This window comes from Dromiciops gliroides, chromosome 6 (genome assembly GCF_019393635.1).
Source record: "Dromiciops gliroides isolate mDroGli1 chromosome 6, mDroGli1.pri, whole genome shotgun sequence".
In the NCBI taxonomy this organism is placed as follows: Eukaryota; Metazoa; Chordata; class Mammalia; order Microbiotheria; family Microbiotheriidae; genus Dromiciops; species Dromiciops gliroides.
In genome coordinates this window covers 173,292,657-173,436,835 of record NC_057866.1, presented here as the reverse complement: position 1 = coordinate 173,436,835, position 144,179 = coordinate 173,292,657, and the positions used below count along the sequence as shown (strand labels likewise).

General features: G+C 34.5%; 1 protein-coding gene across 2 annotated transcripts; it reads right to left on the bottom strand.

Moving 5' to 3' along the window:
• Nucleotides 1-27,077: 27,077 nt before the first annotated feature.
• On the bottom strand, nucleotides 27,078-139,638 carry GLRB (glycine receptor beta). 2 transcript variants are annotated; one of them, XM_043971047.1, is made up of 10 exons: nucleotides 139,240-139,638; nucleotides 137,487-137,630; nucleotides 106,300-106,406; nucleotides 103,174-103,241; nucleotides 74,425-74,654; nucleotides 74,226-74,308; nucleotides 68,027-68,167; nucleotides 59,298-59,450; nucleotides 37,521-37,813; nucleotides 27,078-29,446 (listed from the first exon to the last, which is right to left on the bottom strand). In XM_043971047.1, the coding sequence occupies exons 2-10, from the start codon at nucleotides 137,606-137,608 to the stop codon at nucleotides 29,150-29,152; spliced, it is 1,494 nt and encodes a 497-aa protein (XP_043826982.1). In that variant the 5' UTR covers nucleotides 137,609-137,630; nucleotides 139,240-139,638; the 3' UTR covers nucleotides 27,078-29,149. The 2 variants fall into 2 exon arrangements, with proteins under 2 accessions (XP_043826982.1, XP_043826981.1); XM_043971046.1 differs by lacking the exon at nucleotides 139,240-139,638 and adding an exon at nucleotides 139,090-139,171.
• Nucleotides 139,639-144,179: the final 4,541 nt, after the last annotated feature.

Below are 144,179 nucleotides of genomic sequence, written 5' to 3'. Positions count from 1 at the left end.
CCTCCCTATGAAATCAATCAATTCAATATGTCATACTTGTGCAGTAATGTAGAACATCTTCACCTTCCTTGAAAGTGTTTTGCTTTTTACTACTCTCTCTCCCAATCTACCCTTCCCTTCTCCCCCCCACCATCTCCCTCCCCTCCCTCAGCAAAAATATATTACTATACCTACTTGAGTATGTATGTTAGTCCCTTTTTGAGCCAATTCTGATGATAGTAAGGTTCACTCACACCCCCACTCTTTCCCCCTCTCCCCCTCCCCTCCATAAGCTTTCTTCTTGTTTCCTTCATGGGAACTACCTCTCCCCAGACCATCTCTCCCCTTCCCTCTCCCCCAGTCTATTCCTCCTACACCTCAAACCCATTTTAAAGATATCTTCATGGGTTAATTAGATGGCATAGTGGACAGAGCACCAGCCCTGGACCCAGGAGACCCCAAGCCCAAATCCAGTCCCAGACATAAGACACCCCACCCTGTCTGCCCCACAAAGAACAAAACATAAATGCTTTACAGATAGCATCCCTTCATATTCAGTTCAGACCTGTGTCTTCTGTGAATTCCTTACTGAGAAAGTTCTTTTGAGTTGGAAGTATTATCTTCCCATGTAGGGATGTAAACAGTTTGATCTTTTAATATCCCTCACGAAGTCTTTTTCCTGTTTACCTTTTTATGCTTCTCCAGGGTCTTGTATTTGAAAGTCAAATTTTCTATTCAGTTCAGTTCTTTTCATCACAAATGCCTGAAAGTCCTCTTTTTCATTGAAGTTCCACTTTTTCCTATGAAAGAGTACACACAGTTTTGCTGGGTACATGATTCTTGGCTGTAGTCCCAGTTCCTTTGCCCTCTGGAATGTTATATTCCATGCCCTCCGGTCCTTTAATGTAGATGCTGCTAAATCCTGTTTTAGCCTTATTGGAGCTCCACAGTATTTGAATTCCTTTTTTCTAGCTGCTTACAATATTTTCTCCTTGATCTGGGAGCTCTGGAGTTTGGCTATAATATTCCTGGAGGTTTTTCTTTTGGGATCTCTTTCAGGAGGTAATCATTGGATTCTTTCAATTTCTATTTTGTCTTCTGCTTCCAGAATATCAGGGCAATTTTCCCTGACAATTTCTTGGGGGATAGTGTCTAAGCTCTTGTTTTAGTCATGGTTTTCAGGTAGTCCAATGATTTTCAAATGATCTCTCATGGCTCTGTTTTCCAGGTCAGCTGTTTTTCCAAAGTGATATTTCATATCTTCCCCTATTTTTTTTTATTCAGTTGGATTTGTTTTACTGTGTCTTGATTTCTCATGAGGTCACTAGCTTCCATTTGTTCAATCCTAATTCTTAGGCAATTATTTTCTTGAGAGAGCTTTTCTATTTCTTTTCCCATTTGGCTTTTCAAACTGTTGACTTTTTTCTCATGACTTTCCTTCATTGTTCTCATTTCTCTTTCCATTCTTTCCCCCAACTCTCTAAATCTTCCTTCTATCTCTCCTACTTTCTCTTCAAAGTCCCTTTTGAGTGCTTCCATGGCCTGAGACCAGTTCATATTTTTCTTGGAAGCTTTGAATGTTGGAGCTTTGACCCTGTTATTATCTTCTTCTTCTGAGGGTGTATTGTGTTCTACCTTTCCCACAAAGAAACATTCAATGACCTTTTGCTTTCTTTGCTTACTCATCTTGGCTGGCTATTTCTTGACTTTTAACTCCTTCTTAAAGTGTAGTATTACTTCTAGGACACACTGTTCGTGCTACAGGGTGGCCCAGGGGGTGATTGGGCTTCTTCTCAGCCTGCCTGGCCTGTGAGTAACCATGGCCACTTTCTCTTTGACCCAGAAACAGAAGTCTGATTGAACTCTGATTCTCTATGGTCAGAAGCTTGGCATGCCTGTGTCCCTCCCCCACTGGGCCACCACCACTCAATTCAGCCTACTGGTTCAGACCCAGGGTGCTTTGCCTCAATTCCAGCAGAGAATGCAGTCAATTCATCCTAGCCTACTGCCAAACCCCATCACCAGTCCATGATCAGAGCCTCAAAAGCTGCTGGTGCTGAATCCTCTGACAGGCACTAGAAGCACCATCTGCTCCTGGCTGGGTCCAGACCATGCACTAAGCTGTTCAGCCCGATGAATAGGTCATTACATTTCCCATCTTTTGCTGAAAAATAGTCTCACTCTGTTCTTATGTGCATTAGCTGCTCTGTTTTTTTTTTTTACCACATTATTTGGGCATGAGTGGACAGGTTTATCTGGAGCTTGTGGGAGTCACAGTCTCTCCTCTGCCATCTTAGGTACATCCAATTTTACTCACCTAAATGGATTTCTAATAGTATTTTTATAGCCTTTAAAGAAAAAACATGTTTTATCAGTTTAAAAAATTCCTTTTCCCCCAATCTTTAGTATTATAGTCTTTGTATTTGCCATGAGAAGATTTTTTCCCCAAGTAAATGGCTAATATAATTTTTAAGCCTGTCTTCTCTCTGTTCTTCCAACTTCAAGAAATCTTCTTCCCAATATGGATTCATCAATAATGATCTCTTCAACTACCAGGTTCCTCTGAAGGCCATTTCTTCTCCTCTGATGATTGATTGGGCTGCTTTACAGGAAAACTTTATCAGTTCTTGACACTGGTTTTTATTCTCAACAACTCTTCTTTGAGCTACAAAAGGGCTGATCTTGTTTTAATTGGACTTCAGTGATCCTTTGAACACCTGACTTGCCTATAACCACAACCACTAAAATAAATTTAAAAGTCATTGAAGTGTCATTTATGGGCTAAATTTTTTCCACATTTCCTTCATATAATATCCCCCCTTGAAATCACAGAATTAAAAATGCAAAAAAGGAAACAATGAAACATATGTATGGCATCAAATCCAATATAAAACTGTCAAAGGGAACAACCTAATTGTGGGAAAAGCAGCAAAATCTTGTTTCTTCTGCTAAAGTTAAGATGATTCAGTTAAGCTGGTTGTGTTGTTGTTATTTGTCCTTTGTTCTCAAAGAAGACCATGACATTGGAAGGTGATATCATGACTCACAGTAAATTGGATTTAAGTGAGGGAGGGCTATGCAAAGTCACCAGCTTCACTATCTCCTACAGAGCCATCTGGGTCCAGTGGCAAGATATACATCAAGAAGAGTGGAGATGGTCCCTGATGTTTGAGGTAATCAGGGATGTGACTTGCCCAGGGTCACAGAGCTAGTAAATGTCAACTGTCTGAGGCCAAATTTGAACTCAGATCCTCCTGACTCCAGGGCCAGTGCATCACCCAGCTTTCCTTTAAGCTAGTATATGCACAGATACATTACTACTGCTGTCACAAAATGAAAACATATCAAAACCATTGCTTGTCCCAAGTAATTCACACACTACTCTCCTGTAATCAATGTCAATTCAAGAGATACTGAAAATGTCCAAGTTGTAAATGGAAGGAGTTAAGACGGCAAGACATACACAATGAAGATGGTTTTTGAAGCTGTCTGAAGGATAAATTAGTGAATAGAAAGAGTAGAGTCAGGTAGACTGCTTAGGAGATTATGACAATACTACAGGTGATAAGGGCTTGAAAACATGAGTTTAGAGAAAGGGATAAGTTCATGATAAAAATCAACCTTGACAGATATATAGAATTTGGGGGAAAGAGCTAGGGGAGCAAAGTTATGAGGGTGTGGGATGGGCATATCCAAAACATAGTGATATAAGCCAGAAAACTTGGATGCTAATTTTTAAACCCTATCCAGATTATATAACATCTTTCAGTTCAATATTATGAAGATAGAGGAGATAAATCAATAGAGTGCTTTGAACTTCTTGGAAACAGTCCACATCATAAATATACAATACCATTATTACTAGGTCTAATCCCAGGGTGAACTATGTTGGATAAAGTACTTATCTTGTTAAAGGAATTTCTTCACCCAGCCCATCAGGGTACCATTTAGTAAATTACCTCTTCAAGTGCACTCACTCGCTGATTCAATAGAAAAGTTCATTTCCATCAGATGAATAAGTTCCATACACCAAAGCAAAACCTTTTAACTTTCATCTTATTCCAGGAATGACTGATAGAACCACATACCACAATAACACCCTGACTCCCTCTATCAATAAACTCACACCACTTTATTTATGTGTAGTCACAGGGGAATAGAAGAAAAAATAATTTTAAATACAAAGTACATGTAATTTTGATGTGCTTTTAATTGGAGCAAGGGAAAGGAACTGTTTCACAGAAAATATTACATTGAAAAAATATCCCTACTTAAATTTCTGGCTTCCCGTGTTTCATAAATTTTCTTTTAAATTCAATAAATATTTATAAAGTTCTTACTATGCACAAATAACTGTGTGAGGTACTAAGAAGACAAAAAAATTGCTAACATCATTTGTGCAGTCATAGGAAGTTGGATGTTTTCTATTAGTGATTTACAGTGAAATTTCATTTGGGAGATGCTTTCCACCTTCTCCCCAAACACTTTAGTCAAATCATCCATGTTTAGCGAGTCTAAGATTGAGTCTAGAAAGACTCAAAGGGGTAATTGCTCTCCTTTGAACGCTTCTGGATCACAATACATTTTAACTTATCAATATTTCCTTGAATAACATTATTAAGAAGACCTTTGACCTAGACCTTGCTCTTTTTACTCCCCAGCAGTAGAGTTTAAAAACCCACTAGGAGTCAATACTAATATGTAGCAGTTTTTCATTCTATATATACTTCTAACCCACTCCTCTACTTTGTGACATAGATTTGTGCTTCTAAATGAAAATAAATTTAAAATATCATTCCATTTGAGAATATGGTGATCTATTACATCTTATTTGTCCCCCATTAGTTTAATATTTGGAGATCAGTGAGATATATTATTAAAATAAGATTCAGAATTGCTAGGGGAAACACTTGAGAGCTACATTTACAGTATTATTTGATACACACACATATATGTGCATATATATATAACTATATATATAGTTATTTTAAAGAACAAAATGCAATTCTAACTACTCATGTTAGTCATGTAAGATTAAGTATATCATATATTCACTAAACATTTATTGAAACAATATTATGTCCAAGGTAAAATGCTAGGTATTAAGAAACAAACTATTCAAAATACTAATTACCCTAAAGGAATAATTCCAGGCTATCTGAGGAGAAAAAAAAATACATTCAGAAAAAAAATCTTAATACAGACTGCAACATGGTACTTACAAAGAACAGTGAGAAAGGAACTGGTACTTCCAGCTGTCAAAATCAGGACAGACTTCATGAAATAAATAACTTAGCTAGGCTTTGACTAATGAAAAGCATTTGAAGAGATGAATGCTGGAGTAGAGGAAGAAAGAAGAAATATATTCCAAAAATAGTGGGAAGTATGAATAAAATCATGGAAGCAGGAAAGGGAAGAATAAGATCAAGGGAATAGCTGGTACTTTAATATGTCTGGAGAGGGATAAAATAAGATTATAAATGTATTTTGGATCCAGACTCTACAGAACCCTGAATACCCAACTAAAATGTTCTGGTGTTATGCAGAAGGCAATGTATAGTCATAATTTAAGAGCAGGGTAAGGGAGTGACATCATCAGAATTGTGTTTCAGGAAGATTCATCTGGTTTTGGTGCATAGGCTAGGTAAGTGAGGGAGAGATGGTGCATATTTAAGAAATTATTGTTGTACCTGAAGTAAGTAGTGAAGAACCGAAACCTAGGGGGTGTTCATCAATTAGGGCAATGGTTAAACAGACTATAGAATATGAATGTAATGAGATTCTGTTGCACCATAAGAAATAAAAAGGTTTCAGAAAGACTTGGGAAATTCTGTATAGACTGATACAGAGTGACTTGAGCAGAATTGGGATAGCAATTTATACAATAATATCAACATTATTAAAACGAACAATTCTGAAAGACTTCAGGACTCTAATCAATGTATTAATTAGCCATGATTCCAGGAAATTGATGATAAATAATGCTGCCACTTCCTGGCAGAGAAGTTTTGAAATAATATTCAGAATGTGACAAATACTTTTGGACATGGCCAATGTAGAATTTTGTTTTGCTTGACTGCTTATGTTGCAAGTGTTGTTGTTTTTGTTTATTTGTTTTTGCTTTTTTCACAGTTTTGGGTTTTTTGAGGGGTGCATTGAGAGGGTAAATAAATGACAACGGAAGAAAAACTAAAATTATAAGAAAATAATGGGCTCTTGGGAATGGTGAGAATAAAAAGGAGAGAGATACAAGATATTTGGGAGAGATATTTGAGATCTCAAGACTTGGTTAAAAATTGGATATGTGTGAAAAAAAGAGAGAGGAATCAACAATGAAAGGTTTGGACTCAATAAGTTCTAAGGTCCTTTCCAGATCTGATGCTACGATCCTATAAGATGAATGCTGAGGTAATTTTTTTCAGGAAGTTTGTATAGGCTAAATATATTTAATAAAAATCTATACCAGATAAGTTCAGAGAATCTTATTGTCAGAAATTGGCTCCCAATTTAGGGCATTTTTGGTTTGTTTGATTTAACTACAGAACAAATGAACAATGAGTATAAGTAATGGTTTGGACACCAAAGAAAAACTCTCTTCATTTTGTTCAAATAAAGGATTTTGGTGGACTGTAATTGTAATAGGATTCAAGGGTTTAGATTTCTAAGTATTAGAAGTATAGGGGCCAAATTTTAATTGGGGAGTGTTAGGTGGCTGGCTGCAATATTGGGGCAAGGAAAGAGATTAACAGGCTCTTTTAAACACAGAACAGGGTTTATTAACAAGAGTGAACTTAAAAACACAAGTAAGACAAGTAGAATTAAGGAAAAGGGAAAAAGGGAATATGAGAAGAAAAATAATACGACCTGAATCACACCACTGCCCGGGGATCAGCAGAGCATACAGCTGTGCCCTATCTCTTTCTAGCTCAAAGGCCAGAATGGCGAATCTCCTCCCTTCTCCTTCCCAGCAGACCCCTGAACTAACCACACACAGTCCCAAGCTAATTGGCTGACAGTCCTGACTGACAGTCACATGACTGCCCTCACTGGGCTTCCAGACATTACAATTTGCCAGGCCCATGTAGGCTTCAGTGAGTGGTACTGACATGAGCTGCCAATGCCATGGTGATGGCTACAGCCAGTGGGTGGAACACCATGCTGATGTGAAGACACGGCGCCTGAGCCCCAGCCAGTGCACGCACTGTTTTTTTTTATTCTAGCCAAAAGATGGGGTCATAAGAACCTCAAATCACAATTAATTCTTCACAGAAGCTAAGAGTTTACCTAATGTGACCCTGACTTTATTACATCTTCATATTTTAATTATTTTCTGAACATCATTTGTTGAACTCCACAAACTAAATGGCATGTTATGCTCTTTGCATTAAATACGAAATTAAAATTATGCTTCATTTATTGATTACAAAAATCTTGTCATTTTCCCTATCTTTCTTTTATAAGTCATATTTCACATTTATGAAATGCTTTGATTTTTAGAAATACTTTCCTTATGACAATGCTGAAAGATAAAGAGTACATGTTTTGTTAAACCCATTTTACAAAGAAAGTGAGGCATAGAATTGTAAAATGATTTGGCCAGGAACAAATGGTGAGTAAATATCAAATGTCAGATACCTGACATTTGAACTAAGGTTCTTAGCATTCAGAACTAGTAATGCTGACTTTGACCCTCCAACTCTATACGCTTGATCTAGAATAATGGTCAAAATGGGATAACAATATTCTTATTAACTCAGAATTGGCATTAAGTCATAGTATATGGATTATGCATCTACAAATAATTGCAGTACAGTATGTATTAATGCTAAAACTAGAAAGAACAAGATGTACATGGATAAATTTAAAGCAAATAAAGCCAAGAAAACATTATATACAACAACAATACAACTAGAATGAACAACTACAAAACAATCAAAAATTAAAGTACAGAATTATAATCTGCTTGTGCCCAAAGAAAAGATATTAGAAGACAATTACCCTCACTCTTTTGCAGATATTAAGAGTCCTCAGGTGTGAAATATTGCCTTTTCACCTTATTAATCAGTTTTGCTTACATTTTAAAATCTATGTCTTTTTTTTTAATGTCTATGATGTAAGGTGTAGTTATATATGTTATAATGGAGGGGATAGAATTGCAGTATAGGAAAAGACCTAAAACATGAAAAACATTATATCAATGAAAATCTAATTTAAAAAACATATTGAACAAGATTTTCTCAGAGAATCATAAGGTACTTTCATACTGCAGTATGCCTCAGAACCTTCATTATGAACAAGTTATCATTTGTATATATATATATATATATACATACACAATATATATGTATATATGCATGTATATATGTGTGTGTAGTAATGTGTAAGTACATGTGTAAATGTGTGTATGTGTATTCACATAAAGTGTGTGCATGTGTACAAGCATGCATGTGCATATATGCACACGTGTTCGTGTTCCTGCACATGTACAGTATATATGCATGCATGTGCACAGTGCATATATGTATGTGCATATGCTGTTCATGTGTCTACATATGCACGTGTGTGTATGTGTGTCATAGGTCATAAAAAATTCCTGCAGTTACAAATTCCTTATATGTAATCATTTGTTGCAAACAGGTAGACACACAAAAGTATGGCAAAACATGTAAAAAAGGGAAACACAAGAAAGTAATCAGTAAATTGGGCTCTATATTTGTTTGAATCTGATTTAATTGTGATATATATGTGTGTGTTTGTGTGTGTGCATATGTATTTGCCTCCCCCTCCCCTTTGTCTACCTTTTATGAGATAAGATTTACAACATAGCTAGTTTCTTTATTTTTTAAGCAACTGAGACATTATTGATCTCAAAGAAATCCTATAATGTGGTCAAAAATTCTTAAGTTTCAATATTTCAATAATTAATGGAAGATCTGGGGCAGCTAGGTGGCTCAGTGGATAAAGCACTGGCCCTGGATTCAGGAGGACCTGAGTTCAAATCTGGCCTCAGACACTTGATACTTACTAGCTGTGTGACCCTGGGCGAGTCACTTAACCCCCCATTGCCCCGCAAAAAAACAAAAAGACAAAGAATAATTAATGGAAGATCAATAGGGAGGATTATGGGTAGAATGTGCCACTAGCATATAGAAGTATGGGACAACTTGTGACAGGGTATCAATGCATTCAATTTTTTTTTTTGCTTCTTTCATTTTTTTTCTTCTTAATAGTATTTTATTTTTTTCCAATTACATGTAAAGATAGTTTTCAACATTCATTTTCATAAGATTTAGAGTTCCAAATTTTTCTCCCTCCTTCCCAGCCTTCCCTCCTCCCCCAGACAGCAAACAATCTAATGTTATACAGTAAAATAATTTTATACATTTTGAAAGAAAAATCAGAACAAAAGGGGGGGGGAAAGCAACACTAAAAGTGAAAATAGTATACTTTAATCTTCATTTAGACTCCATAGTTCTTTATCTAGATATGGTTAGCATTTTCCATCATGAGTCCTTTGGATTATCTTGGATCCTTGTATTGCTGAGAAGAGCTAAGTCTATGATAGTTTATGATCACATAATGTTGCTGATACTATCTATAATGTTCTCCTGGTTCTGCTCACTTTTTTTTTTCCTGATGCAAAGAGTAGCTTGCCCCAGGTCACACAGTTAGTAAGGTTCAAGTGTCTGAGGCCTGATTTGTACTCAGGTCCTCCTGAATCCAGGGCTGGTGCTTTAGCCACTTCACCACCTAGCTGCCCAGATCCTGTTCACATTACTCAGCTTCATGTAAGTCCAGGTTTTTCTGAAATCTGCCTACTCATCATTTCTTATAGCACAATTGTATTCCATTATAGTCATATACCAAAACTTGTTCAGCCATTCTCCAATTGATGGGCATCCCCTCAATGTCCAATTTTTTGCCACCACAAACAAAAAGAGCTTCTATAAATATTTTTGGTATATTTCCCCTTTCCAATTTCAATATTATTCAACAATTCAACACAAAAATGAAGGCAAGTTAATTTGGAAAACTAGAACCTTACCATAATGAAAATAATATATATTTTAAGCAGGGATAATCAGAGAAAACTTTGAGTAGTTTGGAAGGTACCATAGTACATACAATAACATTTTAGGAGAACTATTGTTATTCTACTAAAATGGCTTTCATGAAACTGGCATATGCATTCTCCTCCTTCAAGACAGAAGTTTGTCTGGCATCATACAGCAATACCTTATTGGTCCCCATCATTGAGGTTGGAAGGTAGTCCTGAAGATATTTGGAGACTGAATCAAGAGGAGCCATTTACTCTAGACTGGCTTGGGAAAGCTTTGATAATGGTGCTGCCCAGTGTCTTTCAGTATTTCTTCAATCAGACCTATTGCCAGCAGTCTTTTCCATTGCTTTGAATCAAAACCAGATGGAGAAATTTTTTCTCCCCTTCTCCAGTGGCAATGGTGGATAAATGAATATATCAGTAGGAACATGTACTTGATTAAGTAAACCTGAGTTCCTTACCACCTTCTTCTCTATCTTTCTATTTCCTTCCCCAAGAAAAGTCCAGGAATTATCAGTCCTGACACTTACAGTCTTGACATTCACTTCCTAGGTTGAAGTTCCTGAGTTTGAGATTCAGCCATCATCCCACCAGGGAGAGGACAGCTTTTCAAAGAATTATATTGAAATGAAGAGCTAAACAAAGCCTAAATCCTACACTAGTCAGTAGCTGAGCTGCAGAGGACCATGTTTGGGAGCACTTTGGCTCAGTTCAAAGGATTCTGAATTTGGTGTCAGAATACTTTCATTCAATTCCTAGTTCTGGATTGAATCCAAGCCCTTCTGCCCATCTGTATGGCCTTGGGAAAATCAGTAAACCTCTCAAGACTTGTTTTCTCATCTAAAAAAAAAGTTGAACTTAGTTCTTTTCTGGTTCTGATTCTATGATGCTCTGACACACGAAGCTAAAATTATAAGTGTGTGTGCACACACATACACACGCATATATGTATACATATGCATATGCACAGATATACATATCACATGTGAATATATGTGTGCATATACATTACACATACAAACAGAGATACATACTAAAATAAATTTAAAACCATGAGAGACAGAGGTTCTGAGTAATTAATAACAATTAATATTAAATAATAAGTAAATAATAATTGATTTATTAATTATGCTAGTTAATAATTAATAAATTGATAATCAGTGGTTTCTCTCAGTAACCAAAGTCAAGACCATGGAAAGGCTGAAAGCCTTAATATATTTTTAGAAAAAAGGATCCCATTGACAAGTGAAAATCAACACTGATCTGTGGACATTTAATGAGAATGTGAGCTAGAAGTCTTCATCTTCTTCCACTGAGAATATAGCTTCATCAGGAGACTTTGTTGCCTCCAAAAATCTGGACATGGGAATCCATATCCATCCAGACCACTTTGGTTGTTTTTTTCCTTCATGAGCTGGCTCATCCTAAATTCTAATGAAAGGTTACAAGGGCAATCATTCACTTCTCTGGATCAGAAGTCACCCAAACTGGATTCTGTTTGTTCTCTTAACATAAGGTTTCCTAGTGGGATGGGGGTATCTGACTCATGATTGAGTAGCATGTGCCCCAAGGTTTTGGGTAACCCCATCAGTCAGCCATGTTTGTCCTTCAGAGACTTACTATCCTTCTAAGGAGGCAGGATTTAAATGAAGAAATAAAAAGAGAAAAGCCTGGGTCCTAATTTAAGAATGGGTTATTACTATAATAGCAAAATAATAATTCATCTCAATACATATGTAAACAAAACTATATATCTCCATAAAAGGAAATATGTTTATACACATATGTTTAGTAGTCCCACAAAGAGCTTTTATTTTCTGGGCTGGCATAATGAGTTTAATGGGTTATTTAATAGGTTTTAGGTTTTTTTTTCTCTAAAGGTTAATATACACCTTTGGCTTTTTGAATCTTAAATAAATGCTGTAATGGAAGAAATATCTAACCATCCTGTGCCTGAGAGCCATATTATATAGGTTTCTTAGAAGGGACTCTATTACTTCCATTTTGAGGAGTCCCTATTCATGAGCTAAACATAAGCTTTGTTTTATGTATTCCACCACAGTTTTATTCTGGGGTTGTCATAATAATCCAGAGAGCTTGAGAAATCAGATAACCCTCTTTGGGATCAGGACCTACCCAGATGAATCTGGGGCCATATGAGTCTAGAGCTGGAACATCCCTAATCACTTATACTGACAGTTTTTAATAGATTTTCACATATATTATTGCTTTTGATCCAGTAATACTGTAACAGGAAAATATTATTATTCCTGTATTAAATATTAGTATTTTGAAGATCAACCTCGGTTACTATGTTACAGATCTGCAACTTGAGGCCAGATCATCCTACATCTAATACTGAGTTCTCTAATCTCCATGTCCACATTGGGACCAGTATCCTACTAGACATAAAACTTCCCTTTGATAAATTTTCTAGATTTTTTTTAATATATTGAGATTATGATGACTCATCAGTTGCTTTGGGAGAACTTTCTGGTGATGTGACATTTGGTACCCAGAGAACATACAATAAATGGTTCATTTTCAAGATTGCTCTCAACAATTTTTCAATGTGGGCTAAGAAATAGAGTGGTGAATCAGTGGAATAGGGATAAGAACTCACTATTTCACAAAAACTGCTGGAAAAACTGGAAGACAGTATAGCAGAAACTAGGCATGGACCAACATCTTGCATGGTATATCAAAATTAAGTTAAAATGGTTAAATGATTTAGACATAAAGGGTGATTACATAGTTATATTAGGACAGGAAGGAATAGTTTACCTCTCAGATCTATGGAGAGGAGGAGAATTTAAGGCCAAACAAGAGATAGAGAACATTATGAAATGCAAAATGGATGGTTTTAATTACATGAAATTAAAAAGGTTTTGTACAAACAGAAGCAATGCAACCAAGATTAGAAGGAAAACAGAAAGCTGGGAAACAATTTTTACAGTTAGTGTTTCTGATAAAGGCCACATTTCTAAAACATATGAAGAACCATATCAAATTTATAAGAATACTATTCATTCCCCAATTGAGAAATGTCCAAAGGATATGAACAGGCAGTTTTTAGTTGAAGAAATCAAATTTATCATTACCATATGAAAAGTTATAAATCTCTATTGATTAGAGAAATGCAAATTTAAACAACTCTGAGGTACCACCACATGCCTATCAGATTAGCTAATATGACAAAAAAGAAAAATAATAAATTAGTAAAAGATGTGGAAAAATTGGAACACTAATGCATTGTTGATGGAGTTGTGAACTGATCCAATCATTATAGAGGGGAATTTGGAACTATGCCCATACCCTTTGACCCAGCAATACTACTACTTGGTCTGTATCCCAAAGAGATCATAAAAAGGGAAGAGAACCCACGCGTACAAAAATAATTCTAGCAGCTCTCTTTGCAGTGACAAAGAATTGGAAATTGAGGGCATGGCCATCCATTGGGAATGACTGAACAAGTTGTGGTAAATGAATGTATTGGAATGTTATTTTTCTATAAGAAATTATGAGAAGGCAGATTTTAGAAAAACCTGGAAAGACTTAAGTGTAGTGATGCTGAGTGAAGTGAGCAGACCCTGGAGAGCATTGTAGACAGTAACAGTAAAATTATGTGATAATCAGATTTAATAGACTTAGCTCTTCTCTGCAATACAATGATCCAAGACAATCCCAAAGTACTCAAGATGGAAAATATTCACCACATCCAAAAAAGGAACTATGGGATCTGAATGCAGATTGAACCATACTATTTTTACTTTTCTTTTTTTTTCTTTTTTGAGGTTTTTCCCTTTTGTTCTGATTCTTCTTTCACAACATGACTAATGTGGAAATATATTTAATGTGATTTGGGATATATAACCTATATCAGATTGCTTGCCATTTTGGGAAGGGGGTAGGGAAGGGAAAGAGTGAAAAAAATTTGGAACTCAAAATCTTATAAAAATGAATGCTGAAAAACTATCTTTACGAGTAACTGGAAAAAATAAAATACTACTATAAAAAAGAAAAAATAAAGTAATATTATTTTTAAAAATAATTTTTCAGTGTGATATAGCATAATAAACCTATTATGACTACTCAGAAGCATAGATTTAGAGTTGTAGGGTAATCTTGTCTGATTCATTTTATGTATAAGAAAAGTGAGGACTGGAAAGGGAAAGTAACTTCTACAAGGTCACATGGGTAAAAAATAGCAGAGACAGCAGTCAAAGCTAGGTGCTTTTAGTTCAATTCCAAAATTCCATCCACAATAATATAATGGTGTAAGTGAAGATAAATGAGACAATAATGTTCATTTATTGTTCATTTAACTTCTGCATGATGAAACTTTTTAAAAGGCTATCAATTCTCAAATTATTGGATAAGATATTTTGAAAGGTAAGAAGGAAGGAAACAAGCATCTAAATGTCAATTATGTATCATATACTGTGCTACATACTTTAAAAATATCCATCTCGCTTGATTTTCAAAACCCAGGGAGGTAGATTCTATAATTATCCTTATTTTATGCATGAGGAAACTAAGGTAGAAAGAGATTAAGTAAATTGTATAGTAGTGCAGTTAATGAATGTTACAGGTCGGATTTGAACTCAGGTCTTCCTGACTGCAGGCCTGCTCTTCTAACTATTGTGTCACATTTTAGAGATTGCTAAATTGATCACCATTAAGATTAAACAATTTGTGAGAAATGGTCAAAGGATATGAACAGGAAGTTTTCAAATAAATTAAATCTATCTATTATAGGAAAAAATGGACTAAATCACTATTGATTAGAGAAATGTGAATTAAAACAACTCTAAGGTACCAACTCACACCTATCAGATTGGCTAATATGACAAAAAAAGCAAAATGAAAAATGTTGGAGAAGTGGGAAAATTGGAACACTCATGCACTGTTTGTGCAGTTGTGAACCAATCCAACCATTCTGGAGAGAAATTTGGAACTATGCACAAAGGGCTATATAACTTTGCATACCTTTTGACTGAGCAATACCACTATTAGGTATGTATCCCAAAGAGATCGTTAAAAAGGGAAAAGAACCCACAGATACAAAAATACTTATGGTAACTCTTTCTTGTGGTGGCAAAGAATTGGAAATTGAGGGGATGCCTATCAATTAGTAAATGGGTGAACAAGTTTTGGTATATGAATATTATGGGATACTATTGTGCTATAAGAAATGATGAGCAGGCAGATTTCAGAAAAACCTGGAAAGACTTAAGTGAACTGATTCTGAGTGAAGTGAGTAAACCCAGGAGAGCATTGTACACAGTAACAGTAAAATTGTGTGATGATCAGATGTGATAGACTTAAGTCTTCTTAGCAATATTATGGTCTAAGACAATGCCAAAGGACTCATAATAGAAAATGTTCTCCACATTCAGAAAAAGAACCATGGAATCTGAATGCAGTTCAATGTATACTATTTTCATTTTTTGTTGTTTTGTGGTTGTTGTTGTTTTTGTTGGGGGGTGTTCTTTCTTTTGTTTTTCTGCTTTGTTCTGATTATTCTTTCACAATATGGATAATGTGGAAATATGCTTAAAACAATTATACATATAACAACTATATTAAATTTCTTGCTGTCTTGGAGAGGAGGGAGGGAAGGAAGGGAGGGAGAAAAATTTGGAACTCAAAATATGAAAATGAATGTTGAAAAGATTCCTTACATGTAATTTAGGGAAAATAAATACCATTAAGAAGAAAAACATTAAACAATTTGACCCAAATTTGGTGGGAAGGTTCTAAGACTATCTCCTCCTATGGTTTCTTGAGATAGATTGAATTTATACTATATAGATTTTATCCTCTGCATCAAATCATCAAACGTTAAGTGACACAAAGCTGAAGAGGAGAGCTAAGAGTTTAGATAATTAAAAAAAAAAGTCAAGGTTCAAAAAAGAACCTGATAGGCTAGAGCAATGGGTTCAATCTAATGAGATGAAATTTAATAAAGATAAATTTAAAGTCTTACACTTAGGTACAAAAATAATTGTCTTCACAGGAAAAGATGAGGGAGGAATTGTAAAAGAACACCTTGCCTGGATAACATTTGGGATCATAAAGGACTTCAAAACCAAAGCGAGGCAATTGTGTATGACATTGCACCCCCCAAAATGTGTGCAGACCTAGGCTGCATTGAGAGGTATGGTGTCCAGGACAAAGGAGGTGAGAATTCTGATGTACTTTACCCTTTTCAACCAAATATGGAGCGTTGTATTCAATTTTGAATGTCACATTTCAAAATGGACTTTAAAAAACCGGGCACTATACAAAAGAGGCCAACTATGATACTAAAGGTCTGTAAATCCTATTCTAGTTGAATGAATTGAGATTAAGTAGTCTGGATATACATAGATATACATATATCTGCTCATAGATATTGGATTCCTCTCATTATATATGTATATATTTATAATTTATGTGTAGATATACAAACATGCATATAGATATGTATTTATAGGAGGGAGATAAAATAACTGCTTTAGCTATTTGAAAGTAGGTCATGTGGAAGAGGGATTAAACTTGTTCTGCATAGATAGGACTAGGAACAATGGGCAGAAGTTGCAGAGGAAAATTTGTCTTGATTTCAAGAGACCTTCCTAATCCTTTCCCACCTAGATGTGATCCTATATAGAGTGACCCCCTGATGGGGACCACCATATATTGAGAAGCTCACAGCTCATCTCATTTCTTGATCACTCCCCGGATCTACTCCATTTCCATACCAGCTATCTTGTCCCCAACATATCTGAGCTAAAAGGTCATTACTGACCAAGGGAATGCAGAAAATCTTTCTGAAGGAGGTAACACATGGGCATTGAAAGAAAAATTCAACAATTAAAGGGGGTGGGTGACGTTAGGGAATTTCAAGCACAAGACATAGTCTAAGCAAAGGCATAATTTGATAGAAAGGAAGCATTTCTTTACTAAGAAGAGACACAGACACAAAAAGAATCAATTGGCCTTGGGTGTGACTTGGGTATTGTCACCCCAATCTTTAAACAATTCCTATTCCTAATTTACTTGTAAGGCAGACTAATTAAAAGAGTTTGGGGGACACAGGCTCACAATCGAGATAGTAATAGGAGCTACAAGATCTTAAATCTAATACCTACTAACTCTAGATTAGTTAATTGGTTGCATGAGGGCATCAAATCAGAACCAAACAAAAAGAAAATCAAAAAGAATAGGCAATATTTTCCTGGGGCATTCTGCTGGCTTTTTTGGCTACCTGGCTCACAGTCTCAGTCCCAGCCTGCCCTTAATAGAGAGAGGCTCATTAGCCACTAGACTAGAGACTCATTAGGAGCAGAACAGCAAATGACCATGCAGAACTAAAGCCCAGCAGATGGTAGCAGAGAGCTGCTTGGCAACTATAATAACAGCAAACGTAATGAAATGGAGAACAGAGATGCAAAGTCCAAAAGAATGTAGCATGACATCACCCAAGCAGCTCATTAGTATTGGAAGGAGATGGTGCAGTACTACAAAGGGGTGAGTTCCTAGATAGTTTCAGGGAGTAGGATCTTCCAGTTCATATGCCATAGATTGGAAGGAGATGGTGCAGTACTACAAAGGGGTGAGTTCATAGATAGTTTCAGGGAGTAGGATCTTCCAGTTCATATGCCATAGATTATAGGAACAGAAGTATGATGAGACAGAAAAGATGTGGTGGCATCAGGTTGTGCATGACCTTGAATACCATGCAGAGCAGTGTGACATTTGCTTGTCAGTAAATATAAATCATCTAGCAACTCCAAAGTTGTATTTTTTAATGGATGAATTAGAAAAACTCAGTAGTCAATAATCTCCTAGCAAACAGGCTTTTGAGCACAAGTAAATGTGCCACAAAAGTTAAATTCTAATGAAAAAAATATACTTTGTAAAATACTATGCAGGCTTCCATAATTATGATCATTACAAGTTCCATATAATTTAAAAGTAAAATATTATCTTGGTTATCAGAAATCTCGTTGCATCTGATTGAGATCTATAAGGCAAAACAAAAATAAAAACAAAAACTGGGGATTGTTAGTGACCATATATGCTGCAAATTTGAATGTCAATGTCAATTTGAATGTGCCACTGGGGAAATTCTAAATAATTACATTATATGACACTAACTATTAATAGGCGGCATATAAGATTAAAACATTTTGGTAGCATTTTTATTTAATGATTTTTTGGCCTCTTAAGAAGCATTTGAAGCAATGTCCCAAAGGATAGTTGCAATCAGACATATCACATGAGCTACATTTTGCAGTCTTAAACAATTTAACTTTATGAAATGCCTTTCTCATACATAGCCAAAAAAAGTTCTGTTTTGTCATGATCAATAGTACAGGGTAAAGCAATGGTAATTAACTAATAACTCTATGCTCCAATGAGATCACTTAAAGATGACCTGTAGTTGGTTGAATTAAAATCCTTAGTAAATCAGTGTGAGTCCTGTAGTCATTAAAGATGCCAAACTGTCAATGAAATTAATTGAGTTGCAGTTGTCTGGCACTGCAAGATCAAATTTACAACAAGCATTTGCATATTAAATTCACGTGGATTTTTTAATTGAGGAACAAATACTATCTACTTTCATAAATGGCATCAGAAAAAAATAAAAATAACATAAACAAAGCAAATAAATTTTTTCAAGAAGGATTTTGCCATAAGATTTTTTTTCTTTAGGAAATGACTTGGGCTTTTGTTGTTTAGGTTAGTATTATTGTTGTTTATTGATGAAGCTATGGAAATTTTATAACTTTTATCAGAAAAACCATAGCCATTACATTAATATTTTTAAAATAAATTGTTGTGAGCTAAAAGAAAAATGTCACATTCCACATTTTTCTTGCTTTATAGAATGTAAGATAACTGATATACCTAGCAATATTAAAGAATTACAATTGTCATATGATTTAATCAGGTTGTTTTCCTTCTAAACCTTCAATTAATTTTACTTTTCAGTCTTTTGGGGCCTTTATCATGAATATCATTCAACCTATATTTATTTAGTTATCTTCTGACATTGCTAATAATTTAACTTCATTGCTTTGTGAGTATGTTTTTGTACAGTTTTTCCAATCATAACATTTTCAGCTTAAACATATTTTCAGCTATAGCTCTATTTAGTCCTATATTTACCAGTCATTGATAGCTTCAGGTTAAAATGCACTACATCTAAAAATAGTTCTATTCAAGTTATGTTTTCAAACTGAAGATAAAATTATTGTGTCTATTGTATAACAGATATTGTGGGACAAAGATAAAAAATGCCCCATCCATCAAGGACCTCACATGAAAATAACTAAGTATATACAAGTTGTATACAGAATAGATGGATGACTATCATATAGGTAAGTCACTAGTAACTGTGGGAACTTCTATAAAGCCTTTCTGTAAAATCTGGAATTTGACCTACGTCTTGAAGGAATCAATAGAAACTAAGAGGCAGTGATAAGCATTCCAAGAATGGGATTGGGTGGAGGGAAGAAGAGATAGTACAAAAGAACAGAGACCAAAGAAGGAGTTTACTATGGGAAGAATTGGAAGAAAAGATTGATATTGTAGAGACTGAGAGTAGTCTATGGAAGAGGTTAAACTGTAAGAGAACAGAAAAGATATGATGGGACCAGGTTTAAATGTGAGAGAGTTTTATATTTGAAACTGGAAGAAATAAGAAGCATTGGAGATGACTGTGTTGGGGGTAAAAAATGACATGATCGAGGGCAGCTAGATGGTGCAGTGGATAGAGCACCGGCCCTGGAGTCAGGAGTACCTGAGTTCAAATCCGGCTTCAGACACTTAACACTTACTAGCTGTGTGACCCTGGGCAAGTCACTTAATCCCAATTGCCTCACCAAAAAAAAAAATGACATGATCAATACATAACAAGCTATATACAGAATAAATAGGAAATAGTGAACAGGTGAAAGGCAATGCAATTAAGAGAGTTTGGGTAAGGTAGGATTTTAGTTGAGACTTCGAAGAAGCCAGGGAAACAGCAGAATCCATAAAAGAAAGGCTGAGATCATTTTCTTTTTTTTCCTTTGTTTTCTTTTATTTTAGTGAGGCAATTGGAGTTAAGTGACTTGCCCAGGGTCACACAGCTAGTAAGTGTTAAGTGTCTGAGGCCGGATTTGAACTCAGGTACTCCTGACTCCAGGGCCGGTGCTCTATCCACTGTGCCACCTAGCTGCCCCTGATCAAGCCCAATAAAGTTTAGAAGATCTGTAGGAAGGGGCCACTGCCCTGGGGTGGGACTGGAGACCAATCCAGCAGTCATGCTGACACAGATCCTGTCCCAGGCAGGCTTTACCAGAATAAAAGACACCAGGAGGCTCTGAATCAGCTGCAGCACCAGGGTCTTCAGGAACTAAGCTCGTGGGCTGGTGAGAGGGCTGAGCGATTGGCCAGGGGAAGATTACAAGGGTCCCTGCTGGTGCTGAGGTGGAACTTGGGTGTTTCACCCCTTATGGGAAGCAGGAAGTAGGCTTGAGTGGTGGTGGCCCAGACTGGGGAGGGATGCAGGCTCATCAGAGCTAACAACCACAGTACACTGTTTTGCTGCCTGGTCAATTAGCAAGTTGGCCTGGGGTTATCTACCAGAGAACAGGCCAGGTGAGTGAAGAACCTGCTCCTCCTTAAATCATACCACCTGGGACCCCCTGAAGCTTGGGACATCGCACCCTGGAAACAGTGCCCCACTTTAAGAAGGAGATAAAAGTCAAGTAAAAGATAGGCAAAATGAGAAGACAGAGAAAGATGAAGACCATAGAAAGTTGCTTTAGTGACAAGGAAGATCAAGGTACATCCTCAGAAGAGGATAGCAACATCAGGTCTCCTACATCCAAAGCTTCCAAGAAAAATATGAATTGGTCTCAGGCCATAGAGGTGCTCAAAAAGGACTTTGAAGATAAAGTAAGAGAGGTAGAGGGAAAAATGGAAAGAGACATGAGAGTGATGCAGAAGGGTTATAAAAAAAATTGTCAAAAGTTTGAAAAGCCAAATTGGCCAAATGGAAAAGGAGTTAGAAAAGCTCTCTTGGGGGCAGCTAGGTGGTGCAATGGATAGAGCACCGGCCCTGGAGTCAGGAGTACCTGAGTTCAAATCCGGCTTCAGACACTTAACACTTACTAGCTGTTTGACCATGGGCAAGTCATTTAACCCCAATTGTCTCACTAAAAAAAAAAAAAAGCTCTCTTAAGAAAATCATTGCTTAAAAATTAGGATTAAGCAAATAAAAGCTAATGACTTTGTGAGAAACGAAGACAAAATAAACAAATCAAAATGAATTTGAAAAATAGAGGACAATGAGAAATATCTCCTTGGGGAAAAAATGATCTGGAAAATAGATAATTTGAGATGATTTGAAAATTATTGGACTACCTGGAAACCATGATCAAAATAAGAGCTATGGGGCAGCTAGGTGGTGCAGTAGATAAAGCACTGGCCCTGGATTCAAGAGTACCTGAGTTCAAATCCAGCTTCAGACACATGAAACTTACTAGCTATGTGACCCTGGACAAGTCACTTAACCCTAATTGCCCTGCCAAAAAAAAAAAAGAGCTTAGACATCATCTTCCAGGAAATTGTCAGGGAAAATTGCCCTGATATCGTATATGTAGAGGGTAAAATAGAAATTGAAAGAATCCACCAATCACCTCCTAAAAGAGATCCAGGAATGAAAACTTCCAGGACTATTATAGCCAAATTCCAGAGTTCCCAGTTCAAGGAGAAAATATTGCAAGCTGCCAAAAAGAAACAATACAAGTTCTGTGGAGCCACAGTCAGAGTAGCAAAAGATCTAGCAGCTTCTACATTAAAGGATCAGAGGGCATGGAATATGATATTCAGGGGGGCAAATGAATTGGGTTTACATTCAAGATTCACCTTTCCAGCAAAACAAAACAAAACAAAAATCTTTCAGGGGAAAAAATGAGACTTCAATGAAAAAACAGACTTTCAGGTATTCCTGATGAAAAGCATGAATGGAATAGAAAATTGACTTCAAATCCTCTAGAGAGGATGACTCTAGAGAATTATAAAAAGGTAAACAGGAAAAAGAAATTAAGAGGGATGTTAAAAGGTTAAACAGTTTACATTCCTACAGGGAAATATGATATATTTAACTCATAAGAACTTTCTCAGTATTAGGGCAGATGAAATTTTCCCTGACAATTTCCTGGAAGATGATGTCTAAGCTCTTTTTTTTTTTTGCAGGGTGATTAGGGTTAAGTGACTTGCCCAGGGTCACACAGCTAGTAAGTGTCAAGTGTCTGAGGCCAGATTTGAACTCAGGTCTGCCTGAATCCAGGGCCAGTGCTTTATCCACTGCACCACCTAGCTACCTTAAGCTCTTATTTTGATCATGGTATCCAGGTAGTCCAATAATTTTCAAATTATCTCAAATTATCTATTTTCCAGATCAGCTTTTTTTCCCCCAAGGAGATATTTCACATTGTCCTGTATTTTGGAAATTCATTTTGATTTGTTTTATTGTGTCTTGGTTTCTCACAAAGTCATTAGCTTCTATTTGCTCAATCCTAATTTTTAAGCAATGATTTTCTTAAGAGAGCTTTTCTAACTCCTTTTCCATTTGGCCAATTTGGAAATAATAGAAATAAATTTAGACACTAGGCAGAGGTGGGAATTTATTATGAAGGAATTATATCTGTAAAGCATTTATTTTTTGTTTTTCTTTTGGGGGGGAGTGGTTGGAGTTGGGTAACATGCCTGGGGTCATGCAGTGGGTGAGTGTCTTGTGTCTGAGGCTGGGTTTGAGCTGGGGTCCTCTTGTGTCCAGGGAGAGTACTTTGACCAATGCAACACCTAGCTGCCCAATGATGATATCTTTAAGGTAAAATTGAGGGGTGAGAGGAATTCACTGGGAGAGCAGGAAGGGGAGAGTTGGAATGGGGTGAGGTTACACATGAAGGAAACAGGAAAGGGTTTATGGACTGAAGGGTGAGAAGGGGGAGGAGCAAGACAGTGAATGAGCCTTACACTCATCAGCATTGGCTCAAAGACCTTAATCTCATCAGAGTTATCTTAAGGAGGGAATAACATACACACTCAGTTGGGTGAAGTGGTCTATCTGGCCCTTTAAGGAAGTGGGAGGGAAAGGGGATAAGGAGGGAGGGGTGAAAGAAGAGAGGGCATATTGGGGGAGGAGCAGTCAGAAGGAAATCACTTTTGCTGAGGTTTAGGATGGAAGAAGATATAAAATAGAGTGAATGTCATGGGGAAGGGAATAGAATGGAGGGAAAGAGTTAACAATAGTAACTGTGAAAAACAATTTGAAGCAGAGGTCAGATTAATATAAGATGATGATGGTGATTGATAGATTGATGGATTGATCATGACTGGATGAAGATGGGGATTGACTGATGATAATGAGGGTGGATTGATGATGATGATGATGAGATTGATTGATTAATAAAGTGTATGGTACATATTTTGCTGGGTTGTGAAGAAAAATCTTTGTCAGGTATAAGGTATTATATACATGTTATCTATCACTGTTTTTGCAAGAATCAACCTCATGGGTTTATTGGCAAGAAATCTGTCTTTAAAGCACTATATAAATGCAGTTTACTATTTTAAAAAATGATGAGCAGGATGCTATCAGAAAAACCCAGGAAAACCTACATGAGCTGATGCAATGTGAAATGTACTGTATACAAAATAACAGCAATACAGTAAGATGATCGACTGTGAATGACTTGGTTATTTTGAGCAATGCAATGAAGCAAGACAACTCTGAAGATCCAATGAAAAATGTGGTCCATTCACAGAGAGAGAACTGATGATGTCTGAATACAAACTGAAGCATAATTTTTTTGTTAGTTCCTTTATCTGAAGTTTTGTTTGTGTCTATTTTCTTTCACAACCTGGATAATGTGGAAATGTTTACATGACTGCTCAAGTATAGCTTATATTGAATTGATTGAGTTCTTGGTGGAAGAAGGACAAGAATTTGAAACACACAGGTTATTTTTGTTTTTTTCTTTGTGGTGGTTTTTGTGTGTGTGATTTGTTTTTGTTTTTTCAGGGCAATTAGAGTTAAGTGACTTGCCCAGGGTCACACAGCTAGTAAGTGTCAAGTGTCTCAGGCTGGATTTGAACTCAGGTCCTCCTGAATCCAGGGCCAGTGCTTTATCCATTGCACCACCTAGCTGCCATGGAATACACAATTTTAAAAAGGATTGATGTCAAAATTTGTATTTACATGCAATTTGGGAAAATAAAAACTTAATAGGAGAAAAAAATTTCAAAATTAAAAAAAAAAGACAGATTATACCTACATTTTAGAAGAATCACTTCCATAATAAGTGGAGGATGGATGGCAATGGACATGGAGTTGAGGCAAGGAGATAAATTAGAAGACTATTATACTAGTTCAAAGAATGATGATAAGGGTATGAACTAGGGTCATAGCTGTGTAAGTAGACATAAAATGATATGTAGGAGAGATATTGCAAAAGTAGAGGAGAAAAGATTTGGCAATGGATAAGAAATGTGAAGTGAGAATATGGACTCAGGGATGACATCAAAGTTGTTGACATAGATGAGCAGGAAGGTGATGGTATCTTCATAGTAATTATCAGATAAAGAAAATGAAAAGATTTAGGGGAAAAGTTAAGCTTTGCTTTGGACCTGTTGGGTTTGTGAAGTCTATGGGACACCCAGTTCAAAATATCCATATGACAGTTGGTGATATGGGGATAGAGTTGTATAAGGATTATAGTAATATTAAGTTTTAGAGAATGTTTCAATTTTTGTTTTTATTATATGTTTCATGTGTAACAACTGAACAATAATTGTAAAATCTCTAAAAGATTCTGAATTTCCTTAGACATGTTTATGAGAACTGTCATTGTTTGATTTGATTATTGGCAAATCTATTTAAAGTTGTTAAGCTAAATTTCGTAGGAAAATTTCCCAGCTGATTATCAGTATCTGAAACACCTGAGAGACTTTGCAAGCCCTCCTGAAACTCTACAGCTGAGACTTGTTAGTTGATCATCGGCATCCACCCCTGAAAGGTTTTCCACAACTACACCAAGGACATCCCAAGAATCATCTGTGAAAAGACTTCCAAAGATTTAAATGGACATTTTCCTGTTTTCCTTTTCCCCATTGTATGCACTGTTTATAATTTCCACTTACTAAAGGGGAGTGTACCCTTTTGTTTTTCTCTTTTTGTAATGTCCGCCTGCTAAAAGGGAAGTGCCCCCTTTATCCTTTGTTAAAGTGTAGTTCAATTTCTTTTTCTCTCTTTTCATTCCTTTTACTCTGTTAGTCAAAAGTATCTTTAATGTCATTGCTTTATGTAAGGAAAAGATGTTTCTTCATGAAGCACAGGGGGGAGTGTGAGAATCAGAGTGCCACCCCCATGCTGAGAAAGACCTTGTGAAAACCAGGGCAACGCTGATCTGAGGAGAAACCATGTGACTTATGTCCGGATGTTACATCAATTCATAGAAACGCCTGTAAGTCATGTCAATCAATGCTACCAGCCAATTAGCTTGGAACTGTGTGTAGGGACTGCACCTGGGCAGGCCTGCAGGGAGCTTCTGCTCCAGGGATATAGGGGATCTTTCCTTTGGAGAAGGAGCAGGAGGTGCATGGAGCTAGGCTCTTTTTTTCTCCACATGTTCTCTTTAATAACCCCTATTATACTTTAATAAATGCTTAATGCCCCAAAGACTGGTGCTATGGGTTTCTAATTTAAGGTGACCACACTTTAGATTTTAATCATAGCAATTAGATTTTAAACCTCACAGTATACATATACATAGATTTATATAGATTTTACTCTGCAGAGATGATAATTTAACTTATGAGACTAAATGACATCATCAAATGAGATGAGTGATTAGAGAGTATAGGACAGACTACTGGGGGATGCTCATAATTAGGAGTGTGACATAGATAACAAAACAGCAAGGTAGACCAAAGATTGCACCTATAGCTAGGGCCTACTATTTCATATTGACCCATTTTGCCTTATTTTAGTCCTCCTCAATCATTTTTTCCCTAGTTGCCTTGACTTTTAGGTCAAAGAAAGCATGTCATGAGGATTTAACCCTTTCAATTTCACAACCGCCCTCATGTGGCCCTATTTTTACAATTGGTATTCCCTGATCCACACCATTTCAACTGGTCCCAGTCATGACTCATTTGATTCTCTAGTCATCTTCTTACACAAAGCCTTGATGGTCAAAACACTATTACTCTCCTCATGACACTCCCCTCACCACCCCACCCCCCATGGTTTCCAGGTCAGTCTGGAACCATTAGCTAATCAATATAGCCTTTATTCCTGGAAAGTTTTTGTTCATTTATATTCCTTTGACTTCATTCATCTTCCTTTTAACTTTCAAAACAAAAATATCTCCTTATATCTACCACTTTCCTATGTGTGTAGTCTAGCACTAAGAAAATGTGTCATGAAAGCAGAAACTCTTTCCATTTGTATTTAAACCTCAAGAGGTATATATCCCTTTGAAGTATCAATCACTATTTGAAATTAATAATATTCCTGAATCTTTGAATGACTGTCATTAATTATTAGAAAAAATAGATGCCATTTAGTGTTAATTATACTTCATTATAATGGTGCATATACTTGCAAAAAACATCAAAGATAAATTCACTATAGATATATTTGAAATAAAGACCTTATGTCAATTTAATATCTAGAAAAAAGAAAAATTACATAATTCATAAATATTATTATTGTTTGTACTTCTATTCCTAAAGCTCTTATTTATATACCTTAAGAAGGACTTTTCTTGATGCCTGACATCCATAAATGAAAATGTATTTGTATTTCCAAAAATAGATGTGAAATCACATATTCCAGAGCCCACAGCTCTGACCAAAGTAGATGACATAAAAAACTACCTTAAAGATTGTAATTATAAACAGATACTCATGTCATAGAATTTGCTATGAACACGGCACAGTGTTGGTTCTTCAATATATAATTAAGACACACTGGGAATAACATTAGCATTGCGATTATTAGGATTTTTTTATTTTGCAAAATATTTCACAATAATATTGTTACATAGCAGAAAAGAAATTAATTTACACAGATTACTACAGAGAAGAGATCCCATGGAATGAGAAAAACCTGCCTTGTAGTACATTTTCCATTTTAAGGCCTAATTTCTTTCACTTGACATAATCAAAAACATTCAATATAAATGGAATTTAACAGCACTATGAATGCACAAGTAAGTTCTAAAAGGATAAAATGATTTTAAAAGGAAATTGAGATAATTTTGTATATAACCCATCATGCAGATTGGTCATACTCATTAGGGCTTTAAAGAAAGAAATGGCTATTTTGTGTTTGTTTCTTCTTTAACCAATTGTTTAAGTCTATTAACATATTTGCTTACATTTTTTTGTTATTTAAGTGACCTGATTTCATCTAATCCTTTGTGTACTTTGCCAGTCATATATAGCCAGAGCATAGTAGATTGTTCCAGCATGGAAATAATTTTGCTGCTAATGGATGCCGATAGGCTACCATGTGCTTAGTGTATTTCAAGTTTAGAAAAATTTAATGACTTCCGAGGAGTATTTTAAAAGTTCATCAGACAATACCAATGAGTCAAATATAGCAATCAGAAGAAATACACAGTGGCAGAATTCACTTAAATTGACATGTGCAAAGGAAGCACTTAAATTAGTATAGAGTTTAGTTTTATGGGGATTTTTGTTAACATTTATCCAATATGAATTACCAATATCTTTGAATTTCAATACTAGAATTCTAAGACAAAATATAAAGACATTTGGAAACAATACCAAATAAGATGCAGATAAATCATCAAATTTGAAGTCACTTTTTAGGTTGGAAGTGTTAAATTTGGTAAAAATTAACTGGAGAATAAGGTGAAGAGAAAAAGTATTTCATTAACAGAGCACCAAAGTTCTAATATTCTTTTTTACCCTTTGGGTAAACTGAGTAGGAAAATACTAATGGTGTAATAGTGACTAAATGGTTCACAAAATAATGAAAAAAAGGTGAATGGAGAAGCAAAAAATAATTCACTCAAAATTTATAAATGTGATTAAACATATGTCTGCACAACAATTCCATGTAAGTCATATACATAATCATTTAAAAACTATTTTAAAAAACTAATAATATCCTTTCATAATTACATGCCTTTTTTATAAACCAAAGTATTTTTATCTATGGGACATTTTTGCTTCCTAGAGGAATCATCCATATATTGTCTCTATATTCAAAAGAAAACATTACTATTTCTTCTTGAAGGCACTATGGTGTTGTGCCCTCAATATCACTTCAATTTCAATACTATTCAACAATAATGTGCTATCCATTTTAAAAAATCAACTCAATGAGATTTTAGTACCTGGGGTACTTTGTCATTTTCAGCTGATTTGTTCTTTCTCAATTCACCAAAAAACAGGGCTTAATACATTTTCACACACTCCCACACTCCTCCAAGCTTCTGTATATGTTATGGCACCTTTTAAATGAGATCTCTTTACAAAATTAGCAATTAGCAATTATCTGACCTTTTTTTCCCATACAGAGTGCAGATTGGAACCACTGATAGGTTTTTTTCCCACTTATGAAGTTAAATGAACTGAATTACAACTTAGCTTGCTTTTCAATAGTACCATGGAAAATTATATGAGAACAAAATGGCTTTATCTGAAAGTTACAAGGAAGGAGAATTGAAATACTATATATACTAGAATACTGACAATAATCAGAGAGCGTGCACATGAGTTTCTAATTGTTCAGATAACCTGAAATATTTGCATGTTTATAGAAAGAATAGTTATTTGAATTTGAGTTATTTTTCACATATTCCTAGAGCAGGATTTATGCTGTACATATATACACATTAACTGGTCAGAGCACAGACATTACATTGTCATGCTTTCATTCAAAATTAAGATGCCATATTTTCATTACAATCATGTGGCATCAAAATGCAATATATTGCTTCAAAATGCAAATGACTTCACAGACTGGTCTTTGTGATTGAGAAGAGAAATGATGAAATGGGCTTATATTTTACACAAATGGACAAAAATACATCATAAATATATTGACCAATATATAACATTGAAAAACAAGAAACAGAAAGGAAACAACGCTCTCGCATAAAGATCAATTCTCTTTGCTGCTGTTGGAATAACTGGTTTGGCAGGGGGTGGCTTCTTGTTGTTCTTTGCCTGGGATTTCCCCAAGCCATTATTGACTTCAATGGGTTTTCCATAACAGTCATAGTTGGACAACTCAAAATCTCTAGGTAAGCTACCAACAATGCTGAAGTCGTTCGATCTCAGGTCAGATTTGGAAGTACAGACTTTTTTGCATCTGGTCTCACCAACCTGAGAAATAAAGATTTATAGACATAATATGCTTAGAATTTTTTTCCTATTCATAGGTAGAGTATCTTTGTAGAATAGATATTTATAGAGAGCTTAAGCAAAAGATTGCTGTTACATTAAGAATTTGTTAAACTCTCCTAGCATATTTTTACCAAAAATAATCAAGAAGGGGGGCAGTTAGGTGGCAAAGTGGATAAAGCACCAGCCCTGGATTCAGGAGGACCTGAGTTTAAATCCAGCTTCAGACACTTGACACTTACTTGCTGTGTAACCTTGGGCAAGTCACTTAACCCTCATTGCCCCGCAAAAAAAAAAAAAAAGAATCAAGAAATAAGCAAGTGATTGATTCATGAAATTGGTTGAATACTTATAGCACTGACAATGTAAAGTTATTTATGCTATAAAAACAAACCATTATGACCACATAAATCATCAACATTGTTATATACTATCAATAAAACCTAGCAACAAGATGAAGAAAGAGAAATTGCAATGAAATAATGAGAGACAATATTAAATACTTGGGAATTTACCTGCCAAGACAAACCCAGGGATTATGAGAACACAATTACAAAACACTTTTAAACAATTGGAGAAATATTAATTGTTCATGGGTAGATCAAGTCAATATAAAACAAAGACAATTCTACCTAAGTTAATTTGCTTATTCAGTGCTACATCAATCAAACTTCAAGAGAAGTATTTTATAAAATTAGAAAAAAAGCAACAAAATTTATCTGGATGAACAAGAAGTCAAGAATAACAAGAGCATCAATAAAAAATATGAAGAAAGGTGATTTAGCAGTTTCAGATTTCAAACTATTATAAAAACAGCAATCATCAAAAACAATCTGCTACTTGCTAAGTAGAGTGGCAGATCAGTAAAATAGGTTAGGGTATTAAAAGATGACAAAAATCTAGTGTTTGATAAATGCAAAGATCCAAGCTTTTAAGGTAAGAATTCAAAATTTGACCAAAATTGCTCGGAACACTGGAAAGTAATTTGGCAGAAAGTAAGCACCATATATTAAGATAAAATCAAAGTGGATAAATAATTTAGACATAAAGGGTGATATTATAATTGAATTAGGATCGGAAAATGTACATTTCAGCTCTACAGATAAATATAAGAGTTTATGACCAAATAAAGGATAGAGAGAATCACTGACCATAAAATGGGTAATTCTGATTACATGAAATTAAAAAGATTTTGCACAAATAAAAGTAACAGCCAAAATTAGGGAGAAAAGAAAGACTGGGACTCTCTGATAAAGGGCTCGTTTCTCAAATAGGTAGGGATAGAGGCCAAATTTAGGAAAATAAGAGCCTTTCTCCAGTTGATAAATATTCAAAGTATATGAACAGACAGCTTTCAAAAAAAAAAAAAAAGGAAGAAATCAAAGTTATCAATAGCCACATGGGAAACGCTTGCTCTAAATCACTATTTATAAGAGAAATGCAAATTAAAACATATCCAAGATACTACCTCACATATATTAGATTAGACCCCATGAAAGAAAAGGAAAACAACAAGTTCTGGGGGGATATGGAGAAATTGGCACACCAATGTACTATTAGTAAAGTTGTGAACTAGTCCAACAGTTCTGAAGAACAATTTAAAACTAGACCCAAAGCACTATAAAACTGTGCATACTCTTTGATGAAGTAATAACACTACTAGGTCTGTATCCCAAAGAGAGCAAAGAAAAAGATACAGAGTTTTTTGTACAAAAATATTTATGGTTCTTCTTGTGGAGACAAATATTGGAAATCAAGGGAATGCCCAGCACTTGGGAAACAGCTGAACAAGTTATGGTATATGGCTGTGATGGAATATGATTGTGCTATAAATAATGAGGAGCAAAATGGTTTCAGAAAAAAACAGGGAAGTCAAATATGCACTCATGCAAAGTAAGAAAAACCAGGAGAACTGTGTGTACAGTAACAGCAATATTATAAAGATGAACAATTGGGTAAGACTTAGCTACTCTAATAAAGACAATTTCAAAGGACCCATGATGAAAAATGTTATACAGATCCAGAGAGAGAGAACTGGTGAATTCTGAATGCAGATTAAAACATAATTTTTAAAAATTTCTTTATTTTTATCATTTTATTTTGTTTGATGGTGGTGTTTTTGGTGACATGGTTAATATGGAAATGTTTTACATTATTTCAAAGGTATAATCTATATCAAGTTGCTTGCCTTCTCAAGGAGTGGGGAGAAGCAAGAGGGAGGCAGGGAATTTTAAATTCAACATTTTAAAAAATTATTATTAAAATTTTTCTATGTACTTGGGAAATATCTAAAAAATAAACAAAAATAATTTAAAATACCCTTATGAGATGAATCTATTTTATCATTATAGAGCAATGCAAAAAAAACCTTTTCATCTTCAACATATTATTGCTTGTAAGGATTCCAAGTTAGAATTCTAATAAACTGAAATTGTTTATTCACAGGAGCTATGGAAAGCATCTCCACCCTTTCCTGCCAGTAAGATTCAAACATGACCCAGGGCTGTCTCCTCACAGTTGATGAATTATAGGCATCACCCTGTACTTTCAATCTTTGGCTTCTTTATTGTGCCTGTTTCAAGAGAAGTCATCCACTGGGACAAAGGCTTCTTTCCATTAGAGAGCATACATATATTATTCTTAGCAAAAGATACAAAATAAATAGACTTATACACCTTTTTATAAACTGAGTGAACCAATTGCCCTAAAGGAGAAAAACAGTTCTATCATCAATGGAATTATGTTATATATAGTATTCTAATTATATCACTAATTAAAATCAATTCAGTTCAAGAAAGTTTTTAATCATCTACTACACACCAGGCATCATTATGTGTTAATAAGAATAAAATTTAAAAAAAAACAATACTGTTCCATAATCTAGTAGGAGTATATAGCATATAGAATGATAAATAAGATAAAAGGTAGAATGTGAGAGGGGCAAAAGGGGCAATCTGGAAAAGTGTTCTGATGATATCACAATATTTAGCTTTTAGAATTAATTATAAATTTGAATAATCATCCTATCACCTAGAAATAAAACATTTGAAAATATTTATTATTTAAATTAATGTGTTCTTTGAAAGTACAGTTATTCCCCTTTACCCGAGGTTGTTGGTTTTTTTTTTTCATGATAGCACAGTTAAGTCCCAATTAGTGGAAAGAATGAATCCATTGAAATAATCACACATTTGAATTTGCACTATTTGAGGATATAATTATTTGAAATATTTTCAACAATAAGGCCACTTCGAGTAGATTCATTATTTGCACTAGTCATGATTTCTCTGTATCATAACAAATTATAAAATAAATGCCAAATTTTCCCCTGTCTTACACTACTTGAAGTACCTCAGAACACTGTACTAACCCTTTAACTATTTTAATTTACTACTATTGAGAAATGAAACAAATATCTATTTGAATGACACCCTATTTTTTATTACATAACCTTCAAAATTAGAATCCTAGATATTTCAATTGATCTGTCACCTTATTTATTTATGTGGCCAGTCTCTCCAATGACATTAATGTAACTCATCCACGGTTGTTCATCTTGTCTTTCTGTGTCTGTCTCTGTGTCTCTGTGTGTCTCTGTGTCTGTCTCTATGCCTTCTCTATGTCTTTGTCTCACTGTCTGTCTCTCTATATATGTCTCTCTGTGTCTGCCTGTCTGTGTCTCTCCCTTCTTCCCATAAACTCTCTTTTCCCCATAGCCACAGACCTAATTCAGGCCCTCATCACCTATTTTAATGATTCCTTAATTGACCTTCTGGCTTCAAGTCTCTCCCTTTTCTATTCCATCTTCCATGTAACTCCAAAGTGATATCCCTAAAGCCCAATCTATGGCACCCCCTGTTTAAAAAGCTCCAATGCCTTCCTGTTGCTTCTAACTTAAATACAGAGTTCTCTACTTGGTATTTCCCTGTCTGCATTCAGGCTACCTTTCCAGACTCTCTCACTCTATGACTCATCTAAACTGGGCTACTTCCTCTTCCTTGCATAAGGCATACCATCTGTCTCCATTATGCAGAGGTGGAATATTCCAGAAAACCTGGAATATTCCCCTTTGGCCTTCTGGCATATTTAGCTACTCCAAAGCTCAGTTCAAACACCACCGCCTGATCCCTGCAATTGCTTCTGCTCCCACATCCCCAAATCAACCCGGATTTACTTTTTGATATGCTTTATAAGACCTAGGACTTCACTGTTTTCTGTGAGGAGGATGTAAACTATTCAAATACACAGACTGCTTCATTTTTACCTCTATAGGAATATATATACATACATATATATATATATATATATACATGCACATATATATATACATATATATGTATATATGGAGGTACTTATTAAATGCTTATTGACAGATTATGGACAAAGGTGTGATGTTATTGATATAGTGAATAAGGAAATTCCTTATATTGGTGCAGCTGTATGCCTGCTTTGCTACATATAGTGCTAGAGAATTGTTAGGAAATAGTTAGAGGTTAAGTGCTTTGTCCAGCCAGTCTAGATCAATGACAGGTCTTAAACTTAGTTCTTCTGAACTTTTGGGTCATCTTTAAAATCCTGATGATTTTTAAAAATTATGTAACTCCCAATGCTGAGGTTTAAGGACTAAGATAACCATTGTTCTTGCTGGCAAAGTCAAGGTAGATCTGAAATTAGGTGCATTCTCTAGGCTTGAACGTGAAATGATTATCTATTTTATGTTAACATAATCTCTGAATACAACCTATAGGTGACTGTATTGGCATGATTTTCCAGGAAAAAATATTGCATAAGATTAAACACACACATACACACCCACCCAGGAGAATGCACACAGGCTTGTTTAACATTGTGACTGAGAGCGCCTCATCATTAATTCTGGGATATCAAGGCAATCAGTGCCCCAGTTTGTCTGCACTATGAGTATAATGGTATACATTGCAATAAGCTTTCATAAGGGGCACCTATTATTATCTAGTTTGGGACAAGAATTGAATATATTATCCCTCTGTACTCAAGATGTTTGGGTCTCCTGAAGTCTTGGCACCCTCTTAGAATCTTTTTGGGGTTCTTAGACCCGCAGAAAACCAGACTGCAATAGGATTCAAAGAAATTCTGACCCGTTAGTTGACTAATCGTCTGATAGAATTTATACAAAATCTATTCCAAATACAAATTTGTTATGCTATAATTCTGTTCATCAATTGGGAAATTATTGAAATATAGCAAATGTAACTCTAAGAAAACAAAATGATAATGTCAATTAACCTAACAGTTAGTTATAATGAAGGATGAGACACCTTATAGTAAGGATAAATTATGCCAGTTCTCCTAGAAAAGTTTGAAATTTTCACTTTCATATTTGATGTGGTTGTTTTTTGTGAATCATAAACTTTAAAGGAAGACATATTAAGTGTTCTATTCAGACTTAGATATGGCTTCCATTGACTGCATGGAAGTAAAGACATAACTTCAAAGGATAATGAGTAATAATATCCAATGGAAAACACGTGCAGGAATCAAGTATTGATGCCAACTAAGAAAACTGCTTCTCAGTAACACAAAATTGACAACAACATGCTCAGAGTACACACTTACAAGGGGACATCATACATATCTAATTCAAATTTTATATTTTTCTATTATGCCTCCTTAGAAGTAAGGTACTTATTTCCCTTTCTCTCATAAACTTCTGTCACTTCCTAAAATTGCTAGTAGCAGAAATTCAGCATTGTGATAATGAGGTATTAAAGGATCATGTGTGAAACAAAAATAAATGGCCAAATGAGTCAAGTTATTTCCTCCATTATTTCATACCAGGCCCTTTTGCTTTGAGCATACCAAAAATTGAGAGGCTATTGGGCAAAATAGAGTTCATGCTAAACAGAAAAGATTAGTATGTTGGTACAGTACATAAAATCTTTAGATCTTTTATTGATCAGGTAGTACAGAGTAAAGCATCATATCAGCTTCAGTTGGATTCTCATTTAAGAAAACAACCAGGTAAAGAAATAGCTTATTTTATATAAATATAAGCAAAGGATCATGTTTCCTATCTGACTCAATGAGTAGAATCTGAGATATCATCAGCATGGATCATTCCCAATGTAGAGTTTCCTTCTGAAAATGCAAATTGCCAAACTTGACCTCTTTATTACTTAGTTTATAAATTCTAGGGAGTTACCTGAGACACATAGAGGCTAAATAATGTGTGTAGCATCACAGCCAGTAAGTATCAAAGATGATATCTGAATCCAAGTAGTTCAAATTCAAATCCTGGCCCTCAGTTCATTATGCCATGATGCCTAAGGGTAGCTTAATTAGTAGAGAATTGGCAAAAAGCACTACCATGCTGAAAGCAGAATGTTAGATTATACATTTATCTATTCATGGCTGTGAAATTGTAAAGTGAACTGCAGAGTCCAAATTTTTAGAATTTATATTTGAAAATCCCATCCTAGAAACTGAGCACTGATGTGAACCACAATACATAGGTTTTTCTCTGTCATCTTTCCTTTTCTCAGTAGGAGCAGCATTTTTCTTAAATTGACTTTAAATATAGTCCAGTTTCCAAATTCTATTATCACTCAGTGTAAATATTATGATGATGATGATGATGTGATTATAGAGGCAATTATAATTAGATTATGTGTTACTGTGATTGAAATTATTCAGCCACATTTGTATTTTGGAAGACAACATATTTTAGAACCAATATAAGTTCCTAAAAAAGAAAAGCATTATTTCATTTTCACATCAAAGCTGGTAAACAAAAATGATCTAAGTATTTGTGCAACTAAGCTGTATCTCTAGTTGCCATGTGGCTACTTCTTAACATATATTGAAGTGATTTTCAATTGCATGAATCTTTTAATTTTAAAATCAGTTTATACTGATGGGGGTCTAATGTTGATACTAAAGCTAAATTACTTAATCCTAAGAAATTCTCATTAAAAATTCTGTGTCATGGTATAAAGGTCAAGTTGTTACCATATGCATTTTAAAATTTATTTTCTGTCATTCAGTAATAATAATGCTAAATTTCATTTCTCCCAGAAACCAAAATCAATACTTGAACATGATTTTAGCTTTAAATGTCACTGGCTGAATTCAGTGTTAATATTTCACAGTGATTTGGAAACCTGTTGGCCTGTTGTTCTAGTAGCCCATGAGTAGCATGGCCAATAGAGAATTAAAATGCTGAATTACTTAACTAGGTTATACTACTTGGTGGTGCCCATTAACTTGATTTGAAAGAACTTCTGTGAAAAGGAAAGTAAAAATAGCATAACTGAGCACATAAGTCCAGGGATCCACTTTGTTATTTTCCATGTCAGCCATGGAAAACATACACATTTCATATATTATGAAAAACTGGGGAAAATTTTGTCTAGGAACTATGGTCCTTGTGTTTGCAAAATACCTATTTCCTGATAACAAAGCCAGTATCACTTTTATTATGCAACATAACCAATTAATGCTCTTCTCCTCTTTAACTTTACTGAAACAAAACAATAGACCTTGGGGGAAAGGAAAGTTTATGTTTTTCCTCTACTTTTATTTTTAAAATAACTACTTGTTTTGCATTTGTGGTTTTCTTCAACAAAGTGGTGTTTTACATAGCAAGCATTATTTTTGTCTGCCACTTTTCATTTTATTCTTAGTTTTGCATTGTGGCAGCTAGTTGTTACATCATAGAGACAATTGGACATGGACACACACAAAAATTGAATTTAAATCCTTCATTCATTTACTAGCTTTCAGTCATTGAACAAGTTACTTAATCTCTCTATGCCTCAAGTTTTCTCATCTGCAAAATGATAAAAATAATAACATTTCATAAGATCATGGTAAAGATCAAATCAAATAATATATGTAAAGTGCTTTTCAAAGCTTAAAGTATGCCATAAATGCTAGTTATTCTTTTAAATTCCAACTCTCAAGGATAAACAACTGGAGAAAAAAATCCAAGTCCTTTGCACCAATACAAATGATGTCTTTTCCATGAGGCCACAAAGACAATGAGCAAATTCTTTTACCTGGGGAAAAGCATCCTCACCTGTAAAGTGCTGATGTGAACAGGAGTCCCTGTACCATTGACTGTGTTCTTCTTAGCTGCATTTCCACCTTTCCCTTCTGCTTGTTCTGCCTTGGCAATCCTGGCTTTCTCTGCTTCAATTCGTTTGGGATTGTTTAACATCACCTGAACCACAGCATACTCTACCAGTGATGCAAACCCAAAGAGAAGGCAAGCAATTAGCCAGACATCAAGGGCCTTCACATAGGATACTTTAGGAAGTTCTGCAGCAAGTGTGGTACATTCAGATGCCAAACTGAGGACTGAAAAGATACCTATAAAAGAAAAAAATTTGCAATGTAAAAAAATCAGTAATTTTTCTGCATTTTTGGTCATTCTCAATATCACACAACTCTGTCTTTAGTGACTCTGCCAATGGGTCATTTAAATAAGAAGTACAAATTTATAGCCAGAGATGATTGGATGTGCTTTGAAAATACTTTATTACTTTAATAAATTAAGAAATTACATAGTAAATTTGAATCAAATTATTTTTAAGGTGTATAGATCTAGTTTTTAGCTATTAAAATGTTATTTTATTTCCATGTATCCCTATTTTACTGTGTTCCTAATAAAAGGATATGTGTGTATAGTATATAACTGGATATGCAGTTATATGCATTATCTGAATTTTCAGCTTGTTTTCAGAATAAATTTATTAATACCATTTTATTTTACCCTGTAAATGAAAAGAAAAATATAAAACTGATTCCTAGCAAAATTCTTATGAAACAGATGCAATATGTGTAATTTATTAAGAAGAAAAATAGAAAAATACAAGGAAAATATCTAATCAGTCTTTTGAATCTATTTGATTCACTAGTTGACAAAAACTGGTATAACAGAGCAGCAGTACAGCAGAAATTAAGGTTATACCAATAATACCTCACATTATACAACAAGAAAAGTTCCAAGTGAATGTATGAGCTAGAAAGAAAAAGATCATACTATAAACAAATTAAAGGAGCAAGGAAACAATTATCCTTTGGATCTATGAAGAGTTCAAGACAAAATCAATGGTAAAATCATGCCTGATGAAAGTATAATTTTGATTACATAAAAAATTAATTGAACTAATAAATTTTATGTAGTGAAAACTAAGAGAACAAATAACTAGGGGAAAACCTTCATGACAATTTTCTCAAATAAAGGTCTCATTTAATATTTCAAAATTCTCAAGACTTAAAGTCATTCCCCACTAGAAAATAAAAATGATATTAATTGGGATTTTTCAAAGGAAAAAATAACGTTATAAATAGTCATATACAAACCTCTAAATAACCAAAAGAATACTGGAAATTGACTTAACTTTTCCACCTCTATTAGAGTAGCAAAGATAACAAAAAGAAGAAATTAACAAATGTTGATAGGGTTATGGGAAAACAGGTACACTCATGCACTGTTGGTGGAGCTGTGAATTGGTTCAATCATTCTGCAAAGCAACTTAAAATATGCTCATAAATTTAAAAAAATGAAACAAAAGAACCTTTTCTATACCACTACTGAGCCCATTCATTAAAGTAATAAAAGAAAGAGGAAAAGGATCTATTCTTATAGAAATATTTATAGCAGCTGTTTCCATGGCAGCCCCAAACTGGAAACTAAGGGGCTATCCTCCAAATGAAGAATGGTCAAATAAATTGTTATATCTAGAGTATTATTGTGAAATTAGAAATTCTGAAATTGACAGTTTCAAAGGAAACGAGGATGACCTTTATGAACTGATACAGAGCAAAGTGAGCAGAACCAAGAGAACAATTTATACAATGATAAGAACATTATAGGGAGAAAATACTTGGAAAGATTTTATAGCACAATGCAATGATAAGCCATGAATCCAACAGAAAAGATGAATCATGCCATTGATCTCTTCGTTGAGGGATGAACTGAAAATTGAGGAAGAGACATGCTTTTTTGGATATAGTTAATGTAGGAATTTGTTTTTCCAAACTATGTATGAATACGAGGGATTTTTTTTTTAATTCCTCAGTTGATTTGTGTAATCAGAAGGATAGGGGAAAAACTGACAATTTTTTTAATAGTTGAAAAACAAAAAGATAATAAAACTATCAACAACAAAACTCTGCTTTGCACATATTAGGAAAACAACAAAAACAAAAATGAGGTTATTAGGTAAACCTGAAGATATCTGAAGTTGATGGGTAGTGAGATTGCTGGTGTACAGCAGTGACAAGTAACATCCAGCAAAAAGAGAAAAAAGAAAGAAAAGTAACACCCAGTTTGGAGCAGGTTTGCAGAGAGGAATTCAATGATATTTGTAGAAGACACAGGGGAATTTAGAGCCAGGTCCATCAGTTGTCCCTCTGTGTATCTTATATGCTCACCCATGTTCCCTGAATTTTCATTTCCTCATGTGTTATAAACATGTATGATAATAATTCCCCAAATATTTTAAATGTCCACTTTTTCCCACTGAGTGTGTATGTACTGGTGGTAATTTAAGGTTTATAGAGAGAAGAATTATACATATTTCTTTTATTTATACTTCTATTTAGTTAAAATGTATTGTGAACCAACTATGTTATCAGGCTAACTTGCAAAGAATTAAGAAGCATGAAAATAGGTAAGACTCATGAGTGATAATTTGAAAATTATTGGATTTTTAGAACCTGAAATAACTAATTAGAGCACTCAGAGTATTGGTTGGGTCAGGGGGAAGAAACTGTGGACTATACTAGTAATAAATATCCATATTCCTTAATAATAGCAACTATGAACCATAGCATATTCCAGTTAAACTGAAATATCTTAGCATATGAAATCCTGGGAAGAAAAAATGACAAATGGAATCAAAACACAAAAATTAATTCAATAATTAAATATTGAAAAATACATTTCCTTTATTTATACCTCTCAAATGAGAAATGTTACATGAGAGCTGTGAAATTCTCAACAAATCAGTGCAAAAACTTTTTTTGTTATTGTTTTTTTAATTGTTATTTAGAAGAAAGATGAAGCCTGAACATATAACTAGCTATTCACAAAAATGAGATCTTTTTCAAAGATGAATTTCTTTGAAATAGCAAAGCAACATTAAGTGATTAATATTTTATATGAAGTATATTTTTCCTATCCACTTGGAATAAAAGGACTACAGGAAGAGGAAGGAAAATTGAGGGGAAAAAAAAGAAAAGTCTTTAGAAGTATATGGTGAAAGACAGCAATTCTCAAGAGAAATCTATCAACTGTCTATCCTAAAATAACAAATCTGAAAAAATAATGAAAATGTATTAATAAATGACAAGTTACATTGTTGTTATTCTGGACCACCCAGAGTAACAATGTATGTTTCTAACAGGATAAACATGAATTCTTGGAAGTGTTTAATTATCAAACACACTTTAATATACCATTAATAATTGAAATTTGACCTCATATGCTATTCTCCATTTAAAAAAAAATTTCTTCAGTGTTTTCAGCAGGACCACCCATCTATGTTCAACATTCCCTTTTCTCTTTGGTCTTCAAAATTTCATTCTCATGTTCTGTGATATTTTAGAAAGGGAAAAATTAATTTCAACAATCCATTATTTGCAAAGAGATAGGCAAATGTTTATTTTTTGCAACGTACCATGTAATTGCTTTTTATTATTATAATTGCCATAATTATTATTAGGCATACCATACTAGAAAAAGCACTGACATTGACAAATTAAGAAGACATGGATTTAATCTGTTTTCTTCATTTTCTAGCTAGATAACTTTCATCAAAGCATATCTTTTTTCCTGGACTTAGTTTCACCATCTGTAAAATGAGGATTCCATTGATCATTTGTTTCGATCATGCCTGAGTATTTGGACTACATTTTGGGTTTTCTTTGCAAAGATACTGGATCAGTTTACCATTTTCTTCTCCAGCTCATTTTACAGATGAGGAAACTGAGGCAAAAATTAAATAACTTTTCCAGGGTCACACAGCTAGTATGTATCTGAGGCCAGATTTGAACTCGGGAGAGAAAAATAAGTCTTCCTGACTCCAGGCCCAGCACTCTATCCAGTGTGCCACCTAGTTGCCCATTAAATGAAGATAGGGACCATATTATCTCTAAAGTATGTTATAGCCACAATAGATTATCTTCTTGCCTCTAGCTCTTTATATATCTCCTAGACCCGGTGTCTTGACCTTCTAATCTATTTTCACATAAATCATCAAACATAATTCCCATCCACTATTCAGTAATTCTTTATGAGTCCTCATTAATCATCATATAAAATCCAGAACCTTTTGACCTCTTTTACAGACAACTCAAAATGTCATTTCTTATTTCTCCCCTTTTCAGAGTTGCTACTTAGCAACTTAGCTCTTTAACAGAGCATGTTAAGAATCTTTCCACATACAACTGACTTATTCTGAAATCTTTATTTTTCACATATACCCCATGAATTGAATGTTCCTCTTCTCTGTATTAATTCATGTTGATCAACCCCTTTAAAATATGGCTGCTTCATGTGGCTATCTCCAGGGAGCCTTCTTGGATTACCACACTCACCTCCAGCCATTATACAGCACTGTTGAGTATAAAATATGAGTAACTTTGACATAGTTAAATACATGAAACTGCCCTTTAGTTATGTTTCATAAAAAACAAAGGAAGAGACTATAGCTTTTATTTATTATTTTGACCATTCTGTTATATTTAAAAAGAGCCCAGTACATGTTTCTGACCTACCTTTCACTAAAGATTTTATGAGGGGGGAAAAACATTGCTTTTTTAAAAAGGGGATCAAATGGTGAAGAGAAAATAATATATCTGCATTGGTATGTGTATTCATTCTAGATATCAAATCAAATATTAATGATCATATTACTTCTAGCCTAGAAGGCTGGCGACCAGAGGAAGTCTTAATTTATTCATCTTTTAACAAAGTACTTTCCTGAAAATAAGCAACGGTGTGAAAACAGAACAATCATTTCATTTCCAGGTTTAAGGTGCTTACTCAGACCCAAATATATGTATATATATAACTGTTTGTGTATACAATATGTATGAACATATATGTATATGTATAGTTACACATATAATATAACTATATAATATACACATATATAATTTATAACACCATTTGGGTCCACTAATAACTACAAATAGAATTTTGACATCTTATGTATTGCATACAGGTCCTCACAAAGGAGAAAAAATATATATTGGGGGGATATGGAAAAATTGGCACACTAATACACTGTTCAACATTCTGGAGAACATTTTGTTATTATGGCCAATGAGTTATCAAACTGTGTATAGCTTTTGACCCAGCAATACCACTCTTAGGTCTGTTTCCTGAGGTGATCAGACAAAAGGAAAAGAATCTATATAGATAGGTGTGTGCATGAGTGTGCATACAAATTTGTGTGTGTATATACACAGATGAAATTAACATAGCTGGTCAGACTAGACCCATGAATCCAATATGCTAAGAAACATTGCTGAGACTCCTCTTTTCCTTTAATAACCTGTTTTTAATAGATCAGCCTCAAAAGTGGTTGGATGATTCTAGCTGTTAATAACCACTTAGTAACAAATACCTGGTTTTACAATATAAAATTTGAGAGTCATGAACACAATTTTCTTAATCCTGTTTTATTTCAAATATAAAGAAATATAAAATCTACATTAAAATTTAGAATATATACATATATATGTATATATATTATATATATGGAGAGAGAGACTTCACTGAGCTCCTCAAGCACACTGTTCTCACAGATCCATAATTTAAAATAATATATATTTCAAAAGGCATTGGATAATGCAATGACTCCAAAATTTGTAGTCACTGAGGTGAAAACAACATAATAAAATATCATGTCACATTATGCTCCAAGGCAGAGCCAAATGATTAGCAACATGGTACACCTATCAAAGAATACAGTGGAAGATTTTGTGCTGATGGGAAAAAAAAGCAGTAACTCATGTACCAGAGAAGGGTTTCCAAGAACATTGAACTAGTCAAACAGTACTGTAGTCTTATATTAGCAAAAATCTCTCATTGTGTTTTAAAAAAAACAAACTGTCATATTATTTTGATACCTATCCTTTAAAACAAAGTTGCTGTGAGGATTTCTGTGTCTTCCTGTAATCTATATTACATTTTTTCAACCAACTTCTAGCAGCACTATGATAATCTGAAAAACATTGAAAAGAGATCATTTTCAGTCAAGATTTATAGATACACACATTCTCTCAACCTTCATGAATTGAAGCATCAATAGGTAACATCTGTTATTGTTCAAATAAACTGTGGCAAAATCATCCTCTAGCCTACTGGAAATTTATTCAAGCCAGACACCTTTTATTGTGACTTTTAAAAAGTCATGTGCTATAAACCTGAATTCATTTTGAGGCAACTCAAAAGACTTTCAATTAGGAATACTGCATTGCATAAAATTTCCTTTGCCCCATTTCTTTTCCCCTGCACTCTCCACCCCACAGTATAATCTTGTCCTAAGAGAGATGTTTCACCATGTTTTGACATAGTTCAAGCTTTCTAAATATGTACTATCCCTATATTTAAAAAATAACATATGGATCTTCTGGATTAAATTATTTCCACCTTTATTCGATGGGAGAAAAACAAGATTTAGAAACTAGCAGGATTTAATTATTTTTATGAACTATAAAAAATATAATCTTTAAGATGACACAATAGAGGAACATTCTTAAAAAGTACTACCAAGTAGCTAGGTGAAATAATGGATAGAAAAATGGGCCATGGAGCCAGGAAAGGCTTGAATTCAAATCTACCTTCAGACATTTAATAGTTATGCAACCATGGGTAAGTCATTTAACCCCTGTTTTCCTAAGTTTCTTCGTGTGTAAAATGAGAATAACAATAGCACTAATCTCAGGATTATTGTAAGGATAAAATGAGAAAATATTTGCAAAGCACTTTGCAAATTTTAGGGTGGTATATAAATGCTACTGTACCACCACCACCACTGCTGCCACCGCTGCTGCTGCTGCTGCTGCTGCTGCTGCTGCTAGTACTACTACTACTAGTACTACTACTACTACTACTCGTAAAGGAGAAATATACAAAGTGATAGTCATTGCAAAGGAGAGATGAGTATCTTCTCCAAACATTTGGCCAATTAGATCCCTGGATATTTTCAATAGTTTAGCATCAAGTGCATTTTAAACAATTTTGGTGAAGATCAAAGCTTCATTTTGAAAGATCTATCATGTGTACATATTTCCACATTTCTTATCACACTATTTGTGCCATTTTAAAATTATGGTCAACTCTCAACTCTGTTAATGAAGGAGAAAATTGTAGAAGAGCAAAAAAATGTTCTTTCTGTTAATGCTGAAAATGAGAAAAACAAAACTTCTAAAAACAACTAAGTTAAATACTCAGGGTAAAAAGGGGAGGCTATTTTTCTACATAAGTCATTGGTAGGTCAATGACTGTGTAGCATAATAGATATTTTCTTGAAATTTTTCATGTCAGATTTTTTTTCTGTTACATACTAATTTTTTTTTATTTTACCCTGTCAAAGTGTATCTCACAAAATTCCTTTCATAAATTATAATCTTGAGGACAGGCTTTTTATCTTTCTTTAGATCCTTGGTACTTAGTGAAGTACCTAGAACATAAAGATTTAATCCATGTTTCATGATGGTGATGGTGATGAGGAGAAGGAGGAGGAGGAAGAAGGAAAGGAAGAAGAGGATGGTTGGCTCATCTAAAATAAAACAGAATTTGAATGATCAATTCTTAAGTTAAAAAGGTAAAATTAAACCATCAAGAAATACGGTGAATTATTTGGTAATTATTTGGTAAAGAATTATTATGTCAAGGGAATCCTCATCTAATTACATAATTTGGAAATCTTATTTCTTATATAGAGAGTTTATACAAAATGAGATAGAAATTGTTTTAATGACACTTTCAGTTCAAATATACTTATGGCTAATTAAAGGTAGAATTGCAAATGGTAAATGGAACATTAAATAATTGTGCTTATTGCATAGATATTTGACAAATGTACATATACATACATCAATGTATGGATGAGTGAATTTGTGAAGAATAACCTCCTTCATGATATATGTATGTTATTGCCTTTATTAAAGATTAGGATGTAATTAATTGACTTTATTGTAATAAGCTTCATTACTGGGGTAAAACCAATACAGTAAGCACAAGTATACATTTCAGAATGGTATGAAACGTAGAGTGAGGGGCTGGCTAATCATGTAGACTTAGGCAAAAATTCTTCTAAATCATTCTATCTTTCTCACTCTCTTTTGTCATCTCCTTCCTCTTTAGTTTTACACATTCCCTTCTCTTCTTCCTTTCCTCTTTTTCTTTGTCCTTGCTTTCATTACTTATATCCAGCAATCACTCCCCCCCCCCATGAATCTTTAATCTCTTTTTTCCACTGGCTGCCTCATATGCCTATAAAATGCATAGTTCTTTCTAGTGTTAAAAATTCTTCCCTTGACCTTCTATACTATGCAAAAAATGGTTCATGTTTCTGTTCCTCTTCATTGCTTACCTTCTTAAAAAAATTGTCTATACTTAATACCTTCCTTTCCACATTACCTACTCTCAACTCATGTAATAATATGATATCATAATATGGCCCTTAAAATAAGGCCTCTATTCCCACCTCTGTTCTCTCAAAATTATCAAGAAGTTCCTAATTTCCAGATGCAATGTGACCTTTTCTTGGTATTTGTCCATCTTGACTTTTTCAACTTTTGCCCTAGTGTCCACATGCTCTTACTGAATATTCCCTTATTTCCTTTAATTTCAAAGATATGGCTAGCCTGCTGCCCTGTTGGTGGAGTTGTAAACTGATTCAGCCATTCTGTAGAGCAATTTGGAAGTATGCCGAAAGGGTATAACACCATGCATCCTCTTTGACATAGAAGTATCATTTCTAGGTCTGTAGAGATTTTTAAAAAAAAGGAAAAGGACTTATATGTACAAAAATATTTATAGCATCTCTTTTCTGATGGCAAAGAATTCAAAATTGTGGAGATACCTATCAATTGGGGAATGGCTGAATAAATTGTGGTATGTAATTATGATTTAATACTATTGTACTATAAGAAATGATGAGCAGGATGCTCTCAGAAAAAAAATCTAGAAAGACATACATGAGCTGATGGAAAACGAAATGTAATGTGTACAAAGTAACAGCAATATTGTAAGATGATCAGCTGTGAATAACTTAGCTATTTTCAGCAATACAATGATCCAAAACAGCTCTGAAGGACTTGTGATGAAAACTGCTATCCATCTCTGGAGAAAGAACTGATGGTGTCTGAATACAAATTAAAGCATTTTTTTGTTTACTTTATTTTTCTTGAGGGCTTTTTTGTCTGTTTTCTTTTACAACATGACTATACATTTATAAACTATATTAAATTGCATGCTTTCTCAAAGGAGTAGTGAGGGAGGAAAGGAGAGAATTTGGAACTCAAAAAAATATTTTAAAAATGAATGCTAAAAATTGTTTTTATATAAAATCAGGGGAAATAAAATAAAATACTAAATAAAAAATTGAAATAAAAATATATCTTAAAATTTTCACACAGCTATACATAGAAGTGTACTACACAACTGTATTGCAATAATATATTTTTAATTGTCACTGCATAATTATAACTATGACAGTGGCAGATTAGGCACCATGACAATTATATTATTGAAGAATTGGTACATGGTGGCAGGATTTGGCTCTCTTCCACTGTGGACATTTTGGGGAATGGCTGGGTATGGGCCAAGGTAAAGAAGAAGGAAAATAAGGCTCTATTACTATTACATGAAGTGTCTTGAACTATGAAACAATGAAAGATCACCAAAAAGATAACTTTAAAGAGGTGTACTGGAAACCTTCTGTTACTGACAAGGACCTAGTGGATGGGTTTCAAACCAAGATGGCAGAGTAGAAGAAGCACTCGCCTGAGTGGTTCATCTCCCAATATTGTTTTCTAAACAATTTTAGAATAATGTCTTAAATTGAATACTGAATTGGCAGAGTCAACTAAAGGTCACCTCAAGATAACTTAGGATGAGAGGAGAGATCTGAGAAATGGGGGTAGAGCCTGGCCCATAAACCATGTGGATGAAACAGTGGTGGGACTAAGTAGTGCTGACAGAAGCAATAGCAGCTTTGATAGCTCTTAAGCCATAGACAGTAAGGGGACCTGGCAAAATGATCAGAAAGATTATAGGTGGCCTTTCTTCTATCACTGGATGCAGGACTGAAAGTTATTTGAGAACTCCATTGCATATACCCACTTCCAGAGGATCACTTCTTATTATTTCTTTCTCCTCTTTCTTCTTCTTCTTCTTCTTCTTCTTCTTCTTCTTCTTCTTCTTCTTCTTCTTCTTCTTCTTCTTCTTCTTCTTCTTTTGGTGAGGCAATTGGGGTTAAGTGACTTGCCCAGGGTTACACAGCTAGTAAGTGTTAAGTGTCTGAGGCAGGATTTGAACTCATGTTCTCCTAAATTCAGGGCCAGTGCTCTATCCACTGTGCCACCTTAGCTGCCCCAAGAGGATCACTTCTAATCACAAAGAGGAGGGACCCTGAGGAAGAATATCAACTTAAATCACAAGCAATCAGGACCCATCTGGATAAGGATCAGAGTGCACAACAGGAGAGCAGGGGAACAGGAGAACAGGAGACATGCCTCTCCCCAGCTCACACTACTTTGGAAGCATGGAAAACTTTCAAACCCCAACAACTAGCTACGAAAACAACAGTCAAAAATAAAAGTCTCAAGCTTGAAACAGTACCCTAATCCCAATGCTGGGAACAGAGCCCAAATTTAACATAAATTTAAAATCAAGAAAAAGGCTAGGAACATTAACATATGACAATATAGTAATAATAATAATAACAACCTGACCATATGATATTAATATGTGAATGGGGAAAATCAAGACACCATCTTAGAAGAAGACAATAAATTCAAAATGGCTACAAACAACATCTCAAATGAAGAAAATGTGAATTGGATACAATTCCAACAAAAATTCCTGGAAAAGCTAAAAAAAACTTTTTCAAAATGAGTTGCAAAGAAAATAAAACTAAAAAGAAAAGAGAGCAAAGGAGGAAAAATTTTAAGAGAGTTAACAACTTGTCAAAAAAAAGATTTTTAAAAATACCAAAGAAACTAGCACCTTCCAAAAGAGAATTGACCAAATGGAAAAATAGTACAAAAATCCACTGACAAAAATGCCTCTTTAAAGTGAAAAAAAATGGTCAAATGGAAAAATAGGTATAAAAGTTCCCTGAAAAAATCATTCCATAAAAATTAAAATTGAGGAAGTAGAAGCTAGTGAGTACATGTAATATCAAGAAACAATGAGAAAGTCAAAAGAATGAGAAAATAAATAAAATTTGAATTATCTCATCAGAAAAAAAACTTACACAGAAAATAGATAAAGGAGAGATAATTTAAAAATTATTGGACTACCTGAAAAAAAAGATCCTAGACATAATATTTCAAGAAATTGTCAAGGAAAGCTTCAATATCATATATTCAGGCAGTACATTAGAAATGGGAAGAATCCACTGATCACCACCTGAAAGAGATCCCAAAATGAAAACTCCCAGGAATATTATAGTCACATTGCAGAACTTTTAGGTCAAATAGGAAATACTTCAAGGAGCTAGAAAAAAACCATTCAAATAACATGGAGCAATAGTCAGGATCATACAAGATTTAGAATTACAAGCCATGTTAAAGGTGTGCAGAATTTTGAATAGGATATTACAAATGCAAAAAAAGATAGGATTACAACCAAGAATAATCTATCCAGGAACACTGAGTAAAATCATTCAATGGAAAAAAAATGAAAATTTAATGAAACTGAGAAATTTAAAGTATTTCTAATGAAAAGACTGGAGCTAAATTAAAAAATCTGATTTTCTAATACAACACCCAAAAGAAGCATAAAAGGTAAAAATGAAAAGGGAATCATAAAAACTGTGATTTACCAAGGTTAAACCATTTCATTTCTATATGAGAAGGTGATGAATGTAAATTCAAAGAACTTTATCATTATTATGGAAGCTAGAGGGATTCTACATAGAAAGAGAGTTCATGAATGAATAGATTATGTTAGGTTGATATAAAAAATAGATGGGAGATAAAGAAAGATGTTCTGGGAGAAGGGTTAAGAGGTAAAATGGGGGAAATTGTCTCACATAAAAGAGGAGTATAAAAAAGAGCTTTTATAATGGAGGGGAAAATTGGGGACAACACTTGCACCACATTATCATCTAAATTGGTTCAAAAATGGAAATATACATGTGAGTGTACACACACATAAAAATATATGTATATATGTGTGTATATGTATATATATATATATATGCACATACACAGACACACACACACACCTAGTTGTATGTAGAAATCTATTATCCAACATGAAAAGGAGGCAAGGGGATAGAAGAAATGGGGGCTGAAAAGGGAGGATGTATAAAGGAAAGCCATGGTGAGAAGAAAAACTTTAGTGGAGACATAGGATAAAAGGAGAAAGAGAAAGATATACAAAAGAAAATATGGAGGGAGAAAGCATGGAGGAAAATGAACAGTTAGTAATCATAACTGTAGGTGGGATGAATTTACCCATGAAATGGAAGCAGAGAGCACAATGGATTAGAAACCAGGATCCAAAAATCTGTTGTTTTTAAGAAATATACTTGAAACTGAGAAATGCATGTAGAATACAAAAAAGGCAAAGTAGCAGAATTTATTATGCTTCACCTGAAGTAAAATAGGAAAGGGTAGCAATAATGATCTAAGACAAACAAAAGCAAAAATATACACAATTAAAAGAGATTAGCATTGACACTATATTTTGCTAAAAGGTACCATAGATAATAAAGTAATATCTATACTATACTAATCATATATGCACCAAATGGAATACAAAAATTATTATAGGAAAAGTTAAGTTACAGGAGAATATACACAGTACAAGTATACCAGTAAGGGAATTCAATTTTCCCTTCTAAGAGGTAGATAAATTTAATCACAAAATAAACAAGAAAAAAAGTTAAGGAGAGGGTGGAAACAAGATGGGAGGAAAAGCTGTAAACACTCACATCCTGAAGCAATTACTCCAAACAAACCTCCAAACACTCAGAAAACAACTCCTGAAACAGCAGAATCCACAAAAAGATGACAGAGATTATTTTCCAGATTGGAAGTTGTGCAGGAGGGGGAGCTGGGCTGGGAGTAGAATCCAGCCCCACAATCACGCTGACAGAGATACAACCCCAATAAGGCTGTGCCAGACAAATTTACCCCTGAGCCTTCAAATCAGCTGCAGCACCAGCATCTTCTAGAACTAATCTCATGGTCTGGTGAGAGGCCTGAATAGCTGGCGGTGAGTGGGGAAGCTACAGGGGTATATGCAGGAGCTAAGGGGGAATTTGTATGGCCTACCCCAGCTGGGAACCAGGAAGAAACCTTGAGTGGTGGTGACCCAGGTAGCGATGGGTGCAGGTTCATTGTAGCTAACAATCAACAGCACACAAAGTTTTGCTGCCTGGTTAATTAGCAAGTTGACCTGGGGTTATCTACAGACCAGAGAAAAGGCCAGGCAAGTGAAGAAACTGTTCCTCATTAAATCATAACACCTTGGACCCCCTGAAGATTGGGACAGTATAACCTACAAGCAGGAACCCACACTAAGAAGGAGCTAAAAGTCAAGAAAAACACAGGCAAGATGAGCAGGCAGAGAAAGTTGTGAACCATATAAGTCTTCTTTAGTGACAAGGAAGATTGAGGTGCATTCTCAGAAGAGGATAGCACCATCAGGTCCCGTACAGCTAAAGCTTCAAAGAAAAATATAGATTAGTCTCAGGCCATAGAGATGTTCAAAAAGGACTTTGAAGATAAAGTTATAGAGGCAGAGGGAAAAAAATGGAAAGCAAAACGAGGGTGGTACAGTAAAGTCATGAAAAAAGTCAACATCTTGAAAGGTCAAATGGAAAAGGAGATACAAAAGCTCTCTGATGAAAATAATTGCCTAAAAATTAGGATTGAACACCTGAAAGTGACTTTATGAGAAACAAAGACACAATAAAGCAAATCTAAATGAATAAAACAATAGAGGGCAATGTGAAATATCTTCTTGGAAAAATTGCTGACTTGGAAAATAGATCCAGGAGAGATCATTTGAAAATTATTGGACTGGGGGCAGATAGGTGGCAAAGTGGATAAAGCACTGGCCCTGGATTCAGGAGGACCTGAGTTCAAATCTAGCCTCAGATACTTGACACTTACTAGCTCTGTGACCCTGGGCAAGTCACTTAACCTTCATTGTACCATCAAAAAGAAAAGAAAAGGAAAAGAAAATTATTGGACTATGTGAAAGCCGTGATCAAGGAAAGAGCTTAGATATCATCTTCCAAGAAATTGTCAGGGAAAATTGCCCTGAGATTCTAGAAGCAGAAGGTAAAATAGACATTGAAAGAATCCACCAATCACCTTCTGAAATAGATCCCAAAAGGCAAACTTCCAGGAATATTACAGTGGAAATTCCAGAGCTCCCAGGTCAAGGAGAAAATATTGCAAGCAGCTAGAAAAAAGGAATTCAAATACTGTGGAGCTACAGTAAGTATAACACAAGATCTAGCAGCATCTACCATAAAAGAGCAGAGGGCATGGAATATGATATTCTGGAGGGCAAAGGAACTGGAATTACAACCAAAAATCACCTACTCCACAAAACTGAGTGTAATCTTTCAGAGGAAAGAATAGGAGTTCAATGAAAAAGAGGACATTCAAGTATTCATTATCAAAAGATATAAACTGAATAGAAAATTTGACTTTCAAATACAAGACCCTAGAGAAGCATAAAATGGTAAACAGGAAAAAGAAATCATGAGGGATATTAAAATATTCAACTCTTTACATTCCTACATGGGAAAATATTTCAAACTAATAAGAACTTTCTCAATGTTAGGGTAGCTGAAAGGAATACATTTAGACAGAGGACACAGGTCTGAACTGAATGTGAAGGGATGATATCGGTAAAGCATTTATTTTTGTTTATCCTTGTTTTTTGTGGGGCAAACCGGGTGCAGTATCTTGTATCTGGGGCCAGATTTGGGCTTGAGGCCTCCTGGGTCCAGGGCTGGTGCTTTGTCTGCTGTGCTACCTAGCTAACCCATGATGACATCTTTAAAATAGGGTTGAGGGGTAGGAGAAATGTACTGGGGGAGGGGGAGTAGTACAGGTTGACTGGGGAGAGGTAGTTCACATGAAGGAAAAAAGAAAAAAGCTAATGGAGGATAGGGAAAAGAGGGGGAAGTAGTGGGGGAGTGAGTGAACCTTATTATCATCAGAATTGACTCAAAGAGGGAATAACCTATATACTCAAGTGGAAATAGTGGGTAGTCAGGGTTGATGAGTGTCTTGTGTCTGAGGCCAGGTTTGGGCTCAGGTCCTCCTGGGTCCAGGGCAGGTGCTTTGTCCACTATGTCACTTACCTGCTCCATGATTACATTTTTTTGTGCGGCAATGGGGATTAAGTGACTTACACAGAGTCATACAGATAGTAAGTGTCAAGTGTCTAAGGTTAGATTTGAACTCAGGTACTCCTAAATCCAGGGTCAGTGCTAAAAACATACACTGTACTACCTAGCTGCCCCTCCCCATGATTACATTTTTAGGGTAAAATTGAGGGGAGAGAGGAATATACTGGGGCAAGGGATAGGGGAGTGATAGAATGGGGTAAAATCTCACATGAAACAGGAAAGGGCATATGGAGTGGGAGGAGATATGGGGAGGAGTGGGGTAGTAAAGGAGCCTTACACACATCAGAACTAGCTCAAAGGCATTAATCTCATCAGAGTTGGCTCAAGGAGGGAATAACATACACAACCAATTGGGTAGAGTAATCTATCTAACACTACAGGAAAGTAGAAGGGGAAGGGGATAAGGAGGGAAGGATGAAAGAAAGTAGGATAGAGCATGGGAGGGGCCATCAGAAGCAAAACACTTTAGAGGAGGAATAGGGCAAAAGAAGATAGAAAATAGAAAATATCAGGGGAAGGGAACAGGATGGAGCTAAACAGTTATGATGATTGACTGATGATAATGGCAAACCCTATGGTACTTACTTTGCTGGGCTATTGTGAAGAAAATTCTTTGTAAAGTTTATAATCCTATGTAAAAGTCATCTAATACTATTATTGCAATAATCAACCTCATGGGTTTATTGTAAGGAAATCTTTCTTTGAAGTACTATATAATTGTAGCTTACTATTTTAAAGAAAGAGATGAACAGGATACTCTCAGAAAGACCAGGAGGGACCTGCATGAGCTGATGCAAAGTGAAATCTACTGTATACAAAAGTACAGTATTATTGTGAGATTTGCTGTGAATGACTTGGATATTTTCAGCAATGCAATGATCCAAGAAAACTCCAAAGGTCTTATGAAAAATTTAATCCATCTACAGAGAGAGAACTGATGGTATTTGAATCCAGATTGAAACATAATTCTTTTTTGTTAATTACTTTATAGGAAACAAAAGAAAAATATAATAAACAGGATGCTGTCAGAAGAACCTCAAAAGACCTACATGAACTGAAGCAGAGTGAAATGTACTATATACAAAATAACAGAAATAAGGTAATATGATCTGCTGTGAAGGACTTGGTTATTTTAAGCAATGCAGTGATCCAATATAATTCTGAAGGACTTATGAAGATTGCAGTCCATCTACAGTGAAAGAATTGATGGTATCTGAAAACAGATTGAAGCATAATTTTTTTTTATAGTTCCTTAATCTGAAGTTTTGTTTTAGTTTGTTTTCTTTCACAACCTGGCTAATGTTGAGATGTTTTGCATGACTATTCATGTATAACTTATATTGAATTACTTGAGTTCTTGGGGGTTGGGAATGGAGAAGGAGGGAGGAAGAGTAGTTGGAACACAATGTTTTAAAAATTGATGTCAAAATTTGTTTTTACATGTAATTTGGAAAATAAAATTATAAACAGAAAAAGAGTTAAGGAGATGAATATAATCTTAGATATGATATACCTCTACAGAAAACTGAATAGGGATACAAAAAGTATACCTTATTTTCAGCTCTACATGGCACTTTCACAAATATAAACCTTGTATTATGGCATAAAACCCAAACCAGATGCAGAAAAGCAGAAATAGTAAAGCTCCAATGACCTCTAAGCATTAAAGTGAAAAGAAGAGTCAATTGTTGTGTCAAACTTCATTGTTTTACATTAAGAAATTGCCACTGCCCTCCCAACCTTCAGCAACCTACTCTGATTATACAGCAATCATTGACACTAAGACAAGGTGCTGTATCAGCAAAACAGATTATGATTTGCAAAAGGTTTAGATGATGGATAGAATTCTTATGAATAAATTATTTATGTGCATTATTTTAGACTACTGTGTATTGTAAACGACTCTTTGTACTGGCAAATTAACAAAAACTCATGTGACTCACTTTATTGTGATATTTTCTTTATTATGGTGGTCTGGAACTGAATCTGTGTACATCTTTCTAAAGCAGATCAATGAATTAGTCATGAAACTAAAAAAAAAAAAAAACAGAAAAAGTACAAATTTAAAATCCCCAATTAAATACCAAAGAGGAAAGCCTGAAAATTAAAGGGGAAATTAATAAAAATTGAAAGTAATAAAATCATTGAACCAATAAATAAAATTAGGAACTAGTTTTATGAAATAACCAATAAAATAGACAAACCATTGTTTATTTTTTAAAAGAAAGAAAAAATCAACACCAAAAATGAAAAGGATGAATGCACCAAAATGAAGATGAATTATTAGGAGTTATTTCTTCTGAATATGTGTCAGTGAAACTGACAGTGTAATAGATGAATATTTATAAAAATATGAACTGCTTATATTAACAGAAGAGGAAATATAATATTTAAAGAACCCTGTCTTAAAAAATATATATATATATACATATATATATATATATATATTTAACAAGACATCAATGAGGTCCCTAATAAAAAATCCCTAGGATTCAATAGATTTACAAATGAATTCTACCAAACATTTAAGGAACAATCAATCCCATTACTATATAAACTATTTTAAATAGGAAAGGAATGAATTATACTAAATTCCTTTTATTATACAAACTTGATTTGATAACTTAATGAGAGGGAGTAAAACATAAAAATAAAACTATATACCAATTTTCTCAATGAATACGCATGAAAAAATGTAAATAAAATGGCAACAAGAAGATTATAAGAGTATATCAGAGTAATCATATCTAAGACTAGGTGGGATTTATAACAGGAAATCAGGACTGCTTCAATATTAGGAAAGCTATCAACATAATTGACAATATCAATATCAAAAAAAATAAAAATCATATGATTATATCAATAGATGCCCTAAAAGCTTTTGACAAAATACAGCACTCATTCCTTTTAAGGTCACTAGAGAGCATAGGAATAAATGGAGTTTTTCTTAAAATGATAAACAATATCTACCTATAATCAAGAGAAAACATTATCTGTAATGGGGATAAACTTGAAGCTTTCCAATAAGATTAGAGGTGAAGCAAGAATGCCCATTATCACCATTATTTTTCAGTATTGTATTAGAAATTCTAGTTGTAGAAATAAGACAAGAAAAAGAAATATGAGAAATAGAAATAAAGGTAAAATAAAACTACCACTCTTTGTAGATGATAGGCATACCCAGAGACCCCTAAAGAATAAACCAAATGAAACAGTTAACAAATATAGAAAATTTGCAGAACATAAAATAAACCCACAGGAATCATCAGAATTTGTATATACTACCAACAAAACCCAATGGAAAGAGATAAATAAATTCCATATAAAATAATGGTAGATAATATAAAATACTCAGGAGTCTATCTACAAAGATAAACCCAGGAATTATAGGAACACAATTACAAAATATTTTTCACCCAAATAAAGGCAGACCTAATGCAGAAATATCAATTGCTCATGGGTAGGCCAAGCCAATATAAAAAAAAATTTACAATTCCATCTCAGTTAATTTACCTTTTCAGTGCCCAAACAACCAACCTACTAATTATTTATATGGCTAGAAAAACAGAATAACAAAATTCACATGGAAAAACAAAAGATCAAAAGAATCAGTGGGAGAAAAAGCTGAAGGAAGGTGATCTAGCAGTATAAGATTGAAAACTAAATTGAAATGTTATAGTCATCAAAACAATCTGGCACTGGCTAAAAAATAGAGCGGTGAATCAATGGAATAGACTAGGTACACAACAAATGATGACCATAAATAACCATAGTAAATTGATGTTTGATAAACCCAAAGGTCCAAAATTTTGGAGTAAGAATTCACTATTTGATCCCCCCAAAATTCTGGAACAACTAGATATCAGATTGAAAGAAATAAGGCATAGACCAATATCTCACACTGTATACCAAGATAAAGTCAAAATGGATAAATGATTTAAATATAAAGGGTTATATAACTAAATTGGGGAACACTATTGATGGAATATTGTTGTGCTATTCCAAATGATAAGCTTATTGATTTAGAAATAACCATGGATTGGGGCAGCTAGGTGGCACAGTGGATAAAGCACAAGGCCCTGGATTCAGGAGGACCTGAGTTCATATCTGGCCTCAGACACTTGACACTTTCAAGCTGTGTGACCCTAGGCAAGTCACTTTACCCTCACTGCCCTACAAAAATTAATTAGCAAATTAATTAATTAAAAAAATAATAAACATGGATAGACTCTAATGAAATAAAAGTGAAATGAGCAGAACCAAGAGAACATTTTATAGTGACATCAGTATTGTTTTAAGAATAACTTTGAGCAACTAAGTAATTTTGACTATTATAAATACTCAAATTAACTACAAAGGACATATGAAGGAAGACACTATCTGCATTCAGAAAAAGAACTGATAACAAGAAGTATGTATAGAATAATTTTATATACACACATTTGTGTCTATTTGTAGCCATCTGTAGGGCAAGGGTAGGGGGAGGGAAGAAAAAGTGAGAAAATAAATTTCTGTGATGACTATTATATATTTAAAAGGAATAGCAAAGGAGCAGCTTCATGTGCAATCATCTTTTTTAATTCTACTGTGTTATGGAAATGCTTGTTTTATTTCATTACTTAGAAATAAAATAAATAACATTTTCAAAATAAGTAAATGAGAGAAAATATACCTTTCATATTTATGGATAAGTGAAGAGTGTATGACCAAACAAGAGGTAGAGAAGATCATGGGAAATAAAATGCATAATTTTTGTTTCATGAAGTTAAAAAGAATTGGAAACAGGATGTGCAGTGATTGGAGAATGGTTGAATAATTTGTTGTATATTATAGTGATGGAATACTTCTATTCTAGAAGAAATGACTAGAAGGATGGTTTCAGAAAAACCTAGAAAGAGTTATATGATCTGATGCAAAGAAAAGTATGTAGAACCAGAACATTATACAAAGTAACAACAAATGTAAATATGACCAGCTGTGAGACTTTGATACTCTAAACAAGACAATGACCCAAAATAATTCCAATGAACCTATGATAAAAATGCTATCGAATTGTAGAGAGAGAACTGATGAAATCTTAGTACAGATTGAAGCATACCTTTTTTAAATTTTTGTTTTTAGTTTCCTTTTGCAACAGGGCTAACATTAAAATATATTTGCATGACTTTGCATGAATTATATTCCTTGCCTTCTCAAGAACTAGGGGAGGAAGGAAGGAAGGGAGTGAATTTAGAATTCAAAATTTTAGACAATTTTTTAAATGTTTTATGTGTAATTGGCAAACATCTAACAAAAATAAAAATACATTTAAAAAATGAAAGAAAGGAAATAAAACTTTCGTGGTGACGAGACAATGGACTGAATATAATATAAAAGGATTGGATGAAGAAAATTCATCTGCAACAACTCAATCATGGTAATAGTTGATAGTTATAAGGAGAGGGAAAACAGAATATAGCTCCACTAGTAGTCACAAAGGAGTCAATAAGGAAAGCTCCAGTATTTTTCAGAGGGGCAATTCTACCTCTTATAAAAACAAGACATAAAAGTACATCGGTCAGAGACTCTTTATTATAGGATAGACAAATAATGCTATTTCAAAAACCCTAAGCACATTGCTGAATCTTAGCAGTATACACTTATTCAAAAGGATGACCATGAATCATTCAAAAAATTTAATTTATTTCCAGCACCTTTCACTTAGTAAGATAGGAATGAATGCACCATAGTTATTACAGAAAGACTGCTATCAAAACAGTTAATAAGTTTTAAGTAGTTAGGGTACTTATAAATGTATGTGTTAGTTATCTAGAAAAATCCTTCATATATGGAAATTGGAGACTTGGGTTGTACTCCAGTTTACCACTATGATCATGGGAAGCTATTTCCCCTTTGAAGAAATTAGTTTCCTCATAAATCAAAAAGAGGAAGTTAGTATAGATTATTTCTGCTATTATGTTCTATTCTAAAATTCTGCGACTCTTATAGTATGTATTTATTTATACTGCACTAATTATTTGAAAGATTTCCAAAGTGCTTTAGTTCTAGAGAATAGGTTGTACATTGTAAAAATCTAGCAAAATATTAGGTCAGAAGAAATCTTAGATGGATCTGGCTTTTAATCCGTTTCCAAACTTTTTGTTTCCACATACCTGAATGAGGGAAAACAAAACCTCAAAGACTATAAATACAAAATGTAAATAAGGAAGGGGCTACATTACCCAATGGCACTCTTGCAGCACTTGCATCAGGATTGATCCAAAATGATAGCCAGGACAGGACCACAATGAGCAGAGTAGGGGCATAGACGCCCATCATGTAAAATCCCACTTGTCTTCTCAGTGTAAAGATTACTTCCACACATGTGTAATAGCCTTTCAGGAAAGAAATGTATGTGATAAGTTGTTAAGAAGCAATATATTCTGGGGCAGCTAGGTAGTGCAGTGGATAGAGCATCAGCCCTAGATTCAGGAGGAAACGAGTTCAAATCTGGCCTCAGACACTTAAGACTTAATAGCTGTGTGAGCCTGGGCAAGTCACTTAACCCCAATTGCCTCACCAAAAATTAAAAATTAAGAAGCAATATATTCAAATATCAGTAATATTCAAATGAAGCCACTTTACTTGTTGATTACAGGTCATTATGATTTATTTGATTCAAAACAAAAAAGCAAATCATCATACACACACACCATGCCCAACTCCCCAAAAGATTTCCTTCAAGTGAAAACATTTTAAAAAGGTTTCCAAGAAGTGAAAATAATTAGATATAAGTTAAATCATCACAATGTAGAACCAGTGTCTTCTGACCTTTCAGAACTTGACCATGACACTGAGAAACAGACATCACATGCTGCTACAATATTTCAATGTCTAGAGTTACAGGTCTTTTTTCAGAGAATCAGAAATGGAGTTTCAGTCTTTTTATTACCCATGGGTATTACCCAGGGGAAATGACCTGAAATAGCTACTTAAAGAATAGCAAATCAGAGGAATGCTACTGGATTAACATCAGAGATAGGCTATATAGTCAATCTGGTTGTGTGGAGGTGGGAGGGTTTGGGGAGAAGCTCCCCAGAGTTATCAGAAAGGTCCAAAATTCAAAAGTGCATTTTCAAAATGGAAAAGAAAGTTAATTAAGGTACTTGAATGCAAATATCAGCAAATAATGAGAAAAAATGAGTAAATACAAAGTATGAAAGGTCTTATAATGAAAGCATGTGACCCCAAGTATCCCTAATCCTCTCCTTCTTGTGGACCCCTATGACATGCCCAAATTCAGGATAAAATATTTGATGGAATTTGGAAATGGAAATTTGCTAAAATGAATGCAGGGAAAGTCTAAAACAGTGAAGAAATGGGATTTTAACTCCTGGAGAGTCAAATAATTGTGCCCTATTGAAGAGTAACCTTGGAAGTTAATTACAAATTTCTGGCATTCTCATAACCAGCATTTGCTGTCAAAGGGAAGCATCATAAATGCTGTTACAACACTTGATAAAAAATAAGCATTGCTAAGTACTTGAGAATATTTTTCAAATAGTTTCTCTATTAATAATTCAAATAAAAATGTCAAGCCCATTGTTTTAAAACTAAACTAACAAATTAATATATTTTTCTACATAAAATAACATAAATTGGATGCAATTTATTTATCAGTTTGGTTGCCTAATCTCATATAATAAACATTTAAAATGTGTTGAGAACAAATTTTGAGTTGTCACCCCCAAAACAGAAATTTTCTTATGTTGACTCTTCTTTCTCCAATTTTTCTTCTAATAGTCCTGAAGTCTTTATTGCTTGAAACGTCTCAATACTTTCCAAGCATTTTTTTTCATATTGGCTTACTAAAATGTTGTTGTTGTTTGTCCTTCATTCACAAAGAGAACCATGACATCAGGAGGTAAGGTCATGACTTGCAGTGAAGTGGATTTAAGTAAAGGAGGGCTGTGCAAAGTCACCAAACTCACTCTCTCCTCCAGAGTCATCTGCTTCTAATGGCAAATATATATATATATATATATATATATATATATATATATATATATATATATATATATATATATATATATATATATATATATATATATATATATATATATATATATATATATATATAAATAAGGATAACTGGAGATAGCCCCAAATGTTTAAGGAAATGGGGGGTGTATGAAGTGAGCTTTGATCTCAGGTCCTCCCAACATAAGTGCCAGTTCTCTATCCAATGTGCCACCTAACTGTCCCATAATAGAATACATATTGATTAAATAACCTTCTTTTACCATGCCTAAGAATTAAAGTTGATAGGGTCTTATACTGAGAGATAAATTAAGTTAAAAATTAATTAAATTTGTGATAACAGTGTCTTTTATTTCACTTAATATTATAGTTGTTGTTATAAGTAATTTTAAGAAGACATTAAGAGTTTGGGACTTTGAGTAGCCATCATTAGTTGTTGTACTACTCTTGTTCTAAAATTTTCTTCTGTATGCTGTGAGGAAGAAGGAAATGTGGAGGTTTTCTTTATAGAACTGGTTATATACAAAATTCCACACCCAAATTTTCTTCCCCTTGGATAAACCCACAACATATGTTTGTAATTGTCAATCATGTGGAACATCTCTAAAATATATCATAGTTTCAGGGTGCCCATTACTCAAGCTTAGAAGGGATCCTGTACTTCCTATATGAGATTTCAAACTGCCTCTGTTTTATTATGGCATTTTATGTTCCATATAATTACCCATACACCTTTTGTATATGAAACATGAAAAGCATAATGCTGTGCTACCCCCAATGAATTTTACATTGTTTCAAGTGGCATCAGATTTTCTAGATATTGTTTCATAATGTTGCTTATTTGGAAATGACTTATTTTTCATTCCATTCAATGGAAGTTGAATGACAATTTTGATAAAAATCTGTTTTGAGGCAGATTGCAGCCAGATATTTAAAACAAGGTATACCACTCATCGAAGATTCTTGTGGGTGAGTACCTGGATGACTTCAGCAGCAAAGTATAAAGAGGAATATTTTAGTGATTTAGTCGATAAATTTTTATGAGAAACGTTTGCTAGATCCTGGCATTAGATCTTTTCCTGTTACTTATACCATGTTTAGAGGGGGGAGAGGAAAAAAAGATAGAGTCAGAGAGAGATAAAGAAAGACAAAAAAGTGAGTGAGCAAGACAAAGATTTAGAATATATATTCAGCTAATTATTGAAATTATAGACTAGTCAAATCGAGTTTACTAACCATTCTTAGTAGTTTTTTTAATGAATCTAAAGTCAATTTCAAATTCAAGGATTTTAAACATGAATCTAATTTCAGAGAATCTAATAAAGAATGAAGGGGGAAAATTGGCCTCACTAATAGGAGGGAAAATAAATCTGTCACATGAGTATTCTTCCTCTAAAACTTGAGAAAACATGTCCACCATCTAAAAATACTGTACTTGTTAATTGATATTGCTTCCCCTGTAGTCTAGCTTTTATAGACATTATTTTTCCCAACTTTAATAAGTACCCCAGCTTTATGTTTCAATATTGATCCAACCTAGTGAGGTAGCAGTGACAATTCATTTGAGAATGAAGAAATGCCTCCAGGAAAAATGGAAAATTTTTGCATCATAACTTGATTTTACATTCAAACAGCTTATAATAGTTTCTCAAATTTCATACCTATCAATTACCTATATTAAAATATCTTCAAAATTTAAAAGAAAACATTCTTAAAGATTTTTTAGATGGGAAGGGATTTTTCTTTCTTTCTAAATAAGATATAAAGTCAGTAAACTTTAACGCCATTGGGTTGGGCTCCATATAAAATTTTACATCAGTTTACTCACCACAGATCGTTTTTATACATTACAGATTTACTTAGTGAATTAGTAAAATTTTTCACTTTAAGTGAAAAATGCTATATGACATAAGATGTATTTTTTTTTCCTTTTGCTTCCAGGTGCAGACTGAATCCTCATCAATGAAGTTAATTCAACATTTCAAAAAATACCATCTGGGGGAAGTTCCTTTTAAAATATAAACTCAGCATCTGTATCTGCTTGCTTTGTTTGCCCTAAACTCTATATTCAGCACTGTATCCATGTGGTCAATTGATAATTTCCCTTTTCTAGAGATAATCTTGATGACATTGGCTATGCATCATTTCTGATCTATACATTAGCATTCACTGATGATATCCAAACTTCAACATGAAAGGAAACAAAATATGTTATAAAGGATTGGCAAATGTTTGAAATGTTTAGCTCATGGTACCAAATGGTCATCTATGAAGAAATATATCAACAGAAAGATGGTATCTATTTTTCTGATATAAAAAAGTCATGCTCTATGGTGTTAAAAAGTGAAACTATTATTAAAAGTATTTTTATCAATTCTTTTTTTTTTTTTTGCAGGGCAATGAGGTTTAAGTGACCTGCCCAGGTTCACACAGCTAATAAGTGTCAAGTGTCTGAGTGGAGATTTGAACTCAGGTCCTCCTGAATCCAGGGTCAATGCTTTATCCACTTCACTGCCTAGTGGACCCTTTTTATCAATTCTTAAAATTACTCTTTCATTCCCTAGAAGAGAAATTATAATATGTGTAAGTTATAAAGAATTTCCTTAACTTAAAGAGTGCCATTCAATTTAAATGAAGGATAATTTATTCTGTGAATGTTTTTATACTCAGATATGAAAGCATCCTAAAAGGCACCATTTTCATCAGTTTCAAAGTTTCTATTTTCATCTAAATATCTTCTCAATACAATTATTATAATGGAACTTTTAGTAATCAGCCTTATGAAAACAATGCCATTTTGTGTACCTTACAAAAAATAAGCATACCTCAGGGGACAAAAGTAAGAGAACCAAAGGAGGCACCTTTTGTTTGTGAAGATGTGGGGAAAAGGTTTAGGAATCATAAGGAAATAAAGATGGAAGGAAAGCACAATTATATTTTTAAATCAATGATTGTTCATAATATAAATGTGACAGCTAGGTGACACAGTAGATAAACATTACAGTCCTGGAATCAGGAAGAAATTGAGTTCAAGCTGGCCTCAAACACTTACTAACTATATAATCTTGGGCTAATCACTTAATCTTTGTTTGCCTCAGTTTCCTCATCTGTAAAATTAGGATAAAAACAAATCCTATCTCCCAGGGTGACTATGAAGATCAAGTGAGATAACCATTGTAAAGTGCTTTGCACAGGGCCCAGTACATGGTAACTTCTATATAAATGTGAGATATTATTATTATTAAAAATTTTAAGCTTTTGGAAAAATAATATCAATATAACTAGAATGGGAAGAGAAAGTAGGTGGGGGACAATGTTGTATGAAATATCTGATAAAAGTCTGATGTCCAGCATTAATAAAGATTTGTGAAAAATATTTTTAAAACCAAGAGTTATTAACCAATAGATAAGTTGTCAAAGAAAATAATCAAGCACTTTTTAAAAGAAATACAAGCTTAACAGTGGTATACACCAATGCTTCAAAGCATAAATAACAATATAAATGCAAATTCCCACAACCGAAGCTTCACTTCATGCTTATGAAAGCTCACCATATGATTAAAAATTTGGAAATAGTAAATAATGTAATGGCTTTAGGAAAACAGGAACACTAATATAGTGTTGGTGAGAATTTAGATTAACTTTTCTGAAAAACAATTTGGAATTATTTGAGAAAGTTCAATAAACCAATTAATATCCTTTAATCCATTCCTAGTACCCATGCTCAAGGACATAAAACATCATGTTTCATATATACTAAGATATTCAGAGCATCACTCTTTGTTGCAAAAAAAATATGTAGGTGACCATATGTAGGTGTCATATATGAATGTGTAATATATCATTCTCTGATCAATTTGATGATTTCTTCCAATTAATTTGAAAAATTTACAGGACATGAATTATTCAGGGTCACTTAGCTAGTAAGTGTGAGGGAGAGAGAAAGAGAGGGAAAGAGAGGAGAGAGAAAGAGAGAGAGAGAGAGAGAGAGAGAGAGAGAGAGAGAGAGAGAGAGAGCACATTTTGTGAGGTTAGAGCCTTTAAAGGAGCCTGAGCCATGTATAAAAAAATGTAATAAAATATTATTACACAATAACAAACAAAAAAACATTAGAAATTCAGAAAAATGGGAAGAAATACAAAACTGCACAGTAAATCAGAAGCAGAAAAATATACACAATAGCTACATTAATATAAATGTAAAATACTAAAATGCAGCTGTATTAGGTTAAATATAATGTAACATAGGTTCCTGAAAACAGATAAGAAAATATACTCTCTTCCTATCAGTAGAGAGTTAGGGATGGGAGGGTTAGGTTCTGAACATACTCGATAAATTTTTCTTTGTTACAAGGATGGATTCATGGTAGAACATTGGATAAACTAAAAATGGTTGTGGTATAAAAATTAGGTACCTTTTAAATTTATATTTTAAGTTAAATTATTAGATAATCATTTGAAATTAACAAAATTGATATTTTAAATAGATTAGAAATCAACATTTAAATTGGAACGTGACTCATCTAGCATATGACATTATTATATTGTAGTAAGATATAATTTTATAAATTATATATTATATTATTTATATTAGATGCAACTAATTTCTTTTAAAATGTAGCAATAGGGGCAGCTAGATGGTGCAGTGGATAGAGCACCGGCCCTGGAGTCAGGAGTGCCTGAGTTCAAATCCGGTCTCAGACACTTAACACTTACTAGATGTGTGACCCTGGGCAAGTCACTTAACCCCAATTGCCTCAGTAAAAAAAAAAAAAATGTAGCAATATATATTTAAGTCTACTTTCCCCCCAAGTTAACTACATACTGAATTTGTTAGGTTTACTCTAAATATCATAGGCAAAGTTAATTACTGTTGGCTGCACAAGGCAGTTTGGCATGTGAGTTCATGCACACATTGATATCACTGTGTTAGTCCATCCTTTTAATCATCTCCAACTACATCAACATTACTGTTGTATAGAACTTAGGTTTCTAATTTTATAATAAACTCTGAAAGATATTCAGTATAATTTCTAGATCACATATGGTGCTGATAATTTGGGGGGGATGGGGGAAGATGGTTAAGTGACTTGCCCAAGGTCACACAGCTAGTAAGTATCAAGTGTCCGAGGCCACATATGAACTCAGGTCCTCCTAAATTGAGATCTGGAGCTTTATCCACTGTGCCACCTAGCTGCCCTGATATTTTTTAAACTTAAAAAATGAATCACTTATTAAGATTAATGCAGGGGGCATCTGGGTGGTGCAGTGGATAGAGTACCGGCCCTGGAGTCAGGAGTACCTGAGTTCAAATCTGGCCTCAGACACTTAACACTTACTAGCTGTGTGACCCTGAGCAAGTCACTTAACCCCAATTGCTTCACTAAAAAAAAATTAAAATTAAAAAAAAATTAAGATTAATGCAACAATCAAAATGACCATTTATATGGATGTAGAAGTCCCTCTATTACTTGTAATAATAGCTAACATTTATATACTGTCTACAATGTGCCAGGCACTAAGTGCTTTACAATTATTATCTCATCTGGTCTTCTCAAAAACCCAAAATGGAGGTGTTATAATTATAATCCCCATTTTACACATGACAAAACTGAGGTTAACAGAGATTACATGACTTGCCCAGGGCCATACAGGTGGTGAATTGTCTACAGGGTTTATTTGAACCTATATAAATAGGTACTTCAATTCCTGAATAACAATAGTTTTGTTATGAGAACACTGACAAATGAGTAATGTATTTTCATTTATATCAATGTTAGACATAATTTAAGAAATGAGGTCAATTCACTCTTACCAGATCAGCTTCTTTGTGACATAGGCTCAGCTGTATTAAAACGGTAAATTGACTTTACTGGTTTCCAATCCTTATTCTAAAATGTTTTGTGTTGATAAAAGGTGCTATAGACAATGAAGTAATATAAATAAAAAATTACAGTAAGCTTCTCTGATAAAGGCCTCTTTTATCAAATGTATAGGGGACTAAGACAAATTTATAAAATTTATAATTTCATAATTTAGAAATTTAGACAAATTTAGAAAATATTAAAATTTAGAAAAATAAGTGATATCCGACTGACAAAATGTCAAGTGGCTGTTTTCAGAAGAAGAAATCAAAACTATTTAGTTGTATGGGAAAAAATATTCTAAACTGCTATTGATTAGAGAATGACAAATTAAAATTATATTGAGGGGTACCTCATACCTATCAGAAAATGACAAATGCTGGGAGGGATAAGGACAAATAGGTGTAGTAATGAACCATTGGTGAAGTTGTGAACTGGTACAACAATTCTGGAGAACAATTTGGAATTGTGGCCAAAAAGCTATAAAACTGGATGTACTCTTTGAACCCCCCCCCCAAAGAGATCAAAGGAAAATGAAAAGGAACTATATATACAAAAATCTTTATAGCAACAAGAACCATTTTTTTTCAAAATGAAGCATGCATATTACCCATCACCCTCAAGCCTGCAAAATAAATCAATGCTTGAGTTTTTTATGGATTAAAATAATCTCAATAACATTCACATTTCCAATAATGTTTTGCTACCCAGTGAGGTCTTCCCAGAAATGGCATTTCTTGGTTGCACTGGAAAAAAGAAATTTACTCAGGGTGAGGTAGTCTACATTTTCAGCACATAAAATTTAAAGATTTCTACCCAATATTTCAAATCCAGAAAATGTACACAAGAAAGGTAAGTATCAATAGTGTAACTGCCATGATTTTAAGAGGTACAAAGATATCTTAGTAAATATCTTTTTATCAAAATCAGAATATTACCAGCGTATAGCTATTTCAAATTAATTTTGCAAAGTTCTCTTTTATTCTACCCTTGCTCATTAATCAATATTACAACTAAATTGCAGTGTCACTGAATAGAGTCTCCTTTTTATCCTAAAGATTACTTACCAGTGCCTTTATAGTATTTGGTACAGTTACCATATTCAATGTCTTCCTTTTTAATATCAAACTGTGGCAAAGCTATCTTCTCTAACTGGACAGGATCCCCTGACTGCCAGATAAACCGCAAATCATCCGTTGTATAACCAACTTTATGAAAAAAGAAACAAACACAAAGTTAGTTTGAATTATGTACATCAGAAAAATTAATTTTTTCATATCATGCCCATAACCTTGATTCTTATTTTTCCCTCTGGATTATTTGAAATTTTAACATACCAAAGTTATAAAATAATATTATTGCACTTTCCTTTGTACAATTGGCTCTTTTTTCTGCTTTTTTTTTTTGCTTTTTATTTTTTTTGTGGGGCAATAATGGTTAAGTGACTTGCCCAGAGTCACACAGCTAGTAAGTGTCAAGTGTCTGAGGCCAGATTTGAACTCAGGTCCTCCTGAATCCAGGGCTCATGCTTTACCCACTGCACCACCTACCTACCCAAACAATTGGCTCTTAAAAGAATGTGTAGACATATGTCATGACTGAGTTATGGTATATTGGAAAGAGTCCATTACTCAGAATGATAAGACCTGTTTTCAAGGCCCATCTCTGTCACTAGCTATGAGACCTTGATCAAGTCACATATAACTTCTCTGGGCCTCATTTTGTTCTCCTTTGAAGGGGAAGGTGAGCAGGTGATAAACTAAATTATCTCTATTAAATTATCTTTGCTAGATCTAAATTATTTTATACCATTATATAACTCCAGGCCCATAAATGTGTTATAAATTATGTAAAAATAATCATACAATCTACGTTTAAAAAAAAACCTCTGCATAATTATGGTAATGCAGCCTTTTATCATTCCCAGATCAACATTAGTGTTATATGGAACTTACAGAAGACTCATCCTAGGTAATGTCATTATGAGATAAAAGAGGGGCCATAAAAGTGTCAGTATTTAAACTGTACAAAGGAAGAATAACTAGTTCATTTAAACTATTATATATCTAGGTGTCATTATATTTGCTGCAATCACCTTTGCTGCCCATGTGCTGCGGCTCAAGCTTCTGAGACAGGCAAAGTCAGAGTTTTCTTTTGTATTCAAAGATGACTACTGATCATGATCATCAAGAGCATGAATATGGATTTAAAGGTGGGATGCCCTAGATAAGATTTACTTGAAGGTTCAAAGACATTAGAAAGCAAACTTTACAATTTTTATAGTTTTTTTTTATTTGAGTAAAAGATGAACACCTCACTTCAGAAAAAGAATGAATACATAAGTATTTTTCTAAAGGTATGATTCCAGCTTTATAAAAATGACAATATTTCAATGTCATCTAGAGTGTCTGTAATAGAATCCATTTGTTTTTTGTTTTGTTTTGTTTTTTTGTTTTGTTTGCAGGGCAATAGGGGTTAAGTGACTTGCCCAGGGTCACATAGCTAGTAAGTGTCAAGTGTCTGAGGCTGGATTTGTACTCAGGTCCTCCTGAATCCAGGGCCGGTGCCCCTGTAATAGAATTCTAAATAAGAAATTAACTTGCTAAGACAATTTCATAGAAAGTTCACTGTGACCAGTGACTCTAGAAAACATAAAAATTCCCAGCTATGTTTCAAAGTTTCCAACCCTATTTTGAATAGCCTAGGGGTTATTTCCTATCTGAGATTTAGAATTTCTCAGGAAATTCAGAGGAAGGGTACATAGAAAGAGAGACCAGTGCTTGCACAGTCTTCCTATACCAGAGAGCTAGAGCTAGCTACACTAACTAAAAACTAGAAAGTGTATGGATGCACAGTAAGTTGCCAAAATGCCGTGTGAATTCCTTGGGAAATAATACTTTTGATATGCTTTCAGTATATGGCAGCAATGTTTACACATGTACTTCTCCTGACACTAAACTGACTCAAAATATCTAACCTTGACCAGATGAAACTACATATGACCTGGACGTGTTACATATAGTTAGGTCTCCATAAACTGAGTGCTGGATTTCATGCTATATACATGTGTTTCCCTGTTCTCTTATTGTGTGTTTTTAATTCTGTATTTTAAAGAGGTATTACTCTGAAGAATCTCATGAAAGTTGTCACTCTTAAGAAACACATTTCAACAACTTCTGGGGATATTAAAATGGCTGTTGGTGTGAGGAAATCAAATAGTCTAAGGATTATTGAAGTTCACGATGAAATACAATCAGTTGTACCAAACCACAAAAAAAAGTATGATCAAAAATAAAAAAAATACCCCCAAGCACTGGCAAATAATTACTGAAAAAGAACCAAATTAATCCTCCAAAAAAACCACAAGCAAAGAGGGATTTATCAATGAGACAGGTTATTTTATTACTAATTCCTTTGCACTGCTGCAAAGACTGAAAGAATAGAGAGAAGATTGGTATTTAAAATATATATACACATAAACACACACCAGAACAATAACAGCAAAATAAAATTTAAAAAATTGCTGATCATTACTATGAAGAAGAAAAAGAAAAATTATTATGTGCCAGAAAATACAAAGAATGGAGATCTAAAGACTGGGAAAGAGGAATTTTCAATGCTGAAATCCACTTTTTCATTTAAGACTATAGCCAAACTGTTGTAAGCATTCCAGATGAACTTTAAGATTTATGTATCTTCATTAGTAAAACATACTGCTTCCCCCGCAATAAATTTTGGTGACTAGGTGGCATGTAGATCTTTTCCCCATTGAGAGAATGATTAAATCTAAGAAATATATTTATATACAATGAAACATAATTACTCTGGAATTATACAAAGTTCTAAATAGAGATGGGCTACTACAATAAAAAGGCCTTGCCTTATGGTACATGGAATGAAGGATTAAGAAATTTATCAAAGAGATGGAGATTAACAGTCTTAAAAAGCCTGAGAAGAGACTCTGCAAGATATATTAGTAGTAGAAACAAGTACAGCTCAGCTCCTCTCACAGCTTCAACAACAATCTAAGAAGCAAATCTGACCAAATAGGCATTAGAAAATTGAAGGAGAAACTCCAGTGGGTCATATTTCCATCCCAAGATAAGGAAGGATATAGTCAAATAAGATGGAAGACCTGGGGAAAAAATCTTTATGTTATGGTGATCTTAAAAGGAGCAATAAAAAAGGACACACAAGGAGAGAGATTAGATGCTCATTAATTGAATAAAAAAAATTTTAAGTTGGGGGGTAAAAGTCTTGTAACTCACTTATTTAAAACCTACTAAAAAGTTTTGGGCAATCATCAAGGCTGGATTTGGGAAAATTGACTCTCAAAGATATATTTAATATCTAATGTGATAAAAAAGTGATTTTTAAATGATAATTAAATAATATGTGTAAAAATGTTGTGAACTCAGTGCCAAATTGCATAACACAAGTAATTCATATAATGTGAACACAAGATTACATATTAAAAATTTGTCAATGATGTATAAAGTATACTTTATGTTAACACTTTACTTTGTCCCAGTTAATCTGCACACTGCTGTAGCTAGTCATTCATGGGTTCTGGGGCTCTGAAGTGGTGATTTATTCTGGGTAAGAAATGTTCACTCTGGAAATACTTTAAATCAACAAGTATCTGCAACTCATCCATAACTTACAGTCTTAGATAATATTTTTTGCAAAAGAGAGAGAACAAGTTAATAATTGATTTTCAGTATTACCATCCTTATACAGAGAGACTCCTTAATACTCAGTAAGGCCAACTCCCCTAGCCACTAGCAAAGAGCTCTTTCTATTTGACAGAAGTCTGAATGAAAAAGCCCCAGTTTCCTAAAAGTCACGCATTTGTGGAAAAAGAAAGATAAAACAAGCAGCATCCTACTGTAATGATTGGAATGATGCCACCTACTGGAGACTTGCTGTGGGAAAGCTCCACCATGAGGAAAATGCCTCAGAGGCATTGTGGCTTTTCCTTGGCGTCAGGAAATGACATTTGCTCATGGGTGCTGTCTATCAAGGCTACCAGCCAATCAACTTGAGGAGCCTCCTATGGTCTGGGAGGAGACAGGAAGGAGGAAAGGGAGCCTGTGCGGAGGGCTCGGGGGCTTTTTGGGTTCCTGACTGGATGGTGGTGGCAGCAGAGGACTTCACAGGAAATTTGAGGAAAGATAGGAATGTCAGGCTGTTGGAATTCTGTTCGCAATCTTTTTCTTTCTATTTTCCAATAAACCCTTAAAAACCTAAACTTGTTTTATCAGTGATTTTAGTCAGTTTCCCCCAAAACTGGGGGAACAGATTAGAATCCACATTTAGAATCTTAAATTACACACTACTCAGGCATCACTCCCCTGAAGACTCCAAAAGTCCCAGCTTAACTGGCCAGGGCTTGATCTTCATTGCTCTGCTGTCCCAGCAGCTAAAGAATAACCACACTGATTCTTTCCTTGTGTTAGGTGGCATAGCTCAAGTGGAGAACCACCAAGGTAAAAAAAAAAAAATAAACTTCAATAGGCACATGATTTGTGTCTCCTCTTCATGCATGCAGTAAATATGTTTAGATCACTGAAATTACATGCCTGAGATCAAATATTATCTGAAAAGTCACTGTCACATGCAAAAAAAATACTTTTCTTTTTATTTGGGGGGGGCAGGGCAATGAGGGTTAAGTGACTTGCCCAGGGTCACACAGCGAGTAAGTGTCAAGTGTCTGAGGCCAGATTTGAACTTAGGGCCTCCTGAATCCAGGGCTCGTGCTGTATCTACTGTGCCACCTAGGTGCCCCCCCTCAAAATACTTTTAGAAGACAGATGTGGACAAAAAGATTCAAAAGGACTTGCTTAAAGGACGTGAATGAGGAAAAAAAATGTTTGTTCAATTTGCTCCCTGGAAAATCAAGGTAGCAGCTGTCAATCGGTCTTCTGGTTGAAGTAGTTAAATACTCACTAATTGAGAAACACAAAACTAAACCCAACTCTATAGGGATAGCTATCATAATACAACAAAAACAACCCAGTAAATGGGTATATTCTGGATATTTTGTTTAATGGCAGCAGGATTTCAGAATTTTAAAGCACAGATGGTGAAGATATGCAATGCTGACATAACTCAAGAATCCAGTATAATCTTAGAGCATACAACATAAAGACTCTATTGTTCATCTCTCAAACATACAGATTACTCAAGACTACCCTTGGGTGTATCTGGGAATAGGATCAAATACTGAATGCACAGTCTTGGAAACATATGAAGACATTTTCCTTTTATAGCTGGATGAACTTTTCTAAAATAAGAAAAAAAATAACTGCTCAATTTTAAGTTTCATTTCAGCACATTACAAAGAAAAATTTAATAATCACTGAACCACAGTCTGTAAAGTATGTTGTCTAGCCAGGATATGCATGATATTGAGCAGAATACCTTACATACTGTAGGAAAAAAATCAGTAACCATTCATGTATTCCTTGGAATGATATAGTGACTTGTAGCACTTTCAGTTTGATTAAAATATTTAGTGACTTCAAAGGCAAATGTCACTGATAAATATAACACTGAACTTCTGAATGGGACTCAATCTATTATATTGGCATTATTTTTAACATTTGTTTATTTCCCAGTTGTATCCAATAACATGGCTATCCCAGATTTAAATCATTTTCATCTTGTGTTTGGTAGTTAAAGAATGGAGAAAGAGACAGACTATTTATTTAATATGGTTTAGGGAATTCTCCAGGTAAAGAAATTATTTCTGCCAGTGCAGCGAAGCACCTCCTCTACAACTTCCAGGTTTAGAAGAGCATTGCCATGACAACACTTAAAGGTTAAAAGACTTTTCATGAGTAATATATTCATCCTGTGTCAGAGGTGGTCCCTGAATCCTGACTTTCCTGGCTTCGAGGCCATTTCTCAATCCATTATGCCAGGCTACCTCTTCTATTAAAGATTAAAAATATTAATTCTCCTGAAATTACATAACCCCCCCACAAAGGTGATTTAATACTTAGAAATTAGCTAAAATTCTGTTCCTACTTTAGTGGTATAAAAGTGTATAATAGGATAATAAAGTTTTCTATGTATTAATAAGTAAGTATATATCGATGAGTAAATTGAATGAATGTCTCTAAACAAAAGGAAATGATTAAAGGGTTTATAATTAATAACATCATATTTAAAATTATTGCCTACAATGTTAAGGATATATGCAACTAACTGTTTTAGGTATGTTCAAATGAACCCATATCATGCATAATGTTATGTACATACAGCTTTCCAATTGCATCTTGCAACGCTGTGTATCCATAGGAAATAAGGTCAAGTCCAAAGGGCAGGAAAGAGTAATAGATAATCTGTAAATACAAATACAGTGCTTAGATGCCATTCAAAATATCTCTTAAGATATGAAAATATCTGATTTTAAAAGAAAGTGATAAATGTGTATATTAGTTTAAATGTGAAACAGTACCTCATACTAACTAAGACATCTCCATCTCGAAAGATAAAGAGGAGGATATTTTCCTGTGTAACATCATGAAAATTGGCACTCTTTTCATTGGCAAAAAATAGGTCAGGTTTCCATAGACACTTGAACATGGTGGGATCCACTGTCAGTGCATCTGAGCCCCTAAAATCATTAGGAAGCTTCAGCCGAGGATCATTCCATTTTTGTCTCAGGAAGATGTTAACCCTATAGTCCTAATTATGAAAAAAAAGAAAGGAAAGTATTATGTCTTGCCAGTAAAATTAAAAATTAAAAAATTGAATGGAAATTCAATAGTTTGCAACAAATAACTTCAGCTTATTGAATTAAAGTAAAACTTTCCTCAATTTTGTTTTCTGGACAATAAGTAAAAAATAATTACTAATAATACAGATAAACATCAAGGATTCAATGTTCTTTTATGCTCCAAATATTCATATGAATTGGCTAGATTCTAGGGTGGGGTGATGAAAAGAAATTCTAAGAGGTAGATGATAAACTTTTTCTATAAATCTACTTGTAGTGATGTAAGATTTCAGTTGCATGCACCTTACAGTTTCCCAAATGAAATGCTTAGAAAGGCTTACATCATCAATTGCCAACCAAGCTGTGAAATATGTGCAGGTGGTGAGGTACCAGGTCCAGAGAAATTAAGACTCATTCCACTCTAAGTATTCCTTGTTGTCTTTAAAGTACTACCTGGCCAGGGGAGGGGGGGGGGCTGTACTCTAATCACAGGCAGCAAGAGGATTTTTAAGACTGTAGCGTCATCCCTTTGTCTTTGCTAATCATTCATTATAAAAGAATAAAAAAAATGTGACATGAGAGGCTACCTAATCCAATCCATAACCAAAAAAGAACCCCTCCTACAACAAATGGTCATAGCCTTTGCTTAGAGATTTCCCACGAATAAGCATTTGGATGTTTGTTTCATATGTATATTATCTTATTTTTCAATATTTGTAAACCTTTGAAAATTAAGGGATTTAATTACAACATCCAAGAGAAAAACTAAGTAAGCATTCTGATGATACCTGAGGCACCCCCCCCCACTGATGGTCACAGGTATGCACAAAGCATCATGCAGGGATTATTATGCATGCTATGCTGACAATAATACTTAGCATTATTTGGGACTAGTTAGTGTGAAATTTAGTCAAATGTATGTTTCAAGAATCACACTGCTTTATAAAAATTTTTCAAAGCATGTTATGTTTTTGTATTGTATTAACAGTAACTTTTAGAATTGTGTCATATGTCCTTCCTACTGACATGTTTTCCACCAAATACCAACATACACACACAGACATGCTCACACAAGGAAAAGGCCCTCCAATGTCTTTCTAAATAATTTCTCTAAGATGAGACCCAAAATGGATCTTCCTTAAGCTGAGTTCCCTCTATTACAAAAGACAGTAAATCATGATTCCAGTACTGTCTGTAAGTAATGCAGTGGATAGCTCTCTGAACCTGGAGTCAGGAAGACCTGAGTTTAAATCTGGGTCCATACACTAGCTATTTAGGGAAGTAATTTGACCTCTATCTACCTCAGTTTCCTCATCTATAAAATGGGGATACATCCAAAAGTTATTATGAAGACAAGATGAAATAATATTTGTAAATGCTTTGCAAACCCGGTACTATGTAAAAGCTAGATATTCTCATTAGAATAAAATATATTCACTAAAGTAGATAGCATGAGCACATCAAAATGGGTTTCAAAGTTGGGTGCAACATTTTAGGAAGAAGTCGTAAGCTGAGTGGCACTGTGAAGTAATGGATAGGCTTGAAGTAATGCTGGGCTTAGAATCAGTGAGAGCTAGACACAAATTTTGCCTCTGAAACTATCTATAAAATCCTCTGAAGATTACTTAACCTTTATATTCCTGGGGTAACTACCTAGGTATTAGTTATTAAATGCTAGACTTATAAAGGGAGTTCCAAAGCCAAAAACCACAGATCCCTCAAAGGCTTATATATTGGTAAGAAATAGAGCTTCCAAAAAGGGTAATTAAGGCAGTGAAAGACAATATAAGGTTCATATAAAGGATGTTTAAATGGAAAACAGATGTATTAAGTGTAATATGATTGCAATTAATTCATTAAGCCATGCCAACTCTTAGTGACCCCCTGAACCATAGTATGCTAGGCCCTTCTATTCTCCATTATCTCCTGAAGTCTATCCAAGTCCATCTTCATTGCTTTCATGACAATGTCTCATCCTCTGAAGTCCCCTTTTCCTTTTGCCTTCCATATTTCCCAAGATCAGAGCCTTTCTCCATGAGCCCTCTCTTCTAATTATGTTATCAATATATTTAAGCTTCAGCTTCAGCATTTGTTTTTCCAGTGGATAGCCTGAATTAATTTCTTTAAGTATTGACTAATTTGATTTCTTTGATGTCCAAGAGACTTCCAAAGGTTCCTGTAGAACCACAATTCAGCTTTCCTTATAGTCCAACTATCACATCCATACATTGCTACTGGAAAAACATAGCTTTGACTATGTAGACCTTTGTTGGTAAATTGATATCTCTTCTTTTTTTAGTATCCTATCCAGATTTGCCATAGCTTTCCTCCAAGGAACCAACATTTTTGTTTTGTTTTGTTTTGAATTTCATGGCTGTAGTCACCTTCTCTAACAATCTTTGAGCCCAGGAACATGAAATCTGACACTGCTCCTATTTCTTCTCCCTCAATTTGCCAGGGAATAATGGGATCTGTTGCCATGATCTTAGGGGTTTTTCCCCTTTTAATGTAAAGCTTTAAGCTGGCTTTTACACTCTCCTCTTCCATTCTTAGCAAGAGACTTCTTAATAATTCTTCACTATCTGCCATTAGAGTATTATAGTCTTTGTATCTGAGGTTGTTATTTCTCCCAGAAACCTTAATTCCACTTTTTGATTAGTCCAGCCTGACATTTCTAATGATTCATTCTACTTATAAGTTAAATAAATAAGAAGACTATATACAGCCTTGTCACACACATTTTCCAATCTTAAAATAATCAGTTGTCCCATGTTCAGTTCGAAATATTGCTTCTTGACCCACATACAGGTTCTTCAAGAGACAAGTAAGATGATCAATTACTCCCATCTCTCTGAGGACTTGTCATATTTTTGTTGTGGTCCACACAAAAGCATTGGTGTAGTCAAAGAAGTAGAAGTATTTTTTCGTGTGTTTCTGTGTTTTTCTGGAACTCCTGCACTTTCTCCATAATCCAACAATGCTGGAAATTCAGTCTTTAGTTCCTCCACCTCTTTGAAAACCAGCCTGTACTTCGGATAATTCTTGGTTCAGATACTGCTAAAGCCTAGCTTGCACAGTCTTAAGTATAACCTTGCTGGAATGTGAAATGAGTGAAATTGTTCAGTAAATTTGAATATTCCTTGGCATTGCCCTTCTTTAGGATTGCACAATAAATCAATATTTCCCTATCCAATGTTCACTCTTTCATTTTACATATTTGCTGGCCTATTTTGTGCAGTATTTTAACAGCATCATCTTTTAGGATTTTAAATAGCTCAGCTAGAGTTCCATTAGTTCCATTAGTCTTATTGTTAACAGTACTTCCTAAGGACCACTCGACTTCATTCTTTAGGATGTCTGGCTCTAAATCAATAACCTCACCGTAATGGTTATCATTAATGTTAGGGCATCCACTGTATAGTTCTTCTGAATATTCTTGCCACCTCTTCTCTCTTCTTACTCCTTTCTACTTACGTTAAGTATACAATATGATAGCTATATTCAAGTATCTGAAGAACTCTCATGTGGAATGAATTAATGCATGCTTTAATTAATTAACTAAAAACATTTGTTAAGTGCTTCATAATAATGGAGACAACACATAAATGGGAGTGGTGGCCTGGGAGGGATGTTTTGATAAGGAAAGTCACTAGAATGGTTAGTGGGGCATAGGGAAGTAGATTAAAACATTTCCTGTAGCAATGATTTAATTATTGTGCCAGAGTTGGAAAAGGGAGGTATGAATGGCACACGTAAGCTGGCAGATGGAGAGATGACCTAGGTATAAAGTGAAGCATGGAGGAGGCCAACTATTTATAGCGAGCCAACTGAGAATGCTCACCAATGAGAGCAGCAACAAGACCTCAAGATGAGAATTCCAAATGTGAAAGAGCTGCCCCACCCAGAGCAATGTACCAGATCCATTCTAGGGGTACTTGGCCCTGGAGGCCAGGGTGTAGGAAAAGTGGTCAGAAGTGGGAAAGAGGTGATTTAGGTTTGACCCCATGAAAAACATTCTAGCATTTTAGTGATCCAAAAGTAGAAAGTGTTGTCTTAGGAAGTATTAGGTTACGCCCATAGAAGACCTTCAATTGAAACCTTGAATGACCGTCTGGTATGATAATAGACAAGATTCTTGTTCAAGTGTGAATTGGATAAAATTACCTCTAAGGTCCCTTCTAAACCTGAGATTCCAGGATTCTGCAAACTAACTTCACTAGAATTAATTTTTTTCTCATATAAAGTTCACAGTATTATATGCAGGAAAGTACCCTGCTCATACACATAATTTAATAGATTTTTCCTCCATGTGAAATTCATTTTTCTAAGTCTTAGCTAAAGTGTTATAAAATTCTCTTACCCCATTAACATTTCTCTATATACCTAGAATGTCTTTATATCATTTGTCAACAAATCAAGGACAGAATGTTTTAATGAGAGGAAATCTGATAAATGCAGAGAAAATGGCATTATGGGCCTTTGGCCAGAGCAACTGAATTCAAATCAAAGAACATTTATTAAGAACATGCAAGCTTGTAGATCATGTAAATTCAAACACTTGAGTAAAATAGATTGAATTCAAAAATGATATACATGTTTCAACAGATAATTTTCCTAAATATTAAAGTAAAATGCAATAGAAACATTTTTCTAGATTCATTAAGAAATAGTTGCTTATGCTAAAATAATTATTTCTTAAGAGTCTTACATTCTTCAGTTTTTATCTATATACTGTATTTACCCTGACACAGCTGGTCACTAACACTATTTTGAATGCAATCTGAATTTGACTCCAGTCCTGAATATATACCCTCAAAGAGCAAATCCAGAACAGGTGGAAAACAGGTAACTAAGAGGTCAATGAAGTTGGAAATAACAATTTCATCTTCTTCACAATTTTCCCTGTTTCTCTGTGGTGATGCTAGATGTTTTTGTTGTTCAGTTGTTCAGTCATTCAGTGATGCCTGACTCTTAGTAACAATGTGGACCACAGCACCCTGAGCACTTCTATTCTCCACTATTTCCTAAAGTCTTTCGAAGATCAAGATTGTTGTTTCTGTGACAGTATCTATCCATCTCATCCTCTATCATTCCCCTCCTTTTGCCTTCAATCTTTCCCAAAATCAGGGTCTTTTTCAATGAGTCCTGTGTTCTCACATTATGGCTAAAGCATTTCAGCTCTAGCTTCTGTATTTGACCTTCTAGTGAATCAACTGAATTAATTTATTTAAGTTTTGATTGATTTTATCTACTTGTTGTCCAAGGGACTTTCAAAAGTCTTCTAGAGCACCACAATTCAAAAGCATCTCTTCTGCAGCACTCAGCTTTATGCCTAAACCAACATAAGGAAACTGTTCAGTGACCATTATCCTTCTGATGATACCATATGTCTCTGAGTCATGAAACAAATTCTCTTTTCCATCTCTTTCTGTTTCACTATCTCTCCTGTGTGCTCTCTCTACTGCTCTTGCATGCATGTAGTCACAGTGTGAATCCATATATTAGAGAATAGGATGGTAGTTTGGGAATCAGGAAGACCTGGGTATGACACATAGCATCTGTTTGACCCTAGGCAAGTCACTCAACATTCTTGTGGATGCAAATAACTATAAGTTGTAGAACAGGTAACAATCTGCCCTGGTAAAGGGGGTTTATTTTCTGGGAATTCTCTTTACTAATGAAATCACAGATCCAGACTCAACAATTTATATGATTGTACACATGAGTATAGTGTGTGGGGGTATATATATGTGGGGGGGTGGATATTTGTGTATATCTGTGTGTGTGTTTGTGTTTGTGTGAGAGGAAAAAGAAGATAAACAGAGACAGAGATAGCCAATGAGAGAGACAGAGATAGAGATTGAGACACAGAGACAACAGACAGATATGCAGACAGACAGAAACAGAGAGAGAGCAAGAGAGACAGACAGACAGACAACCAGAAGGACAGAGACAAAGATAGAGACAGAGAAAGGTAGCAATATATAGGAACAGAAATAGAGAGGGAGATTGAGAGACAAGGATAGTAAAGTCAGAGAGGTGGAGAGAAAAACAGAGAAAGAAAAAGAGATGAGAAAGAAAGTGTAAAAGGATCAAATGTGGAAAAATTACCAAGAATGATAGAGCCAATTGGTTTATTATTTTATATTAGTATCATCTTCGGGGCGGGGGGCTGAAACAGCAGAAGTTTCTATATCTGGTATACTTATGACAATATTTTTCTACTGGCTCTGAAAAAAAATAAATTATGCATGCTTGATATTTATAATATAACCAGGTATAACATTATGGACACTGCCTTGATTCATCAGAGACATGTTAGTTACAACAGTGTTCACCACAGCTCATCTAAGCCCTGTGCCATCCTCATCCATACCTTCTTATAACTACTCCTTAGAGAATCTACTCAACACACAAAGTTTCTAGGTCTTTTAAGATTTCATTAGTGCCAGTGCAAGACAAGCTAGTCAGCTCTTATCCCTTGCAGTAAATACAGTAACCCACTTTGATTTTCCATTTCTTTTTAATTTCTTGAGTGATATCTTCTATACCAATTATTCTTGTATTTCTGGTTTGATATGTAAGTATTAATTATTTCATTGTTATTATTATTATTGGTGATAAAATGCCTACTTATCTCAAGTATATATCTCTATACTGTCATTGGTTAACTTGAAATTGTGTTTCTTTGGAAGCTGTGGTATTTTGTTATTCTGAGCTACACAGCATTACCAGAAAAATATTGTTTCAAAAATGGGGGATTTTTTTTGGTTTGTTTCAAGAAAGGAACTTGGGGTCTATTTGGGGTCTATTCTCCTGCTCCTACTCAATTCTGGGCTCAGATAACTGCCCAATGACAGTACTTATCCTATGAATTGATACATTGATACGGTTTCTTTTTTTTTTGTTTTTGTTTATACTAAAAGGCTGTCAATGAAATTCCTATTCAAATGCATGTCATAGTGTCAATAAATGAGTATTCTTCATCCACTTGGTTCTTGAAAAGATTGTTAAGTCCATCTCTTTTGAGTGGTCATGGTCATCAAATGGGATTTTCTGGAATGTTCAGGAGCTTGAAGCAATCAGCACAATGCTGCCCCCAAAACTAGGGCATTTGGAGGAATTAGCCATCTGGAGGGAATTCATTATTTCCTTAAATTGCATGAAGGCACCCTTCATTACAATGGTAAATCATTTTACTAGTATAGCTCCTTTCCACTTCACTTGATTCTGGTAATCAAAATATCATTGAAGAAAATTGTCTCTGTTTTAGCAATTATCAAGTAATCATATATATGTATATTCATGCATACATGCACAAACATATACACATAAATACATATATATATACATGGAAAGTTTTGAAGGAATAATTTTAAGGGCAGAGTTTATTCTACTGAGCCAAATGTCTTTTTAAAATAATCAACAAAAATTAAAATAGCAGGATCTTGCAAGTATTTTCTATACTTTTCAATTAATTTAATTGCAGTGAAAATATAGTCTGCTATATAAAATAATTTTAGAAATACTTATAATATTTCATCATTGTGTGTAGCTACATCTCAAAATAATTTTATAATTAAAATATAGATACATAAAGGACAATGACTATTTATGTCTTCTCTATCATTTTGAGAAGGTGGGAACCTCCATTATTTTCTCCAATCATTTGATATCTTTCCCAGTTAGAAAAAGATTAAAAACTGATCCTTTAATAAAAATGAATTTCAAAATTTTGTCACTTCCATTATGGAAGTCTTCTATCCATACTTGGTCTGATCCAATCTTTCTTTTACTTTGTTTGTTTGTTTCTTTCTTTCTTTCTTTCTCCATCTCCTCCTCTTTTTCTTTATTCTCCTTCTTTTGTACTAAGAAACTAGAATCAAAATGCAATGATTCCACTGTCATCAGTAATGACAATCTCTTGTTATTAAAATTTTCACAAGCTATTAGATTTATTTCTGTTTGTTATCATCATTATAGTTCCATCTATAAAGAATCTTGAGGGGGGACAGATAGGTGGTGCAGTGGATAAAGCACTGGCTCTGGATTCAGGAGGACCTGAGTTCAAATATGGCCTCAAACACTTGACACTTACTAGTTGTGTGACCCTGGGCAAGTCACTTAATGCTCATTGCCCTGAAAAAAGAAGAACCTTGGGAAGAACTGGTTTGGTTGGATCTCAAGCTAAGTTTTTTGTTTGTTTTTTTAAAGAATTATTTGCCGCTTCCTCCATTATACTTTTGTGAGAAGATACTACTCATAACTTTCCATCACACTTCTCTTTTAACATTTTGCAAATGATTTTATACTATAAATTGGTACTCTGCTTGGTTTTCATCGTATTTCTGTTTATCAAGGAAATAAAATGCTTTCTTAGATCATTTTGGCCTCTTTCCTGGAGGAACTGCTTTAACATCAGTTAAGTTTTTAAAGTGTTACCAGTGCTTCTTTTTATATACAATTCCCATTTTTAGATGTCAATAATAAGTTTAACTTGATCAGATTAGAGCTAATGTAATTGCATTTAATGTCTTCTTTCCTTTTTATGCATTTTTAGTTGTGATTTCTAATGGCAGATTCTACTTTCATTCATAGTGAAAAGATGAATTTTAAAATTAATCCGTTCCTCTAAGAACAGATCAACTGTCAATTAGTCACTGGAAAAATATCACACATTGAGAAGACTATAGTTAAATTAATGTTTACAAACCATGTGATTTTAGGATCCTTAATTTACACACACACACACACACACACACACACACTTTTGCCACTCTTCCACCATCACTTTATGAAAGGAAAACATGCAGACACTTTATTAATTAACAAAAGAGGAAATGGAATATTAAATAACCCAATCTTAGAAAAGGAAATCAAACCAAACATGTAAAACAATTAATTAATCTCAATGCTATATAAACTATTTAAAAATAGTTAAAGAATGTGTACTAAAAAAATTTTCTGATGCAAATATACTTTTGATACCTGAGTCTGAGAGAATAAAAACAGAAAAAGAAAACTATAGACAAAATTCCTTAATGAATATCAATACACAGATTTTAATTAAATATTAGCAAGGAGATTATAACAGTATATCATAACAATCATATACTATGACCAGTTGGGTATATCCCAGGTGGGCTATACCAGACAGATTATCAGCATAACTGAATATATCAATAACAAAACAAACTCAAGTCAAATGATTATCCCAATAGAGAGAAACAGAAAAGGGTTTTGGGGGGCTTGGGGGTTTTTTTTGGGGGGTGTATTTTTTTTTACAAAATACCACATTCATTTCTTTTAAAAACATTAGAAAGCATAGGAATAAATAGAGTCTTTCTTAAAATGTGTAGTGTCTATCTAAACCAAGAGCAAAGATTATCTATAATGGAGATAAATTTGAAGTCTTCCAAATAAGAGCAGGAGTGAAGCAAGTATATCCATTTTCACCCCTATTATTCAATATCATATTTAAAATGCTAGCTATAGCAATATGATTAGGTAAAGAAATTGAAAGGAAAAAAACAGGCAATGAGGAAATGATCTATCCACAGATATATAGATATAGGTTCATGCAAAGTGAAGTGAATATAATCAGGAGAATATTGTACAAGTAACAACAATATTTTAAGAATGATCAACTGTGAAAAAATTTGCTACTGAAATCAATACAGTGGTCTAAGACAATTCCAAAGGACCCATGATGAAAAATACTATCCACTACCAGACAGTAAACTCTGAATACATATTTTATCTTTATTTTTCTTGGTTTCATCTGTGTTTTCTGTAACTAATGTGGAAATATATTTTGAATGATTTCACTTTTATAATCAATATCAAATTGCTTGAGAGGAAAGGGTAGGTGAAAGGAAGAGAATTTGGAAATCAAAAATTTTTTAAAATACACAAATGTTAAAACAACACATGTAATTGGGAAACATTTAATGAACTAAATCCAAATATATTGGGAAAAAGCTTAGTTCATATCTGAACCATAAGGTATTTTTCCCACTTTTGTGGGATGCATTTATTTATTTAATCAACAAATATTGACACATTCATTCTAAAAAAAACTCCAAACACAGCCAGAAAACAACTCCTGGAGCAGCAGAACACACAAAAAAATGACTGAGATTATTTTCCAGCCAAAGACACCTTGGAAGTTGGGCAGAAGGGGGAGTTGGGATGGTAGTAGAGCCCAGTCCCACAATCATGCTGACACAGATACAGCCCAAAGCAGACTGCACCAGACAAACCTACCCTGAGTCTCCAAATCAGCTACAGTGCCTCTGTCTTCTGGAACTAAGCTCATGGTCTGGTGAGAGGGCTGAATGGCTGGATGGGTGGAGTTTACAGGGGTGTATGCAGGATCTAAGGGGGGATTTGGATGTCCTACCCCAGCTGGGAACCAGGAAGAAACCTTGAGTGGCAGCAGCCCAGGTGGGCAAGGGGTGCAGTTTTGTTGGACCTAGCAACCAAGGTACATAAAGTTTTGCTGCCTGGTTGACTGTCAAGTTGGCCTGGGGTTATCTACAGACCAGAGAAAGGACCAGGCAATTGACAAAACTGCCCCTCATTAAATCATAAAAACTGGGACCCCCCCCCCCAAACACACCCCTCCCTGAATCTTGGGACAGTATATCCTGGAAACAGGACCCAACACTAAGAAGGAGTTAAAAATCAAGTGAAAGATGGTCAGGATGAGCAGGCAGAGAAAGTTGTGAACTATAGAAAGCTTCTTTAGTAACAAGGAAGATCAAGGTGAACCCTCAGAAGAGGATAGCAACTTTAGGGTCCCTACATCTAAAGCTTCCAAGAAAAATATGAATTTGTCTCAGGCCATAAAGGCTCTCAAAAACGACTTTGAAGATAAAGTCAGAGAGGTAGAGGAAAAAAATGGAAAGTGAAATGAGGGTGATGCAGAAAAGACATGAGAAAAAAGTCAACAGGTTGAAAAGCCAAATGGAAAAGCTCACTGATGAAAATAATTGCCTAAGAATTAGGATTGAACAAATGGAAACTAGTGACTTTATGAGAAACCAAGACACAATAAAGCAAATCCAAATGAATAAAAAATAGAGGACAATGTGAAATATCTTCTTGGGAAAACTACTGACCTGAAAAAGAGATCCAGGAGAGATCATTTGAAAATTATTGGACTACCTGAAATCCATGATCAAGGAAAGAGCTTAGACATCATCTTCCAAGAAATTGTCGGATAAAATTCCTAATATTCTAGAAGCAGAAGGTAAAATAGAAATTGAAAGAATCTACCAATCACCTCCTGAAAGAGATCCCAAAAGGAAAACTTCCAGGAATATCATAGCCAAATTCCAGAGCTCCCAGGTTAAGAAGAAAATACTGCAAGCAGCCAGAAAGAAGCAATTCAAATACTATGGAGCCACAGTAAGGATTGCAGAATGTCTAGCAGTTTCTACATTAAAGGACCAGAGGACATGGAATATAATATTCCAGAGGGAAAAGGAATTGGGTTTACAACCAAAAATCACCTATCCAGCAAAACTGTTTATAATCTTTCAGGGTAAAAAATGGGGCTTCAATGAAAAAGAGGAATTTTAGTTACTCATGATGAAAAGACCTGAATTGAATAGAAAATTTGACTGTCAAATGCAAGACCCTAGATAAGCATAAAAAGATAAACAGGAAAAGGAAATCAATGGAGATGTTAAGAGGTTAAACTGTTTACACTCCTACAAGGGGAGATGATATGTCTAAATCATAAGAGCCTTCTGAGTATTAGGGCAAATGATAGGAATAAATTTAGACAGAGGGCACAGGTGGGGATTGATTATGAAGGGATAATACCTGTAAAGCATTTATTTTTTTGTTTCTGTCTTTGGGGGGTGAGTTGGGGGGGGGTCAGGGTTGATGAGCATCTTATATCTGTATTTGGGTTCAGGTCCTCCTGGGTCCAGGGTGGATGCTTTGTCCACTGTGTCACCTACCTGCTCCATGATGATGTCTTTGGAGTAAAATTGAGGGGGTAGAGGAATACAGTGGGGGGAGGGGATAGGTGAGAGGTAAAATGGGGTGAAATCTTACATGAAAGAAACAGGAAATGGCACATGGAGTTGGGTGTAGAGAAATGAAAGAGCCTTATACACATCAGGTTTAGCTCAAAGACTTAATCTCATCAGAGTTGGCTCAGGAGGGAATAACATACACACCCAATTGGCTGGAGTAATCTATCTAACCCTTCGGGAAGTGTGAGGGGAAGGGGACAAGGAGGGAAGGGTGAAAGAAGGGAGGGCAGAGCAGGGGAGGGGGCAGTTAAAAGCAAAAAACTTTTGAGGAAGTATAGGGTAAAAGAAGATAGAAAATAGAGTAAATATCATGGTAAAGGAAAAGGATGGTGGGAAACCATTATGATGATTGATTATAATGGCAAAATGTATGGTACTTACTTTGTAGGGCTATTTTGAAGAAAATTCTTTGTCAAGTTTAAGGTACTATATAAAAGTTATGATGAACAGGATGCTATCAGATAAACCTGGAAAGACATACATGAACTGAAGCAGAGTGTAATGTACTGTATACAAAATAACAGCAATAAGGTAAGATGATCTTCTGTGAAGGATGTGATTATTTTCAGCAATGCAATGATCCAGTATAACTCTGAAGGACTTAAGAAAATTGCAATAAATGTACAGAGAAAGAAATGATGGTATCTGAAAACATATTGAAGCATAATTTTTTTGATAGTTCCTTAATGAGAAGTTTTGTTTTTGTCTGTTTTCTCTCACAACCTTTCTAATGTGGAGATGTTTTGCATGACTTCTCATGTATAACATGTGGATTTGCTTAAGTTCCTGGGGGTGGGGTATGGGGAAGGTGGGAAGAAGAGAATTTGGAACACAAAGTTTTGAAAAATTGTTGTCAAAATTTATTTTTACATGCAATTTGAAAAATAAAATTCTAAACAGAGAAAAAATATTAATGGAGCTCTTATATATATGTGTATGTGTGTATACATATACATATATATATTTATATACATATATATATATATATTATATATATATAACATTCTTTACTATATATCAGAATGCACACAAAATGAATAGAGCATTGCTCTGATTTCAAGAAGCAATAGAATAGGGTAGATGAGATACAAATAATAATAGTAAGAGAGTACTTATAATATGCAACACTGAATAAGTGTGTGTGTGTGTGTGTGCACGCGCACGTGCGTTGTAACAATTGGAATGACGGCACCTGATGGAGACTTACTGTAGAAAAGTTCCTCCATGAGGTGAAAGCCTCTGAGGGTAAGCCATGTGGTCAAGGTCCTTAGCAACAGGAAATGATGTTTGCTTATGGGTACTGTCTATCAGGGCTACCAGCCAATCAACTTGAGGAGCCTCCCATTTCTGGGAGGGGGACATGAAGTAGGAAGTGGATACTGGCAGAGGAGTTCTGTCTCTTTTTTGTTCCTGACCTTGCCATGGTGGGTCAGATGATAGGGTCTCTTAAAAATAGATGTTTACCTTTCTCTCTGATCCTAATGCTCTTTAATAAATACTTAAACATTTAAATACTCTTGCTAAAGCTTATAATTTATTGGCGACCATTCATTAGATTTTAGATAGCATAGCTAGAATTTTACAGCTTCAACTCAGATCTAGTCAAGATCATTACTAACTGGGGGCAAAATTCATGGACAAGATGACATATAAACTTAGTTCTAAAAGATATGAAGAATTTTTAAAGGGATAGGGAATACTAAATGGTAGGAGAGGATGGAAATGACAACAGCATTCTATATGGAACATTATAAGCAAAGGTGCAGAGTTGGGAAAGATCAGCTTCAAAGCAATTTCCTATGTGCCAAAAAAAAAACATAGAGGAAGGAGAAAGTCACAAATCCCTGCATCCAGGAATCTAATCAGTTTACTAACAATGAAGTTGTATAGTTCAATAATTTTAGGCTCAGTATTTATAGAAGGGAAAGAAAATACTAACTCTTTTATAAAGAGTTGGAGTAGTATGATAATAATAATGATCTTAACAGTTAAAAATGCATATTTTATAATTCTTTAAGGTTTACAAAGAGTTTGTTTTGTCCAAAAAGAACCCTATGAGATAGCCGAGTATCATCCCTATTCTGTTTAAGAGGAAATTAAAGCTATATATTCTACTAATTATTGGAAAGCATTCAAAAATGAATAGAACCTAATGCCTAACCCTAAAAAAGTTACACTAAAAATAGAGGATATGACACATACCCAAATGACCACAATATGGCATTATTTGATAAATTCCATAATTAAAGAATGAATATGTGAGTTTAACACAGAGAAGGGGTATTATTTGTGGAAGAGATGACATTTGAACTGGGTTGCAAAGGTTGAGTAATATGTAAAGCAGTGAAAATGGTGGGGGATGGAATTGACATGAGGACATTCCAAGTGGTTAAGGAATTTGCTCAGTATCATACTAGTAAGTAATTCTTAAAATAAGGATAAAGGGGGAAAAGAACCTAAGGCAATTTCCCCAAATATCCTAAATCCTTGAAAGATGAGACAACAGTGACAAATTTTTTGAATTATGCTATGGTTATTAATATCAAGTGAGGCATAAAATGAGATGACCTATTTCAACCATGGCATTTGCACCTGTCATGGCAGATGCCTAATTCAGAATCCAAATGGAAAAGGCATTTCCTATAAATGGTGAGGTAACCTAGAATTTCTAGTTTTCAGATGCAATTGATTTGATTATATCAAGTCTAAAACTGTAGAGTCTCAAATAATATAAACATTCAATTCAATTCAATATCAATATTCAAAATTCTTCAGCCTAACTATCCATACAGAAAAAAAAACAGATGAAGGTAGAGTGCCTGTTGATTAGATTATGCTATATGTTTATATGGACACCTTATAAACCTGATCTTAGATAGATAGCTTGGAAAGACACTATGTATAAATAATTAAATGAATAGAACAGGCCAAGTTGTATTTGGTATAGTTATACTGTGCTTTTAATAACCCACAGCTTCTCTCTTAAAACAACTCTTAAACCCAACTTTAAACATAAAACTTCTACTGTTGCTGTATTCTTATGAGGTATAAAAGGCCACAGTCTACAAAGAATTAAAGTTGCCAGCTACTCAAAAGGCAATGGAGATGCACACGGTAGGTGTAACTAGTTGTAGAACTGAAGAATTACCAGTAAAATTGGCAGGAAGAGGGGGGAAGCTAGGTGGCGAAGTGGATAAAGCACTGGCTCTGGATTGAGGAGGACCTGAGTTCAAATCCAGCCTCAGACACTTGACACTTACTAGCTGTGTGACCTTGGGCAAGTCACTTAACCCTCATTGCCCCACAAAAAAACAAAACAAAGCAAAAAAAATTGGCAGGAAGAATATTAGAATGATGCATCACCAGAAAAGGATATGGTTAGACATGTAGTAAGAGCAAAGGACAGCCAATGGATAGTCGAGCATTCAAATCATATCCAAGAAATGGAAAAAAAAAAAATCTAGTGCTCTCATATGTTGGCTATGTTGGCTGGATCAACTCTGCAATGCATATGTATGAAAGGACATGAACAAGAGTATAACCAAGTATGGTAAAGCAGGTACCAGGTAAATCCAGCCCCTAGCAGAGGTTGGGGCTAGATTAAAGGATTGAATCAATGCTTACTGATTAAATGAATGATTAATCACCCTGGTGATGACTGCTATTAAAATGCACACATTATATATGTCTACATAGTAATGAGATGTATTTTCTAATGATTTAGTCTTTAATGGCAAGTCCAAAAATGTTTTGAGCAATAAGAAAAAAATATTGTAATAAATATATAGCTTCACAAAATGACTCCTTTAAAGAATGACACTCTTTTGGAAGTTCTAGAATATATTGTTAGAAACCCTTCACATCCTTGGGCAAATAACTTTAGCTTTCTGATTTTCTCATCTGTAAAATTAGAAATGTTTTATGATCATATGATTTATATTCATGCTATGTGCATATTTTATGTCAACACATCAATAGGTACTTTATTATATATTTCTCTGAATTAAAGTGAACCTCTACCTGCTGCTTAAGGGTCTTAACTAAGGAACAAGGTTATGTTGACCAGAAACCCAGACTGTAACCAATATTGATTCAAAGAATATGAGGACTTTTTTTCACAATTACATATTTCAAACAGCTCACATATTTTATCTGAAAACTATACCCATATTGATCAATCAGTTATTGTTTCCATATTCCTTTGATTGTTCACAAGTATGTGGGGGGAGTGGGACATTTCTTTTTTTCTGATTTTAGGGAATTGCACCTGTTCATTCCCAACATGGAAAGTCCCTAATCTTTCCTCCAATTAGAAATCAGATTACCTAATGTGTTCTAGTTGTTTTCTTTTCATTAGTTGGTCATCTTTGATTAATTATTTTAATGTATAAAAGTTCATCTCTCTCTGTATTTGGTGTCCAGTGTCAAAGCTAAGGAAGGCTCCTCATCCCAATTTGTTACACAATTGGCAAGCATTATTAAATAAATCAATATTCTAAGAAACTCAAACCTTTGTTTTCTCAGTCATCTCATCTTTCACCCACCACATAATGGGCCAAATGATTGACATTTTAAATCTCTTCAAGAAAAGAGATTGCATGATTTCATGATCATAGGGTTATAAATTTATAGATGAAAGGGCCCAAAGAGGCCATTCAATCTAACATTTTAAATCTTAAAGATGATATGTTGGACAATATTGGTGTGTAGATAGAACTCTGGACTTGGAGTAAGGTTGACTTGAGTTCAAATATTGCCTCAAACGTATCAGTCAGCATTTTTTAATCACCAGCTATGTGGGAAGCATTGTGCTAAGCTCTAGGGATACAAAGATAGTCCCTGCTCCCAATTATTTCACACTTTAATGGGGATGACAACTATATACAATTAAGATATATATACACATATATATGTACAATATAAATTGGAGATAATAGAGGAAAGGTATTAAGGTCAAGGGGAATTCTATTTTCTTGTAGAAAATGGAAAACTGGGACTTGAAGGAAGTCAGGAGGCATAGATGAGGAGGGAAATTATTCCAGCAAATGAAAATGTTTGCTGTCTGAAGATGGAGTATCTTGTGTGAAGAAGAGTAAGGAAGTCAGTATGACAAGAACTCCAAGTAGCATTGAGGGGAAAGGAGAGGAAGTATAAGGTATAAGAAGGATTAGATACGTAGAAGGGTGCCAGGTGGTGATATTACCCTGGACCAGTCACTTAATCTCTTTCACTCTCTTATTCCCCTCTGTAAAAATTGGAATAATAATAGCAGGGACCTCATAGATTTATTGTAACAAAGGGAAAGATGTAGAGACAAACATTTATTAAGCACCAACTATGTACTAAGTACTGTGTGAAGCACTTTACAAATATGATCTTATTTGATCCTCACAACAATCCTGGAAGGTAGGTGCTATTATGATTCCCATTTTACAATTGAGGAAACTGAGGCAAACAGAGGTTAAATGACTTGTTCATGATTACTCATCCAGTAAGTGTCTGAGACTAGATTTTCCCTCAGGACTTCCTGACTCTAAGCCCAGTGCTCCACTAACTAACACTTAGTTGCCAAGAAGCAAATGAGATAACATATGCAAAGTACTTTGCAAAATTAAAGTGCTATGTAAATGCTAACTATTATGAAAGGACTTGACCAACGTCACACAGAGCTAGAATTTGAACCTAGAACCTCTGGTTCTGAATCCGGCATTCTTTTCACTACACCCAACCTTCATTGAGTATATTTTATAGAATCATGAGAACATAGATTTAGGATCGAAAGGCACATTAAAAGCTATCTAGTTTATCCTCCTCCTTTATGTTACAGATAAGGACCAGGAGCCCAAAGAAGATAAATAACTTATTTAGGGTAATACAGGCAATAAGCATTTATATATGTATGGGGTTTTATTTTAAAACTGCTATGTAGAGTGGCTACTATTTAGCTTAGCATTTTTTCTGGCTGTCTTCCATATCTGGGATCCTTTTCCTCCTCATCTTAGCTTAATGGCTTCCCTAGTTTCCTTTAAGTCCCAACTAAAATTTTTCAGGAAGCTTTCCCCAACCCCTCTTAATTCTAGTGCCTTCCTTCTTTTGATTATTCTTTATCTATCGTGTGTGTGTGTGTGTGTGTGTGTGTGTGTGTGTGTGTGTGTGTATAGCTTGCTTGCATGTATTTGTTTGCATGTCCCCCATCCCCCATCAGATTGTAAGCTCCTTGAGAGCAGGGACTGTCTTTTACCTATTTTTGTATCCCTGGTGATTAACACGCTTCCTGGAACATAACAGGCACTTAAATGTTTATTGACTGATTGACCTACTGGTTGAAGCTAAAAAAGCTACTGTGTTTATGCCCTTCCTCATTACTGTTTGTTACACTCCCAACCACTTTGTCTGCCTTCCTCTTTCACAATAATACTCGATTAGGTCACCTTGTGGGAAGCTGTGCTGTATGGCAGCCTTAGACTGCTTCCCAAACTGTGTTCTCGGCTTTCAGCTGTCCCATTCTGCAACAGCTGTTTAAGCCTTTCCCTTAATTAATATCATTCTCCATGTGTTTAGGCCAGAGTACTGTTCCAGTGACCACCACTTCAATCCCAGTGGGTTGGCTGCTTCCCAAAGCCTCCTTGTTAGTGACCATGTCCTGCTATTTAATGAAGCTAGAAATAAAGAAAAGCATGTGTATATGTGACTGTGTTTTAAGCCAATTTCTGTAAATATATCATTGTTATTTATTCCTTAACATGCTCTGTTTTGGAGCAGAAAAAGTATTTCTTATAAGACAAAGCTCACATGAAATGATATCATTTAAATACATATTTCTGATTAAATATTTAGAAAAGGATAAAACATTTATATGTTTGGCTCATGTTTTTATGAGTACTTGGAAGGACTCTAAAAAGTTTGAATTTTTATATTATCCATTAAGAAAGCTCTCTTTGAACCTGGTTCCTAAATTTTCAGAGCTTCTACATTTTTCTCATTGAGCTATATAGAAATGCCCATCCAGTAGTGACTTCTTTTCTCAGGGGAAATTACTTAATTGGGTTTTAACCAGTTGGTGACAAATAGGGCTCATTGTTCATTCCTAGTAGCATACTATTACTCATTATCTGGATAATGAATGTTTTCCAAAACTCTGCAACCCAACATCCAAATTACACCCTTTTTTTAGGCCAACAAAACAAACATTGTATAACTAGAAATAACCAAGGGTTAATTTTCATAGGGCTTTTTGATAGCTGTTATGCCATACATAGGCAATATTATCAAGATAACAATTGGGGTTACCTGCCACTTTGCCTGCAATGCACATATGCCATCTTAATTAATGATTTGCTTGCCTTAAGTTATGAACAGACACAACAACAAACTCCAACCTGTTCACATCTGAGAAGAAATGAGATCAGATCTCATAGTATCTGACTGCATCACTATTAAAGGTCTGTCAGCAGCATTGTTATATACATTATTATCAATCTAGTTTCAATAGGATTTAAAATTTAGCCGCTGGCTAAGCTTAGTAGTTTAATGGAAAGATTGATATATAACAAAATGTCAGTACTAAGCTCTTAGTTCATGCTTTAATTGTGTTTTGCAATTGTAATTTTTAAAAAGCTTTTATTTGGAAAGTATTTCTTATGTCACTGTATCTAGTTTCAAAGATTTGTGTATACCTCTCTAAATAGTTGGCTTTTATATGTTCAGGGGGTTGGAGGGGTTGGGGACAGGTTAGGGTAATTGCCCTGAGCTATCTTCACCTGCCAGCATTTATATATCTATATCTATATCTATATCTATATCTATGTATCTATATCTATATATAGATATATATATATACAGTGGTTAAGTAGGAACCAAATTATTTCAGTGAAATAAAACTGCAAACTGAAGGTGGTTCTACAAAAGGTAGCACCTAGTCAGTTACCACCTTTTACTCATACACTCAAAGTTATACTCTCATCCCTGATGGATAGTATCATTGGGGAAGCTAGGTGGCACAGTGGATAGAGCACCTGCCCTGGATTCAGGAAGACCTGAGTTCAAATACAGTCTCAGACACTTAACACTTACTAGCTGTGTGACCCTGGGCAAGTCATTAACCACAATTGCCTCACCAAAGGGGAAAAAAAAAGAAATAGCAAGTGAAAAGGTAAGCCATTAGTGAGATCATACAGCAAGAGTGTGGAAAAGTAAGAAGAAAGAAACCAACCCTTCATGGCAATTTCAAAAATTGTTTCAAAGAAAAACCCTGAAGACTTAGTAGGGGCTTAAAAAATATCCATTGAATTGAATGGAAGTAGAAATAAATTTATGAAATTGGGTGTTTTTAATTAATAAAAAACATACATTAGTCCTTTAAATTTCACCTTAATAAAAATAATGATTAGCTCTTGTGAGACCTATTTAACAGGAATCCCTAAATGAAAAACAGATTGGCTAGGGAAGCTGGAAAAAAAATTCTATAGGAAATTATATGTGTGAGCATTAACCTTATTGAAGGTTTTTTGAAACTTCTAGAAAGAGCAAAAGGTCATGGAGCAAGCAATAATACTTATTTCAGATAATGTATATTTCAGAAAAGAGTAAAATAAAATCTATCTTCTACAGCAGATCAAATGATAGAAAAAAGGCAAATGTAGCAATAGGAAATTTTCAGGGAAAAATGACAGAGGTAGAAAAATGAATAACTAAAGGTGACCAAAGAGAGATAGCTTTTAGAAGAGTTTTGCTACATATAAAAATGAGGTAAATCCAGTGACTTTCAGAACATCAAATGGGAGAGAGCCAGAGCAGCAGCATTAGCCAGTTCTTCATTTCAACCCTTTGTCACAGATTACTTTGATGCCTTAGTAAATATGAATTCAATTCTAAAATAAAATCAAAAATTGCAAAAGAAAGCCACAGATCTGCTGTATTCTTTTTTTTTTTTTTTTGGCAGGGCTATGGGGGTTAAGTGACTTGCTCAGGGTCACACAGCTAGTAAGTGTCAAGTGTCTGAGGCCAGATTTAAACTCAGGTCCCCCTGAATCCAGGGCTAGTGCTCTATCCACTGCATCACCTACCTGCCCCCTGCTGTATTCTTTTTGTAGAGGGTATGAAGAATTTGATAAACTTGGGGAAAAGCACCTAAACCTAAAAATAAGTTAAGTTATTCAGGAATATTTTCCTGTAAACAGGTTTATCTAGAATTCTAAAGAGAAAACTCATTTTTATGAATCAGGTTAAGAAATGGTGATACCCATTCTGTTTCTACCTTCAGAAAACTATGGACATTTTCATTTAAGAAATGTGTCCTGGTGTAAGGAAAAGGTAGGGAATGGAAAGGGGTGGGGGGAACAAAACAGCTAATCTTAATAGAGTAACTAGAGAGTCTTCCTTACCTCTCATTAATGATAGACTTATGAAATCTAACTTTCACTATCATAAACAGAGGAAACAAATCTGATAAAATCAGAAGATATGACTATAATGACTTTTAATTAAGGCAATTAAATAAATTTGACAATGCTATTAGATACCACAAATTATTTTAAATGTCTAGGGAAAATTAATCATATGCAATTGATGTTATAGGTACAATAGGGCAGGGACTAAGTTAGCTAATTAAATAAAACTCTAATATGCTTCAATAGACAAAAATCAAAGAGGTGAACTGATTTGTGGGGAAAGTTGCAACATGTTAAATATGGTTTGATTGTTTTCTTCTCCTCCAGGTCAGCTATGTGACTCAATGGATAAAGCACTGGCCCTAGAGTCAAGAAGACCTGAGTTCAAATCTCACCTCAGATACTTACTAGCTGTATGACCCTGGGTAAATCACTTAACTCCAAATGCCTCAAACATCCAGGGCCATCTCCAGTAATCCCGATGTATATCTTACCACTGGACTCAGAAGGCTCTGAGCCAGGGAACTTTGGGGCAGCTCTCCCTCACTTTAATCCAATTCAGTGCAAGTCATGACATAAAGCTGATGTTATGGTCTTCTTCCACAAGCAACAATAAACTTTCTTCTCCTATATCCATTCTGATGCATTGATTGTGGAGGGGGAGCAATTGTTATTGAAATGTATCATTTGACTCAATCACCCTCCTCACTCTGCTGTTTACCAAATACACAAAACCTGAATGAATTTCCTGCCCCTTCCTTCTACTGTAGTCACAACACACACAATTCAGCACCTCCTATGTATGAGGCACTGGACTATTCTAGACTAAACATACACAATTTAGCTTCCTCCATCTGACATGCTGAATACACAAAGCTCATCTGCACATGGCACTTTTTAACTGCACAAGAACCTATAGATGTACCCAACATCTTTTAGGTTGCTCTCATTCATTCACACGTGCTCAGTTCCAACTACATCAAACTGTTAACCTTTCCCTGTATATAACACTTCTCATTTCCCATCTCTGTGCTCTCGGCATTTTTCAGATCAACTTCCGTATAAGGACAGATTCCATCCCATTGGTTCCTTCAAATGCTACAGAATGCAGCTGATTGGCTGTGTACTCTAAGCAAACCTGAAAAGGCTATATATGCTAAAAATCTGCATCCTAGGAAATTGAACCTGCTATTAGGGAACAAACAACTTTTTTTTTTTAACTTTCAGTTTGACTATTCATTCTGGTCATACATACCTACTATTGGGCAAAATTCTCTCCAAATTCTCCAAGAACTCAAGCTAAGAAAGTCCCCAACATAAACATTTTCTTTCTGTAATAATAAATCTTTTTTTTTAATTTTTCATAGTCAAAATTTTTCCAGATACAACTTATAAAACATCCTGTTTACTTAAGTTATTGAATAGCCAGGATTCTGCACTATGAGTATAAGCATAGGTGGTATAAAAATTAATCCTCCCCTTTGATAGCTCTCCCACTTATGTCTATGTCTGCCAGTCCTATTTGAACTTGTTAAAATTTCAGTTGGCTTCCATATGGCAGCAGTTAGCTCACACTTTAACCTTTAGTTTCTTCATTTCATCTCCTAGAATCAAGTAATCAGTAGGATACACTGAAAAGAGTATTTTACCTGAAGGCAGAAGACCTGGGCTAACATAACAGGAATGTTCCATGTGTATGTGTGACCTTAAGCCAATCACTTCATTCCTCTGTTCTTGGGTGCCCTCATTTAGAAAATTAAGAAATTAGACTAGATATCTTCTGAGGTGCCATCTAGCTCTAAAACTATGTCCCTGTGACTGGTTAACACGTTATGAGTAGGATAATTGAATATTTGAAAATACCAAGCACCAATAAGAGACCATCTGAATTTTGTAATTCCATTTATCTAACAAGATGATGGGACTCAACAAATTATTTTACTCTACACAAAGTCACATATAAAGGCACTAAAGGCAGATGTATGGCAGACTTGATGGAGTATAGAGCTTGGAAAATCTGAATTCAAATGTGACCTCAGATACTTATTAGATGTATTATACTGGGCAAGTCATTTAACTTCTGCCTAACTTAGTTGCTACAACTGTAAAATGGGGATCACAATAGCACCTATCTCTCAAGCATGTGAGGATCGAATGAGATAATATTTTAAAGTACTTAGCATAGTGTCTGGAACAGAGTAGGAGATTAATAAATACTTATCTCTTTCCTTCCAATATATTACGAATGGATTCATACAATTCAATTAAATTCACTAAACATTTATTAAGTGTCTATTAGTACAAAAGAATGTGGTAGGCTTTAATATACAAACATATAAGAAATAGTCCCTGTAGCCAAGAAGCTCTTATTCAATTTGTGCAGAGGAGATATTGCATCAAAGACATGGAGATCGCCATGATCAGGGAGATAGGAAATGGAATTTTATGTGCAGAGAAAGGTGACAGTCCTGTGTAGCTAGAAGAGAGATGGGAGTAATCTAAAATAAGATCAGAAATATATATTCAGAGGTGTCTGACTTCTTCCTGACCTGATTTGGGGTTTTGGTGGTAAAGATACTGGAGTGCCTGCCATTTCCTTCTCCAGCTTATTTTACAGATAAAGACACTGAGGCAAATAGGGTTAAGTAATTTTTCCAGGGTCAAACAGCTAGTAAGTGTCTAAGGACAGATTTGAACTCACAAAGATAAATCTTCCTGATTCTAAGCCTAGTACTCTATCCATTGTACCACCTAGCTGCCCAGTTTGTGGGAGGAATTTCTTGCCAACTGATAATTTGGTATATTTTCCTAATAGGAAAAAAAGTCATTGAATATATTTGGGGGCTTGAGGAGGAGGGGAATAGGGGGAGAAGGTGGATTACTAGAGTGAAATGTACTTAGAATTATAATAAAAGGGTTTCATTTCTTGTGGTAGGAATGTAGAGTTAGTTATTATATGAAAATAGCATGCCATATTTCTAAGGACATAAGGCAACTGCTCTACTTTAAAAAAAAATCATAAATGACCAATATAGATCAGTAGACATAAGCTGTCAATTTAGGTAAGTGGAATTCTTACCTAACATAGATCTCTTCTCTCTTTAGAATGCAATTTCCAGTGATGCTATCTATCCAAGTTAGAATTCATAGAAACTAGGATATTTCATTTAAAAATATATTTGGAGTAATCATTAGATGTCTTTCCTTTGGAATGTCAATATTATCACTGCTTATTGTCTGTGATAAATTCTACAATTTTCCAACAACAATGAAAATTCTCTTTACTTTGAAAGCATTTATTTTTATGACAACTACATACCTATAATGGCTTCTCACTTTTCTAACTAATAAGCAACAATGTCTCAAGGCATTTGCCTTGGAGAAAACTAAATAGATCCATAAAAGATTGTGGGAAGGGAAATATCTGGGGAATCGTGTTCATCTTCTCCAAATCTAATTCTTACGGGTTTATTAGTGTTGAACCAATGCTTTCCTCATTTCTCAATTCTTTGCATTTGCACTGTTCCAATGTATTAAAGAAACAAAAAATAACTTCACAAAAAGAAGTTTTAGTATACAAAATTCTGCTTTATGTGTAACATATATTCAAGAACTTAATGTTCAGAAGCTACCAAAAACATTCAATTTCAAAAATACAATCATACAAAAGCTTAATGTGTGCCAGGTATAGTGTCTGGGGTTACAAAGATAAGCAAAAAACAATCACTGTCCGCGAGGATCTTACCTTCTCTCTTTTTTTTAAGGATCCCACCTTCTAATGGAGGAGACAAGGTTTAAACAGTCAAAAAAAGTGATATATACACTAAGAGTGTTGGGAGTGGAGCCTGGAGAGAGAACTGCAAAAAAATCTCTTGTAGAAAGTGGGATATGAGATGAAGTATGATAGGAGAATGTTTATATTAACACAATTTGAAAAAAGAGATCTGGAAGTTATGTAATTTTGTTATTTCAGACAATCTGAACAATCCAACTTTTATGATGTTAGCAAAATTAAATGACACATCAAAAAAATAATTTTTCCTGGTATATGCATATGCTCTAAAAGTCCCATGATGCTGTAGTTATAATATATACATATTTAAGATTAAGTACCCCCCTAACTGGGTGTAAACTGTACCTTCCTTGAATAACCATAGTACTTGGCAACTTGTCCTTATGCACTGGCACATCATCATAGTTATTTGTTCACTTTTTTTTCAGCCCATTCTTTATGGGCAGGCTTTCACAAATGGGATTCTAAAGCTGAACACATCTTCACAGAAACATGGATGACTAAATGGAAATAGATAATTCAAGAGTCCACCCTAACTATTGTTTGTTTCCTTTTTAACAATTCATTTGATTCAATAAAGCAAACTACCATGTTAAAGTGTTTCTTTAATCTGTGCTGTTTATTAGAGATTCTTTGGTAGAAGAAACAATAGAATTGTTTGACATTGTTCTGCTAATTACTATCAAGGCAGACACAAAAGAGAGAGATGTATCTCCACCAGATGTATTTGATGATATCATATAGAATGTCCAATTTTTGTTTAGTCATTTTTCAGTCATTTCTGACTCTTCATGACCCTATTTGGGGTCTTCTAGGCAGATAGCGAGTGGTTAGCCAGTTTCTTCTCCAGCCCACTTTACAGATGAGAAATTGAAGCAAACAGCATTAAGTGACTTGCCAAAGATTATATAACCAGTAAGTGTGATGCCAGATTTGAACTCATGAAAATGAGTCTTTTGGACTCCAGGCCTGGAGCTGTATCCACTGTGCCACCTAGCTGCCCCAAGAATGTCCAATATATACTTCAAATGGAAGAGAAATTGACTATATATAATGAAGTCCAGAAGCTCCTATTTATAGATGCATATAAGTATGTGTATATGTGTATTATATATTACATAAATAACAATGTATGTGTTATTGTGTATGGCATAAATACATGTGTATACACGTACAATATTTGCACATGTGTACACATATGTGTATGTGTTGTATATTTGGACACATTCAACACAAAAATATGTTTTGCTTAACTATGTATACTAGTTAACAAGGGAAAAGAAGTATAGAAAATGAATTCTCATTCATTTAAAAAATTGAATTAAATTAAAAATAAACTGTCTGAGGAAACGATATATGAACCATGAAATGTTAAGTAACACTGTTAGAGTTATATGTAATAATACTAGATATGGCTCAACTCAGTACAAATTACGAGTGCCAAATGAATGTGAAAAAAACAGTAATAGCTGTGAATTTAGATTAGAGTTCAAGATGGAAAGGCTTTATGGAGGAGGTGGAATTCCAAATAGGTTGTGAGGAATGCGTAGAATCTTAATATGGAGAGATGTTGGAAAAGCATTCCAGGTCGATGAGCAATATTAGCAAAGGCACACAATAGGAAGGTAAATAGTATAGCATAGGGGAAAGTGAATAGATTGCATCAGTTTCAGAATAGAGTATTTGTAGGAGATACATTTGAAATATTAAAAAAATAATAATTCCCAAATAATTTTAAGGAAGTCACTAAGAAGTTTAGAATAGAAGTTCTTCTATTCTAAATACTTCTTTTTCTCCAGGTAGTGTAAAAAAGCTTCACCTGAGTGATAATTGAGATGACAGATATCCACTGAATTATGATGAGGCATTTGTATCTAAAGATATAAAAGAATCTACAGGCAAGAAATACCAACATAAATAGAAATTCTGTATTCAGATTATAGAAGACAATGGAAATTAGAATAAATAGTTTAACCTTTTACCATACTCACAACTGAAAGCCATAAAATGTTTCTGAGCAAAACAACAAAAGCATTGGTTTTTGATGATTATTCTATTAGTAAGCAGTAATCATAGACATCATGGACCCAGGGTCAGCCTTAGTATTATGAAGTCCTAGGTTCAAGTTTTGATTCTTACATGCTAAGTGTATAACTGAGGGCAAACTACTTAATCTGTCAGGATCATACAGGATAAACTCAAATGATGGAGACATTAGAGGCCAGAAGAAAAACTGAAGTCCTTCAACCACAGTAACTGACCCACCAAAGCTTCCCTAGTTATACATTAGGTTTGACCAAACAAGTTTTACAATTAAGAAAGCATCACTTACCACTTCCACTGGTCTGCTTGGTGGTGTAGACAGGCAGACTGCATCTTATTTCTGACCAAAAAGTGTACTCCCAAACTAAACAGCAGTGCGTATTCTATTTATGAAACTTTTAAAAGAGAATATACACTGATGTTTAGTTTGGGGGTATCTCGGTCTTAGTCTGCCTTGTGGTATGGACATGAATTTTGGACTTGCTTCCACAGTCTCCTTTAAAAGCAATCACTAGAAATGTTCACATACAAACAATGAAAATAATGCCTATTTATACTTAACTCACTTTTTTGTGTGTGCTTTTGTTTTTGTTTTTTCCTAATAAAGCAATAATATCCTTGTACTGAGTGGATGATATATACCACACCTGCTGAACAACATCTCACTGAAATTATTAGCAAGAGTAACAACAATTCCAATCAAAAAATTATCCTGTTGCTAGTCTGTAAATGACTTATACCATAATATCCTTGATCAATATGCATTACTAGGCCCCTAAAGCCTATCTTTCTGTACTAGGATTTATGGAAAATATATATAATCACATCATGACAATTGTAGCTTCAGTGTTCCCAGGACATAAATTTTTCCCTGATCGTAATCAGTTAGATATTCAGGGCTGTTAACTCTTTCAAGCTACCAGAGTACCACATAGCATTATGGTTACATTTCAGGTAGGAAGTAAATTAGACTCTGGGAAAAATGGAGTTCTCTATCCCATACACGATTCAAAAGGCCCTAGAAGCCTTTGAATATTTTATTCTTCCAATAGATACCTAACCCATAAATACTTAAAACAATAATATATCCTTCTTTTTAATTAAAAACTCACATTATGCTTTCACTTAAAAAAAAAAGCTTAGTCTTACAGAATAACTACAGATGAAAATATTTAGGCTCATCCAGATATGAATATTCCAATTTTATTCTTACCATTGTTGTTTCTTGTATAGAGCCAAAGCTGTTAATAAAAATATTGACCACCACATCAACTGGAATACCTACAAATACAGAGGTAAGAGGAGCTTGTGTAAATAGTATGGTCAGAAATATCTTTACTTCTAAAAAACATTCATTTACTTTTTTTCCAAGCCAAAATAAACTAGGTTTATTGAGAGAGGGATGCTGGCTCACAATAAAGCCGGTCTCAGGTCTAGGACCCAAAGACCCTGAGCCTCAGGATCCAAGGATATGAATGTCTCCTCCCACAATTTAACATAATCCAAGTGGTACATATACAATAAATATGGAATAGAGAAATAAACCACCAGTCTGATATCAGAACATGCATTTAATTTTCGTTACAGTTTTACAGAATCACTATAGTGTGGTCTCAAAATACTTTCTTCATCATCAGCAATTACTACTGACAATATTAGGAATCTGAAGAATGGAATGGAATGAATGTTGTTGCATTTAGTCAGGGGAAAATTGTATTTGAATCTTTCCTCTGACCCCTGCTAGCTAAATGACCATAGGTCTATCATCAACATAACTTTGCCTCAGTTTCCTAATCTGAAAATGGAGATAATCCTGTAGGAACTATATCAAAGTGCTATTGTGAAGATCAAATAAGACAATATGTACAAATTTGTTAGCAAAACTTAAAATTGTGAAAAGGTTGACTATGCCATCCCCATCCTATCCCAAAAGCTTTAGATGATACATACTGAAAATGAGCTGGATTTGGTTGTCACTATGCAGCTATATTAATCACTCATGGTACTATCTACTACATAAGGAAATATATATGCACACATGTATGTATGTATGCATATTTATGTATATATACATAGAGAAAGACATTTAGGTACTGCTCATGTTTTTTTTTTGTTTTTTTGTTTTTTTAATGTGCTTTTTTTAAAGTGTCCTTCCTATAAAGGTCATAGTATTCATTTTCTTCATTAAAAAGATAAACAAAATGTGGTTTGGTGATTCATATATTTCCACCAACATTTTCAATATAGGCATTTTAACCATGTAAGGAAACTTAATTAATAGGAAAAGAAGAAATGCCATTGTGCTTGATCCTGATCATAAACCATTAAAAAAAAAACTATTTTTTTCAAGGAAATAAGACTTCTATGAAATTTATACTGAAACAGCATACCTTACTCTCAAGAAACAAAGAAAAAAAAGAACATTTACAGAAGGATTTTTGCAATAATGCTGCAGCCCCCTTTTTCTTTGCTATGTGGGCTTCTGGTGGATTGGGAAGGGGGGGTAAAGCTAGAGAGGGGAGCAGAGCAAAGGGAAAATGTGCAGTTGGCCTTTTAACCACATAACCACCTACTGATGAAAAACAGGTGGTGAATGGGTTTATGGTGGACATGTGACAACCCAGGCCATGGCTGATGTTGAAAGTAACTGAATAGGCCCTGGTAATGAACAAAACCCCTTATTTTTACAACAGAGTTGTGTAACTTTAGTTGACTCGAAGCAGCTGCAGACTGTTTTTCCTCTGTAAAGGACGAAAAAACCTTATGATGTTAATCTGATATATGTTCATACCTGTCCTTAACTGCACAACTGGGATTAGTGTTTTCCAGGGGAGCCTTTTCATATATTTCATTTCTAAATCATCAGGAATAAGGTCTGCACAATCTGCTCATGACTTTAATTTTATTTTATGACAAGTATGTTTTTAGTTCTCCTAAGGTGTAGGGATAAGATTTTTTTTAGAAGAGAAACAAATCTTGATTGTAGGGAACTTGTTTCATTTTAGCCACAAAGGTACCAGTTTTTGAGCAAGTAACTAGCAAGGAGAAATAGGGCTTTTGTTTTCCCCTGTGATTTATTTACTAACATGTAATATTTACACAGAGCAAAAAAAAAAGGCTTCACTCTTTTTTTCATTCATACATAGATGCAGGCATCATGGTGGACAACCGTTTTAGACTTGTAGTAATTAAGACCTTGTTTTAAACCCTAACTATATTTACTAGGTCTGTGACCATTTGCAAATATTTTAACTTCTTTGTCTATCAGGCAACTTTTGATCATTTCCAAATTTGCTTCTCACTTTAAAGGCATGATCTATAATCTGTCACAGAGGGGTTCTCAACTGTGTTGATAAAGGGAGTTCCTCACCTAGAGTTCCCCTATATTTGTAAAAAGGAGTTCTCATAACAGATCCTTAACTAAACAGTAATGGTGTAGGGCAAATAATAATCTCCTTTATAAATGTAATAACTGTTTTATTCTCAGTTAATTTTTATATAAGTTGTAAAGATACCCAGAAGAATAAGTATAATAATAATGAGCATATATATGCATATATATGTGTATATATATATATATATATATAGTGTTTTAAGTTTACAAATAATTTTTACAAATACTACAGCAGTATAAGGAATGAATGGGAGAAACAATGAAGAAATATCTTTTAAAAGGAAAAAGCTTAAAGATTTTTTTAATGGTACATAACAAACCCATTAACTACCATTGATTAAAACAGACATTTATCATCCTTAAATCAGAAGGACAATTTAAGTTATAGTCAACTAGCATGCATTTAGTAATAATGTGAGATCTCAATTATATTACTCTATTTTCATTTTAGGAATTAGGTAAATATAAATTTAATAGGGCTGTTTAGCTTTTCTGTTTAAACATTTTAGTGTTTTTCTCCCCCTCCTCCCATATAAAATTTAAAGGCAGTTTAAAAATTATTTCACATTTTAGCATGGTTTATTTTCATGCAGACTGCTTGCAACAGAACAAAACATGTTCTCTGAAATAAAACTATGAATTCAAAAAGTCTAATTTAAGATGGTTAGCCTATAAGTTAGTTCTACTCTTCCAACACTAGCATTTTATTAAATTGTATTCCTAAATCTTATAAGTATCCACTTACTATGGAAAAAAATAACCCACATACTGGATAGGATGATATGAGCATATGAATTGCCAGTTTCAAATAATTTTGAAATTCTTTTTTATTTTTCCATCCCTTCTTCCAATTTTGAAATATTTTACACAGATTCTTATGTTACACTTATAAGTGGACTAAATTCTTATGGTTCAAAGGATGAAGATACCTTCATAAAGACAAACCTTTGAAATTTGGTCTAATCCTGGGATCATAACTGACTAATAGTCTATTCAAGATATTACTTGTTGAATTGGCAGGTACTCTGGCAAGGTCTTCAGGAGACTGCTGCCTATAAAAGAAAAAAAGGAAGAATTTAGTAATTGATATCAAAATAGCAAGCAATAGTAAGTATTAACATTAAGGAACAGGTTTTTACATATGCCAAAATGCTGATCTCAAGCCTTCTGACCATAATCTGCAACCAATGTAGTATTCCATTATATATTTATATTGAGAATTATATCTTGCCAAGAGGATTTAGGAGTTCATAATAAAGGTATCATCCAAGAAAAGACTCTAATGCTTCTTGATTTCAGGGATATCATCCATTAAAATCATCCAAAAAGTATTTACAAACTACCTATTATACCACCTATTATGCACTGCTACCCTAAGTTCCTATAGACCAAATTAAACCAAAACATTCCTTACTCTTAAGAAGCTTGTGATCTAAAATATGGAAAAGTCTAAAAGGAAAGGCAAACGCTGAGAAAGTACATAAATTAAAGAGGTGATCTGAAAAATGTTTAGCATGACTAGCATGCAAGGTAGGTATAAAAGTCATCAAAGATTGGTGCTAAGGAGAAGGTAGCAAAGATGGAGGTAAATTGTAAAGATACTATAACTTAACAGTGCTGATACCTATGAATGCTTTTATTCCAAGGAGCACCAAGTTCATTCCACTGCATTAATTATTGAATGGCAATGCTTTAGGGGTTTATAGTGGTACTGACCACAATATCAATAAGGTACAATTATCATTGTCTTCATAATACATGCAAGAATTCCTATGGCTTCTTCACTAGCAGAGAAAAGGCTGTTATATTTAAATATGGCCTTAGATACTTATTAGCTATGTGACCCAGGGCAAGACACTGAACTTTTGTCTGCTTTGGTTTCTTCATCCAAAAACTAAATGGACATAATAATAGCACCTCACTCTCACAGCTGTCGTGATGATAAAATGAAATATTATTTGTAAGCACATTACAGACTTTGTATTGTTATATCAATGCTAGCTATTATCATTATTTCAAACCATTGACCTCTGATCTGACAACTATAAATGAAAAAATTTACTTAAGAACATTAAAGACTCAAGAGATTGTGGAGTCTATTAAAGATTTTTCCATAGGAAGTTAAAAACACATTACCCCCGGGGCAGCTAGGTGGCGCAGTGGATAAAGCACTGGCCCTGGATTCAGGAATACCTGAGTTCAAATCCAGCCTCAGACACTTGACACTTACTAGCTATGTGACCCTGGGCAAGTCATTTAACCCCCATTGCCCCCCCAAAACCAAAAAAAACACATTATCCCCAAACCTTGGGATGATTATTCACTATTTGACAAAAACCTGTTGGGAAAACTAGAAAGCCGACTGTCAGAATTTAGGGTGAGACCAACATCCCACACTCTATGGCACAAAAAGGTCTAAATAGATAGATATATGACTTAAATATACGATGTATCATTATAAACAAATTAGATGAGCAAGTAAGGAAATCCCTTTCACAATTATGAATAGGGAAAGAGGTCATCGTCAAAGATAAAATGAGCATTTTTGATAACATAAAATTAAAAAGTTTCTGCACATATAAATTAAATTAAATGGTAGTATTCCATCACAATCCTGTGCTATAAGAAATGATGAATTCAATGACCTTAGGAAACATGGAAAGACTTGCATGAAATAATGAAAAGCAAAACGAGCAGAAGCAAGAGGACATTGTATGAAATAAGAGCAATATGGTTTTCAGAATAACTTTAAGTAAATAAGTTATTTTGACTATTACAAATAGCCACATTAATCGTAAAGGACATTTGAATAAAGACAGAATCTGCATCCAGAGAAACAATTGATAAATAGATGTATTTATAGAATAATTTTACTTACCTTCATATGTACACATAAATGCATGTGTGTATATTCATGCATATTTACATATGCATAACACCTATTTGTGTCTAATGGTAGTCATCTCTAGGGCAAGGGGGAGGGTGGAGAAAAGGGGGAGAATTATGTGAGAATTTTGTTGTATATTTGAAAGGAATAGCAAATTGTGCATAATATATTTTCAGTTTCATGTAAAATCATCTATTTTATCATATTATGTTATGGAAATGCATGTTTTATTCCATAAATATATATTAATGTAATAAAAATTTAAAAGGGACAATTAAAAAGGTTAACTGGGGGGGATCTTTATAGCAAGTTTCTCTGATAAAGAATCTATATCCAAGGTACATAATGAATTGATTTAAAATATATAAAAGCAAAAGTCATTCTTTAATAGATAAATGGGAGAAAGATACAAACAAGTTCTCAAAGAAAGAAGTGAAAGTTGTCAAGAGCCATATAAAAAAAAAGTGCTCCAAATTACTCATAATAAAATAAATGTAAATTAGCACAACCCTGACTTTCTACCTCAGACCTGAATTTCTACAAGATTGGAAAAGATAACAAAAAAAGAAAAGTGTTTTTTTTTTAAATTGGGGGTGGAGTGGGAAAATGAGAACTGTTCATAAAACTAGTTGTCCTTCTAGTTCAAAAAGTCATAAAATTTTTGACCCAGCACTATAATTCTCATTTTTATATTCCAAAGAGATAAAAAAAGGTAGAGAAGAATCAATATGAACAAAAATATTTACAGCAGCCTTTTATTGTGATTTTAAAAACCTTGGAATTAAAGATTATCTATTAGATAATAGCTGAAAAAATTATGGTATAGTAATATTATAGAATACTTTTATACTATAAGAATTTGCAAAATGGATGGTTTCAGAGAAGCCTTGGAAGAGTATATGAACTGACTCAGAGTGATGTGAGCAGAATTTTGGTAACAATTCATGTAATAACAACAATGTAAGGAAAAACAAATCTTTGGAAGATTTAAGAACTCTGATAAATGCCCAGAAGGCAAATGATGAAACATGATACCCAATTCCTGACAGAGAAGTGCTAGACTCAGGGTTCGGAAAATATACATTTCTGGCCATGGTCGATGTGGAAATGTTTTTCTCAATTAAACATAATTGTTGCAAAAGCTTGGGTTTTGTTTTTTGGTTTTGTTTGTTTAATGGGTTTGAAGAATGATTGTGGGAAATATTAGCAATATAGTTGTCAATAAATGATAGAAATAAAAGGGAACCATTGAAACATTTTTAACGTACAGAAAAAAATTAAGCCAGAAGGAAGCAAAGCTAAGAAGAACAACCTTAAAAATACAGGTTGCATTTACTATACGCATAAAAGGAAAAACAAATTTCATATAATAGATATTCATAGTTTCATACATAATCCTTTTTTTCCATTGTATATTTTATGTGAGAAGGCTCGACTCTTATGTGGTGTTAAGTTCTGGACACACACACATACACATACATATGTGTGTGTACATACATATATACATACAAACACATACATACATACATCCCAAACCTCAGCACAAGGTGCCATAGAACAATGTTAAACTTCTTTTCCAGATTAAAAAAAATATATCTTTATCAAATACCATTCAGGTTTTTCATTTAGATAAAACTCTGAAAAATCCTAAATACTTTGGAAAAACATCTCAGTTGAACTTAAAACTTCTGGAAGCAGCCGCTTTAAGTTCCATTTAGTGAAGTATTTCAAGACAAGCTCTATGTTGTGTATGATATGTAACAAACAAGAAATTCATAAAGTTGGTATTTGTTCAATCCAACCCAATAAACACTTATTAAAAGCATAATATGTGCAAGGCACTTGAGATATAAAGACATAAATGGAACCTACCAGCCCCCAAGGAGCTTACACTCTACACCTTGGCAATACCTTGACCAATGCCTGGGTTGGATCAATAAAAATTGTCTTACACAATAAGAGTAAAGGGAGGGGGATGGAGGAAGAGAAGTGGATTTGAGTGTTCAGGGTAATATTCCATATCCTCTGAAATTTCTCAGTAACAACAGGAAAGAGGATCCCACTGGTTAGTAAATAAATTTTCACTGGATCAAATTATAATCTCTTTCAAATTAGTGGGAGCCTACTAAGTGCAAGAAATTCTGCTAGGGTAAAACAGCTGGATGACATATAATCCCTGCCCTAGGAAGTTTATAATCTACAAAGGAAATAAGATGGATACAAATAAAATACAAATTAAAGCACGGTAAGTGTACATCTGGTATAATTGATAAAGACTCAGTCCTACAGTCAAGAATACCAGAGTTCAGACCTGACATAAACTGACTATTTGACCATGCACAAGTTACAAAACCTCTGTGTGATCCCACAGAATATCATGTACAAATAAGAATATCAAGTAAAATAAATTAGTATTCTGCGTCAGTGAAGGGAGTTTCCACAGGAGCTCCTTAAACTAATGAAATCATAGACTCATACCATGGTCTCTGTTCACTTTCTCCTCCCCCCCCCCAAAAAAAGATTGTTTTTTGTTTGTTTCTTTGCTTTCTTTAAGTGAAGGGATGGATTTTTTTCCTCTTGAATTTTCTGGGAAGCTTTCATGGAGGAGATGGTATCTGAGTTCGAAAAGGTAGGATTTTAAGAGTCAGTGAAGGGGGGCAGCTAGGTGGCGCAGTGAATAAAGCACCGGCCCTGGATTCAGGAGTTCCTGAGTTCAAATCCGGCCTCAGACACTTGACACTTACTGGCTGTGTGACCCTGGGCAAGTCACTTAACCCCCATTGCCCCGCAAAAAAAAAAAAAAAAAAAAAGAGTCAGTGAAGATATCAGCTTTGGGGAATTAACTTTGGGCAAAGGATCCATTGTGAGCAAAAACACAAAACCTGCACTTATAAATCGTTAATGTTTCTTTTTATAAACTACTTTGTATTGATCTTTTGTTTTTACATTCTTCTTTCCTGCCATGTCCCTCCCTTGGACCTGTCTCTTATAATAAACTTCTTTTTCTAAAAGAGAGAGAGAACTTTTTTTTAATTCCCAACAAATCCAATCAATACATTTAAAAAATCTTTCAAAGATAATTTTGATACCAACATGAATTAAGGAAAAACCTATGGTGTGAGTTATGGCAGTCTTGCAAATGGTTCTCAAAAATCATTAGAGAAAATAAGAAAATTTCAATTTGCTCTTCCTACATTTGTCATTGTTGCCCGTTAGTCATTGCCATTTCCTTTTACTTCTCTCCAAAGCAAAAAGCTACATGCAAGAAAATGAACATCTGCTACCAGCAAATAAATTCAGATTTTTTCCTGTATATGCGTGCCTCTATCAAAACCAAACCAAACAGAAGATTCTGATTCTCATTTGGTTGTAAGCATATGCTCTAATGTTCATGCAGGATACATTATGACAGTACCACTGTTTGGAGTATAGTTTCCCTTTGAATTATAAAAGTCAACACTGATGCAGTATATAAATATGTGATCTGCAACAACTTTTCATACATACATTGCATCAAATTAGGGATACATCCATATGCAATGTCTACCATACTTAGTGTTGGAACAACTCTAATATAACTATCCACATAGCTACACACTAAAATCTTATTTGATCCATCCACTTTCAGACACTTTGTTCTAAAGAGTTTCAAAATATTTGCACATAATACATTCTCCCATATCCTTGCAAAGTAGGAAAATTATAATTATCCTAATGGAAACTAAGTTTATTGAGGGTATGTGACTGTCACTAATTGGTCAAGACCATGTTAAAGTCAAATCTATAACTTTCACTTATGTGACTTGCATTGAAAGCATAACTTCACTTATCAGGGTTTCCTATTTCTGACCTGAAAACAAAGACGTTGGACTAAGTTACCTTATGTCATAGTTTTATCATTTTACATTACATATTATAGTATGTAAGGTCTTTCCATGACCTTACATTTGGAGATTCTTGAATATTCAGGATTTCACGCAATTTCTCAACTGATTTAACAATTAACCTATCAACAATTTGCAATATCCTGCACTGTAATATATAATTCATTTACCAACACCCCACCAAAAACAAACAACAACGACAAAATAGGTCATGAAACCCAGAGAAAATCTCCTCCTCAGACAAAAATAATCAACTAACTAGAAAAAAACATTTTTCAATTAAGAAAAAAACAGTTCTTTCTTGTTCACTTGTCTGAACAAGAGCTGCTATCATTACAAATATGTAAAGTTATGTGTGGAATGCATATGGTTTTACAGCTATATGATACAACACATTCCACTACTAAAAGAAAAATTCACACTCAGGGAGGTGGATTTAAATCTTCACTTGATCATTAACTTGCAAAATGTATTCTTTTCTTTGCTACCTCTTCTGTGGTTATCCTGTCAGCAAAAAGGTAGCTAGTTCCATTTTAAAATGGACATAGAAAAGCACACATTCAGTGTCTAGCTACATTAAATTATAGTCCTCCATTTCTAGGATTTTTTTTCTCCAAAAGCTTTTTTTAAAGTAAGGATGTCCTTTGCAATCCTATCCTGAAAATGAGATAAGCAGCCATTCTTCCCTCTTAAATGTAGGCCAAGTTCCATTCTGTAGCAGCCTCCATATTCTTACATGAAACATAGAGAAGTACATACTGGGAAGGATGGCATGTCAATGTAAGATATTTTTATATTACCATTTGTTTCTCTACAAAGGAAGAGCTTCTAACATTATTTTTGTGTGGGGGGGGACAATGTGGTCATTGTGAACAGGAATTCTGGGCTTTGAAGGAGAGACAAGAACAGAGGGAGGAAAATATGTTCTAACATCTCCATATTCACTATCACATGCAACTATATGATTTAGCTGTAAATGACCTGGAGCCAGCATTGTGTCAGCTTTTGTCAGTTTAACTCTCTGACCCTATTTATCTATCAAAGTACACTGACAAGGAAGGAAGTCTAGTAGTAGCAAATGGAGGAGGAAGGTGTTGGTCCAATAAATAAGATGTTCTGGTCCATAATGTTGGAGTCCTGGAATTTTTAAGTTTCTTTTCTTACATGAAGTTACTTTATTTTAACATTTATGTTGCTAAATTTATCAACCTTGAAGGCCTTTTTATGAGTACAATCAATATAAAAATTGCTAGAATTCTCAACAAGTGTTTGGGAAGAGAACATTCAGGCTTTCACATATGACACTATAAGAGAAACCACATTTTTACAATCACATAATTGACTTAAAGGTAGAGGTATCATATGAAATCTTACCAAGTTTACTATTTGTTGACTTTTAAAAACACATAAACATGCACATATATTTGACTTGGGGGTAATTGGATGCTGCCTTAAATGTTCTCATTTAACATGGTGTCTCTCATATATAAGTAGAAATAATACAAGATTCACAGGATCATATATTTATAAGTATAAGGGGCCTTTGAGTCCACTGAACTCATTTTACATAAGAAAATTGAGGTACAGAGAGTTTAACTATCTTGCTTAAAGATACATAGCTAATATGTATCTGAGTCAAGAATTTAATGCAGGTCTTCCTGACTCCAGGACCAGTACCTACATGCTGCCTCTTCATTTTTCAAAGATCTAACAATGGAGAGCCAAGAATATTGACCTCATTACTAACATCGACCTAGGAATAAAACAGGTAGACATGCCCATGAACGATGGGCCAGTCATGTAGTAAGAGCAAGGAAGAGTTAACAGATCACCCATGTGAAAAAAAATTAGGAAAGTGTCCCTCCCCCTTTATGCCCAGAGTGCTGCATGCACCATCTATTAAAGATCTGGGTGAAGACATACAGAAAAGTCATACAGGTTGGGTAGCAATGTGATCTACACTGTTGGAAGGAATATCCACTTTGATGAAATGGTAGTATTCATTGGAATACTGGTATCCATTGTGTGTCTATGTGTTTGGATTATTCTTTGAGTGATTATTTATGAATTCAGATTTTGGGGAGGAGGATAAGCTGAATCTTTATATGAGAGGCTATTTATTTATAATTTATAACAATATATTGATAGGTAATATATCACATATTTTGCAAATACATTGCCTGAATTCAGCAATTTCTCAACAAAAACAAAACATAAACATGAGTTCATAAAATATTTGATTCGGGCATAAAACTTAAAGGGACTATATCTACACACCAAAAATTTGAAAAGCCAGTATTTTTGCAGTCACCTTCCCTCAAAGAGCTAAAAGCATTTGCATATGATAAATTGTCAACTATAATATATTAATGAATGTCTTATTTCTTGAAGTTTATTAAGTTTGTCTCCTATTACTGTCTAACAGATGGAATTGTGACTAGAAAAGATTTAAATACAGATAGTGATGCTACCCATATCATTAGTGGGTTTTTAATTGGTTTGTATTTGTTTGAAAATAGTGTGGGTGTGCACTAGTATGTGTGTGGTGCTGCTTGTCATTTTAATAGCATCTGAGAATGAAGATAAAGAACAGAATGTTCCACAACACTCATGAATTTCTCCTTCCATTTATAATCCAGGAATTGTTGGAGCCTGTTTGGAAATGTTTTCTTTTTATGCCTTGTCTACCTCATCTGTGTGCTCTTACATCATCCATGGCTCAAAGGAGAAAACTGTCATGAACTAGAATCATCTACTAGATGAAAAAAAGCTGAAATATAGGCCCTTAAAACTTACTATTCCAAAAATAGTCAAAGGCTGTCTATTGATCATTTTTATCTTTATACCACAGAAGAAAACCTTCACTCCACAAATTCCACAATGATAGTAAGTTTTATTCACTACCACTTTCTACAAGTAATTGTAAATCGTTCTGCTCTCATTCTTCACTGATTCATGTCAAATTATCATTTTATGTCATACTGGAATTAAATATAATCCAAACAATATGGTTTCTTGTGCAGGCACTGGCTGTATTGCTCAGAAGTGGGAGAAACTCTTAAAGCAGTAGACAAAAGGCCTCAGTTTTATTGCTAGCCCTGATACTGACCAGTCCAAGACCCAGTTTAAGAAGGAAATTGATAACTTAAAGAAAATCCAGAGAGGGACCAACAGGATGCTGAGTACCCTTCAGTCCATTTTATATAAGAACTAGTTGAGGGGTGGCTAGGTGGCACAGTGGATAAAGCACCGGCCATGGATTCGGGAGGACCTGAGGTCAAATCTGGCCTTGGATACTTGACACATACTAGCTGTGTGACCCTGGGGAAGTCACTTAACCTTCATTGCCCCACAAAATTATATATATATATATATATATATATATACATATATATATATGTGTGTGTGTGTGTGTGTGTATGTATATGTATGTATATGTATATGTGTATGCATGTATGTATATATACATATATATATATATGAAATAAATCGGTACTTTTTTTTTGAGAAAAGAAGCCTCAGGAAGGATGTGATAAATATATTCAAATATTTAAAGTGCTGTCACATGAAGAAGGGAATTTATTTCCTCCTGTTGGCTCTCTGAGGCAGAACCAGGAAAAGGGAAGAAGTTGTAGTGGGATAAGTTGAGACTTGATGTAGAGGAAAAGGTCCTAACAATAAGAGCTGAACAAAAGTAAAATGGGCTGCCTCCAGAAGAAGACTTCCACCTTGGAAGTCTTCAAGCAGAAGCTGACTGATACCTTGCCAGGTATGTTATAGAGGGAATTCCTATCCTGTAAGAAACTTCATACTTCCTGAGGTGTTTCCCAACTCTGAAAATCTGTGATTCTCTAGGACTTACTGTCTTGCATGCCAGTTTTGTCATCTATAAAATGGGCCTAATGAAACTTGCCCCCTTTTTGGCCTTGCCACAGAAATTTTGGAAAATTAAATGAAAGAATAAACATTGAAAAGCTTAGCACCAGGGTAATCTAAAGAACATTGGGAGTCAGGAGTAAGTAACTAACTGCATGTAGTTCTCTCTCCAACATCATCTCTCAAGACTTGTTTTCTTTGTTTCTAAATTGAAAATGTTGAAGTAGGGCAACTTGCAGATCACATAAACACTGGTGCCACAGAAGCAAAGTACTGTAAATCTAAGGTACAGTTTAGTTCTTGTCCAGGAAAATTTATTTCAAACTACAAAAGCACAAAATTGCCTATTTTCTACCTGCAAGAAAATTGAATACTTCCATCACTTTTACAACATGTGTGGGGGAATGTCAAAATTCTATTTGTTCTAATATTTCAATCGAATTTACAACTAATAAATACTTTGAAGGATGAGGTTTAAAAAGAAATTATACAAAAGGATAAACCTTGGAGTTAAAGATCTATAGAGGATGCAATATTTAGTATTGTCAAAAAAACAATATCAAGTGATAGCATTACTGTAAGTTTACTTGCTCTATCTACTGTGAAATGTTTTTATTAAGTTTAATTGACCTTTGTATGCCATTCTGCCCCTTTTAGATACTGCCCTTTTATATAGAGCTGTTTGGTGCTACACATGGGGAAATTATTTCTTCTAAAGAAAAAAAAAACTTGTAAATGATGTAAAATGTTGCCCATTTAACAAGTGAATAAGTTTTATGCCTGGAAGAAGTAGAAAGTCTACTTTGGTTTAATAAAAAAAATGCTCAAATTCATGTGAAAATAGTTTTCAATTGGGAAATAAGAAGTCTAGTGCAGAAAATTAACTATGTTTTAAATGTGAAGGCTTAAATCACCTTGTAAAAGATGTAATGTGATGCCTCTTTTGCATGTAAACTGTCTAATGGTTCAAAGGATCAGAAAAAAAGAACTTTTGTTCATTAAAAATTGATAAATATAAAGGTGAAGAAAAGTAATTTTTTAAGATATAGCCTATGGAAGAGTATTACCTTGAATTGGGGGCATGGGGAAGAATCCCAAAGGCCACAAAGAATTTTTATTTAATTGCTCTAAAAGGCAAAAGGGTAAAACTAACATGATGCAAAACTATTTAAGAGTCAAGGCAAGCAAGAAATGACCAGTTGAGAACTGTGGATTGCATGGGGGGGGGGGGGAATGGATGTTTTCCCTTATACAAATTCAGTCACTACAAGAGGCCCTGATTTGTGGTATTAAAAGCTTAGTGAAGAGGTTGACAAAGTCTAGTTAGATTGGTCAAGTTCAGGAAAGAGAGGGAAGATTCAACAGGGGGTATACAAAAAAGATCTCGGTCAATCTGGGTTAAACCAGACCAAATACCTGACTTATCAGTTGCAGCCATGAGATTTCTGATTAGGTGAAGAGATACAATCTCATGTACTCTTGGCCATTCAGAGATACATAGTTTAAAATGAAGACTCTACAAAGTGCTTGATGTGCTCTTCTTACCTCTTATGTTTGAGAAAGAAAAGTAAAAAGAGAAAAGGTTTTGCAACAACTTTGCACAGGAAGAAGGGAGGCAGAGGTCAAATTTGACTGCTCAGTATCCCATTGAGAGTGAATAGCTGGCTGAGACTTTTCTATATAGCCCAAAGAGAGTCAGGCTGACAAGCTTTAGAGTTTTCTAGATTAAAGAGAAATGCTATCAAAATTAAGAGGGAAGGGGCAGCTAGGTGGCGCAGTGGATAGAGTACTGGCCCTGGATTCAGGAGTACCTGAGTTCAAATATGGCCTCAAACACTTGACACTTACTAGCTGTGTGACCCTGGGCAAGTCACTTAACCCCCATTGCCCCGCAAAAAAAAAAAGTAAGAGGGAAAAACTTTCTCAGTTCCCTTTAAGGGTGATTATTTATTGAAAGAGTTTATCAGTACGAGATAAGAGAATGTGCCTAGGAGTAGAGCAGTGTGGATCAGAAGGGGGAAAGTTAGCAGAGAAGTGTTTTCATGTGGTATTAAAAATGTACCAATGATATCAAAGAAGACCTGACATCAGAAAGACCTGTGTTCAAATCCAGACTCAGACACTTACTAGCTCTGACTCTGAGTAAGTCATTTAACACCTGTTTGCCTTAGTTTCCTCAGATGTAAAAAGAAGATAATAATAGCCCCTACCTTCGAGGGTGGCTGTGAGGATTCAAAGAGGTAACAACTGGAAAGCACTTAGTACAGTACCCGGTTCATAGTAAGCACTATATGTGTTCCTATTATTGTCATTATTGTCATCATCATCAAAACCTACAGTCTAGCATTATGAATTACCCCCAAGTACATGGAATTTTCTCAATTATGTGTTCAATGCTAAGTTTCTGTAAATATGTGCTCATTTCCCTCCACCCCAACACAATGTGACAATATTTCTTTTGCCCATATCCTTGTGATATTATTATTTCTTTTTCCTTATTGTTAATAAAATAGTTGTGGTTAGGAGCTAAGTTTGATATGGGTATAAATGGAAATGGACCAGTTCGGGTTTAAGAGCTAAAGTTGTGAGTAGGATCAATTTGTACCCTCAAACAAAGGTTGCTTCTAAGATTCTGGGAAAGTTTGAGTGTAGTCACATGATAGTGGTCCTTCTTTAGGAACCTATACCTACTAGTTTGAGGGCAGACTGACAAAAATCAAGCCAGTCCCCAGGATGATTAGGCATCTACATAATTGTGAGTGTAATGAAACATTACAATGTAGGTAAAGGTAACTCATACATGCATCTATATATTATGCCTAGCCCCCTTCTACACATACACATACACACAGAGAAAGAGAAAGAGAGGGAGGGAGGGAGAGAGGGAGAAAGGGAGAGAGGGAAAGAGAGAGAAATACACTTGAATGAAAATTTTGTTAAAAAGACTTTTCCTACTTCCAGGTCATGTGAGCAATAAGATGGAGGACTAAACATTTTCTCTGATCCCAACAATCTCATGTGCCAAGAATAAAGCAAATTCAGCTGTGTCTATGTTCTAGGATATGCAGAATCCCACTCAAAAATGGTTAAAAAAACATTTTTTCCTGCTACATATCATAAAAATGCCACCACATTTTGAACACTAGTACTTGCAGAGTGGAAAACAGCTGAGAGAAAGGGGCACAGGAGATTTCTAGCCCATCTCTTTTCAAGAGCAATATCCATTAGTAGGGTTGCACAGAAAATGTGTTACATACATGAGTTCTTCTCCCCCTACTACAGGTCATAAAGCAGCACATGTTTTAAGAGAATTGTATGTTGTTAGTCAATTGCCAAGGATTTTATGCATTTGGACAATTTCTTTCTTCACATTACAAATTAAAAATGAAGAATTACACAGGTGTGGTAGGCCATTGAAAATAGGAAAAAAAAACCAGAAAGGTTTGGGAAGTCACCATTTTCTACATGGTATGACCAAAAAAGAGAGAGTCATTATTTATATAATCAACAACTTACCTGCATCTAAACATTAGAGAATCTGGAAGTGGAAAGGTCTTCAAAGAACATCTAGTTCAACTTGTGCCTGAAGAAAAATGGTTTCCACCACATATTCAACAGGGAGTTACATAGTCTTTTCTTGAAACTGTCAGTAATGCAGAACCCACTATTTTTTTTATAGAACCTATTTCAATTTTGAATAGTTCTAATTCTTTCCATCAAACTAATGCTCCTTGTTCTTCCCCTGAGAAGAAGCCAAGTCCAATCTTTTTTCCATGTGACAAGCTTGCAGTAATTTTAAGACAGCTATCATGACCCCACAATATCTATACTTTTCCAGTCTAACTCACCTCAGTTCCATTAATGCCTTCTCATATGACACAACCTCTTCAATGTGAGAACAAGGCCCTCAGAACTTATGCAACATGACAATTCAATTCAATTCAGTTCAATAAGCATTAAGTGTACCATGCACTCTGCTAGGTACTAGGTCCTTAGTGTTCACCAGCCAGTCAGTCAATAAACATTTGTTTAGGACTCACTATATACCAGATACCATGCTAATATCAAAATATTTCTGCTGTTCCTGGTATTTGCAGTTGTACCTTATATGATTATGATTTCTTATCTGTAAGATTTATGTGGTTCAGAAGCAAAGAAAATTGCTTCCATTGATAAAGTATTAGCTATAAACCAAATATCAATCAAAGGGAATAAAGTCATATTGTTTATTTAAAAAAGAAACAAAATCATATGAGATATTGAGTTTTAAAGTTAGAAGACCAAATAAAATGAAATCAACAAGAAATAATTGAGATAGATTAGTCACTTTTAGAATGTGTTCTCTCTTTATAATTTTTGACTGATAAAAGGATGACAATAGATTCTGCTTATGGTATGCCAAGCTTGGAACCACTCTCAATGGCTGACGAACACATTAGAAGTTCCCAAATTTTACCTATCACAAAAATGTTTACAGTTCTACTGAGAATCTTTCAGTTTTAAACTAGGACTGTTTTATGAAATCCCAGATTCTTCATAAGCAGCATCCAACAAGTTCTATACTGTGAACACAGGAGAAATCTCTCTGCATTGGGAAGATAGCTGGTGATATGAATCTTAAAACAAAAAGTTTCCCAATGCAGGAGAAGTCAAATAAATAAGATTAAGCACAGGGGAACTTCATCTAGAGTAATGAGGGGGTAGTTTTTTGTGTTATAGGTGCATTTAAAATGATATTTGCTATAAACATAATCAAGAGGGAGAACAAACCTAAGAATTCATAAGCAATTATTACAGACTAAATCATTTTATTAAGTATAATTTTAATAATCATTATAGAATACTTAAAAATTCTGCTAATTTGCAGTTATTCCATTAGTAAAATGAGTATAAAATAGTTGATTAGTAGATAAGCATAACTGGTAGTTAAAGATAATAATACAAATAATAATAATACAAAATATTTTGATTTTAGGAAAAAATGACTAGAATTCCATGTGGAAGGTGAAATTTCATGCCAAGTATATATTAATGTTTATTCTACCTTCTCTTACATGGGATTAAGTATAAATTTACTGTGCCTTACAACAATATTCCATCTTGAAACCTGACAGAACCATGCATTTCAGGTAAGTTGTCTTCAGTTCTTCAAGTGATTTCCATTTGTGTTTTTTCAGATAGCTTACTGTAGGTGAGCTTAGTTGATTCTGGTAACAAACAGGTTTGTCAAATTGATCAAGACCAGTTCAACACCAAAAGTTCTTTTTGAATACCTCTGTGCTCTTCTATAATCTGTGGGAGTAGAAGAATGGAATGTAAATATTTATTCCCTTGGTATGGGATCAAAGAACAGCCCCAAAATGATGGCAGTTACTTTTGACTTGTACAATTAACTCTCCATTGTCCATCAGCACATTCTCCCTGAGGAACTAGTTTGTCTTTAGAACTCTTAAATTCCTTAATTCTTTCACTAGTCTTCCTGGGTATAATAGCCCAACAGAAAATGAAAGGGAAAGTTTCAATGAATTAAGTTAATTGACATATTCTGTCTCATCTCAACTGGGCTGGGCCCCTGGGAGAATATTTTTTCCTAAAAGAAAAACACTTAATCACTCCCTTGTGTCCACTTCACCTACCAGTAATGTTGGATTCCATGCAGAGAGCAAGCTTGGACATACAAAGGACATCTGCACTTGGGATCATGCAACTTGGTGCATGATGGTGTCATTACTGCTGTCCTGCCAGGGAATGGAATCTTCCTAAATTCTTTTTGTTTTTTGTCAGAAGTCACATAAATTTGGTTCCATTTTTTTTGGTCAGAAGTCATATAAATTTCCAGAAAATAAGATAGAATTGTAATAAAACATAAAGGATAATCTTAAATTCTGAATTTTATTTATTTGGCAGTTATGTACTTCTTGAGGGGCAACATGGCAGAATAGATGGAGGACAAGTATTGGAAGCATGACAAATATCTAAATTCAAATTCTGACACATACTGACTATGTGCTCATGGGGAAGTAATTTAAACTCATAGGGCTCCAGGGGATTTTCTAAGACTATAAACTATAAGCAAGCTATCTATTTTTATCAGTAAAGGAAGCTTCCATACTAGAAGTTCTCCTTACCATGAAAATCATACAACTGTACTTCTTCTATATATGCGTATATAAAATACATGTGTATATGTATGTATATACATATGTATAAAGATATTAGTATGTTTCCATGTATGCATACATATGTATATATATATATACCTTGTGCATACATACATACAGATGGGTTCAAATACCTTTTTTCATTTATACACAATGCATATGTGTAATGAAACAGGCATATGAACCCTGTATGTATGTATGTACATATGTATATATGTATGCATGTACATATGTATGTATTTTAAGCTAACTATACAACTGTCTTCTAACAGTAATGATCCAAAATTTATCTAAGTTTGATAAGAAGAGGGTCATATTGCATTGCTTGATTGACATTACAAGTTAATATTATTCCCTTTGGCCATGATATTTGTGGTTACTAATAATTATTTACCTTCTTCACATGGTTCTTGGACTAAGCACCCCAATCACTCCAGTTAAGTAGAGCTACAAATATAGATGATATCAAATGTCATCTTCATTCTTAAGAGTCTTATATCCTATGAAAAGAAGGAAGGAAAGAAGGAAGGAAGGAAAGGAAGAAACAAGCAGGGAGGGAGGAAGAAAGAAAGAAAAAGGAAGGAAGGAAGGAAGGAAGGAAGGAAGGAAGGAAGGAAGGAAGGAAGGAAGGAAGGAAGGAAGGAAGGAAGGAAGGAAGCAAGGAAGGAAGGAAGGAAGGAAGGAAGGAAGGAAGGAAGGAAGGAAGGAAGGAAGGAAGGAAGGAAGGAAGAGAAAGGAAGGAATGAAGGATAAACTATCAGCAAAAACAAATAACTTACACTAAGTTTTATAAATAAATTTTTAAGGGTTCCATATCAACACAAATCTCTCATCGTGATTTCAATAAAAGTTTTCTAGTTAACTCACCTGTATCTTTTATGAAGATCCTGAAGAGTGTCTTCAGTATTATTTCCTGAAAGTCTGAGGTAAATGGAATAAGCATGCTATGCTTCGCTTCTGAGTTGGGAATTACTTTGTTGATCTTTCATGTCTTCGTGGGGGGGGGGGGGAGGGGGGAGTCAGCTTGTAGTGCCATGAAATTTCAGGAAATAGTTAAGGATGAAATAATAACACCTAGTAGAAATACCAAGAAGGTGTGGAAGCAAGGAAAGTACTCTAGGGAATTTAGAGTCAGGGTACATTGGTTTCAATCCTAGGCTTGCCACTTGCTTAAAAAAAAAGACATTGGGCAAACAATTTAACATCTCTAGGCCTCGGTTTGCCCATGTGCACAATGAAGGTTGGAATGGAAATGAAGGTTGGATTAGATCAGTGAGTCTTTTTTAGGAGTTCATGCTAAAAATTCCTTTAATGGTACCTTAAGCTGTTATTGTTTGTCCTTTGTCTGTTAAGAGGACCAAGACATTGCAGTGATGTCATGACTTGCAGTGAATTAGATTTAAGTGAGGGAGTACTGTGCAAGGCCACCAAATTCACTCTCTCCCCAGAGGCATCTGGGTCCAGTGGCAAGATATACATCAGGATAACTGGTGAATGGCCCTGTATGGTTAAGGCAATTGGGATTCAGTGACATTGCCAGGGTCACACAGCTAGTACATGCCTGAGGTGAGATTTGAACTTAGGTCCTCCTGACTCCAGGGCCAGAATTTTGTCCACTCTGCCACCACACTGCCCCAGTACCTTAAGCAATAAATAATTGAATATAATGAGTAGTGTATTAAATTAGCCTGGGCATTAATTACATATTTTAGTGGTGATGTGAAAGGGGCTTGGGGAGCAAAACATGTAGGGAACCATGGTTTAGGTGGAAGAATTGAGTTTGAATGGTGTCTTAGACACCTATATGACCGTGGGCAAAGCATTTAATGTCTCCCATTCTTAGTTTCCTCATCTGTAAAAGGGAGATTAAAATAGCACCTACCTTGTAGGGTTATTACAAAAATCTGTTCAGATTACATGCAAAACCCTTAGCAAAATTTAAAGCAATATACAAATATTATTATGATTATTACATAATTATCATCATCACCATCATTAGACTCAGCTCTAACTCTATTATCCTATAATCTTATGAATGAAGTATATACTATTTGCTTATGAGAAGAGCCGAAGTTGAGTTTGGATTTACAAACTATATTAGAAAATCAGACCCAACATAAATATCTTTTACTAAATTGGTAGATATTCATAGAACATCTATTGGAGAGAGGGTATGACATATAATGTCATTTCTTATCAATAAAGTTCTTTAGGAATAATACATCTTTTGTGTAATAGAATTATATATTGAAGAAACCCAAAAAGTTACCCAAAAGAGAGAGAAATGTAAGTGACTAAATACACTAATTAAATATGCCATCATTTAAGTGGCCATGATTTGAGATGTGCTAAATCTAATAGACCCTTTGATGGATACATGGCTCCTTCAGTATGTATATCCTCATTATCAGTATTTGAATAATCATCTTATTCTTTGCATCTTGTCAGATTTTCTAAATATTCCATGAAATATTAACCCAACTTCCTAAAGAGCAAGGGTATCTTCTGATTTTTTTAAAAATGCTCTATGGTATCAATATAGCATTTAGTTTGTTCATTTGTGGTCCCTCATTATTGCCATATTATTATTCCATACATGTGTATGTATATCAAAACATAAACATACATGTATATGTATGTATATATTGCATATATTCAATAATAAATTTTATATTCCATTTTATAAACAAGCCATTGTTGGTAAAACGCTGGAGCATACTTCCAGTCTTTGAATTACTTTAAATTTTGATCCTTCCAAAAACATGATGTTCCATGATCTGAAGCTAAATAACATTACTGAGAGAATGTTGGTATTAAAGAGAAGAACATTTTTGGAAATATGGAAATATACTTTGGAAATATGTTTTGCATGATTTCACATGACTAATTAATAATCTATTACTTGTTTTCTCAGTGGGTAGAGGAGGAACTGGAAGGAGGTAGAGAATTTGGAACTGAACCTTTTTTTAAATGAATGTGAAAAATAAACCTTTTTATTTAAAAAAAATTTAAAGAGAGATAGGCTTTTGTTGCAACAGTTTGGTAATATTCAAAGGGAGAGTAGCCTATTTTAAGGTATTATCTTTTAGATTGTTGAAAGCACTAGCAAACTGTGTGGTCTCACAAAAATACATGGCAATCAATTAGCAGACTGAAAAACTCAAACTCTATATACCATTTCAATTAAGAGCAAATTATGAACAGATGTTCAAGGCAAATGGCAAAGGGATTTAAATAACAACACAGAGGAGGCTGCAACAGAGTGTGGCAAGATAGCTGGATTAACATGCCTGGTATGCATGCCACTTTTTTCACTGACAGGTATATTTCAATAAAAAGAATCCCACAAGACCTCTGCTGTTGAGATTAACATTTGCTTAGTGTGATGTGGAATCCTCAGGCATGGGAATGATCTGTTTTCAAAAATGCACATGAGATTCAAATGTCTCTCTTTCCTTCAGGACTAATAGCTAAGGTCAACTAGTTCAATTTAACCAATATATTTAATTACTGAGTTTAATCAATGTGTTACTGTTGTCCTAAATAGTACTCCTAAGATAATGATTTCATATTTTTATCATTGATTAAGAGATTTTTATGAGCATGAATTTGAATAATTTATTTTATGAAGTAATTCATTTATAAAAATAATTCTGTTGGCCATCAATTGTATGTGAAGTAGAAATGCCACACATATTTTAGGGATTTCAATTAAAAATAAATTTCATGGTCTTTTGCAAGTTCTACTCTCCACTTTGCTACACTGTAGAAATGACTACCTCCAAGGTGCCAGTGACATACATTGCCATAGAAAATATGTGAGATTTGGAGTCAGAAAGCTTGATTCAAATCCTAGACCTGCAATTTGCTAGTTGTCTGATTTGGGGGAAGTCTTTGAACCACTATAGACCTCAGTTTCTTCATATGTAAAATGAGGGGGTTTGATTGAACGGCTTAGGCTCCCTCCTAACTCTAAAATCTATGATGTATTTGGGGAAACTACAGTTATCCCTTTCGCATCATGGGAATTAGGGCCATAGTGCCCCCACTATCTGGAAAATCCACATAAAATGTTTTGCCCCCACCACACTTTGCACCAGAGAAGAAGTCTGATTTCTTTTTCCTTTATATGGTATTTACCATACCTTCTTGTAAATTTTGTTTTATTTGGTTATAGCCTCTGTCATCTACTGACCATCATGTGTCATCTGTGACTTCTGCAAAGCTCCCCCAAAATTTCCATTTAATTTCTTATGCCAACCCATGACATATCAAAACCATGATGGGGAAAGTTGCAATGTAGAAAGGATGACTGTAATTTTTCATTTATAAAATTTGACATTTTAAAGTTATCTTTATTCAAGCCTCAGCTCAGGTAAAATATTTTGCTTGAATCCTTTCCCTGATCCCTGAATATCATGCAAACACACACACTCGCAAACAGAAAAACACACACACTTACCTCCTTAAATTTTCTTAGACCATTTACACTTATCTTAACCTCCACCACTATGTTTTGTCTATATGCCATATACCTACTGGATTATAAACTCAGTATAGGTAGAGACAACAATCAATTTGGTATTGCCAGCAAATAGCAAAGTGCTTAACACATAGTAAGTGCTTAATAAATATATGTTAAGTTGAATTGGGTTGAATCTATAGATGTTAAGTAACAAGAAATAAATGTTCCACCACTGCGAAAATGTAAATTACACAAGATGAGAACTAGATATTGTCACCAAGATATCAGGAAAGTCATTTGATTTAAAAGTAGAAATTCTAGGGGCAGCTAGGTGGCGCAGTGGATAGAGCAATGGCCCTGGAGTCAGGAGTACCTGAATTCAAATCCGGCCTCAGACATTTGACACTTACTAGCTGTGTGACCCTTGGCAAGTCACTTACCTCCAATTGCCTCACCAAAAAAAAAAAGAAAAAGTAGAAATTCTATACAATTCTTTTTTTTTTCTTAATTAGATGCCATATTGAATATAAAACACCAAAAGTATACGTGAAGCCAAAATGGCAGAGTACAGGAAGCACTATGAACAAGCTTTATAAACATTCCCCTCAAAAAAAACTTAAAAATAATGCCACAAATAAAATTCTGGAGCATCAGGGCCAACAAAAGGTCAGGGTAAGACATTCTTCTAGCCCAAGACAACTTAGGAGGTCTGAAGGAGAGGTCTGTGGCACAAGGGTACTGACTGGCCCAGAGCCCACATGGAGAAAACACCAGTGGGAGAATTTGGTGGTGGTCATAGAATTAGCAGCAGATTTGGGAGATATTCAGCCAGAGATGGTAAGGAGATCAGGCAAATAGTAAGGAAAAGATCACAGAGTACTGCTGTGGCAGCACTGGGCACAGGACCAGATGCAGCTTAGCAACTCCATTCCCTATACACACTTCCTGGTCAGAGTTCAAAGGCAGAGAGGAGCATTTTTGATCATAAGGGAGAAAGGTACATGAGGAACAGTATTGCTTCCAGTGCCAAGGCAGCAGGGATCCTAGGTAAGGGATCCTAGGCTAGGTAAGGACCATAGTGTGGACCAGACCGCTCCTCAGATCACATAACCTTGGAAGTATAAAAAACTTCCAAAACCCCAGAACTAGCCCTGAAAATAGCAGTGTCAAAAAAGCCTGAAGCTTTGGGCAGTGCCCCCCCCCCCAACACCAATAAAGATCAGTCAAGAAATAGAATAGAAAATGAGCAAAAAAATAACCATAAAATCTATAAAGGTGACAGGGAATATCAAGACAAAATTTCAGAAGACAATGATATCAAAACAGCTACAAGTGGGGGCAGCTAGATGGCACAGTGGATAAAACACTGGTCTGGATTCAGGAGAACCTGAGTTCAAACCTGGCCTCAGAAACACTTACTAGCTGTGTGACCCTGGGCAAGTCACTTAACCCTCATTGGCCCACAAAAAGCAAAAAACAAACAAACAAACAAAAACAGCTACAAGCAAAACCACAAATAAAAAGAAAAAATAATTGGACAGAAGCCCAAGCAAAATTTCTGGAAGAACTAAAAATGATTTTCAAACTCAGAGTAGTAGAGGAAAATTAGGTAAATAAGTAAGAGAAAAGTAAAACAATTTTTTAAAAAGACAATTAATTTTGGTATAAGACAAACCAAAAAATGATAAAGAAAATAACACCTTAAAATGAAATTGCTAAATGGAAAAAGAGGTACAAAAGCTTACTGAAAAAATAATTGCTTTAAAATTAAAATTGTCCAAATAGAAGCTATGAAACATCAAGAAATAACAAGGAAAAAAGTCAAAAGAATGGAAACAAATAGAAGAAAATATGAGATCAACATCAGAATAACAACTGAGCTGGAAAATAGATTGAGGAGACATGATGTAAGAATTATTGGGCTACCTGAAATCCATGATCAAAGAAAGAACTTAGACATCAAATTCAAGAAATTATCAAAGAAAATTGCCCTGATATCCTTAAACCGAAGGTAAAATGGATAATGAAAGAATAAACCGATCACCACTGGAAAGAGATACCAAAAGGAAAAATTCCAGGAATATAGACAAATTCCAGAGCCCTTAGGACAAAGACAAAATACTTCAAGCAGCCAGAAACTATGCAAATATTGTGAAGTCACACAAGATTTAGCAGCTACGAAGTTTAAAGTACCAGAGTACTTGGAATGCAAAGGAACTAGGATTACAACCAAGAACAAGTTCCCAGCAAAACAGAGTATAATCTTTCAAGAGGAAAAATAATAGATATTAAATGGAATAGAAGATTTTCAAGCATCTAGGATAAAAAGACCCAAGCTGAATAGAAAAGTTCACTTTGAAATACAAGTTTCAAAAGTAGCATAAAAAGGTAAACATGAAAGAGAAACCATATGGGACTCAATAAGGTTAAAATGATGAAAGTAGTTATATTTTCATTACAATTGTCTTTTGCTTCATTATAAAGATTCTGTCTTCCTGAAAGCCAAATAGTACAATGGAAACTGACAATTCTGATCAGGCTTGAAAATTTTGAATATGAATCCAAGTACCAATGATACATATCATCCATCTATGACAATCTGGCTTGGACTAGCTAAATAGGTTGGCTGTAAGGCAGGGATCCTTAATTTGGAGTCTGTGAACGTTTATATATATATATAATTCAATATAACTAATTTATTTGTATCTTAATATAATTGGTAATATTTTGTTTTACATTATACACACAAAAACATTATTCTCAGAAGGGTCTGAAGGTTTCACTAGAGTATTAAATGGATCCATGACATAAACAAAAATGATTAAAAACCCCTGCTGTAGGGTGATGTTTTTTTTCAACCACAGAAACTCCCAAGACTATCTGTTGAGAAGTAGAGTTATAATTTTTGTGCATAAAAAATAGCCATACCAACAATGACAAATACACGAAGTATGAATTATCATCCTCATAGTATAAGATATTGATATTTTGATTAGTCCACACTGCACTTGAGTACTTCAGGCAGATGTTAAGAAAAGGAAATTAAATTCAAGTCAATCCATGCTGCTACTTTATAGCAAATCTCTTAGAAATCTGGCACAGCGGGACATGAGCTATAATAAATTTTAGGAATTATATGTGCTTTTCAGGTACTCCTAGTATCCTTGTGCTTATTTTATGACAGAAATTAAGAGTCATTTGCAGTCAAAATATTGCAATAATATGCCTATTCTTTCAGAAGAGAAGTTAACACGTTTTTCATGCAAATCTGTAATACATTCTTGCAAAGAAAGGAAATAGCATTACCTCCACTGATTAAGCAAAACAATTGGTAAAATAAAGCATTGTATATGCCCTTTCCATTATACATGCTGAATCTATGGCAAAGCTATTATAAGAATTGAGCCTAATTCTAGAAAACTGGTAAAAAACAAAACACAAAACAAAACAAAGCAAAGTGAAATTCTCTCTCTTTTCCCCTCTCTCCCTCCATCCCTCTTTTCATTTCTTCCATCCCCCCATCAACATTTGGAACATAATACAGCCATGAAAGCTAAGGTTAAAATTTGTCAACATTGTAGTATGTTAGTACCAAAGCAATACTTTTCTAGATTCATTTAAGGGCATAGTGGTATCCTGTACCATCCATAGAACATGGACAAAAACGAGAAATGAAATATATCCCACCTAAAGTTTCAACATCTAACATGTAGCAATTTAAACATTAGCTGGATAAGCCCTCAGGTCATGAGCTAGCAATCCCTCCAGATATTGGAGGAAGGTGAAAAGAAGAGAATAAACATTTATGTAGTGCCTAGTATATGCAAACTATTTATATAGTGCCTATTATTTTTGTAACCATGCTCTTTTGATTTTCTGTAATGTTTCACCTCAGCTTTTTTGTAAGGCACTTTTAAAAGTGCTTATAAAAATATTATCTCATTTGATCATCACAAGAACCTTACGAGGTAGGGTTTTACAGGTGAGGAAATAGAGGCAAATGGATGTTAAATGACTTGCTCAGCATCACACAGTTATTAAGTATCCGACATTGCATTTGAACTCAGGCCTTCCTAACTCTAGGTCTTGTACTCTGTACACTAATGGAGCTTCCTAGCTTTCTCTAGGTAAAGCAAAAAGCTATCATGTCTTCTAGAGTTTAACATAATGATAGAAATTTTGTTTCATTAAGTTAGCATGAGTTTTGATAGCTTTGTACAAAGGACAGAGCACTGGACTTGGAATCCGAGGACCTAGGTTTGAATACTGTCTCTGTGTGAGCTTGGCATAGGCATTCTACCTTCACGAACTTTAATTTCTCCATCTGTACATTGAGATGGCTGAATGAAATCGTTTTTAAGGTCCTTTCTATGTCTAACCCTAGAATACTATTTTCCTAAGAATAATAAAAAATCATTTTATGTTATATGTTAGAGTTTACAGTGTCCTTTCTGAGAACCATCCCATGAAGTAGGGGAGCAAAAATATTATAATAATCATTTTACAAACACAAAAACAGCCTCTGGGTTAATAAATAACTTGTGTACAATCATAAAAGCTCAGATGTATCTGAACCAGAACTTGAACCCAAGTTTAGATTTCTTTCAGCTACCTCATGATATTTCTCAGAGAAGTAGCATACCAATTTATCAGAGTGAAATATTGACTATTTTGTAGGAACCTTTCTCCAACAGTATTCCACTGTATTTCAACTGGGTAGGAAGCACTTAATAACTATTCTACGTGAGAATGTAGAATAAATGAAGTGGCATACATTTTACAAAGCTATGCAAAATCCATCAGGATCTTAAAATGAGCAACATACAATATATTACATTAAAGTAATAATACTTGGATTATTTGACTGTCATTTACTCATGGCATTTATCATAGTCAATCCAGAAAATAAATTATAATTTACTTTTTTTCCCTGTTAAACCAAGAAACTTGACAATAGACTTTTTAAATTATTCTCTTTTGATTTTTGTTTCCCCTCAACTTGCTGCAAATGATATAACATATTAGAATTGATTGCATATGGCATCACTCAACCATTGCTTCTTTCAATTTAATCAATATTCATCATATGAATACAATAGCCAATATCTTATATTGATGAAAATATAAAGATTAAATAAGATATGAAAATGCTCTTGATTAATTTGTATGCTAATGGGAGAAAGAAACAATATATGTGCTTAAATAACTTAAAAACTAGATAGCCTATTAATAATCTACCACAGGTACAAAATAGTATATAAATTTAAAGCCACAATCACCAAGAAATTTCTGACTCATGGACAGAGGAGACAAGAGAGACACAAAGGTGGGGTTAGCAGCTAGAATTTGAAATGAGTTTAACAAAATGTATGGAGTTTCAATGTGTGGAAATGAATAGAAAATATTCAAAGTATAGGAATATTACAAAGCTTCGGAGGTGTATGAGAAACAGTGAGTAGTCCAGTTCAGTTCACATATAGGGTTACATAAAGAATACTATGATAATGCTAGAAAGATACATAGGAATACAGCTGAAGAGGCCCTTAAGTGACACTTTGGACTTTGGCCAATACTCACTGGTTAGGATGGGAAAGGGGGGCGGGGAGTGGAGGAATGAAAATATTGCTGAAAGTTTTTGAATAGAGAAGTAATGTGAACAGAGGTAGATTGTCTCTTGATTTTCTAATTAATTATACTTAAAACATCTACCTCATAGGTTAAAGAAATCACTTTGTAAACCTCAAAATACTATAGGAATGGGCGCTATTAACACTCTTAAAAAGATAAGAAGCAGCATATTTTCTGCTGCTTTTCAAATTACTGAGATAGGTTATAGAAAAAGTGTTCCAAGAATTAAAATGAGAAACCTGATAATCATATATTTGAAAATTAATTTGGAAAGCTCACCAGTTGCAATTTTAGGAGATCTTGAAAAGTAGATGAGTAAAGACATCTCTTTTTTCCCCATGCCCAGGAAACATAATTACAATTTTAAACAAATACAATACTAAAACTAGAGCTCTTCCATAACTGGAAGAAGGAAGATTTGCCAAGCAGGAGGAAATATTCCATAGTTATATGTCTGGAATAAAACTTGAAGTGTTATGGAGACTTTCACTGAAGCAGGGATATATTTTACAGTTCCATAACTGGTTCATCGTGATGACATCTGAACACGGCAGACAGCATTATGGAAAAGAGTCACTGGGCTTGTAACATATTATACAGAAGGATGGATAGTTGTTCTTATGAACTCAGCTACATTCAGTCCTTTTTTTTAATTTTCTAAGTAAAACTTACCCCCCAAAAAAAAGACAACCATTAAAAAAAAAAGCAAAAAAAAAATTATTGGGTGGGTAGCCTATATTTTTATCCCTGAGTTCCTCTATTGTTATATTAAGTTTGTCCAAAAGCCAAAAGCCAATGTAGTGACATTTGCTATCCTTTAATTTTGTAAATGTTTTGTGCTTAATTAAGGCAAGTAATTCCAAAATCACAAGGTCAAACAATCCTCACACACCATAACTAAACTAATATTTGTTTTGAATTCTTGCTGAAAAGGATAAAGAATATGGTGCTAAGGGGTCTTTCCTGAAGTCAAAGAATGTTATTTCAGGGGATGAGGTCACATTCAAGAGGCAATGTTGTAGAAAAGGCATTGAAGCAAAGTCAAAAGATTGGCATCTGGTTCAAGGTTCAGCTCTAGTATTTACTATTCAGGTGACTTAAGCAAATCATTTAACATCTCTGAGATTCAAGATCACCATTTGTAAAATAGGAGAATATTACCTGTTCTGCCAAATGTTCAAGGTTGCTGTGAGCCAAATGGGATACAAGATCAAAATTATAATGTTGAAAAATGCTTTCTTCTCTCATATCAATACAATTTATGTCTTTAAAAAATGTCTTTAAAAAGCAAGGATTTGGTAAACATGTAATTTACATCAATACCAACACTAATATTACAGGCTTGAATTTATATTACCCATGTAATTTTTATAGGGGGTATTTAATAGTTTTTCCCCTAGTTTCCTGCTTTTGCAAAAAGTTCAACAAAGTAAAATCTTAAAATTTCATTTTCTGTGTTTTTCTTTACTAATACAACAAATCGCTGGTTTTGGCACTTCAACCCAAAAGTCCAAAAAACATCACTGATGATCAAATTTACAGAATACTATTATAAAGTTTTTATATTTCATTCAGTATTCAATCATCTATTTGTAGCATTATTTCACAGGATGAACAGCAGCATGGTGTGGTGGATAGAAAGCCAGTCCTAGAATCAGGAAGATCTGGGTTCAAATTCTGCCTCTGACACTATCTGCTGTATGAACCTAGATAAGTCACTTAACTTCTGCATGCCCCAGGGAATTCTCTGAGAAGGTAAGTTGAAGAATAGTTGCTGATCTTCATTGGTAAAGAGTTTCCTTTCCAGAAATTCCCTCTACCAATAAAATCACAGGTTCAGACATTTCTTGTTCCCTAAAAAATTCAAAACTGGTACAAGGTGATTATGTTATTCAATAAAAGAAAATACAAATTAGGTATATCCTCCCTCCCCTCATTAATAGAATTCTTGATCTTTACATGTATATATGTTTGTATGTGTGTGATGAATCTCTTTGTCAATCTGGTAAAGCTCATGGATTTAGAATAATTTCCGTTATTTCCATCCATAACTGAAGAAAATGCATTTTAGTAAGAGGCTAGTGAAAATAAAGATGTATTTTTTTTCCATCCAGAGCCCCTAGGATAACAGTATGACATGTATTACATCAAGGAACCTTATTCTGTAATCTTCAGCAACTAAACATATTTTCTTTAATCATAATATCTAATCTTTATCAGATTAGATATTCCTTATATAATATTTAATCATAACCTAAGAATGTAAGAGTCCCCTTAAGTTTGGATCAGTGTTCCATGCAAATTAAATCAGAGATTTTCCTAACAGTATGGTCAATGAAAAACAAATTACTCCAGCCCATGAAATATCAATCTTGGTATACAAATTTTACTACAAATTATCACAGGTTTATCACTCTACAGCTATATCTGTATACAACCATTAACTTTTTAAAGTGAGTAATTCTGCAAATGACATTTTATTCTGCAAATTATATCAGCAACTCTGTGGCACCTTTTATTATTTTGAATACATACCTACTTAAGAATTATCTAGGAGTCCCAACAAAACATTTCAAAGCATGGGGAGAAGCCATAGTCTCAAATATCAATCATCATAAACATAATTAAAATATTAGAACAGAGTTTATCAAGTAATTTGTCAAAATTTCAATCCGAGGGGTTTCATATTTACCAAAACAGTGTTATTTCATTCTATATTTACTCAGTTTAATTGTAAATTCATGCCCAAGAGATGCTATATTTCCTTAACATATATAATTACCATTGATATGCTATAAAGCAATTTGACAGTTGTGTTCTGAAATGAGACAGAATGTTGCAATATGGCACAATTCCTAAGTGATTATGTAACTATTTACTTGGATAACAAATATATACACACCAAAACCAAAAATCCTCCCAAACACATATACAGTGGTTATAAGCCTTTTCAGGGCTATCAAAGATTTATAAAGATTGATGCGAAAAATTCACTAGGACATTATGTTGAAAGCTGACTGCTTGTAAATGAGCTATCTTCAAGTGAAAAGAATCATTAACATATACATTGACTATGACAACCTGAAATCATAATCTTATATACTTTAAATAATTGCTTAAATAATTCTAATAAGCCTTTTCAAAGAATAGCTACTTTGGAGAAATAAAATAATGCAAGCACACACAGAATTTTCTCCCTTAATGATACAGCTGGGCCTAATGATGATATTAAAAGACCCCAAGTCACAAAGATTCCCAAAGTGCTCAAGATTGTGCCTGGTGCCCTGTACAGACATGGTCTTAAACAAATGAAGAGTATGTAGTTTATCAGTGTCCTATAATCCTTGTTTCCTTTCTGTCCTAAAGAGAGTGGAAGAAATCCTATGAACTTTTAGTTCCCCTTTTTCATTCATTTCCATTTCCAACAAGGCTCAATCTAGGTGCCGCCGCTTAGGACACTCCTGAAACTCCTCCTCATGTATGCCCTACACCTCCTCAAATTACTTTGTATTTACTCATCTGTCTACATATTGTCTACTCCTTTAAATTGAGTAATTCTCAAAGGTATGGAATGTTTTGGTTTATTTTTTTTAATTTTTGTCTTTGCATCCTTTTATTATTTTGTCTTTGCACACTTTTATTATATTGTAATAATACAAATTAATGTTTGTTGACTTGCTGAACTGAACTACAGTGGAAGACAATATAATTTGCAGATACAGAGCATTCCCTGAACATATGGCAAGCACATCAATGAAAGATAGATGAATTCAACAACTAACAAATAAGAACTTTCGATTTCAGGAATTTGACAATGACATATAAAGTGTGTATATACATTTACATATGAACACATATATATATATATATATATACATATGTGTATGTGTATTAAAAATTGAGAAGTATCCCTACCATTGCACTTCCCCCCACAAGATAATATAAAGTAAAATCATTCCAGTATTTTTAGATATTTGCTATATCTATCTATCTATCTATCTATCCACACATATGTTAATCATATATACATTTAATATGTATATATCATAATATATGTAGATATACATACACATATGTAGATATGAATATTCTATAACTAATCCTAATTTTTTTCTCTTTAAAAAGTAGTCTTTCTCACATAGAACACTTTAAAAGAAAGGACTCTAACATCTCTTATAGAGTTTCAATATAACAATGATCTACATTTTCAAGAAGTAATGTCACAGAAGCAATATAATGCTGATTGCAGAAGTATGGAATATTTTAAATTCATAATTGGTAATTATTTTATCTTTAATAAAAATTGAATTTTCATTATAGTTTTACACACAGGTTATAGACTGCCTATAGCACACCTATGTTTATGCCAATATATCTTCACTTAGATGCAAGCCAATTTTTTTAAGCAAAGCTCTTTCTGTAGGCCATGAAAATTGCACTAGATTTTAAAAATATATATATTATATATTTTAAGTGTGTGTGTGTATACATACATATATATACACACACACAACACTAAAACACAAAGCAGTGCCTCAGTCCCTTGGCACTTTAAATTTGCATATTGTCACCAATTTAAAAAATACTGTTGAGGAAATTACCTCATTTACTGATTTTTTTTTAGTATATGTTTCTTTTAAAAATATCACATTCATAAAAATGGTGAAAAAGTTAGCCATGGATATTTCATTGCTTAGGTAGGTGCTTGTTCATCACACATACACATATATGTGTATATATTTATATGTGTCTATATATATCCATAAGTGTGGATGGATAGATGGAGAGAGAGGGAGAGAGAGAGAGAGAGAGAGAGAGAGAGAGAGAGAGAGAGAGAGAGAAAGATGGATAGATGTTACACACACACAGATATCCAGACCAACTTTGGCAGACTTTGTTTTCTGGCATATTCTAGAGAAACATGGTGCTTCAGTAACCCATAAAAAGCTTCCAATCAGAGTAAGGAGAATATGATGGCTATTTTTACTGTCCTACAAGAAAATTAAAAATTTTACAAGCTCATGGCATTTAATGTATAGATTTTTTTAAACAATGGAAGCTAACCATTCCACTTAACTATCTCTTCACCTTACCTTCTTTGAAATATAAGAGAAAAATGTTTAACTCCTAAAGAAAGCATTAGCTTTCATATTTACAATATGTTCCCTATAGAGATATTTTTTTAAATCAACCAAAGCCTGTTTCTGCATATAAAAATATAAAGCACATACGATGGGCACAGATACTGCTTCTTTTTCCCCTTCCCTTTCTTGGAAGACTTCTCTTTAGAATAGGCTTCTTCGACCCATAAGGAGAATAAGATAAGAAAGAGAATCCCCCAAAAGAACTTCATCTTGAATAAAGTCCAGAACAATCTATAAAAGAGAAAAAATAAAATGTTTACATAAGTGAAGTTAATGGCAAATACCTGAATTTCTATTACAGGCATCTTATTTCTGTTCTATTACTGGCACCTTATTTCTACCCAAAGAGCCTGTGTATTATCTTCTCAAATCTTTAGAGTTCAAAACTCTTCAGTTAAAATCTGAGTTTAATTATCACATGTTCATCTTCAACATATTTAAACTCTCCTCATGAGTGTATCATATTGAGAAAAAATACAATAGAGGGAATTCACAATGACTCAGTGGAAAAGTAATCACTAAATGTCTATGAAATTTTATTAATTTCAATGTTAAAGCTAAAAGAAAAATATATTTCTTGGGAGAGTTTCAAACTATATCCACTCAAACCTATTCCTATGAATTGGCTGAAACCATATCAATCAATCAATCAATGAAAATGTATTAAGTGCCTACTATGTGTCAGGTACTGTGTTAAGCACCAGATTGTTAAACTGTTAGATACAAAAAAAAAAAAAAAAGGATTGTTTTCTTTTCCCAAGGCAATATTAACTGGAGAGGGCATTAACCATAGAATACTAAAATAAATCATAAAAAAAAATTCTTCATATAAGTCACAGATAACATTAAAAGAGACAGTGAAACAACAAACATTCTGGGTCACATGCTTGATCACATTCAATATATCTCATTCTGCAGACCAGTCACATTTCCCCCCATAAAGATCAAGATAGCATCCTGCCTCTGCATCTTTTACTTTCAGTACCATAAACAGTTTCCTCACTGTCTACCCAAGGGTGAAAGAGGCATTCCAAATTCTTTAATGTCATTGCATTCTTCCCTCTCTGCCTTAGAGATTTTCATGGTCCCTCAAAAACAACGTGCTAAATGGTCTTCTTTAGCACTGGGCCATTCCCTTGCCTACTCCCCAAGAGGAAATTCAGTAGGCCCTTTTCTTTGCTCCTTTTACAGTAGGCATGGCTTATCATGACAACTGCAGGAAGGTCTCAGTTGTCAACTACAGTATCAAAGATTCCCTTCCCCGATTCTAGAAGGGGCACTCGTTCATTCCAAGCCTCCCTCACCCATGACAATAAGTAGGTCCCTCCTTCACCTTGATTCCCTGGGGGCTGGAAATGGGCCTCCCTAAGAGCAGCAGGTTGGCATGGAAGCTGTCTTTCTTCCTTCAGCTACCAACCCACAACCTTTCCAAAACCAGTAATAACGTCTGTTGGGGCTTATTGGCAGAAAGCCTGCTGTTGGGAACCCCTGTGCTCCTGTTCCCCAGTCCCTTCTCCCTTTTTCATCCCCAAATGCACTCAGCCCCTCTCCATCAGCACCCCTGGTCACGACAGGGCACTGAAGGTGATGAAGATGCAGTGTCTCCTCTCTGCAGGCTCTGATGCCCCACTGCCTCTTTCTTCCCTCTACCGCTACGCCGCAGTGTCTGCTTCCCCCTAAATGAGCTTACCCCCTTTCCTTGTCCCAGCTTTCCCTGGGTTTATTTATCCCGGTTCCTAAAACCCAGCCAGCTCGCATGCGTCCTCGGCCCAGACAAGCTCTCCTCCTTCCTTCCCCCCCGCCCCAACCCTCAGTCTGCAATGGAACCCCTGGTACTCACCCTCAAGGCGCCCCTAGCCGAAGCCAGCCCACCGAGCGGAAAGCGCGGAGCAAGCAAGCTTGGGGGCCGGGCACGCGTTGGTGGCCGAGGTGGCAGCAGCCCGGGGTCCGCGCTGGGCTGCGAGCCTAGCCAAGGGGGCAGTTCTCCCCCTAATGGCCCGAGCCCAGCTACGGCTGACGCGCCTGCTCCAAGCCGCGGAGCCTGCGCCGTAGCGAGAGCGCCCAGCAGCCTGGTCGTCCTCCGGCACGGTCAGGACCCCGCTGCGGGCATCTCGAAGCTGCAGTCCAGGGAGCTGAGGGAGGATGCAGGCGCGGGGTGGGGGAGGAGGGCCAGACTCAGGGCTGCACTAGCCTAAATGGAGGGAGAGAGGGTTCTAGGAAGCTTTGGGGCTTTGGCAAGGAGGCAGCACCAAGGATAGCTAAACTATCTGTGGGTGCAAAAAAAAGCGGCTGTCAGCAAGAGCAGTCACTTGTTTGGGAAAGGGAATTGGGTGGTCTCGGTTTGTGACCGCTCAGCATCCAAAACAAACAGCTAGAATGTTCTTGGGTTTTGTTTTTTTCACAGTGTACCTGGATCAGGGAATTTGCCCTAATTAATCCCAAAGCGTCAGTCCCTAAACGGCCCAAAGATTGTGACAAAGCTTCTATCAACTAAGTTCATTCTTATTAAATTCTTCTGTATTTCATTTCGAGCTGAGGAGTTCATGACACGTTGTATTATTATTATTAGCCATGAGGCTTGGATGTGGTCCTTGCTCTCTGAGAGATGTCATTTTTTGGCTTCTTTGTGGTTGTTGTTGTTTTTGTTTTTCTGAGGTTTGGTACTGTTTTGGGGCAGACAATTTGTCAAGGACCCTCGGATATGAAATGAAGTGATTTTTTTTCCATTGCTATCTCTTGAGAAGACACTCTGTGCTTGATTTACTCTTTCTTTGGTGATTGAGAATTCATTTCAAGATCTTTCAGTGAGTCAAGGTCATCATTATGAAAGTCAGTTGGCATTGTGCTGGAAAAGTAAAGGAATTCTGGTTAATAGAAAGTCCCAAATGACAGAATACTGGAAAAAACACCTTTCCTAATGATGTTATGGTATATCCAGGATCATACTGTATAAGCATAGCAAAATAAAATTTGTCTTGAGGATGACATTAGAGTACTTCCTTAAAATTTCAAGTTTTGTTTGGGGCCCACTAATGAAGTAGAAATGACTTTGGACTTTGAAAGTAACTGAAGGAAATATGCAATAATGATTAGATCTTTGGGTAATAGAATTTATAAGGAAATTCTAAAGGAATGGGGTTTAGATAACCTGGGTGGGGGGAGACTAAGAGGAATTATATTGCAATCTTTTAAGTATGTGATGGAATCTTAAATGAGGAATGGGTGAGCAGCTCTACAATTCTTAGATAAGAGAATAATCTTGTTTAAGAAAAATAAAGTTTACAATTTGGAAAGAGCTCCCTGGCTATAAGAATATTTTTTTTCTTTTCTTTTCTTTTCTTTTTTAGTGAGGCAATTGGGGTTAAGTGACTTGCCCAGGGTCACACAGCTAGTAAGTGTTAAGTGTCTGAGGCCGGATTTGAACTCAGGTACTCCTGACTCCAGGGCTGGTGCTCTATCCACTGCGCCATCTAGCTGCCCCCCAAGAACATTTTTTTAATGTCATATTGGGTTAAACTAATGGTCCCTTGTCCATCTCGGATTAGAGCAGTGGACAAATGTTCCAAGCACTAAAGAATGTTTTATAAGAAACCATGGTTGTGTTACATGACATAGACCTCAACAGTAAGGAATATTTCAGCAATAAACAGTACTTCTTTCTAAATGCTGTAAAGCAAATTAAAAAGAAAAAAAAACTGAACTTACAGCAATCAGAGGGAGATGTGGAAACAAATAGGACATTATTGGGGGTTTTATAATTGCAAATATAAGTTCATGGTTTTGTTTAACTGAATATTTTATTAATGATTTTAATAAAATATATCAAAATTTGTTAGATGAGCAGCCTAATAGCACCCTAATACTGAGAACACTTTGCATCTGCACAGTGATTTACAATTTATGTTACCTCCTTTTATTCTGTATGAAAAAGCAATTATTCTTATTTGACAGATGAGGAAACAGAGACTTAAAGAGGCAGTGTTGGCAAAGAATTGGAAATCAAGTGGATGTCCATCAATTGGAAATGGCTGAACAAGTTGTGGTATACTAATGTAATTGAATATGATTGTGCTATAAGAAATGATGAGCAGAAAGTTTCAGAAAAAACATGGAAAGACATGAACTGATATTGAGTCAAGTAAGCAGAACTAGAAGAACATTGTACACAGTGACAGCTACATTGTGTGATGATCAAAAGTGATAGAATTAGCCCTTCTCAGCAATACGATAATCCAAGATGAGAAATGTTTCAAACATCCAGAAAAAGAACTATGGAGTCTGAATGCAGATCAAAGCATACTATTTTCACTTTTTTGTTTCTTCTTTCTTGTGGTTATTCTTTTTTATTCTGATTCTTCTTTCACAACATGACTAATGTGGAAATATATTTAACATGATTGTTCTGTAAAACCTATATAAGATTGCTTGCTATCTTGGGGAGGGGGAAGGGAATGGTGGGAGGGAGAAACATTTGGAACTCAAAATCTTACAAAAATGAACGTTGAAAACTATCTTTACATGTAATTGAAAAAAGATGAAAAAAAAAAAGATTTAGTCTGACTTGCCCAGATTCATGCAGTTAATAATGGGAAGAATTTACATTTAAACTCAGGTTTTCTGACTGACTCTAAGCTGAGAATGTTGCCACATGATGAAGAAGTTTGTAACATCCCTTTTCTCCTTTGTATGCCTTTCATGTTCTCCTTCCCAAAAGCAATGGAATGGGATAGAAGATAAATCAGCTCAAAAGGGTGCTACAAGTTCATTAGATCTGGTATACAGAATTGATCTTATTTTAAAGAATTTAACTCTAATACTTTTGCTCTTCCCAACTCCCCCTACCCCCAAAAAGGAAAAAATATTTAACTTAAATATTAAATATTTATTATTATAAAAAGCGGGCTGCTCACTTTACTGTATTTCTTATCAATAAACTAGAAGATATCTAATTTATTTTTCATTCTTATTTTATAGACACCATTTACCATGGACAGATCATACGATGCTTCTGGCCTCTGTTTCATCTGTAAAATAAAGGGGTTAAATTGGATAATAAATTCCCTTCTAGCTCTAAATATCTAGGGATAATATTTTTTTCAATTCAAGGAAATTTCATTAACTTACTGTACACATAAAAAAGGGGATAAGAAACGTATAATTCTCCTTCTTTCTATGCCCAGCACCTAGCTCAGTTCCTTAGTAACATTTGATACCTCAGGAAAGACACAATGTCCTAGATTTAGCTATTCCACTAAACTGATCCCAATCCATCAATCCCCTCATTCTCCATGCCGTTCTTGTCCATGCCTTCACATAAATTCTCCATAAAAGGATTTAAGCAAGGTTTTCAAGGCCTTTCTCTGGTTCTTTTGTGTAATATGTACCAGTGCACCCCTCAAGCTGCCTATCTGTTATCCTTTAATCTTGCTACATGACCTGACACTTTCTTTTCAGGTTTGACATGTCCTTCGTGGTATCTTTTTAGAGAGCTTCTCATGTGCAGGTTATTGTTTATTGTTAATGCACCACAGCCTGTTTAGAACTACCATGTATGTTTCCATCCTCCTTTAGGTCTTCTTTACTCTTGATTCTTATACAACATGAAATTCCATGATTTATAAACATATAGCATCAGCAGAGAATACTGATCCTAAAATATGAGATTGTGAAGTAGTGAACATGTCAGGGATTACTGAAAGCACTGTTTAACTTCCCAAATGCAATAAAACTTATTCTTTCTGCCATTCAGTTTTGTGCCCCCTCCATTTTCCATGGATCCTATACCAGATCTATATACAGATTGACTAACGCAATAGGCTGCTTATCCAACTGTTTGCTGCAATTTTCCTAAAGTGGGATGTTTAGGCTGATCTTTTTGAAGTAACTTCACTGTGGAGGTTTTATACTGTCCTACATCTCAATAGAATCAGTATATTATTTCCTAGCAGAAAGATCTAGATAACCTCACCATTAATAGAAAAATCTTTTATTTGCCAAATGTAATGCTCTATGGCATTGACATATTCCAAGTCTTAGCTAAATATTAGTCTCCCTATTGTATATATACATGGATTGATGATGGTAATCTATGAATAATGGGTAAACAAAAGTATTTCTGGAATTTACTGTCTCGTGATCTTACTATGTACTTGTTGCATGATAGATTTCTTTTTTATCATAAAAGGTGGGTTTTTTTTATTTTCTGGTTACATATAGAGCTAGTTTTCAATTTTGGGGGGGGGGGATGGGGCGATGAGGGTTAAGTGACTTACCCAGGATCACACAGCTATTGTCAATGTCTCAGGCCAGATTTGAACTCAGATAATGTTGCCAAAGAATTGGAAATCAAGTGGATGCTTTATGCACTGTGCCACCTAGCTGCCCCATAACATTTGTTTTTATAAGATTTCTAGTTCTAAATTTTTCTACCTCCCTCCTCTCCCACCCCCTCCCCAAGACAGCAAGACATCTGATATAGGTTATAGATGTACAATCACATTAAACATATTTCTGCATTAGTCATGCTGTGACAGAACAAAAGGGAAAAAACCTCAAAAAAGAAAAACAAAAAAAGAAGAAACAGTATGGTTCACTCTGCATCTAGATTCCACAGCTGTTTTTGGTGTTTTGGTGAAGCAATTGGGGTTAAGTGTCTTGCCCAGGGTCACACAGCTAGTAAGTGTCCAGTGTCTGAGGCCTGATTTGAACTCAGGTCCTCCTGAATCCAGGGCTGGTGCTCTATCCACTGTGCCACCTAGCTGCCCCTCACAGTTCTTTTTC

What these genes read in the sequence shown, in the direction of transcription:
- GLRB (XM_043971046.1), bottom strand. Translation starts at nt 139,157, where the DNA reads ATGCGAGCTGGCTGGGTTTTAGGAACCGGGATAAATAAACCCAGGGAA. An exon ending in AGCTGGGACAAGGAAAGGGG is followed by an intron (nt 137,631 to 139,089) that starts GTAAGCTCATTT and finishes TCTCTTTTATAG; the next exon opens with ATTGTTCTGGACTTTATTCA. An exon ending in TTCACATCAGCACTTTACAG is followed by an intron (nt 29,447 to 37,520) that starts GTGAGGATGCTT and finishes TTTATTTCTCAG; the next exon opens with GTTGGTGAGACCAGATGCAA.